General features: G+C 41.2%; 2 protein-coding genes across 4 annotated transcripts; one reads left to right on the top strand and one right to left on the bottom strand.

The window, feature by feature from the left end:
* Positions 1–41,196: 41,196 nt before the first annotated feature.
* LOC102999270 (uncharacterized) lies at positions 41,197–114,263 on the bottom strand. Its single transcript, XM_057546313.1, has 4 exons — positions 114,213–114,263; positions 110,792–111,596; positions 106,464–106,571; positions 41,197–42,234 (listed from the first exon to the last, which is right to left on the bottom strand). The coding sequence occupies exons 1-3, from the start codon at positions 114,261–114,263 to the stop codon at positions 106,549–106,551; spliced, it is 879 nt and encodes a 292-aa protein (XP_057402296.1). The 3' UTR covers positions 41,197–42,234; positions 106,464–106,548.
* On the top strand, positions 110,975–143,753 carry KLF3 (KLF transcription factor 3). 3 transcript variants are annotated; one of them, XM_057546692.1, is made up of 7 exons: positions 110,976–111,113; positions 125,867–125,957; positions 126,534–126,629; positions 134,614–135,103; positions 135,799–135,949; positions 140,882–141,042; positions 143,191–143,753. In XM_057546692.1, the coding sequence occupies exons 2-7, from the start codon at positions 125,955–125,957 to the stop codon at positions 143,370–143,372; spliced, it is 1,083 nt and encodes a 360-aa protein (XP_057402675.1). In that variant the 5' UTR covers positions 110,976–111,113; positions 125,867–125,954; the 3' UTR covers positions 143,373–143,753. The 3 variants fall into 3 exon arrangements, with proteins under 3 accessions (XP_057402676.1, XP_057402675.1, XP_007178891.2); XM_057546693.1 differs by lacking the exon at positions 125,867–125,957 and having other exon boundaries at positions 110,975–111,113; XM_007178829.2 differs by lacking the exons at positions 110,976–111,113; positions 125,867–125,957 and adding an exon at positions 120,347–120,572.
* The last annotated feature ends 426 nt before the right edge of the window (positions 143,754–144,179 follow it).

The following is a 144,179-nucleotide window of genomic DNA, read 5'->3' as shown; positions in this document are numbered from 1 at the left end:
CTATTTACTGGTGTGCACAGCAGATTTGATTTACGATAAGTATGTCGAACACGTCAATTTGTTGCTTTGCGGTATGGTAGGGGTAAGAGGGTGGGTGCTGCCCTGTGTTTTGGAGCAGAGGGTGGAACTTTTGTCGATGTTTTTCACCGGAGGAATAATTCAATTCCCAGTTTGATTCCAGAGGAACCGTAAAATCAAGCCAGAGAAAAATCATACAAACAAGCATTTAGAAGAACCCAAGCCTTCTTCTTTTCCAGGAGAATCTCAAGTTACAGCTTGGAAATGAACACAATATTTCCAAGGAAGGAAAAGTGAGCCTTCCTTGCTGGCCCTTCCTCTTCCCCATCCCCTCTTCCTCTCTCCTCTTCCTTCCTCTTTTCTTTTTTCATCAGCCCTTCAGCTGCCAACTACTATAGGAAAGGAGGAAAGACCTGTGCTAAATCAGCACTCTACCCCTTATAAAATACAACAAAATCCTTTAAAAAATGGTTTCGAATGAATGTTACCACACCCAGCCCTCTGCTTCAGCAAGGGCTCTAGTTTCTGATAAAGGCAGAGTGTCAAGAGATCGTGGGATAGCCCGAGTCAGGAGATTTAAAAACCCTGACAACCACCAGTCTTGTTTCATGTCATGATTGCACCACTGGTTACCCTGATGTTGAATCAGCATTCTGCAGACCACATAAAGGTCAGGTCTATCTTCACAAAGTGAAAGTGCTGAATTATATTGAAACTGTAGAAAAAAACAAACCAACCTTGACTCAAGTGTCTAAGTATCAGCTCTGAAAGTTTTATTTTTATCTGGAATTACAGTAAACTCATTTCAGAATGGTTGAGGAATGTGGTCTTCTGAGTAATTTACTCTTCCACTTAATGGCAAGTTACCACATTTACCACCAGGCCCTTCCTCCTTTCCCTGGCCTTTGCCTACCCTGGGCTAGTTCTGCTATTGGCTCCATCTACTTGCAGGCCCAGACATGCCTCTGTTTCTGACTGGGGCAAGAAGTCAGTGGCCTCGGAAATACCGGGGACATAATAACTCAGTCACAGAGTCAAGCAGAGCTGCACCCTGGGTGTCCTGGAGCTCCTTGGAGCACTGCTGTCAACCCTATGCTGGGGAGGAGGGTCAGGCAGGTCTGTGTTCAGATTTGGTCTTGACCTCGGCCGCCGCACTCTGGCTCCTATGCTCTGGGCCATAGTCTGGTATCCTGGCTGACTCCCAATTGCTGGACTACACTCGCTGATGCCAACTGGTGCCAACACTAGTCTAGCCTTGGCTGGAGCATGCACTGCCCTTTGACCCCATTATGACTGGGCCATCCGGCCTCCTTTCCCAGCCTGGCCTCTGCAGCCAGAGTAGCACTCAAGTCACTCCCTATACCCCGAGGAGCCCTACAGCTTGTCTCACCTCCCTCCCAACCAGTCCCCCACCCTAGGCTGGAGCTTCCCACCCTTATGCCCAGACCTGCTCTTATTTATGTCACGTGCCCTCTATGGGTGTCTGATTTTCAAGAAAATAAAATACATACTTATGACTTAAATATATTGAATCTAATAATCTTCTTGATCATTTCAAAAGCACCTTGGGTACTTAGCAGTGCCTTAGGCACTTCTTCCTGAGTACCAGGGCTTTTGGAGGGTGGAAAATCCAGGAGTAGAGTTAGGAGAATGATCTAAATGGTACTGATCCCAAGACACCCCTAAACCCTAGGTAACTTCAAGCAAATTGCTTAACTTCCCTAAGCCTCAGTTTTCTTGCCTGAAAAGAGGACAATTATACTTAACTCATGAGGTTTCTGCGAGGGCTAAAGATCATGTATATAGAAGGGCTTGATTAATTAAAACATTCCGAATATTAGCTTGACATTTCCATTTCCATAAAAGCAGGGATTTGGGATTTTTAGCTGTTTATATCCTAAGGAGGAAAAAAAAAAGGTTACCTAATAGCCATTCCACTGTAGGGCTTCTGTTCCGTGTCTGACTCCCCCAGTAGACTATTAGCTTCTCAAGGCCAGGTGTTATGTCTGGTTCTCATGTACCTGTGCCAGCGCCAGCACAGTGCCTGCCCCATGAGTGTTTGTTGAATACATGACTTCCATCAGCTACATCACTCTCCTCGCCAAGCCTGAGGATCACGTCTCTAACGTACATCCCTAGGTACCTCTGAGGAAGGAATTGTGCCAACCTGGCAGAAGCTACAATGAGTGGGGATAATTGCTCCCATTCCTTCCTTCCTACTGCCAATACCATTAAGACAGGGTGAGAACGTGCAGTAAATGTGGGCAAGGAGCTTCCTGATGCCTCCTGTTGCTACTCCCCACCACTGTGCTATGAGCTGGACCAGCTGGGCCTAGGCCAAGCAGAAGGGCCAGCTGAGTGGCAGAGAGACCTCTTTGCCCCACCAGCCCAAACCTCTACCACTTGGCCCTCCCTCATTAAGACAGTGTGTTTCCAGGAGGCCCAGGTAAGTGCAATACTGCTTTCTAAAAGACAAATGGGTGATAATGAGGTCTCATTCCTTCCTTCATTGTTCCATTCATTCATTCATTCTACAAACATTGACTGAACACCTACTGTGTCCCACTGACTGTGCCAGATGTTGAAGAGGCACGGTCTGGTCCCTCAGAGAACTCTGGGACTCCCGAAGGAAACTAACAAGGAAATAGACAACAACGATACAGTGCGATGAGAGCTGGAATGCTGGAAAGCACCGGCTGTGAGAACACACGGGAGTCAGTGCAGGACTAGGTAGAATGCGGAGTAGAGGTTGAAGCTGAAAAGAGCTCTGGGCAGGGTGGAATTTAACTTCTTGAAGGAAGAGTAGGCATTAGGCAGTTACATCAAGAAAGTGTAGAGAGCAGGGGAGAGTATTCAGTAGGACACAGGGACAGAGACAACAGCACATCCAAGAAAGAATGGAGGGTCAAGAAGTGGCAAATGGGGATCTGATGAGGAAGAACCCAGAGGATGAGATCAGGATGTGAGTTCCAAACTCCCAGGGCCAGGGAAGGGAATGTCCTTTGGTGGAGAACTGGGGTACTAGAAAGATAGGTGGGAGGGGATGTGAAACCTTTATCCACCTCTGGCTTTACACATAAGGAAGCTGAGGTCTGGAGGCGAGAAATCATTAAGGTCACACAGCGAGTGATCAGCATAGCCAGACCTGGAGCTGGGCCTCTGGACCAATAGGAGGGAGAAGAAATTAGCTTCTCAAAATGGTCAAGAGCTCCAGACCCCTCTCTGCTGGAATCCACATTCCCACCCTCCTTCCTCCAAAGAGCTGCCTTCTCCACAGTTGGTCAAAGGTAGTGAAGGCAGCCACTGGCTACTAGAGGTGGTGGTGAAGGTTCAGAGAGACCCTTAATAAAAGAACTAGAAGGCTCCCCACTGTCTTCACAAAGCTTACCACAAGGTCCTTTATAGACCTTGGAAGCTCAAAGCTGAAAGCCCAGACTTGAATGGTGTCCTTGAGTTTATGAATGGAATGCCCCCACCTTACTTCTTTTTCCTTTGAGATTCATTCTTTTCTAATATTACTTTTACTACCCAAATTTGGATATTCCTGCTGATGTTCATGCATCCTAAAGAGGTACAATCTAGGTAGCACTCACTCTTTGCAGAATTTTCCACCTCCTTTGCCTTTCTTTTTTTAAGAAGTTAGACCCATCTTTCCAATGACTAGAATGAAACAGGCACAAGACAAAGTAAATCATTCTGTAAATTCATAAAAGTTGTGGTTGAATAAAATGTGACTTTAAATGAAAATAGTCCTCACAAAACAGAGAATGCGCATCTCTCAGGCACTGCTTCTCTTTTCTCATATGAACAAACAATATGTAGAAAGTAGCAAAATAGGTCATAAAGATATCTGCAACATACACTGCAACCTCTTCCTAAAATATTTTTTTCTTATTTGAAATTAGGACTTCAGAAATCTTCATTTCCTTGGTTCAACAAACTGTGAAGATTAATCCATTAATTCATTTATTCATCCATGTAGGATCGGCCTCACAATTTGTGAGGCCCACTGCAAAATGAAAATGCAGGGCCTCTTGTTCAACGTTACTAAGAATTTCCAAGATGGCGACAGCAGATCATTAAACCAAGCATTAAACTCACCTTTCTGCACATGAGACACTGTGCCACTACACAGGCTGCACACCTGTGCTGCCCACCCGGCATCCATCGAATGATGGGCCAGGCCCTGGAATGCAGTGGTGAGCCAGACATGTGGTCTGTACCCTCCCTCTGGAGTGCACGGAAGAAAGGAGTGTAAGGAGTAACCATCTGAAGTTTGATGAGGACTAAGGTCAGGGAAGTGCTGGGTCATCCAGGAGCTCCCTCAACAAGGGTCAATGAAGAGCTTCCTAAGGAGGTGATGTGTAAGCTCAGGATGGATGAATGACTAGGCTTCAGCCAGTCCAAGAGTAGAAGGGAAAGTCTTGAGGCCAAAGGAAGAGTATAGATAAGAGATTGGAGGAAAGACTGGAAAGTGTGGAGTGCTGGAGGAACCGTGGGGAGGGCAGCACGGCTGTAGTAAAGAGAACATGATGGGGTGTGGCTGGGGGAAGATGGAGAGGTAGACGAGGACCAGCCCTGAAGGAAGGTTGGATTTTATCCTAAAGGTAGTGAGAAGCTCTTATGGGTTTCTTAGGCTACTCTTAGCTGCACAGTGGGCCAGGAAAGGAAAGAAATCAATGGTGCTGTCAGTGGAAGGAAACCAGGGGTCCTTCCTGGTTCCTGATGCAACAGGAAGTTAGCCTGCACAGTGGCACCGGCAGGAAGTCCTGGTTTGACAGGTCCTTCGACCTTTGCTCTGGGCTGTGATCCTACTACCTTGGAGCTCATGCTTCTCCACAGCCTCATCAGCAGACTGGAAGAGTAGGAAAGGCACATCCTCCCTCTTCTACCAGCAGGGTTCTCACAGTAGAAAATGTGTTCTAAGCCTCCTGTTTTGTACCTAAGCAATGGCGTCCATGAACTTGGTAGGCTGGCAGTCAGTGCACTCCATGCATTTTCCCGGACCTACTTAACACCCATTGTGTCTACTGGAACTTACATGCTTACTGGTTTGCTTTCCCTACCAAAATAGCAGCTGCTTGAGAGCAAGAAATATGTCTTACTCATCTTTGTATTCTAGTTCCTCACAAGGTAGGCAATAAACATATTGGTAAATTGAATTACACCAAATATAGTTATACTCAGGGTACAGTATGCATTCAGTCATTTGGGGGAGACAAATTGAAAACTATTAAATGTGTATAATTTTTATAAGGAAAAAGCCTTTTGGGTTCTGAAACATCAGGTTTAAAATACATTTGGGGGACCCAATTTTTTTTTTTTTAATTTGGGGGATGTTCAGAAATGATCAAAGCAAAATAAATAAATGCAAAAAAATTTTTTTAATTTAAATTTAAAAAAAGAAATAATCAAAGCATATGTCTGCTTGATTATCAGCTCCTTGGCAGACAGGACTGTTTTCAACTTCGATCTTCCACAGAGCACGGCATATAGTAAGTGGCTCATTATTCAATGAATGTGTAGATCACACACATATATATACACCAACTCACGTGTACTTTTTGCACCATTAAAGGGTTTTAAAGGTACAGATTCAGTTTGCTTTGTTTAAATGTACAATAAAAGTATAAACAGTAAAGCACACCATAGTATATATGATGCATCTCAAAGGCATGTGAATGTGTAGTTATTATGCATCAAAATTCATAAAGGTGAATGATAACATCACTTACTTGGTAGCACCATTTCTCCATGTGATGTTTAATAGGAAAATACACAAGGAGGGAAATGCGATGAGACACTACATACTTTCAAACTTTAAAAAGAAGTGTAAAATGATTTAGATAAAATGCTGTAACTGTAAAATCAATTCAGGGAGGAAATATCAAGAATAAGTGATTTTCAAGAAGTATGATTTTATGATCTGACATCAGAGAAATAGTTGAACAAATGAAAGAACTGCCCTACCCTGGAGTGTTATTAACGAGCCAATGGAAGGGTTTTGGTGAACCACTTGTAACTAGAGAGCTGGCCGGAAAAAGAGGGAGTAGAGTTTCTGGAACCAGACAGAACTGGGATTTTCTCAGCTGAGTTTGCAGTTTCACTTAGATTCTGATCAAAATAATCTCTAACATTTAATAAAAACAGATACAATTTTTCTTATAGGTCTTTAGTGCCTGGAATACAAATCCCCCATCTTCTCACTGACCAGCTTCTCCACCCTTAGGAATCCCTTCGAATTCTCCCCCTTTGTCCCTGGGATCCATGGTTATCCCCAGACTCTGCCGAACTCACTCACTTCCTGATAACTTGCCGCCATCTCTCCATTCCTACAGCCTCCCAGGGAGGAACATAATGGGTCCCTTGAACACCGCCCTCCGTGAAGATAAACACAACCATTCCTTTAAGTGGGAAGACACCTTAGACACCAACCGACAAAAGAGGCCAGGAGACTTGCAGTGACTTCCATGACGTCATAGAGCTGTTTCAGTCGCAGAGCCAGCAACAGAATCTTACTCTCCCGTGTCCTGGTGCCTCCACAACTTCTCAGTGTCTAGCCCAGGAGCAGCAGGTACAGTTGGCTTCCCGAATTATTATAACACATAATAATTTCATGTATTAGTAGTTGAACTCTAGACCACTCTAAAAGGTAACATTTAAATCCACCTGGTGTATTTATTTCCCTTGTGGAAATAATTGAATGCTTCCTTATCTTGATTAATCCATATCCAGGCATGTATATGATTTTTATATTAATGTAATCTGTGGCTGTGCTTCTCATGCTACTTTTGTTTCATTTGAACAGTCACGTGTAAACATCTTTCCAGCTTTCTAGAGCACCACTGTCCAGCAGAACTTTCTGTGATAATGAAAATGCCCCATACCTGCACTTTGACGGCAGCCACTAGCCACGTGTGACTCTTACGCACTTGAAGTGGAGCTAGTGTAACCGAGGAACTGAATTCTTATCTAATTTAATTTTAATTCATTAAATGCAAATTTAGACAGCCACCTGTGGGTAAATGACTCCAGTACTGGCCACACATTTCTAAAGATTCACAGTATGTGTTTCTTACAATGGATATGTTATATTTCATAGTACTGGTATCTTGGTTTATTTTATAGTTCCTCTGTCCTTGGATATTCAAAACACTTTTCATTTTTTTGCTATTTCAGCAAATATAGTTATATAGACACTGCCATAAAAATTGTTTTTACGGCATCTTTTTCTTTTGATTTATTTGTTTAGTTCAATCTTCTGCAAATGAAATTACAACTGGGTAGTGTTTTGACTGAGATATTCCTCAAAATCCCCAAAGAGCTCCCAGCTGTCTCCCTTATCGTCCCATTACATACCCGCAGGAGCAAGAGCTCTGTCAAGAACCCAGGTCTTCCGCTCCCAAATCCTTTGGTGGGGCCTCACTCGCATCCCTTTCTCCAAGCCCCCCCCCCCATCATACCTCACTCATGCCTTAGAGCTCCTCTCCCCCAAGCCAGCTTTATCCTTTTTCATTATCCTTAGGAACAAAGACACAGGTCATTGTGATTTAAGAGATTAGCTGCTAATCCAGACAAAATAGAAAGCGCAGGGATGTCCCAAAAGTTGAGTCTGGGGCATATCCCACAGCCCTAATCCCAAGTCCCCACTCCTGGCTGGGGAAGTGGGGCAGTATGGCTGCAAACACAGTGTCTGAAGCTAGAGAGATCTGGGCACATGAGTTTTCCTGAACAACCTCAGCTCACTATGGTGCTTGCCATGTTTCTCCCAGCCTCACATGCCACAGTCCTCTCCAAAGAGAGGATACGCATGAAATGCTGCACAGGGAACATCAACTCAACCCCATCAGTTAGGAAAGATGAATAGACCACTCTCCAGATCACTTTAATGGAGAAAGCTGCAAAAGCTGAGTAATTCCATCCTGATTTTCAGGTTGGACAATGTCAAAAATGAAGCTGGCACTAAAGGGACACAATATGGAACTCTAAATCACAAGACACTAGGAAAAAAAACACCTCAGGTAATGCTTTAGCAGAAAAGGAGGAATGGAAAAAAATAAGGAAATTTATCACTAGATCATAGAAGATAACTGAATTAAAGAGATACTTTTAAACTGTGAATACACATAAGCATGATCAAGAGAACACTGGGCGCCAGATACCAACAATGCAAGGTAATTGTCAGCTTGCTACAGTTACTGGTTCATAGGTGGGCCAGTCAGAGAGAAGAATGGGATTACTTCATGATTTCAGGATTCTCATGCTTGTCCCCTCAGACAACTATCACATGGGGAATCAGACTGAATTTAACCCGTGGAAGAGAGCAGAGCTTACAGGATGAGAGCGCTGATCAAACCAAACCTAAAGTCCATCTACCTCTGGGATTTTCAGTTGCATTAAGTCCTTCCCCTCTGTGACAAGGGTTTACAACCCTAAGGCTTTTCTCGTGTGAGGTTCCTGCATGTGGAGCTGTTCCAAAGAAATCCACCCTTGCAGGGATTAACGTTTTTGGAGGAAACTCCCCCTTTCATAATCTGTGGAAATTGAGCATTAATTCAGGAATAACAATATACTGGTAACAGGAAGGGAGGGTATTGGGGAACTCAGTTGTAGTCTGCCACTTGATCAAGTCATTTGAACTTTGCTGGGTGTTAGCTTCCTTATTTATAAAATAAGGATGTTGCGGAAAATAAGTGGTTTTTAAACTTAATTTTGACTATACGAGTAATTTTAAACTGGGTTTGACAACATAAACCTTCTCCACCTTTTTCTCCTGAATTAATTTTACAAGGAATCCCAGTGGAGAGCACAGATGAAAGTGGAGATGTTCTGGTTAACTGAGGGTCAGGGCTGGAGCCCATCTACTCAGCTTCCTCTCATCCCCCAAAGGCAGCCCCAGAAGCACCACCAGGGAGGTCCAAGGACCCTGGTAAAACAGTCTGAGACTGTATAGACCAAAAGTTCCCCAAGTTCCCCTCTAGCTTGGACATTAGGAATATTGAGGTGCTGGATGTAGAGGTCCTTTCCTCATTGTTCTCAATCTTCCAGCCTGTGCATCCCCAACCCAATTTGACATTAAAGCGGTATAAATACATACTTCAAAAAATAAAGTTAGATAGGGAGGGTGGGAGGGAGACGCAAGAGGGAGGAGATATGGGGATATATGTGTACGTATAGCTGATTCACTTTGTTATAAAGCAGAAACTAACACACCATTGTAAAGCAATTATACTCCAATAAAGATGTTAAAAAAAAATAAAAATATATAGTTAAAGAATATTTAACTCCAAAAGCATTGATTTGCTTTAAATGTCAGGACATGTCCAGTTAAATATCTGTCTCCAAAAGAATATTTTAAAAATTAAGTATAGCTCCTGATAACCAAACTTCAGGATTCCTAAGTTTCTGATACACAGTGTCTTAGTTCATTTGGGCTGCTATGACAGAATACCATAGACTAAGTGGCTTATAAACAACAGAAACTTATTTCTCACAGTTCTGGAGGCTGGAAACCCCAAGATTTAGAGGCCGGTGAGAGCAAGCTTCCTGGTTCATAGATGGCTGTCTTTTTGCTATGTCCACATGGTGGAAGGGGCAAGAGAGCTCTCTAGGCATCTTTTTTTTTTAAAAAAAAACATCTTTACTGGAGTATAATTGCTTTACAATTGTGTGTTAGTTATATCTGCTTTATAACAAAGTGAATCAGCTATACATATACATATATCCCCATATCCCCTCCCTCTTGCATCTCCCTCCCACCCTCCCTATCCCACCCCTCTAGGTGGTCACAAAGCACCAAGCTGATGTCCCTGTGCTATGTGGGTGCTTCCCACTAGCTATCTATTTTACATTTGGTAGTGTATATATGTCCATGCCATTCTCTCACTTCATCCCAGCTTACCTTTCCCCCTCCCCGTGTCCTCAAGTCCATTTCTCTACGTCTGCATCTTTATTCCTGTCCTGCCCTTAGGTTTTTCAGAACCCTTTTTTTTTTTTAGATTCCATATATATATGTTAGCATATGGTATTTGTTTTTCTCTTTGTGACTTACTTCACTCCGTATGACAGACTCTAGGTCCATCCACCTCACTACAAATAACTCAGTTTCGTTTCTTTTTATGGCTGAGTAATATTCCACTGTATATAGGTTCCACATCTTCTTTATCCATTCATCTGTCAATGGACACTTAGGTTGGTTCCATGTCCTGGCCATTGTAAATAGAGCTGCAATGAACATTGTGGTACATGACTCCCTTTGAATTATGGTTTTCTCAGGGTATATGCCCAGTAGTGGGATTGCTGGGTCATATGGTAGTTCTATTTTTAGTTCTTTAAGAAACCTCCATACTGTTCTCCATAGTGGCTGTATTAATTTACATTCCCACCAACAGTGCATGAGGGTTTCCTTTTCTCCACACCCTCTCCAGCATTTGCTGTTTGTAGATTTTCTGATGATGCCCATTCTAACTGGTGTGAGGTGATACCTCATTGTAGTTTTGATTTGCATTTCTCTAATGATTAGTGATGTTGAGCATCCTTTCATGTGTTTGTTGGCAATCTGTGTACCTTCTTTGGAGAAATGTCTATTTCGGTGTTCTGCCCATTTTTGGATTGTGTTGTTTGTTTTTTGATATTGAGTTGCATGAGCTGCTTGTAAATTTTGGAGATTAATCCTTTGTCAGTTGCTTCATTTGCAAATATTTTCTCCCATTCTGAGGGTTGTCTTTTCGTCTTGTTTATGGTTTCCTTTGCTGTGCAAAAGCTTTGAAGTTTCATTAGGTCCCATTTGTTTATTTTTGTTTTTATTTCCATTTCTCTAAGAGGTGAGTCAAAAAGGATTTCACTGTGATTTATGTCATAGAGTGTTCGCCCTATGTTTTCCTCTAAGACGTTTATAGTGTCTGGCCTTACATTTAGATCTTTAATCCATTTTGAGTTTATTTTTGTGTATGGAGTTAGGGAGTGTTCCAATTTCATTCTTTTACATGTAGCTGTCCAGTTTTCCCAGCACCACTTATTGAAGAGGCTGTCTTTCCTCCATTGTATATTCTTGCCTCCTTTTTCAAAAATAAGGTGACCATATGTGCATGGGCTTATCTCTGGGCTTTCTATCCTGTTCCATTGATCTATATTTCTGTTTTTGTGCCAGTACCATACTGTCTTGATTACTGTAGCATTGTAGTATAGTCTGAAGTCATGGAGCCTGATTCCTCCAGCTCCGTTTTTCTTTCTCAAGATTGCTTTGGCTATTTGGGGTCTTTTGTGTTTCCATACAAATTGTGAAATTTTTTGTTCTAGTTCTGTGAAAAATGCCATTGATAGTTTGATAGGGATTGCATTGAATCTGTAGATTGCTTTGGGTAGTAGAGTCATTTTCACAATGTTGATTCTTCCAATCCAAGAACATGGTATATCTCTCCGTCTGTTTGTATCGTCTTTAATTTCTTTCATCAGTGTCTTATAGTTTTCTGCATACAGGTCTTTTGTCTCCATAGATAGGTTTATTCCTAGGTATTTTATTCTTTTTGTTGCAATGGTAATTGGGAGTGTTTCCTTAATTTCTCTTTCAGATTTTTCATCATTAGTGTATAGGAATGCAACAGATTTCTGTGCATTACTTTTGTATCCTGCTACTTTACCAAATTCATTGATTAGCTCTAGTAGTTTTCTGGTAGCATCTTTAGGATTCTCTATGTATAGTATCATGTCATCTGCAAACAGTGACAACTTTACTTCTACTTTTCTGATTTGGATTCCTTTTATTTCTTTTTCTTCTCTGATTGCTGTGGCTAAAACTTTCAAAACTATGTTGAATAATAGTGCTGAGAGTAGACAACCTTGTCTTGTTCCTGATTTTAGTGGAAATGGTTTCAGTTTTTCACCATTGAGACCGATGTTGGCTCTGGGTTTGTCATATATGGCCTTTATTATGTTGAGGTAAGTTCCCTTTATGCCTATTTTCTGGAGGGTTTTTATCATAAATGGGTGTTGAATTTTGTTGAAAGCTTTTTCTGCATCTATTGAGATAATTATATGGTTTTTCTCCTTCAATTTTTTAATATGGTTTATCACATTGATTGATTTGCGTATATTGAAGAATCCTTGCATTTCAGGGATAAACCCCACTTGATCATGGTGTATGATCCTTTTAATGTGCTGTCGGATTCTGTTTGCTAGTATTTTGTTGAGGATTTTTGCATCTATGTTCATCAGTGATATTGGCCTGTAGTTTTCTTTCTTTGTGACATCTTTGTCTGGTTTTGGTATCAGGGTGATGGTGGCCTCATAGAATGAGTTTGGGAGTGTTCCCAACTCTGCTATATTTTGGAAGTGTTTCAGAAGGATAGGTGTTAGCTCTTCTCTAAATGTTTGATAGAATTCACCTGTGAAGCCATCTGGTCCTGGGCTTTTGTTTGTTGGAAGATTTTTAATCACAGTCTTAATTTCAGTGCTTGTGATTGGTCTGTTTATATTTTCTATTTCTTCCTGGTTCAGTCTTGGAAGATTGTGCTTTTCTAAGAATTTGTCCATTTCTTCCAGGTTGTCCATTTTATTGGCATATAGTTGCTTGTAGTAATCTCTCATGATCCTATGTATTTCTGCAGTGTCAGTTGTTAGTTCTCCTTTTTCATTTCTAATTCAATTGATTTGAGTCTTCTCCCTTTTTTTCTTGATGAGTCTGGCTAGTGGTTTATCAATTTTGTTTGTCTTCTCAAAGAACAAGCTTTTAGTTTTATTGATCTTTGCTCGTTTTCTTCATTTCTTTTTCATTTATTTATGATCTGATCTTTATGATTTCTTTCCTTCTGCTAACTTTGGGGTTTTTTTTTTGTTCTTCTTTCTCTAATTGCTTTAGGTGTAAGGTTAGGTTGTTTATTTGAGATGTTTCCTGTTTCTTGAGGTAGAATTGTACTGCTATAAACTTCCCTCTTAGAACTGCTTTTGCTGCATCCCATAGGTTTTGGGTCATCGTGTTTTCATTGTCATTTGTTTCTAGGTATTTTTTGATTTCCTCTTTGATTTCTTCAGTGATCTCTTGGTTATTTAGTAGTGTATTGTTTAACCTCCATGTGTTTCTATTTTTTACAGATTTTTTCTGTAATTGATATCTAGTTTCATAGCATTGTGGTCAGAAAAGATTCTTGATACGATTTCAATTTTCTTAAATTTACCAAGGCTTGATTTGTGACCCAAGATATGATCTATCCTGGAGAATGTTCCATGAGCACTTGAGAAGAGAGTGTATTCTGTTGTTTTTGGATGGAATGTCCTATAAATATCAATTAAGTCCATCTTGTTTAATGTATCATTTAAAGCTTGTGTTTCCTTATTTATTTTCATTATGGATGATCTGTCCATTGGTGAATGTGGGGTGTTAATCTCCCCCTACTATGATTGTGTTACTGTCGATTTCCCCTTTTATGGCTGTTAACATTTGCCTTATGTATTGAGGTGCTCCTATGTTGGGTTCATAAATATTTACAATTGTTATATCTTCTTCTTGGATTGATCCCTTGATCATTATGTAGTGTCCTTCTTTGTCTCTTGTAATAGTCTTTATTTTAAAGTCTATTTTGTCTGATATGAGAATTGCTACTCCAGCTTTCTTTTGACATCCATTTGCATGGAACATCTTTTTCCATCCCCTCACTTTCAGTCTGTATGGTCCCTAGGTCTGAAGTGGGTCTCCTGTAGACAGCATATATATAGGTCTTGTTTTTGTATCCATTCAGCCAGTCTGTGTCTTTTGGTTGGAGCATTTAATCCATTTACATTTAAGGTAATTATTGATATGTATGTTCCTATTACCATTTTCCTAATTGTTTTGGTTTTGTTATTGTAGGTCTTTTCCTTCTCTTGCCTCCGTGTGGGAATCTCTCCGCTTTGCCCTCCGCACCCCTGTGGCTGCGCTCTCCTCCGTGGCTCTGAAGCTTCCCCCCCCCCCGCCACCCGCCGTCTCCGCCCACAAAGGGGCTTCCTAGTGTGTGGAAACCTTTCCTCCTTCACCGCTCCCTCCCACTGGTGCAGGTCCCATCCCTATTCTTTTGTCTCTGTTGTTCCTTTTTTCTTTTGCCCTACCCAGGTACATGGGGAGTTTCTTGCCTTTGGGGAGGTCTGAGGTCTTCTGCCAGCGTCCAGTAGGTGTTCTGTAGGAGCTGTTCCACATGTAGATGTATTTCTGATGTATTTGTGGGGAGGAAGGGGATCTCCAGGTCTTACTCTTCCGCCATCTTGAAGGTTTCTCTAGACCTCTTTTATAAGGGCACTAATCCCATTCATGAGGGTTCTGCCCTCATGACTCAATCACCTCCCAAAGTCCACACTTCTTAATACCATCACCTTGGGGGATTAGGATTCAACATATGAATTCTGGGGGGACACAAACATTCAGACCATAGCACACAGTGTGGGTCACACATCATTTGGGGATCTTTGAGATAACTGGTCCAGATCCTATGAAGGCATTCCACGGTGTCGTCAGGGATCCAAGTGCTTTCTAGCTCTGCTCCACGTTCTTAGCAGGGGGCCTTTTTTCATCCTTTCATGAGATGTTTTCTCATTATTCCTCTGGACCCCATCTTCACATTCCAGGCAGGAAGATGAAGGAAGAATGAAAGGCCAAAAAATGTTTCTCCTTTAGAATGGCCCTGCCTTGTAGATTAGGAACAGCAGCTTCCCCAAGAACTTCCACTTGCATCTCAGTATCCCAAACCAAAAATGTCCTGTGGACACCTCTCAATGAAAGATGACCAGGGAGAAAGATGGTAGAAGGGGATTGGTCAGCTGACCAACAGAGACAGCCACGGAGCTGATGTACCTGGAGGCAAAAGAGGGGACTTCAGCCTCTAGGAAGCCTCTGCCTCCATCAGAGGAGATGGAGGATGGTGAAGGGAAAAGCTGGAGAGACAGAAAACAGTTCCTCTGTAGATCCTGGGGCGCTTCCTGATGGTTCTGAGTTTATCGTTATGGGGCAGAGACAGATGGGGGAAGCTTATTGATCACTCCTGATGTCTCCTTCAGGAGGAGGTACACCCCATGGTATAACCTCAGCCTTCCTCTAGGAGGTAGAGCAAGTCTCAGTCCAGTCTATTGTTCCTTAGTCCCACAGGTTTTACAGGGTCCCGTGTTGACCGCCTATGGCCATTAGCATCACCTGAGACTGGGTGTAAAGCCCACTGAGCTCGAGGGTCCAATATTAGGAAGCCCAGCAGTGTCACACTAACATAGGCTTTATCAGTCGTAAAGATGACATTTTCATCCTCATCTGCCCTACTCCCTTACTTTGTCTCTGAATTAGTTCTGAACTCGGGCATTGTGAAGAGGTGTCATTTATTGGATCTCCTCTCTGCACGTCTAAGCACTGTTGAGAATAGTGAGAGCTTAATAAGTATTTTGTTAAGTGAAAAAAAGTTTGATCATTGCTCCAGGACTTCTGTGATTATGTATGTTTATATTCCCATATACGTGGATCAAAGCAGATGGCAGGCATGTAAAATCTTTGACAAGTAAACAAGAGCACAAAATTAAACTAGTATTAGTGCTGCTAATGAGATGCCCAGCACAGTACCTGGAAGTTTTTATTGAATGAATGAATGTTCACAGTAATACACATTCCAGCTCAGATTTTGGCACAGTGTAAAGGAAAGAGTGAGCAACTAGGAACATTTTTCTCTCGTGGCTTCTAATCAATGGTTAAGCAGGAAAGAAAAATAATAATAACAGAGAAAGCCTGAAAGCATGCCTGTTAAAATATTCTTCAACAGAAAAGGGAGGGACTTCCCTGGCAATCCAGTTGTTAAGACTCTGTGCTCCCAGTGCAGGGGCACAGGTTCAATCCCTGGTCAGAGAAAATCCCGTGTGCCGTGTGGCGCAGCCAAAAAAATAGAAAAGGGAACCCTCCTACTCTGTTGGTGGGAATGTAAATTGATGCAGCCATTATGGAGAACAGTACGGAGGTTCCTTAAAAAACTCAAAATAGAGTTGCCATACAATCCAAATCCCACTCCTGGGCATATATCTAGAAAAAACTCTAATTCGAAAAAATACATGGAAGCAATCTAAATGTCCATTGACAGATGAATGGGTAAAGATGTGGTATATATATACAATGGAATACTACTCAGCCATAAAGAAAGAATGAAATAATGCTATTTGCAGCAACATGGATGGACCTAGAGGTTATCATACTAAGTGAAGTAAGTCAGAAAAAGAAAGACAAATATCATATGATATGACTTATCTGTGGAATCTAAAATATGATACAAATGAACTTATTTACAAAACAGAAATAGACTCACAGACATAGAAAACAAACTTATGGTTACCAAAGGGGAAAGGGGGTGGGGAAGGGATAAATTAGGAGTTTGGGATTAGCAGATACAAACTACTATATATAAAATAGATAAACAACAAGGTTCTACTATATAGCACAGGGAACTATATTCAATATCCTGTAATAAAACATTATAGAAAGAATATGAATCACTTTACTACACACCAGAAACTAACACAACTTTGTAAATCAACTATACTTCAATAAAATTTTTTTAAATGTATATATTCCTCAATAGCAGAACCCCTTCTCATGTTAGTATTAAAGGCAGGACTGACCCCTCCCTGTGTAGTAGACAAATGATAATGTCACACTTTTGCTTTATGTCATGTTAGATTTGGAGCACTAATTTGTTTTGTGAAATGTCTGAATGTATAATAATAAGCAACATTTTAATGAAGTTTTCTGAGTTGATTTTTTAAAATAATCTGAATATTTTTGGATGCAAAAATATAAAATTCTTGTATTCACATGAATTATGGGGAAGCAGCTGAAAATATGACATTAGCAAAAACTGTTATTTAAGCTACTCCCCATATTTATTCTTTCTTCTTCCTGAGTTTTAGCTGGACACATGGCTGCCCAGAATGGAGACTACATTTCCTAGATTTCCTTTAAGCTAAGTGTGACCTTATGACTAACTTCAAAGCAAAAGCACAAAATACAACTGGTGTGTGAATTCCTACTTTCTAGAATGCAGATGTGATGACTGGTGCTCCAGCAGCCATTTTGATCCATAAGGCGATTTCAGGAATAGAAGCCACACATTGGCAGAGCAACAAGATAAGCCTGAGTCCCTAACACCATGGAATGCCTTACCAGCTCTGGATTGACTCTCTCCAGGCCCATTAAACACAAGGAAAATGGATAAACTAACCTGCTGTCATTTTGAGTTTTTCTGTTACTTGTGTCTGATCCTAATGAATATATATGCAAGTCTTTATAGTCACGTTTCATTCACAGACTCCAGACTCATACAAATTTAGGTTTGAATGCAGATCTACATTAATTTATTAATAGTTTTAACACTGGGTAAGTTATCCAATCTCTCCATATCTCGGGTACCCCATTTGTAAAATAGGGAGAGTAAATCCTTCTTATGTGAGGATTAAATGTAATAATGCAAATAAAGCCCTGATACAGTGTCTGGCACGAGTAAATGCTAAATAAATGTTAGCTATTAAAACTGAGGTTGATGATAATGAGTCATAGTAACTACTATAATTAGCCAAAGTGAATGCACTTTCAACCCTATCATTGGACATTTTATGGTGATCTTTTTGATATACCATCATTTTTTAAAGCATTGGATGAATTTTATATTTGTCCTAAGACATCTTAAATTTAATCTGTGGGTCAGTTAGAATCCTGAGACAAAACAGCTACTATTTCTACAACAATAACACAATTGACATTTCTTCTGTAATATGTAATAGATTTTAAGAAGGGTTAGAAATAGGTAGAGGTTTGAATGATATTTGGCTGTCCTGACTTGTTGCTAAAGCCCATGGAACTCTGTTACAAATGCTCTTAGCAATTGCAATTGAATCTGCTGAGTAGGACATCTGCTTGCTTGGTTATGGGGAAATGGTTGAACTTAAACAGAAAAGATTAAATGAAAATCCACATAATAGACAATTATCATTGATTTTCAGATTGATAAGGGCAAGAAATTAAGGTGGTTAGCAAAAGGAAGCATTGTGCAACTGCAGAAGTAGCATCTGTAACTGCCAAGTGATACACCATTGTGTCAGCTTCAAGATCTCATGGGCTTTCTCTGTAAATGACAGAGAGACAACTCCAAAAATAGCAGTGCTTGACAACACTCAAAACCCACCGAAAATATCATTACTCTGGAACAACTAAAAGAAACAAAGATACCAGTGGAAAGACATGGATTCAGGAACCAGATTTACAGTTACATGTAGAATATTTTAAAAATATAAAAAGAAAGCTCAATCATTTATCATTATTCATATTCATAATATTTTTAATAATAATAATTGACCAGGCATACTCTGAAAGCATCCGCAAGGAAGAAATCCCAAGTTCAAGCCCAGTTCTTGGACAAATGCATCTCAGTCTCCAGGCGTTAAATCCAGGATCGGAAGTACACACAAATTCAAATCAATAATAGTGTTTGCCTGGCACTCAGTGTTAAAAGTAAGATCGCAATTACTTGTCCTGACTTGGTAGGAAAGGATGCTGTGATTGATTAGTGATGTCTTTTATGAGTACAAGACAGAGATGGTGGGTCTATGCAGTGACCGTATTTTGTATCTTTCCAGTTCAATATTGTGCTTCTGGTCATATCAGGCCAGATGTCCCAGGTATCCCAGCTAAATATCTCCTTCTTCTCCTGGACCCAAGTTCTTGTCTTGGCAACTTGCCTAGTTACACCAGTCTTTCTAGAATGGAGAGACAGAGCATTCACTGTTGCCAGTGATACAAACCCAACTCAAACTAGCTGAAGCAGAAAAAATGGGATGTACTGTCTCACTTAACTGTGGAGTCCAGGGATGCAACTGGTGTCCAGCACAAGATTCCTAAGTTTCATTGTATTGTCAGAAATCTGTTTCTCTCTCTTCCTTTCTTCTTCTCTTAAACAGGTTTTCTATAGAGAAGACAAGATGGCCACCAGCAATGCCAGACTCAGGTCCTCCCACCTCAGTAACCACAGTGGCAGGTACACATCTTTTCTGATGGCCCTTGAAAAAAAATCCCAGGTAGGATTCTGATTGTCCTTAATTCAGTTACATGGACATATTAAAACTACTAAAGCCAGGAAGGCTGTGAACTCTGATCCGTTTCAGTGTCCACCCAGGTAGCTGTTAGTAGGAAAAGGTATCTGTGAAAGGGAGTATTTAAGCACAGGTGGTTTCTGAGGAAAAAGTACCTATGGACACTGGGGATCTGGAAATTACCTTAAAATTATTTGTGGTCACAGATCCTGGGAAAGTCTTCACTCACCGAAGTACACACATCCCAGGGTTGGGCCATTTTAAAAGCTCCTCAAGTGCTTTTCTTAATCAGCCAGTTTGGAAACCCTTGCTTAAGATGCAGGGGGAGTTCTCATTTCATAGAGAGGTTTCATAGGGAGATTTTATTCTCCTTTTGGTAAAGAAGAGCTTCTTTCAGTTTACCAGAGAGGGAGAGAGAGAGAGAGAGAGAGAGAGAGAGAGACTTCTACTTTAAGGAACAAGATCTGGGAAAAGAAATGAAGCCAGGGAAGTGAGTCTGGCACTCACACTGCTTTTATGGAGTGGACACTTGCCAATCTGGAAGAAAAGGCTTGGAGGATGTGTCCATTACTGACAGCCTCTCTGGGATGAGGAGTAAAAAACAATCAAAGAGCAAGGTCAGCCCAGTTCTCTGATAAAATATATCCTCTCCCCTTACTTTGAAGTGGGACCCTGAAGACCTGCACCCTAAGTATCAAGGTAAACTGGAAGCAAATAAGCCCTCACACAGACTGCAGCCCAGTTTTATAACATCTGGAGGCTAAAAAATGTCAGTCAATGCATACTTGGATTAAGTTGATCCCAGACTGCTGATACACTCATGGGATGCAGAAACCATGAAAACATGTCTCATGATAAAGATAATATCATCTCAGGCCTCAAATTATTTCTACAAGTTTTAAAAATAAGATGTTTAGGACACAATTAAGAATAACTAGACGGGCTTCCCTGGTGGTGCAGTGGTTGAGAATCTGCCTGCTAATGCAGGGGACACGGGTTCGAGCCCTGGTCTGGGAAGATCCCACATGCCAAGGAGCAACTGGGCCCGTGAGCCACAACTACTGAGCCTGCGCATCTGGAGCTTGTGCTCCGCAACAAGAGAGGCCGTGATAGTGAGAGGCCCGTGCACCGTGATGAAGAGTGGCCCCCGCTTGCCGCAACTAGAGAAAGCCCTTGCACAGAAACGAAGACCCAACACAGCAAAAAATAAACAAATAAATAAATAAATAATAAAAATAAAGGAATTCCTTTAAAAAAAAAAAAAAAGAATAACTAGACACACAAAAAGGATGAAACACCTTGAGCAAGAACCAACAGAAATAACAGACAACAGAAACAGACCCAGAGATACTCCAGATTCTAATAGATATGGCATAGACTCTAAAACAACAATGCTTACTATGTTCAAGGAGATAAAAAATAAGCTTTAAAATGTTGGCAAGGATGTGTAAACCATAAAAGTGACACTGAAGATTTGAAAAGCAATCAAATAGAAATTCTCGAACTGAAAATACAATGGTCAAAATTAAGAACTCAGGTTCTTAGCTCAGGACAGGTTTAACAGCAGATTAGACAAAGCAGTAAAGAATTAGTGAACCAAAAGATACATAAGAATAAAATGTCCAGAGTGTAGCATGGAGAAGCAAAAGGTTGAAGATGGAAAAGAGAAGGTGAGATACAGAGCGTAGAGTGAAAAATCCTAATAGATATTCCATTGTAGTCACAAAAGGACAACCAACAAAGTCCTAAACAGAATAAATAAAGGCATATGATAGCAAAACTGGAAATTTTTTGAAAAAGAGATGAAAATTCCCAGAGCTGAAGACAGTCACAAGTCTTCAAATTAAAAAGGCCCATCAGGGACTTCCCTTGTGGCTCAGCGGTTAAGAATCCGCCTGCCAATGCAGGGGACATGGGTTCGAGCCCTGGTCCAGGAAGATACCACATGCCGTGGAGCAAATTAGCCCACGCATCACAACTACTGAGCCTGTGCTCTAGAGCCCGCAAGCCACAACTACTGAGCCCACGTACCACATCTACTGAAGCCTGCACACCTAGAGCCCCTGCTCCACAACAAGAGAAGCCACTGCAAAGAGAAGCCCACGCACCACAACAAAGAGTAACCCCTGCTCTCCGCAACTAGAGAAAGCCTGCATGCAGCAACGAAGACCCCACGCAGCCAAAAGTAAGTAAACTTTTTTAAAAAGTAATTTAAAAAAAGGTCCATCAATCACAATTTTTAAAAAAATTGTGTATGCTCCTAAATGTTACCTCATCTTAAGGAGCTACACACCCAAGCCATTGTTCTCATTTATAGCAACATGTTCCTTTCCTTCTTTTCACATTAATTACTTTGTTTATCCATTTGTGTAAAGTCTTATCTTTCTTAGCACCAACCCTCAAATATATTCTCCATGCAGACAGAGACCATGTCTACCTTGTTTTCTGTTATTTCTAGAGAATATACATGCAGTGCCTAGCTTCAGGGCTGGGCCTAGGGCAAAGATGTAAGGAGGCACTCACTCTCAGAGTCATGCTTTACACCATGAAAATAAAGCCAGAAACATTACAGAGAGGGAGAAGTCACTTGTTTTAAACAACAATGGAAAATTTGATCGTCAATAGCCTTCTTATCGACAACACTGGATGATGAAAGATAATAGAGCAAATCCTCAAAATTCTCAGACAAAAGAATTTTTAATCTAACTCCATCAGCCAGCATTCAAATGGGAAGACAAAATATTTTCTTGAACGTGGAAGTATATCATGTTCAGCTCCTTTTTGAAAGAATTACTTGAGAACATATTTCAGAAAAAAATAAAACTCTTAAGGAAGAAAAACAAATGGGGCACAAAAACCCTTGTGTAGAAATATGGGTACTTAAATATAAATAGTTATGATACACAACATAAATACATTAATAAAATCTGGAATTAAAACCCCAGATGATTTCCTTATGGTAAGAAATGGAGAGAAGGGGGAAGAAAGAACTTCCTAAGACATTTGCCTTATTATTCAGAAAGGACACAACTATGCTTTAACTCTAGACGTTGAGGAAATAATGTGTACTAGATTTTTAAGAATAATTATTAGAAGAACAGACATAGTATGCATAATTTCCACAGCAAGAATAAAAAAAGAAACAAAAAAATCAATCTAACAAAAATTATACATGTCAACATATATAAATATAAATTCTTAAGGATTTTTTAAGCCTGATATGATACGCACTAAACATTTTATCTCTGGAGGGAAGAGCAATTGAGAGAGGGGAGGAGAATGGAAATGAAAAGAGATTTTAAATTTTTATCCCTCCATATATTTCTGATTTGATTTCTTAAAGAAGTGTGCATTCACGTATTATGTATGAGATTTTTAAGCACCACAGGATTTTTTTTAACCCAATAAAAATCTTAATGAGAATTCTTTAGCTTTCTTTTTCTTTCCTTCTCTCTCTCTCTCTCCCTCCTTGCCTTCTTCCCACTCTACCTCCCTTTCTCTCTCTTTTTATTTTTATTTAGTAAAATTATTCTGAAGTTCATTTGGAAAGATAATAGGAGAGCACGAAAGAATGAGATATCACCTAATGCTTATCAAGCATTTAATCTTAATCAAGGTTAAAACCATTCTAATAATTAATGACAGATGAAATGGATAATCCTACATGCTGGGGATGAGGCGGAAAACCATAAGTGAACAGATATTCTTTGAAGATGAATTTGGCAACGTATCAATAGTCATTTTATAGATCACGTTCTTTCACTGTAATACTACGTGTAGCTTTAGAACCTACATTAAGGAAATAAAATTGATACTAAATATTGAAACAAAGATATTTATCCCACTCAATATGCTTAATATCAAAAAGTTGAAAATGCTCTAAATTAAATGTTCAGAAATTACAAATTACCAGCATACATTTAAGGTATGATATTATGTGGCCATGAGTAATTCTGATTGCAAGTAGTTTTTAATAAAATGGAAAATATTTAAGTTCTAATGTAGGTTTTCAAAACCCCACAAGGTGCAAAATTGTATATAGATTGTTTGGTTATAACACAGTGAAAAAACTTGGAGGTATGGAATCAAAATGGCCAACTGAGTGCTTATGAATAGTTTTCCATTCCAATCAACATCTCTAAAAATGACAGAAAAGTGAGATATTTGTTGGTGGGGGAGGGTTGGCAGTGGGAGGAGGTAATGTCAGATCCATAATAACACTACAAAAAACATGCTATCATCAGATCAGAAATTTTAAGTAATCCTTGAAATAGAGAAAGCAGAGAAGACCAAATTGACAAAGCAAATTACACCAAAAGTCATGTTCCTGGGAGACTGGTGCACGTGTAGAAGTGGCCCCTGGTGTACTCCAAACACAGAGGGAACAGATAGGAGGAAAAGGAGGGAGAAGCGGGGCAGCCATGGGGGATTATAATAACCCAATCCTGGTCGCCAATCTGGGAGGTCCCTCTCCTCCACCAAATAGTGCCAAGAAGTAGATGGTAGTGTGTTTGCCTCAGGCTAGAACAGTGAGCATAAGCCCTTAGCAGAAAGGGGGAGGGAAATGCCTCACGGCATTGGTAACACCCAGAAAGAACAGGGAGCCTCTAAACTTGGGAGATGAGTGACCAATGAATGCTCCCCACTCAGCACCAAGGCTCTGACTCACCCACAACTGCTGGAGGTGGAAAGAACATTCATAAACAGGCAAAAAGACTCTTTCTTTTCTTTTTTTTTTCAATATAAGAACTTTTCAAATATATACAAATTAAAGAGAATATTACAAACAACCAGCATACACTACCCAGCTTCAACAACAGCTAGCATTCTGTCATTCTCGTTTTCTCTATGCCACTACCACTGCTACCTTTATTATTTTTTTCCTGGAGTATTTTAAAGCAAATACCAAATATCATATCATCTCACTCATAAATACTTAGTGTGGCTCTCTAACACATAAAGGACTTTTTAGAAAACAAATCCATGAAAACACTACAAGAAAAAAATGACAGTAATTTTTTATTAACATCATCTAATAGCCAGTTGTGGCAGATTGCATTTTCCAAAAATGCTTTCAGGTGAGTTTGCCAACAAGAGGTGACGTCTCCACCCCCTCCTCTTGACTCAGCACTGGCCTTGGCCATTCCCTGGAAGGATAGACGTGAGAAGCTGCCTGACTCTGAAGGCAAGGTTAGAAAGGGAAGTCTCCTTACTTCCGCCTGGTCCTCTTACAGCACTTACTCTCCAGAGCTCCATCTCAAGATGGTCCCTCTCAGAATCCAGCCACCTGAGGGGCCACAGGTAGGTGTCCAATCAACATTCCCAGCTGAGCCTGGCCTTTCAAGTCTTCCCAGCTGAGACTCCAGACATCTCCACTATGCCCTGACCCACAGACCCTGTGACCATGAAAACACTGTGGTTGTTTCATGCCACTAAGTGGTAGGGTGGTTTGTCTCGCATCAGTAAAATTCAGAAACACTGGATCATGTTTGATTTTCTCCCATTGTTTCAAAATTTTACTTTATAAAAAAGTAAAATTTAAATTTGGATCCTGTTTAAATTAGGATCCAAGCAAGTGTTACACATTGCTTTTGGCTGATATTTCTGTTAAATATCTTTTAATCCACATGAATTTCTTCTTTTTTCTTCTTCATTTTTATGCCACTTATTGTGAAAAAACTGTCTTTTGTCTTATAGAATAACTCACATTCTGCTTTAGTTGATGGATCAATCAACCAACCTTTGCTTACTATGTTTCTCTCTGAGCTGTAGTTCCTATAAAGTGATGGCCAGATCCAGCATAGTTTTTCTGTAAGGGGTCTGATAATCAATATTCTAGTCTTTGAGGGCTACTTAATGCTGCCATCGTGGCACAAAAGCAGCCATTGATTATTCATAAATGAATGAGTGTGTCTATGTTCCAAAAGAACTTTATTTTCAAAATAAGCAGCAGGCAAATTTGGCCCATGGGCCATGGTGTGTGGGCCCTGACCTAGAAAAAACAAAGATTATCAAATACAGAGATGAGTACACAATCCAGAATCACCAAATATGTAAGGAAAATCAACATCATGAAAGGAAAAGCAAACTAAACAAATCTAGGAACCAACATCCAAAGAAACAGAGTAAATAAAATAAACAAAAAAACTTTGAAAGAAGTACTGTACATGGAATAGTCTAGAGAATTAAGGATGCTATGACATTTCCTAAGCAAGAAAAGGCTGTTGTGACAATAAGCATTTATAGATCTTAGAAATGAATAATACAATAATCAAAATAAAAATGAAAATCTCAATAGATGTGCTGAATAACAGAAAGAACACAACAGAGTACAGCACTTAGGCAGCAAAGTATGCTGGGAAATTGTTCCAGAACACCATACTAAAGGAAAAAGAAATGGAAATACGAAAAAGTTGGAGACATTAGAAATTAGACCCAGAAATTCCAATATCTATCTGATAAAAGTTACAGACAAAGAGACCAGAGAGACGGAGGTGAAGAGATAAGCAAAGAAATAATAGTAGAAGATATTTTTTCTAAGCTGAAAAAATGTTATTCTTGAAATAAAAATATCCCACTGGGTAACAACCAGGGTGAATAAGGGGGGGAAAAAATCTCATGCATGGGATCCATGATGATAAAATTTCATAACTCTTGGTATAAAGAGCTCTGAAATCCCCTCCACACATCCAGAGTCTCATTCAGTGACTCTGGGGTGGAATTTGGAAATCTGTCTTTCTTTGTTTGCTTTCAAAAACACTGCTCCAGGTGAATCTAATTTGCAGACTGCTGCTCTCTAGAGCAATAATCTGGGACTCAGTATCAAGCCACCCTCTCCTAGTCTGATGCTGATTGCGTGGCCCCGTGCTTCCAGAGCCGCCTTACACTAACAGCCCCATCCTCCTTTTTTGCATGGGTATCATTGTCTTGATGGGCCACTGTTAACCCCCATCCCCTCCACCACCACAGAACAGGATCCGCCTTTGACCTTGTGCCCAGTGACTAGAGTTTTGCTGACATGTTCCCTGAGGCACCTATGCATCTCCAACATTTCCTTGCCCTGAACTTCTGCTCTCCCAGCTTGCCAACACTGAGTGCCCCGGTCCCCGACTGCTCCTTTCCCTGCTTTATCCTCAAGATACTGGCTCTGCTGTGATTCATTAACTCACTTAACAAACACACATTGAATGCTCAGTGTGTGCAGACTGCTGTGCTAGGTCCTGGGGAAACAAAGCTGAAAAAGACCTGATGCTTGCCTTCAAGGAGCTCTAGTTGGAGACAGATGTGAAAAGAAAGACGTGGACTACAATGTGATAAGTGTTATCATACAGTGTTTCTCCAGAGACGGTCTGAGGACCACCTGCACCTGACTTTGCCAGAGTTCTTACGAAACTTCAGATTCCCAGATGCGGCCCCTTGGATCATAATCTTGGGAGGATGCAGCTCAGGAAATTGTATTTTAAACAAACCCAAGTAATTTTTATGACCGTCAAACTGTGATAACCACTGGCCTTGAAGAGCTATGTCCCAGGACTCTGATTTGATTTGGAAGGGACTTGGGGAGGGGGGGAAAGGGAGGTGGGAGAGAAGCTGGATTGGTTGTTAAGAGAAGTCAGATCCCACAAGGTCTTGCCATGCTAAGGGCTTTGGGCTTTATAGGATCAGCCACAGGGAGCCAGTGAAAAGTTTGAAGGGAGGAAGGGGGCGGGGCAACATAGTGTAATTTTAAAAGATGATTCCTATAGCAGGGTGGAGGACGAATAGAGGTGGGTTGAGGGCAATGTGAGGCAGTTGAGGCTGGGGGCAGAGAGACCAGCCCAGGTGACATGTAATGAGGACCTGACCCAACTCAGTGGCAAGGCAGACAGAGAAGGGGGAGATGGGAAGTCTGGTTGGGAGGTAGAATCAACAGTGCTTGGTGAGAAAAATCAAGGCTGAACTTGCAGGTCTTGTCCTCTGGGCTTGTCCCAGCCCCATGGGAGGGTCAAGTTCTTAGTCTCAGTCATTCTCTGTCTGCCCTGACCCGCCATAGTCAGCAAGGTCATCCCAGGTCCCGTCCTAAGATATGCCAATCATTGGAAGAAAAACATAAAGCATACTTCTTGTGTACTTTTATTTTCATTGCCCTAAATGTTAGACACCTTATCTAATTAGGTTTGATAAATTAATTACCCTTAATATTTTGTTATTACAAAAACCTAAACACTATGTGTTGTTCCCCTGGGCATTCTTAGTTTTGCAGCCCTTTCAAAGATTCATGCGTAAGCCACTCTCTCAGGTTACCAAACAGCCTCAGGGCAGCAACTCCAAGAAAATGCAAGGGCAGAACTGACCAGCTGGCCCTTTTTGGACGTGCCCGAACTTTCACGCCGTGAGAGGAATGCTGCACACCCACTTTTCACGGGCTGCTCCAGATGGCAATGAAAACCACACGTTTTACAAGTGAGTGATGCGTGGTCACGCAGAGGAGTTACTCAACTCATGTCCACTTGGCTGAGAGTTTTGAGGTAAATCCTTTCAAGATTACATAGGTCAACTGGGATTTCAAAAGTAAAATATTTAGGGCTACACAGAGTGAAATATGGCTATTACTGATTAATCTTGATGAACACTCACAATACAGCAATGAAGTAGTTATTACAGAACTTTATGCTTGATAAAATTAATTCTTTATATGTAGGAGAGATATAAAACTGCATTAACAATTGAAATAAATTATACGTGTGATAAGAAGATTCAAATAACTGCTTACAATTTACAAAGCACCTTCTCATTTATTACCTCATTTGATCCTCACAAAAATTCCTTAAGATAAATCGTCTTGATAGTTCCATTTTATAGATGAGGAAACTGAAGATCAGAAAGATTCAGTGACTGACCCAAGGCCACACAGTCAATAAGACAATATTTCTATGTCTCAGCTAGCATGTTTTTGGTTGCAAGTAACAGAAAATCCAAATCAAAATGTACTAAACAGTAAATAGAATATAGAAACTCTAGAACAGAAAAAGTTCAGTGGTGTGGTGGGCTTCAGGCACAGTTTGATCAGAAATCCAGCTATTTTATTTTGATTGTCTCGGATTTACCCTTCTTTTTGTGTCAGCTCTGTTCTCAGTCTCTTTTTCCATTTAGTAGCAAAATGCTGGAGCAGTTTCAGGGCCCACCACACCATCTAGAAGGAGAAAGAACTTTTCTTTCTCCAATCAACAAACATGAGACCCCGGCTTCATTTTGTTGCACCAGTGGCCAGGGGAATGCCAGGTACTGATTGGCTGAGGCCTGGGGTACATGATTCAGTGACCATGTCAACCAAGACCACAACCCAGAAGCTAGAGGCTGGATCAGTCCCCTCCAAACCCCACAGTTGCTATGCCATGCGGGAGGGGTGGAATGGGGGCTGCAGAGTCAACCGCAGTATCCACCACAAGCCAGGAATTGAATGCTATGGGACTTGAACGACGTAGGACTCCAAATCTTATGGGCGTTGGGAGGGGGGTTGTTTGTTTTTTCTCTATAACTGACATATTGTTATCCTTCACTTCTGGAGCTGACAACTCTTAAGTAGAATTGTAATTCGTGTGCATAAATGTGCCTAAAAAGGCCTGTACGTGACCGGAAGTCCTTTCCAGCTGGTGTGCACCAAGCCCAGACTTTGCTTTGTGTGTGCTGCCATGATCTATCGTCTTTTGCTTCTTCAGTTACTTCTCCAGCTCAAGTTCCTCTAAATTATTTTGCCCCGTTCATTTTTGTTTCAAATACATTTTTGTTTCTTTGTCAGGGCCTAACCAGGAAGACAGAAACCACTCTGAATATTTAAAACAGAGGAAGTTTAGTGCAATGAGATGAAAGAAACTTAAAAGCCAAACAAGGGATGGTGAGGCAATCCAGAGACTAGCCACAGCAGGAAGTCGCCACCACTCCCAGGCTGGAGGGACAAAGGGAGGAGGTGATGCTACCCAAGCCCTGGGCCTGGGATTACCCAGAGGAAGCAGGAACTATGGCAGGTTTCCTGTGAGAGATGGAACCAAGGAAGAGAGGCAGCAGCTGCCAGAGATACCACCCAGGACTGAGAGAGAGGGAGAAATACCCTAACTTCAACCTCCCTCCTGTTCTCCAAACTCCCACTAGAGCCTCCATGGGCCAAACCCAGTTGGGACCTGGCTGACATGGGGTTTGAGAACATTGGCCTGGAGGGGTCAGGCCCCCTGAATACACAGCCAGGGAAGGAAGAGTGAGGAACAGACCTCAGGTCAAGCAGACCCAGAACCAGCACATTTATATGACAGTGTCATGCATGTTCATGGTGGAAATTTTATTTCATTTGTTTCTGTTTTTGTTTTTGTTTTTTTAATTTTTGGCTGCATCGCGTCTTCATCGCGGTGCGCAGGCTTCTCATTGCAGTGGCTTCTCTTGTTGTGGGGCATGGGCTCTAGGCGTGTGGGCTTCAGTAGTTGTGGCACACGGGCTCAGTAGTTGTGGCTCGCGGGCTCTAGAGCACAGGCTCAGTAGTTGTGGCTCGCAGGCTTAATTGCTCCGCGGCATGTGGGATCTTCCCGGACCAGGGCTCGAACCCGTGTCCCCTGCATTGGCAGGCGGATTCGCAACCACTGCGCCACCAGGGAAGCCCACAGGCAGATGCTTAACCACTGCACCAACAGGGAAGTCCCAGATGGTGGAAATTTTAGAAAATACAGATATGCAAAGAGAAAAAGGTAAAAAATCACAATCCTATTAGGGAACTGCTGAGTGCTACCTATTTCTCATTAGTCACTAGGGAATCCATGTTCTGGTCCTTTCCCTGTAAATAGGCCAAGCACTCTAGCAGTTTGACGTTTTCTAAGACACACCCTGAGAAATTCAATTTCTCCTCTTTATCAAGTTAAATGTGAAAAAGTAAGAAAAAACTTTATTCCTTCTAAGAAACTGACTTGCTTCTTTTCCCAGGTAATGTGAGCTGTGTGATGTATCAGGTCTCCTCTTTTTGTCCGGGCTGCCGTGAACCTCAAGGGCACATCTCATGCTCAAGACCAGCAACTTTTAAACTTTATGGTGGGCATGTGCTTCTTCCTTCTTCTCCATGTTCTAAAGTGTATCGCATCATATCAGCTCTATGACATATGTGTATGCATGAAGCCGGCAGGGACAAATATAGGCACCTAAGGGAGAGGTCCCGGAGCTATCTCCCCAGAGGGTCGCTGGGGCATCGCTTATCCTGTCCAACTTCGTCCACTCTGAGCCAGCTGGCCAGCGCTGGGGAGTCATCTGCCACTGTGGAACAGATTCTATCGCCCTCCTCGACAGCAGATGGCTGCTCTGCACTAATCCATGTCGTACATCATTGCTGAGGGAGACACCACCATCGCTGTACAAATCACTAGCATCTTCGCTCCAATTCGCTAGGCTGGGGATTACGCGTGTGTGCTCAGATAGTCTCTGCTTTAATAATTTTTCAGCTAAGCGACCCTATTAGCATCTTAACAATAGAAAGGGGTGGGGTGAAGGGCCACCAGGGAGATTATGGTTAGATTTTTAATTAGATTGGGCATTTTAATTAGGTTGGGCACAGCTTTTTCAAGGAGGTGAAAGCATTGTCTCCTCAAGCGAGCACCTCTCTGGCCTGTTTTAGCTTCCTTGATTCACAAGTTAGCCCCCCTCTTGAAATGCTTCTCTTATATTTTGTTTATCTGAGGCTGATAGTCTGGGCATCGGGCCCAGTTTACTATAGTTTTTACTGTTGCTACTGCATCCCCAATTCTATCGAGAGGGTTATTATCATGTTGTCTAAGACACCTTACCATGGCAATTACCAGGTCGGGTGCACACCTACGCTACTTTCTACCTCAGCCCTCCCCGGCACTTTCTACTTCAAATTTCAGAAGTGAAGGTGATGCTCACTTCCATTCCACCGAGACAATGAGAGTCTGGGACTTGACAGCATAGCAAAGTAGATACTTGGCAATTATCTAGATCATTTGATTGAGATAGGCAAATAGTTGACATAATTGAGGTCCTGGAATATATCTGTGGGTCTAAAGAACATTGAAAATCCCCCAGTTGCTTATAATTGATTGTAAGTTATATAAACACATAGGCTGCTTTTACAACAAATTTGCTTTCCTAATTACGTTTTACATAATCTAATGCATTCATATTAGTTTGAATTCTCTAAGCATATACCAGCCCAAAGGTATGTTGCCTGGTAGGCAGGAGAGGAAAACTGACCACAGATGATCATCAGTGTAGAGTTGAAAGCTGACAATAATAATAAAGCTGCAGCACTGACAAAAGAAGATAAACATTGCAGCATTTGATTTGGAAAATGGTGTGTGTGTGTGTATGTGTGTGTGTGTGTGTGTGAAGTTCCATTCCTGGTTTCAGTGCAGAGTTGGGTCAGACCCTTAGGATGACTTTAGAACACAGGCATTGAAGGTGAGTGATTGTAATAATAACCCACTTCACAGGCGTGGACATTAGCCAATAGACATGCACATCTCTGGCTTCACACCAAGGCCTAAGGTGGAGCCTGAGCCTGGGCTTGTCCAGGAGGTTCACGCCTCCCGCAGACAGAGTCCTGCTGCAGAATTGTATCGCATTAACAATGCGACTTACTGGAAAAACAAATAAAATGCTTTAAATGTTTAAATGCATTTTCAAGTATTCATCCTCCAAATATTTAGACTCTGAGCCGACTGGGCCAAGAGCCCAAGCTTCCCGTGCATGCTGGATTGTTCCAACCGTCTCCCCAAGATCAGCAAACATATAACAACTTAAAATATTATCATCTTGGAGCCAAAAAATAATTCCCCAGCTATTGTTCCAGGAAATCAGCTAGGTGTCTCTGTCCAAAGTCCTCCTTCATAATGTCTGCAAGAGTTTATTACTTTTTCGTAAGTTCAAGAAATCCTTACAAAAGCCTCCCTGACGCTGTGGTCTGTGTCCACAGTGAAGCTGCAGCATAAAGAAGAATGGGAATGGAGAATTAGGAGTGGAGATGGGTAGGAAGAAAAGGAAGAAAGAGGGAGAGAGATGAAGAAAAAGCAACAAACAGCCTACTGAGGATAGAAGGCTTGGATGTCTGAACCAAGTCTTAAAAGAGGGCTCTGAGTAAACCAGGGATTTTGTTTTTGTTTTTTCAGAGACGGGGAAAGAGGGCAAGAGTGTCAGAGGCTGATTGCCTTTTGCATTTAAATTTCTCTAAATTCAGTCATCATATAATATATTCTCCTTTTCCCAGGCATATCTATACCAAAACTTCCTCTTTTTTAAGCCTCCACATCAAAATAATAATAATAATAATTCATATCACTGCCAATAAAATTATCTAATTATAGAGTTTAGCCCTCTCATCTTTATCTAAGAAGTTCCACAAGATAAAATAAATACCTTTAATGTAGATTTTGATTCTAGATACTGGGTCAGTATTTAGTTCAGCTTTCCCCATGTACTAGGTAGAACAGTGGAGTGAAATCTAACATACATTAAACTTTTGTAAGTTGGATTATATACGAGAGAGAGAGAGAGAGAAGGAATGGGTATTGGTCTTAAAAAGCATGCGCCCCAGAGTGAACATGAGACAGGACCAACAAATCTGTTCTGCCCTAGGTTTGTCTCCATGCCTACAGACCCTCCCGGTGCAGTCTTCTGCTTAAAATACACATTTTTCATATACATGACCTCAAAGTGTAAGCTAACTGCTTCACTGGTACTCAAACAAGAAAACAGCTGTCTGCTCCAATGATAGAGGGAAAACTGGCTGAGAAATAGTCCATCAGGCTTTGGCATGGTACCTCCCTAAGAAAACTTCAAGGGAAGTTTTGATTATCTGTGATTTTCTTCTTGTGGCTGACTTCAGAACCTGGCCCTCCCAGCAGACACATCTCTGCTGAATGATTCCCCCCCTTGGCAAAGAGAAAGTTTAAAAAGAAGTGGGGTCATTCTTCTGATGTCTCTGTGCCAGAACTAGAAACTTTGCTTTCTCCATCTCCGTGCCCAACTGCAAAGCACACGACGATCTCTTTTGACTTTATTTGGGGGTACAAAAATGGTCCACGAACGAAAGGTATGGGAGACAGAGTCATTCAGGAATTCATTCTTTCCTTCATCAAATATTTGCCGAGTACCAGCAATGTATCAGGCTCAGGATTCCACAAGGAGCTACTGCTGAATCAAAAAGGGAACCAAAAGACCTAATCGCAACTTGGTTACACTCGACTTGTGAAGTTGGAGGAACTTCAACTGGAGATCCTTCTGGGTCTCAACTGTCTACTTGACTAAAAAAAGTGAAAAAAGTTGTGGCAAATGAGTTCTAAAATTCCTCTCAGTAATAAAATTCTGCGAAATCAACGTAGAAATATTTTCTAAAACCTTAAAAGGACTAGAGGGCTTCCCTGGTGGCGCAGTGGTTGAGAGTCTGCCTGCCAATGCAGGGGACACGGGTTCGAGCCCTGGTCTGGGAAGATCCCACATGCCGCGGAGCGACTAGGCCCGTGAGCAACAACTACTGAGCCTGTGCGTCTGGAGCCTGTGCTCCGCAACAAGAGAGGCCGCGACAGTGAGAGGCCCGCGCACCGCGATGAAGAGTGGCCCCCGCTTGCCGCAACTAGGGAAAGCCCTAGTGCAGAAACAAAGACCCAACATAGCCATAAATAAATAAATAAATAAATAAATAAATAAATAAATAATTAATAAGGACTAGAACAAACTTCCTCGTGGCAACTTTATCTACTCCTGACAAGCACCGTGCCCTTCGCAGCTCTTTTCCTTCATCTCTGCTCTTACAGGTTACAGTTTCCTCTCCTCGCCCCCTCCACTATTGTACAAAGTAACACTGTACAAAACAATATAGCCATCAACCCCTCCTTCTCCTCCTCTCTGACTCCCACAGCTTCCAAGTAGACATGTGGACAAAATGAAGGGATTTCTTCCGAAATGTTCTCTGCCATAGATGCTGTTGTTCAGGCCCTGTCAGGGTGATTCAGGCTTCAGTGTTTTGATTAAAAGTAAAGATAGCTACACTGTGGACAAAAGATATGGAAATAGATCTCTTGTAAGATTAATCACACTTTCGGATTGAGCAAATGCTTCCTTTTCAATGACTGCATCATCTGTAACGTGGCTTTTGTGTCATATCATCACGCATACAGACCTGTTCACGCTTGGTTGTTGAATCTCCATAGTAATGGCTTGAGCATCAGTTGTCTTTATTCAATCTTATCTAAAAAAATAATAATAGAACACTTGGTTACACGAAGGGAAAAAAAAATCCTATAACATGTTTGTGCTATTATATCAGAGAATGTTTACCAATATTCCTTTAGGCAATACCTCCTTCTTAGTTGTTCTATTCAGTTAATAACTACATATCTGAAGAAGATACATTCAATCAGTAGTTGTGCTTAATTCACTCCTGAGCATTAAGGAGAAGACTAAAAGTGTAAAATTTCCAGAAGTTAAGGGCGATAGAGCGGAAAATCAGAACGCTTGAATCTGAATCCCACTTTTATAGCTTACTAAATATTTGATCCCAGGGAAGGTACTCGGTTATTCTGGACTTTATATTCCCCACAAGGACATTAATAATTCCTACATTGTCTTCCTCACAAAAATTTTGTGAAGATAAACTGGTCTGTAAGAAGAGGAAGAAAGTATTACACTTATATAATGCTTACTTGCCAAGCACTTCACATATTCACTCATTTAATCCTTACAATAATCCCATTTTACAAGAAATCACATCACTGAGAGGTTAAAGGATTTGCTTATAAAAGATGGAGCTGGCACTCAAACCGAGACAGAATCCATACATTTACCTCCATATGATAATCAGTTATACAAAGGGCGCTACTAAAATGTTTCAATGCATTAAAGGGGGGGAAGAACTTTTGTTCACCTTCTCCCACTTTGAATGGAAATGTGGTGAGGGGAAGACCAATGTCTGCAATATTTTTAGTGCACATAATTAAAATGATTTTCCTAGGTTAATAGCATTAAAATTTCACATTTTGTGGTTTTCTCACAAAGTTATAATGCTTTGGACTTATTAGACTTAAAAATATCATGTATTTATGCAACAATCCCACATTTTCCTCTTGAATTTGCATTCCAACAAATTAAAATAATTTTTCAATATCCCGTCAATACAAAGCGCTGAACTCAAGGGAATCTAGCATCTCTTGCTTTCTGCTTGCCTCTATAAAGCAGGCAAAAACTTGAAAACCAGAGGCACCAGCAAACTTCCAGCCTACAAAGGCAGTCATTATGTTTTCTGCACTTAGGAGCTTTTACTCTGCCAGGCAGATACAGAGAGTACTGATCTCCTTCCAACTCCCAAACCTCTTCACTTCCTCTTTCTCCTTCTCTCTGTCTAGGGCCTTTTGAGCGAGATGGCCAATAAGCCCCTTGTTTCCCATCTCTGCAGGAACAAGTGGGTGCTACTCTCAGTGTCCACCAAACCATAAGTCCTTTGAGGATACAGGAAGACATCCACCAATCTCAAGATCAAAATGCAACAAAAGGAAATCTGCAAGCTGCCCACCATCCTGTTCTCTTACAAAAATGGCAGAATCTCTGGGGAGAGCAAGCAGTTTACTTCCACATGGTATATATACTTACCAAAGGTTCAAGAATACTTAATTTTACTTTTAAAAATGTTCTAATTGTTTAATAAACTACACTATTAGGAATTGGATACTTTGATACACATTCTCTCTCTGAACTTCATAGTAATCCTTCTATTCACATAAGTAGGAGCCAGCGATAGGATTTGAACTCATGTCCAGCAGACTCCAAGGCTCCTGCTCTTTCCTTAACAACAGACTGTCCCTGACTGGATTCCAGGGATCACGGAGTAGTCATTTATGATCATATTTTCTTGATTAGTTTATTCTACATTCTAAAATATGTGTAATTCTACATTTCCAGGCAAACAACACAAAAAAGATCTAGAGAACGGGAAGGAAATTTTTTTTCTTAATTTTTCAGGCTTTAATCATGAAAAGCAACACGTCCACTCCAAACACACTCTCCCCTTTGATTTTGTGACTCCTGTAATGTTTCCCTGGCCCCAACTGGTAGGAAGGGGCAATTGGGTAAACCCAGAGAGGGCTGTCAACAGATAAAAAGTCAACAGAAAAGATCAATTTGAAAATAAAATGGTTGAAGATGGCATTGACCACTGGAAAATCAGAGTAGCCGTCTCTTTTTAACATGTCAGCATGCTGTTCTCCAGCCTATAATTTGCCTGCATTGTCCAACAAAGTAGGAATGCCCAAGGGAACAGGACCTTATCACCTCTCTTGCCAACCTCTCTTGCCTTGTCCCTACTCCCAAGGACAAGCCAGCGGAATTCAATCCCAAAGATAAGAGTTTAGTCCTGCTACCTCTGAACTGGCCCTGGGCCAACACAACAACCCTGGCATCTGTATTGTTGCTCCCCTCCACATGGCTGTTTCCATGAAGAAAACATTCCTCATCATGCAGTAGGAACTGGGTCATCACAACTAATAACCCACCAGTTAAAAGAATGGGCTCTGCATTCTCTTCCAAGTGTGAGGGTATCCTGTGATACAGGGTAAAGTGTCCACAGCAATATTCTTCCTCAACAGGGAGGTGGTGGGGTGAGGTGCTCGATCCCCAAGAAAGTCCATCAGGAAAAGAAGGCCAGCTTAAGAGCATTTCATGTTGCCCAACAAGTCTAACTTAAATCAGGAGTGGTTAATACTTGTAGGTATAATAGCTATCATTAGTTATTCAGGAAAGCTACATGGGAAGTCACTACCAGGTCAGATGGCCCAAAGCATGCAAGTCAATTAAGCAGCAGAATGAAGGTGACAGGAGGCAAGAGTGTTGCCCAAGAAGTTGACATGCCCAGCGTGGCTGGATACGAGACAAGCCTCCTGATAGCTGAACGTGTTTTGAAATACTTGTAAACTACTTGGGTAAACATCTCCCATTCTTGTGATAGACGGAAATTACCAAGGAAAAATATACTAAACCACTCAGCCAAAATAAAATTTGATGAAGAATGGTAACATCCACAATACTGAATGCCCTTGGAGCTCTTTGATCTGTGCTTTTCTAAGTTTGGCTCAAGACCCCGTTAAAACCAAGGAGTTTATGTTTGGGCCAATAAATAGAGCCAATAAAAGTCACTCTTGGACTGGGAATGGGTGGAACATAGGTCATTAATGGTGTTTGGTGACTGTGAATGCTGACAGTAGTACTGCTAAGTATATACAGCTCCCTTCACACCCTAGATGAGAGGGCCAGTAGCACCTAAGAGAGAAAACAAGAGCAAAACCTACCCCCAGCCCCAGCATTGAAATTTTATTTGACAAATATGCATTGAGCATCTACTAGGTGCCAGACAGAGCTTAAGCAGGAGGCATCCACAGATGAGTAAGAAGTAGACCCAGCCCATGAGACTCCAGACTAGAAGGAAGTCAGTTATGTGCCCCCAGCCATGATACAGGTCAGACTGTGATGAGGGCTAAGCAGAAGAAAGAGCAATTAACTCTACGTGGAAAGATTCTAGAAGGCTTTACAGAGGAAGTGCTATTTAGCTGAACCATAAGGAATGAGTGAAAAAACCAACAGCCAGAAAAGGGTGGTATTCTGAGCAGAGGACACAAGCTAAGCAAGTCGCAGAAGAGCTGAGGGGCAGAGGCAGCTGGGGAGAGAGTGCTAGGATTCTGACGTGGAAGGAATTCAAGGCCTGAGGCTGGAAAGGTAACTCAGGACAGACTGCAGATGGTCTGTGATGACTTGTGACACGTGCACTTGACCTTATTTTGTAGGCAGGGAATTGTAAGCATTTTATATATTTATATTTAATTTTTAATTTTTATATTTGAAATATTTATATTGTCAGGTGATTCTTAGGAGGAACCTGAATGCATAGAACAAAGAGACGTGATGTTTTATTAGTGAAATTTTTTTTTTTCCACACCGCGTGGCTTGTGGGATCTTAGCTCCCTGACCAGGATTTGAACTCGCGCCTTCGGCAGTAAAGGCGCAGAGTCCTACCCACTGGACCGCCAGGGAATTTCCTACATTTGCTTATTCTTATATCAACTAATGAGAAAAAATATAAATTGTTTGCACATCGATCAAGATTTTTTTTTTCTAGTGCAAGTGACAGATAACCCCATCCAAACTAACTCAGGGAAGAAAAACAAAAAGTGAGGGAGGAGAAAGATTTATTGACTCGTGTAAATCCAGAAGTGGTTCTGGGATTCCAGAATCAGTTGACTGAGGGGCTGAAGGAATACCATCAAAGCTGTCTGTCCATTTCTCATCTGCATGTCCCTCTCCATGGAGACATGGAGAATGGCGGCTGCTGCATTCTCAAGATGGGCTTCCTCCCTGGGGCAGCCCCTGGCAGATCCAGGCTTATAACCATATTCACAAATTGCAATCTCCTTCCCAACAGGACCCAACACAATCTCAGAGCTAAGCCTCAGTGGCCTGGCCTGACTCACATGCCCATCCCTGGCCCTGTCACTGCGCCCTGGACCATGGTACACACTGAATGGTCACGGTGGGTCCTGCGTCCCCCCCAGAGTCTCCATGGACTCAGAGTGGAGACAGATGGTCTCAGAGGAAAACTGAGGAGCCATTACCTGGAGAAGAAGGAAAGATGCTGGGCAGGTTAAAATAACACAGTCTACTCTAATTTGCAAATAATATGCAAACATTTTAAATTTGGGTTAAGGAATGACAATTGCAGGCTTATATCAGCCTTAACATCTCATTTGCGTCTGTATTTTATTCTATTTGCATGGTATTGAGAAAATCCTGATTCACATAGCTGAGCAGTTCCAAATAGTAACTTTTTCAAACAGTGTACCTGGAACACTTAGGATACTCTTTAATTCAATTTGTGCCGAAGTTTAAAAGCAGGCTGTACGTTTGAGCAATACGCAATTCCATTCCAAAGTTTACTTACCTAAACTGTGAAGAGGTTCCTCTGCTAATTTAAGTGTTCGCTGGGAAGAGGTTTTTCAGATATATCTGCAGTATGTGATGAGAAATTCAGCAGTATCATTTTCATTTATTTTTTATTTATTTTTATTGAAGTATAGTTGATGTGTAATATTATACAGGTTACAGGTATACAACATAGTGATTCATAACTTTTAAAGGTTATACTCCATTTATAGTTATTATAAAATATTGGCTATATTCCCTGTGTTGTTCATTATATCCATGTAGATTATTTTATACCCAATAATTTGTACCGTAATCCCCTACCCCTATATTGCCCCTTCCCTCTTCCCGCCCCCTCCTGGTAACCACTAGTTTATTCTCTATATCTGTGAGTCTGCTTCTTTTTTGTTATATTCACTAGTTTGTTATATTTTTTAGATTCTACATGTAAGTGATATCGTACAGTATTCGTCTTTCTCTGTCTGACTTATTTCATTTATAAGTCAGACAGAGAAAGACAAATGCCCTCCAAGTCCATCCATGTTGCTGCAAATGGCATTATTTCATTCTTTTTTATGGCTGATATATTCAATTGTGTGTGTGTGTATATGTATGTGTGTGTGTGTGTGTGTGTGTGTATATATATATATATCTCACATCTTCTTTATCCCTTCATCTGTTGATGAACACTTAGACTGCTTCCATATCTTGGCAATTGTAAATAATGGTGCCATGAATATTAGGGTGTGTGTATCTTTTCAAATTAGTGTTTTCATTTTTTTCAGATATATACCCATCAGTGGAATTCCTGGATCATATTATCGTTCTATTTCTAGTTTCTTGAGAAACCTCCATACTGTTTTCCATAGTGGCTGCACCAATTTACATTCCCACCAACAGTGCAGGAGGGTTCCCTTTTCTCCACATCCTTGCCAACATTTATTTGTGTTCTTTTGGATGATAGCCATTCAATATCATTTTTTTAAAACTCAGATATCTCAGTAACTGTGGTTCAAAGTTTGAACACAGTGAAATAAATGTTTTGCAATTTGAGTCACAATTTTAAGTTTCATCTTAACTGCTGACAGGTTATCAACAATGGTAGGCGTGGTGATACTGCAACCCCACATGGCCAGACTGAACTCATTCAGCTTATTAAAAAACAGCAGCAAGCTGATGCAACTCTGTTGTATCAAAGCACTGTTTTGCTAAGTTTCTTTTCAGAAAAATTAATTAGTGATTTCTTGTCTCATTTGAAATAGGAAAAATAACTCCTTGCCCTAAGACAGTGGATAAATGTTACCAGGAAAAAAATTCTGGCACTCACAACCTATTATGTTCCAAATAGCTTTGGAAATCTGAAATTTAGAGATCATGTCCTATTGAACTGACAATGTAGAGAGTACTATTAACCACTGTTTAAAAGATGCTATCTCATTAAGAGCTAAGCCTTCTCTACTCAACCTGCGAGTGCCTTTTCTAAAATCACATTTCAGCAAAGAAGTTCCTCAGCACTTTGTAGCAGCACTGTGGCCATTCTACACTGTTTTATTTATCTTGGTGTGGATGGCATGCTTCCTTTCCTAGACTGAAAGCCCCAAAGTGCTGGGGCTTTGTCTTATTGTGTGCTTTCTCCCCATAGAGCTTAGCATAACATATACTATGAGCTTAGTGTCATATCTGATATGAGGCAGACTCGATAAATGTTATATATATTTTTAAATGTGTTTTTAATTTACAACAAAATTAAAGGAGACTATTTGTCTAGCCATTGTTTCGAATAAAATTTGTGAGATTAAAAGTTTTGATACCTTGGGGCTTCCCTGGTGGCGCAGTGGTTGAGAGTCTGCCTGCCAGTGCAGGGGACGCGGGTTCGAGCCCTGGTCTGGGAAGATCCCACATGCCGCGGAGCAACTAGGCCCATGCGCCGCAACTACTGAGCCTGCGCGTCTGGAGCCTGTGCTCCGCAACAAGAGAGGCCGCAATAGTGAGAGGCCTGCGCACTGCGATGAAGAGTGGCCCCCACTTGCCACAACTAGAGAAAGCCCTCGCACAGAAACGAAGACCCAACACAGCTATAAATAAATAAATAAATAAATAATTTAAAAAAAAAAAGTTTTGATACCTTTATTAATAGCAGACAAAACAATAAACCAGAAATGTACTTCCTTTAGAGAAATGTTCTCTAATTGAGCTCCCTGTGTTTTGAAGGCTGTTTTGGCCACATGCACACTCATACTCCTCACCAGTCATTCATTCATGAAACAATTAGTATGTACACACTACGTCATAATGTATGTCCTAGTTGCTGAGGGTGTTTTAAAAAGGCATAGAACACGGTCCTTGACCTCAGGAGTTTAGTCAGGGAGAATCCCAAAAACGAATCATCATAATGCCACCTGATACGTGCCATAATAGAGATATGAATATTACGTGCTGTTGACCAGGCTCTTTCAGGTTGCCAGGAAAAGAGACGTGCTCTGGTGACTTGGGTGAATGTGATGCGTTGTAAGGATACATGAGGAAGTGGGGAAGAGCAGGAAGCAGTTTTAGCAGCTGCCTGACGGAGCTGGGAATGTCACTCAGGACATAGTATACCTCCAGCCACCTGTTTTTCTTGACACTGCTTCAGCAGTGGGCATCTGTTGTTCCCTCTCTATTGCTCTGCCAATATGGTGACTCAGCTACATTCTGCCTCTGCTTTCTCTGCTTGTACTGCCACATACTGTCTGTATTTCTTTTCTCTACTCCATTGCTCCTGTTTTGTTGTGGCCCCCACTGCCGTGTAGACAGGACTTTTGGACTCCTCTCTGGGTGTCTGCCCATTTCTGCCCAACCTTTTGGCTTAGTCCCCCCGGTAGGTCTCAAATTCAAATTGTGTGAAAGAGGCTTTGTTTGATTGGCCAGTCATCATCCAGGATACAGTGACCACGTTGGGTGGAGTTCTTGCATCAGCCAGTCTCATTGGCTACTGGACATCCCAGGTACAACTGCCTTGGGGTCAAGCATCAATTCTCTGTTCAGTCCGCTGTAGCCAGGGAAGCAGGCCTCCGGTTTACATCATGTCAACCATGCGTAGAGCACTGTCTGAAGCAGCTTGCGTCGCAAGAGGGTATGGTTCATCCTGGCGATCACATCAACTGACTTTTCTGCAGAACAATGTCCTAGTGTATTGCTAGCCATCTTGAGTTTGACTATTTCAACTGTTCAACTTTTCTACAAATAATGTCAGACAAAATGTTATAACAATTATAACTTGTTAGTATATTTTTAAAAGTTATTTTAAATACAAAAGAATTAAAACTATTTGAATACCCCACAAGAAAAAAATAGTTGAAAAAATTATATTTATAAGCAGGAATATTATACAGCCTTCCAAAGGATCATGATTTGGAGAATATATGATGACAAAGAAAAATGCTGAATGATACAATGTTAAATAAAAATTAGTACATATAAGTTATATAGTATTATTAGTGAATTAATCATACACTCAGCTCTGGAATTGAGAGAGAATAAACTGGAAAGATAAGTTAACAGGAACTCTGGATGGTGGGGTGATGTGTGCGTTTAAAAGTTCTTTCATATGCATTTTTGTATTTCTCAACATTTCAAAGGTAAAAAAACAAAAAACCACACAACTATAAGATACATAAAGCAGTATAAAAGACCTCACTTACTTAGTAGGTAAAGCCCATAAATTGGTTTGACAAAACATACAAGATCCTTTGGATCCTGCTTCCAGTAAAAAGTGAGATTTCCTTTCTTATTCATGACCCATAACAGCTAAGAAAACAAAGATGACAATGAAATCAAAAGCATGACAGAATAATGGGATACATGGTGGCTAATTATGCATCCTGTGCTGTAGTATTCTTAGGAGGATGTCTGGGTTGTCAAAATATAGTTCCTGCTTGCCCCAATCATTTATTCATAGACCACAATGGAATGGGTTTCAGGGGATGCAAAATGGGAGACAGCCAGTCTGTGAACAACTGTAATCCCAAGCGAAAAAGTACTAACAGAAGATAATGCGAAGGAGGGCAAAGGCCCCTAAAAGATGGCTAATTCTGCCTGTGAGAGTGAGGGAAGAATTTAGAAAGTTGCTGACATTTGATGTGAGCCTTAAGAAATATTAATTGAATTTTCAGGGAGCTGAATAAAGGGCACCTTACTTCTATTCCTGAATTCTAAACTGGAATAGAATAGAAGAATGAAATAGAAGAATAGGGTAGGTGGGAGACCAAGCTATCACCTTTACTTGATGAAGTTGATAGTGAAGAATAAGGCTCTCTGACTTCAGGTAAGTAGATTTCCAATTCTAAACCCAGAATTAGACAGATTTATCCATGCAGTCACCAGAATCCCATTACCACACAGGCTTTCTGATGGAGGGCAAGACTCCTATAAAACCTACAATAGGAGAATCAGAGCAGAACACATATTCTCAGCAGGCAGGTTCACCACCCCCCTCCCAAAAAAAAGTAGAGGAGGAGGCTGAAATGTACATGCTCTGTGCAGCAGGTTGAATGGTGACCCCTTCCCCACCCACTCACCCCCCCACCTCAAAAGACGTGTCCACTCAGAATCTGTGACTATGACCTTACTTGGAAAAAAGCTTCTTCACAGATGTAATTAAATTAAAGATCTTGAAATGAGATCATCCTGGGGTAGGCTGCTCCCTAAATCAAATGGCAAGTGTCCTTAAAAGAAAAGGGCAGAAGACAGAGAGAAGAAGGTCAGAGATTGTAGTGATGCATCTACAAGCCAAGGACCACCAAGGATTTGGGCGACCACCAGAAGCGGGGAGAGGGGCACTGGACAGGTAGTTCCTCAGAGTCTCCAGAAGGAACCAAACCTGTCCACACCTTGGTTTTAGACTTCTGGCCTCCAAAACTGCAAAAGAATGAACTTCTATTGTTTTAAGCCACTCGATTTGTGCAAATTTGTTACAACAATTCTGAGAGACTAATACACTCTGTTTCTTCTTCTAAACTCAGCCATCTGTGAGTAGGGAGAGGCCAGATTATTTCCCTAGTGGAGCTTTCTCCACATAAAAGGAAATATTATGAATGGGAAAGACACATCTTCCCCTAAAATAATAATAAAAGTTGCTAACATTTTTTGAGTGCTTGTCATACCAGCTATTGTTCTGAGTAGTTTCATAAAGAATACAGTAGAGGACTGTGGACGAGAAGGGACTTCCAAGCCAAGGGGAAAACTCTGTGGGGTTTTCCCAACCCATACACTTCCTCCTCTGTTCCTATATGACTTCCACCCATTTCATGGGCATTCGGTCCAGGGCTGCTGGGATTTACAACCTTGGGTCCCACATCCTCTATTCACAGAGATAGGAGAGCATTTGTTTAATTATAAAATTTCTGTAAGTACCATATAATGCTTATGAAAAAATTGATGTATTAGTCTCCAGAGAAACAGAACCAAAGGCCGCTAATTTAAATGTTAATCTGATCTTAAAAATATCTTCACAGCAACATCTAGACCAATGTTACACCAAACAACTTCTGTGCCATAGCCTAGCTGAGTTAACATGTAAAATTAACCCTCACAATGGACTTTTTTTCCTTTTTTTAAAAAATTTATGTTTTCTTTTAAATTGTAGTAAAATATATACAACATAAAATTTACCATTTTAATCATTTTTAAGCGTACAATTCAGTGACATTGAGTACATTCACACTGCTGTGCAGAACTTTTTTCCATCTTGCCAAACTGAAACCCTGTGTCTATTAAACAGTAACTCCCCATTTCCCCTCCCCCAGCCCCAGGCAACAACCATTCTACTTTCTGTCTCTATGAATTTGACTATCTAAGTACCTCACAGAAGTGGAATCATACAGGCTTTGTCCTTTTGTGACTGGCTTATTTCACTTCAAGGTGTCGTCAAGGTTCACCCGTGTTTTAATGTGTGTCAGAATTCCCTTCTTTTTTATGGCTGAGTAATATCCCACTGTATGTACATACCACATTGTGTTTCTCTGTTCATCTGTCAGTGGACACTTGGGTTGCTTCTACCTTTTGGTTATCGTGCATAATGTTGCTATGAACATGAGTGTGCAAATTCCTGTTTGAGACCCTGCATTCAATTCTTTTGAATACCTAGAAGTAGAATTACTTGATCATACGGTGATTCTGTTTAATTTTTTGAGGAACTGCCATACCATTTTCCACAGTGGCTACACCATTTTACTATGATCTAGTCAGCATTTTCAAACTGGTTTCAGGAGACAGGATTAACAGTTGCTTAAGGTAACACATACACATTAATGCTCAGACTATAGCCATACACCCACCCCAAAGTGAACAAAGCATTCAACAAGCAACCAAAATAAATTATGGATACTGCAAGTTGACTACCCAGTCTTCATTCAGTCTTTCTTCTTCCCTAAGAGAATTCTAATTTTATTCAGTCACTTTTCTCTCCTCTACAGTGTCATGTGCCTCAGGGGAAACTAACCTCATTTCCAGGAATGGGTCTGATTGGTCTCAGGTGAATATTGCCCTGTCAGGAGTTAGGTCGTCCTTAGGCATGTGGCTCAATTTGGACCAATAAAATGAGAGTGAAATTGGTAGTGGGGCTTCTGGTAAAGTGTGCCTTATTCCTGGGAAAGTACCATAAGAAGAGACCCTTTCACTTCTTCCTCTAGACCTTGTCATTTCTGCATGTAGTTCTTGGAATTGTTATAGCCAGGCTGCCGCTAACATGAAGGTAAAGCCAATATCAATCATGGAACAGTGGACGAGAATGTAGGTGCTTCATGTTAACATCACTGAAATGCTGAATTAACTCACTCTGGAGCCCATCCTACACACTTTGGTCTACTCGATGACAGAACAAGTTGGTAAAAATATCCAGCCTTCCATGAAAAAGTAACGTGGTTATAAATATGTGAATCATGAAAACACAGAAAAGGATAAAGGAGAACAAAATATAAATTGCTCACTATCCCACTGTATTAGTCAGGGTTCTTGGTTGCCAGCATCAGAAACCAACGCTGCTTCACTTAAGTAGAAAAGTAATGTGTCGGAAGGATTATTAAGGAGCTGACAAATCCAAAGGCAGGAGAACCAGTATTCCTTCCCATGGGATCCAGTACCAAGCTCATCCCAATATACAAGATGACACCAATGGAGTCAGAAGCACCACAGCCACTGCCACCATCATCGTTTCTGCTGTCACTAGCACCACCCCCATCATTGTTCCACTATCATCACCTCCACTCCCACTGTGATGATCTGCTTGCTGACTGTCCAAATGTCAAACCATGGCTGGGACTTGAGGATGCAAGTCAAGAGCCTAGGGAACCAAATGTAAGGAGGCATATACTCTCAGGGTCATACAAATGCAAATCAGCACTTCCAGGACTTTCAAAATGCATGCCTCCTTAAATTTTACACTCTAGCACTCTATATGCCTCACTTGCCTCACCTTATCCCAGGTCCTGTGTCACACACCCAAGTTTTGAAGTTTCAGGTGGAAGCTTCAATGTACAAGCCCAGTTCATATGACCACACCCTGGTTGCTAGGCAGAGAGCAAGGAAGGGTTTCCCCTTTCAGCTCCCACAGACAGCTAGGGCAAGGTACTCTACCAAAACTCAACACAGTGAGGAATTGCCCCCAACCAGGAATCACCTCCAAGATAATCATAGTTAACACAGTTTGGAGGCAGTGCTTTCAGGCTTTCTTCCATGCATATACACTGGGGGTGAGTGCAAAAAATGATTTTATATTTCTTAGTTTTTTGTTCTTAGAAAAGAATATTCTAAGGTGGAATTTACCCAAGATTTTCTCCTAACCAGCATCATACCCTGGTGTCTGAACTATATCACCCCTGCAATATGTGACTCTGAAATAAAAAAATTAAGCCAATCATATGTTAGATTTACACTCTTATTACTAATATTTGATCATTGACCAATTACCCAAGTTGTTAATTCTTTTCTAAAATCATTGTGGTTTCCCTTTGAAAGTCCTGTCATAGATATTTAAGTTGTTGTAGGCAAGAGGATTGACAACCCCAGACACCCCACACCCACAAGCACGCTCTTGACAAAATCCTATCAAAGGATCAAAACACTATAAAAGAAACCCAGAGTGTGGGATTCAGTAAACGTGCTGGCTGATTTCACTTTAAAAGTGTTACTTATAGAAAGAGGAAAAGCTTTTGAAGTGTAAGCAGTTTAACACGGAGAGAAAATAGTCAAACAAATCATAAATGGAAGGAAACTGTAGAACAATGTGATTTTCAAACTTGCTTTTCGGGGTAACTTCTTTTTTTAAACTGTGTTTACTTTAAATGTACTTAGTTTAATCTTTCTCAAAGCACGGTCAGAAGTCACTTTTTTAAAAAATTTCACTTTCTTTAATGGTAAAAAATAATTACCCAGGCCTTATCTGCAGGCTTACTTGTAGTTTTACTTTGTCTTCATAAAGCTGATTCAGCTGACAGTTGCTAAGGTGATGGCCTTTTTACAAGACATTTTATTTATGGAGCATAGTTAAAGGAGAGGCATATTTTACTTGAGACTTTCTAGAAAAACGATACTTGCATTTGCCATATATGTCACTCCGGGTCAAATTTTAAACACAGGAGAACTAATAGATATTGTTGTGACTTAATTAAATCAAGGACAAATGTACTCTGTAAACAAAAGCTTTAAAGTTTCCTAGCGGGTGGCTGTTGTTTTCATCTCTTTACTCTTTGACTGCTTAAGACTGTGAAACTCAGGCTTCATCAGTGGCCTCTAAGATTTAAAGAAATACATTTTGTATTATATGGCTCAAGAAGCAGACATAAGTAGTCAAAATAAGAACCACTTTTTAAAAAAATCACCTAACAAGAGTTTTTTTTTTAATTTTTGTTTTAATTTACTTGAAATTTCCTTGAGCCAAAAACATTCTACTAGTTGAATTAGTTTTATGTTTGCACAGATGTTTACCATAGATTGTTGTTGTTGTTGTTGTTGTTGTTATTAAAGGAATCACTGAAAATGGTAAGAATATCCAGAACGATAAACCCAAAGCCACTTTCTGGGTAGAACTACTTGCCCTACATTCAATGTTGCTAAGCCTCTGTATTTCTTGAGGGAAATACATGCATAGCTCACCACCTCTAATTCCCATCTTCCTACCCAAAAGCTACTAATATGAGGTTGATAGGCAGAGCTTTTCAATCTACTTATCCTCAGGCACAGGCATATGATGTAATGGGACAAAACAGGAAGGCTGCAAGGGCTTCTGGGTAGGTTTTCCTCACTTCTAAAGGAGACACAAGACAGAGCCATTCCATTTTTCTCCTCTGGACTTTGTCATTTATAAGTAAAGGCTGAAACTGTCGTGGACAACTTGTTAAAATGTGCACAAAGACTGAACATGCTGGGAACACAGAGTGGAAAGCTGAATACAAGAAAAACCTAGGTCCATGATGGCATTGCTAAGTAGATGAAATAACCCTGTAATCACTTTTCCTCCAAACTTCTTATTCTGTGAGATAATGTATCCTTATTGTTTAAGCAACTTGGAGTTGAATTTTCTGTTACTTAAGCCAAAAACACCCTAACTGGTTGTGACTGATTGCAAAAATGGCCATAGTTCTTCACCCCTCCCAGTTATCTACAGCCTATGCAAAATGCAGCTTGGCCTCTCCTTCTATCAGGAGGCAATTTCTCCACTCCTTGAATCTGAGCTGGGCTTGTGACTTGCTTTGGACAATGTTGAAAAGTTCAGAGCCTGGGCCTAAAGAGGCTTTGCATAATTGCCTTCTCACTTATGGAATCCTGCTGCCACCATATAAAGAAGCCCAGGCTAGCCTGTGGAGGAGGAGAAACACTGTGGAGAGTAACTCAGTTTTCCCAGCCACCTCTACTGAGCCATCAAACTGTCCAGCCCTCACCAACCCACGAGCTGATCACAGATACATAAATGACCTCAGCCAAGATCAGCCAAGCCAGCCCAGACCAGCCTTTCAGCTATCCCGGCCCAAACTGCCAGCTACAAAACTAAGCATTAAATTAGTGGTTGTTATTTTAAGGCACTATGTTGTGGGATTATTTGTCCTCTAGGAAAAGCTAACTGATACATGGATAAAAGTAAAATTACAGATTGTTGCTAAGAACAGCAACCTCCGTTAACTGCATGTTTCATTAAGCAATCTTTGAATATATATCTGTCTTGGTATTAGAAAGGATACATATGCGTGCTGTCAAAATTAAATCATTAAATATAGAGTACATGTGAGACTCTTGCACAGTTGTGGAAATGGAATAATTGAAGACAATACCGTCATCCTATCTTCACTTCCTATTTTTGACCTGTTGTAAGGTTATCCCTATTAACTGCAGAGGAAGGGAGTATCAAGAAAGGGTGCACAGAATCTGAAACCATTTATATATGGCAGCAGAAAACCATCTTTGTATATATCTACAAACCCAATATTTCCTTCCTAATCCCTTGGGAGGGCATTGAAGGTAGACTGCATTCTTCATGCACTCCCTAATCAAGTGCAGAACTAGGCAACTTAGAAACCTTCTGAGTAGTGGGGACAGCCAACCTGCAATCAAATGAATCATGAAATCTTAGAGCAGAAACTAGCCTTAGAGAATACCTAGTTCAACTCGCCTACACAACACAGTCTTCTCCATAATACCCAATTCCATTCAGTGATCGTTTACTGGGCCCCTCCTGTGTGCAAGTCACTAAGCAGCAGAGAATGCAAGAAAAGGAATGCACACCCCTGCCTTCTAGGAGATTACTACCCAGTAGGAAAGACAAGGTACCTACAGATGAGGTCCAAAAGCAAACTGTTACAGAGACTTAAATACTAACCTTTGTGAAGTCAAAAGAAAGGGCAATCTCTCCTATAGCAGAAGTAGGAAAGAGGTAACTTTGGATATGGGCCTTGATATGAATTGAACCCTGGACAATGGAGTGGAGGAGGAAGTCTCAGATGGAGGAAACATGATGAGCATAGATATGGATGGGAAAAAACAATAGACCAGTGTATCAGGGGCATCAGATACTGAAAATAATCTTTAAGCATTTATTTGGTGAACATTCTGGACTTTTACCTTCCAAACATGTCCTTCTCCTGTTTTCTTCATGTAAGTAAATGTAAATGGCATGTCCATTCACCCAGATGCTCCAGCCCAAAGCTAGAAGGTGTCCTTGATTTGTTTCCATCCCTCAAACCTCATATCCAAACCAACACAGAGTTCAGTCAGTTTTAACCACCAAGATACGTCTAGAATCCAGCTCCTTCTCGCCACCTCTATCACCACCAGCCGAGACTAGTCCATAGTTTTCCATAGAAGCCTTCTCATTTAGCTTGTTACCTCCACTCTTTAACTCCCTGCAGTTTATTCCCCACACAGCAGCCTGAGTGAGCTTTGTAAAATGTAAATTATTTCGTATCACCCCCTCCAATAATTCCTCTCCAGTAGTTTCCTGTCGCACAGGGGATAAAATCCGAACTTCTTACCATAAAATCAAAACTCCAAGGGCTTGTAGGATCTGACTTCTGCCTTGTCTGATATCTCCTACTGCTTTCCCACTTGCCCCTGTGCCTCAGACACACTGACCCTTCTTCAACAATTCGAGATCCTTCTTTCCTTAAGGCCTTTGTAGGCTCTATTCTCTCTACCTGGGGTGCAGATCCATGGCTTGTCCTCTCATTTCATTCAAGCCTCTTCTCAAGTTTTCTCTCTCCAAAGATGCCTTCCCTGACCATCTAAAAGACGCCCCACCTCCATCACCCTCTATCCCTTTAATCTGTTTAATTTTCTTATCATCACCTGCAATTACATTATATATTCACTTGTTGATTTATTTCTTGTCTGTATTACTATTAGTTTCCTATTGTTGTTGTAACAAATTACCACAAACGTGGTGCCTTGAACAAGGCAAATTTATTATCTTAGAGTTCCAGAGGTCGAACATCTGAAATGGGCCTCAATGGGCTAAAATCAAGCTATCAGCAGGGCTGTGTTCCTTCTGGAGAATTTGTTTCCTTGCTTTTGTCATCTTACAGCAGCCATTGCATTCCTTGGCATTTGTTCCCCTTCCATCTCCAAAGTCAGCAATGGCAGGTCAAGTCCTGCTCACATGGCATCACTCTGACACTCATTCTTCTGCCTTCTTCCGTCTTTTAAGGACCTTTGTTATTACATTGGGCCCACCTGGATAATCCAGAATATTTTAAAGCCATTTTATTAGCAACCTCAATTCCATCTGCAGCCTTAATTCCCCCTTGCCACGTAACCTAATATATTCACCAGTTCCAGGGATTCAAACGTGGACATCTTTGGGGGGAAATTATTCGGGCTACCACCCTCCATACATACTGGAATATCAATTTCACTCGGGGCCAGAACCAGGTCTTTGTCACCATTCTCCTGCACCTGGCACATAGCAATGTATATTGGTCCACATATGTTTGTTAAATGAATTCTTGAATGCAACGTACTGTTATAAGAGCTTTATTTGTATCATCCCAATTTCATCTTCACAACTACTCTATGAAGTAAGAGCAGTTATTATCCCTTTTACATTTGAGAAAATGGAAGCCCAGAGAAGTTAAGTAATTTGACTAAGGTCACATAGTAAGTGCCAGAGCCCAAGGCACAAACTAAAGCAAACTCTAAGGCCTTTGCTCTAACCACTGTACTACAACTCCCTCATAAGGGAGTCATGGAAAAGGAAAGGTGGGCCCTCCTAGTATCTGCCTTGAATAAACCAACTGGCTAGTCTAAGTGGAGAGCTCAGGGAGAATGCCATCCTCCTTCACACAAGACTATGAAGTCTCTGTCTTGATACAACTCATGAAGACAAACTCAGTAATTTGAGGGGAAGCTTATTTCAATCTTTCCACCAGGTCTGGTTTTGCTCCAACTAATTACAGCTACCCACAGGTTCCTGATGATACGTTCAAGCTAAATGCAAACTCTTTTGTTTTTCCTGAGTGGGCCTCCCACATAGAATCATTGTCTGCTTTCTTACTGTGGTGAACTGGATTAGGCATCGAAGAAACTAAGGGACCAACACCACCTTTGCTTGAAGGCTAGATCAAAGCCAGGCTCAGCAACCAACTTCTGTAGCCTTCCCTCTGAATCTCACCCTAGTCTTGCCCAAAGACCAAAGACTCCTCCACACAGACGATACCCCTTGACCCCAAACTCAGGACCCAGAATGCTTCAGAGGAGGGAGAGTGAGAGACTCTTATAATCATTTCCCTCCATTTCTCCCCAGATTTCTGTCTCCCAGGCCAAGAGAGGGGGTGGGTGAGGCATTGTATGTTTGATGAATACCAGGGCCCCTCCCTCAGGAGTCTGGGAAGGAGAACTGAGAGTGGGTTGCCAACAGTCAGTACTTTTCTTTTTCTGGCAAATAATCAAGAAAATGGATAATTCCCACAAACACAATCAAGTTAGCAATCCATGTATAATTTGGCAATATGCTTGCTAGTCACATAATAACTTTAATTGCTTGTGGGATTTTTAAAGGAAAAATTACTAATTTTGATGTTTCTTGGAGACAAATTTTTCAAAGAATTTTGAGGCAAAATAAGACTAAGGTCAAAGTATTATCTCTAGGTCTGTGTCATAACAGCTGCTCTGAGTACATTATCTCCCCTTTAACGATCCAACTACCATACCCACACATCCTCTGTCTACCTATCTATCTACCTATCTCTCTCTCTATCTCTATTTATCTCTCACAACCTTCTCAACCATGTACACATATCCATTTATATAGACACATATATACTTCCTCCTAGTTTTCCGATATTACCCAGGAATTCTCCCAGCCCTCCTCCTTCATGCTGTCCTGCTCTCTACTCTACAGATAATTCCACTCACATAATGACAGCACTGGAACTATCCAGTTTGATTATAATTATTCAATTATTCATTGAATGCTGTCTATGTAGATTGTTATCAGTTTCTACACACAAGTTGGTATCCCAGCTCCAACACTTACTATCTATGTGGCTTTAGGCAAATTATTTAACTTCTCTGAACCTCTGTTTCTGCATCTGAAACTGGCATAATGATGGTACCTACCCCATGCTCAGTACTGAGCATCAACTATGCACCTGACCTTATTGTAGGTGCTAAGGATACAGCAATAAAAAAAGATGAGGGACTAAGCCCGTGCACCACAACTACTTGAGCCTGCACTCTAGAGCCTGCGAACCACAACTACTGAGCTCGCACCCCACAACTACTGAAGCCTGTACACCTAGAGCCCGTGCTCCGCAACAAGAGAAGCCACCACCATGAGAAGCCCAAGCACCACAACGAAGAGTAGCCCCCGCTCGCCGCAACTAGAGAAAGCCTGCGCACAGCAACGAAGACCCAACACAGCCATTAATTAATTAATTAATTATAAAAAGATGAAATCCCTGCTCTCAGGACACTTACATTCCAGCAGGGAGGAAATGAGTCTCAAGTAAACAAAAAAAGATAATTTCAGAGAAGTGCTATTAAAGGTAATACACAGTAATATGATATAAATTTAGTGGGAAGGTGATAGCCAGCTTCAAAGATGGCCACTGATGACCATCACCTCCCAGTATTCCTGTCTTTGTATACATACGTATACAGGTCATAAAAGACATTGCAGCTTCTACCTTGCTCTCTCTTGGATCACTTACTCTGGGGGAAGCCAGCTGCTGTGTTGTGAGAACATTCGAATGGTCTCATGGATAGTCCTATGGCAAGGTGGTGATGAAAGGAGCCTCTTGCCAATAGCCAGTGCTGACCTTGCCAATAGCCAATGTCTACCTGCCATGTTGAAAGTGATGACTGCAGCCCCAGCAAACTCATAAAAGACTCCAAGCCATAACCAGTCAGCCAAGCTGCTCTGGAATTCTGACCCACAAAAACTATGTGACTATAATTTTTATTGTGGTTTTTTAAGCTACTAAGATTTGAAGTCATTTGTACCACAGTGATAGATAATTAATACAGGGAGTTTTAGATGGGATAATCAGGAAAGGCTTCAGTGAGCTTCACTGAGCTTGGGTTATTGTGAGGATTAAATAAATAAGGTGCACAAAATGCTTAGCATGGGGTCAGGCTTTTAGTACCTGCTCCGTAAACATCAGCTACGGTTATTTTTATTATTTGTTGTGAGATTAGTCTTCAACCAACACCCTCATATTACAGACGAGGACCTTGGGACCCAGAGACTTTCAGACATTTGTCCATATCACACAAAGCTACTGTCAGCCAACCCAAGTCTGAGGGCTGGATCTCCTAGCTTCTGCTAAAACCTAAGCCAGACTTCTTTCTTCTCATACACTCCGTCTCTTCCTTCCTTGCACAAAATCTAAGGAGGACGTGACGAGTCTGCATACAGATTAAGACTCTACTGAGTCAGCCCTACCATCCACAGTCGACAGAGCAGGGGACAGAGAGAAAGTGAGTGTGGTGTGTGCAGGAGAAGCTATTCAATGGCTCCCGGGGGCAGTGGAGGTGGGGTTCCTTCAGAAAGCAATGGCCATGGCCAGATGAGCATTTCTGAATGGTTGTGAAATGCTCTCTTCTTTACTAATCACCACTGGAAATCCGACAGCTGTTTTTAATATTTTGATGCTAATCACCTGAAAGGCCATGGGGAGGAGGAAAGAGAGGGAGGCAGATTGTCTGCACAGCCCATGAGCCTATCAGTGCCTCAGCCTAAAAGGTCTTAGAACAGACTGGCTACCATATGCTGCTGTTCTCATCCTGCCGTGAGGTCAAGGATATGGCCCACTTTTCTCTCTTCATGGCTGCCACACCCATTCTCTCCCTGGGCGTTCTGTCCTCCTCTCCACCCCCATGACCAGCTGTGGAGTAGCACGTGTCCCCCACTCCTCCCTCTTTCCTTGTAGCCTTCAAAGATAAGCTCACAGGCCCTGCTTATTATAAAGAGTTCACTGCTAGCCACTTTAGAGAAATAGATAACAGGCAAAGAAAATAACGAAAGACAGGGAAATTACAAAGACTACAGAATCTTTCAACAGGACCATGTCACTCCCTTACTTAAAACCTTTGGGTCACTTCCCATCACCTACGGAACAAATCCCAAGCTCTTTAAGGAGGCACACAAAGTCCTCCAAGATCTTGTCTGCGTTCAAATCTCTACTCTGTACTTGCCAGCCATGTGCCCTTGAGCAAGTTACTTCTTTCTTTGTGCCTCATTTTCTTCTGATGTAAAACCCTATAATAATATAGGGTTGTTGTGAGAATTAAATGAGTTAATATATATAAAACCATAGGTCAGTATCTGGCACATAGTAAGTGTTCAAGAAATGTAAACTATTACTATTACTATGATGATGATGAAGAACATCTCTGCAACCTGTCCATTACTCCTTGTCTTACAGTTGTTTGAAGTCCCCTCATATATGTTACCATGCTGTTAATCACCTCTGTGCTAATTTGCTCAATTCCCCTATATCTAGACAAACTTTACCCTCCCCCAAGCCTGGCTCACATCTGAGTCTTTAGAGAAGATTCTACTCAAGCAAGCCTCTTTGGGAAGCATTCTATAACCATCTTCTCATCACCACACACTGGCTCAGGTATCTTCCTCTTTTTTTTTTTTTTCAAAAGATTAAGTATCAATACTTTAATTTATGATATAACGTTAATTTTTATATTAATGTAATTTACATAATATTCTTGAAATAACAGAATATAAAACTGACCAGTGCCAAGTGTTAAGGGTTGGGTAGAGGTGGAAGGGAAATGGGTGTGGGTATAAAAGGGCAATGCAAGGAATCCTTGTGGTGATGGGAAAGTTCTATACCATGATTACCTCAGTGTTAATATTCTGGTTGTGATATTGTACTACAGTGTTGCAAGATTTAACCACTGAAGGAATTGGGTGGAGTGTGCACAGGATCTCTCACTATTTCTCACAACTGTATATTTTTTAAAATTTTTATTTTATATCGGAGTATAGTTGATTAACAATGATGTGTTAGTTACAGGTGTACAACAAAGTGATTCAGTTATACCCATTCTTTTTCAAATTCTTTTCCCATTTAGGTTATTACAGAATATTGAGCCGAGTTCCCTGTGCTGTACAGTAGGTCCTTGTTGGTTATTTATTTTAAATATAGTAGTGTGTACATGTTAATCCCAAACTCCCAATCTATCCCTCCCCGCCCAACCCTTTCCCCCTGGTAACCATAAGTTCTCTCTCTAAGTCTGTGACAGGTATCTTCTTCTGTATCCCTATAACGTCCTAATCATACCTCCATCAAGAATATATGTGTATGTTTTAATTATCTCGAGCTGCATAACAACATATCCCAAAGCTTAATGGCCTCCAACAACAGCCATTTTATTTGCTCACAATTTTATGGGTCAAGAATTTAGGTTAAGCTTGGTTGGGCAGTTCTTCTGCTCCATATGGCATCAGCTGAGGTCATTCACTCAGCTGCATTCATTTAGCCACTGGACTGAATAGAAGGCCCATGAAGGGTCCACTCACATGTGTAGAGCTTCAGCGGTCCTCTCACACTCTAGCTCCATGTGGCTAGCTTGGGCTTCCTCACAGCATGGTGGTCTTAGGGTAGATTGGCTCCTTACATGGTGGCTGGCTTCCAAGAAGAAGCATTATAAGTGGCAAAAGCCGAAGCTGTAGATCTCTTAAGGCCCAAGCTTGGAAGTTACGTTGCTTCCACCACATTCTACTGGTCAAAGCTAGTGATAGGACAAGCTCAAATTCAAGAGAAGGAATAAAAAGAATGTATAGCCATCTTGAAGTCACCACGACAGGTCCCTCTCCCAATAAGATTCTGAGGTCTTTGAAGGCAAAGAAAGAATTCTATTAGTCTTGGTACCCCCAGCACCTAACTGGAAGGGGTGCCTGGTATAGAGTAAGTGCTTAACAAGTTGATGTGTGAACTCCCACATAAACACGGAAAGCTCTAGAAGCAGATGAGCTGGCTTAACAAAACCCTCAAGGCAGCTCCTCTGAGACCTGCCAAAGCCTCCCACCCATGACCTCTGCTTCTCGTCACAACCATCTTCAGTTCATTCCCAGCACGACAAGATGTGCAAGCAATGCCAAAGTCACTAATCAAGCACCAGTGTCTTCAACTGGCTTTAACACAGATAAAGGGCAGAAGTGAAAGAAATTAGTGTAGTTGGAATGTTCTACATGCCTATCTAAAGGAGAGATAAAATATGAAATATATCTGTGTAAATATTTTCAACCCTAGTGCTATGGGGATCCAGAACATCCCCAACCAAAAGGACTCTCAATTCTCCCTGTTTGGGAAAAACCCTCCCCCAAACCTCATGCAAACAGCAATAAAAATCAGTGGCTAGCCTATGAGGCTCACTCCTGAATTCCCTAAAGAAAGCCCTATTGCTTTTGCCTATGGCTCAGGGCAGCAGCCTGAGATTATAACAAGAATGCCAACCTTCCAAGACCAGGCGCCAGGGACAGAGCCATGGGGAAGGGAGGGTATGGGGGTGAGTCAGCTCAGATCACCAGCAATTGTCTGTAGAGAGAATGTGCAGGTCTTGTCTGCAGCCAGCATGGGTACAGGCACTCAATTTTTAATGAGCAAACCACTGGGAGGAAAACAAATACAACTTTAAATATCTGAGTAAGCAGGTAGGCTTCTCTGTTCATCTTAATGGCCCACGTCTTCTCCAACGGGATCGATCAGGTCCATTCCTAACCTGGGATTCCAAGCAGCTGGAGGTACCTGAGAGGAGCACCCACAGACAGAGCCCACCTGGCACTCAACAGAGGTAGAGAAGCAGCTCTCCTCCCCTCACTGTAGTTGGGGACAACTTGACAGAGGCCAGCCGTCCTGCAGAGAATCACTTATACAAGTTAGGAGTGTTCTGGATGTATGAAAAAGTGACCCATTTAGCAACTCTCTGGAATCCCTGAGAGTGAAAAGTGTTGCCCAAGTCACCATCTTGTCTTCTTATGAGGCAACCTAGGCTGTAGAAGACAGTGTGGAGGCAGAGAAAATACAGACCCCTTTTCCTAAGCTCATAAGCCAGGAAGAATCCTGGCAGCTTTAACATGTAGTAAGGCAGGTGAGGGAGGGGCCATGTTTCATATTCCTCAGGTTGCCATGTTCCTTTTTCAGCGCCCTTCATTCCCCCTCAGAAACAAGGTATAAAGTAAGAGACCCATGCCAAACATCGGTGTTTCCAACCAACAGATATCTAGTGAGCACCTACAACATATCAGGCCCCATTCCAGGCTGGAGATAGCACAAAGTACCTAAGAGGAAAGATGTTTGCTTTATTGAAATTTTCCAACAAGCAAATAAAACGTCAATTTCAGATCATGATAAGTGACACGAAGAGAATAAACTAGGAGAGTGGGAAGTGTGATAGAGAATGGCTTCTTTAGGTAGAGAACACTTCTCTGAAAAGGTAACATTTGGAGCTAGGCCTTCAGTGATGACACAGAGAGAGCCATAATCTGGGAGAGAAGAGCCCCATGAAGAGGGAACAGCAAGTGCAGCCTTGAGACAGAAATGAGCTTGGTGTATTTAAGGCCCAGAATGAAGGTCAATGCAAAAATAAGAAACACAATGTGAGATAGACTACATTGTGCAGGGGCTACATCATGCAGGGCCTTGAATATCACAGTAAAGCATTTGGATTTTATTTTACTCCATATTCTGCCTAAATATTACTACTCCTGGTTCTTTAGCACTACAATGCTTTATTTATCAGAGACGTGGATGCTACAAAACAGAGGTCCTCAAAATGTGGTGCCCAGACCAATAACATTGGTATCACTCTGGGAATTTATTAAAAATGCAAACCTGCTGAATCAAAAATTCTGAAGGTGGGGTCCATCAGTCTGTGTTTAGTAAGCCCTCCAGGTGATTCTGATGCATGGTAGTGGTTTGAGAACCACTGCTCCAGAGAAAATAACTTTCTAGACTGCCAAAACTTCCTTAAGGACAACACATTGTTAAAGAAGACAAGAAAATGTGCATTATATATTTTAGTGTGGTTCCTATCTTTAAAAAAAAGAAAAGGAAATAAAAACTGTATATGATCTTTTCTGGATAATTCATGATCTTCATTGTGTGGACTCTGACATGTTCTTAGGGTCTATGAAAGCTGATAAAGCTGCTTGCTCCTATACTTATTGGCCTGAGATGACTATCCTTTGTGAGTTTTTGTTCTTGCTTTTTATAGCTGCTCTATAGCTTTCTTTGTTCTTAACTATTGGCTTTACTTAATAATAGAACAATGAAATAAGAAATAGACATACCCAAATATAAGTGCAAATTTTTATTAGATTCATAAGACATAAAATTACCTTGTCAGTTGCTATAAAGTCTTCAGAATGCTTACTCTCAAATTTTGTACTTAACTTTTCTCAGACCATGGCACTGACATAAAAAACCAATGAAAAGTTTTATGTATGTTTAATTGAAGTCCTGCAGGGTGAAGACAGAGATAATGGAACAGAAATATGACTTGAAGAGGTAATAGCTGAGACTTTTCCAAAACTAATTACATATATCAATTGACAGATTCAAGAAATCCAAAACTGAAAATAAAGTAAAACCTAGTTACTTTAAAGTAAAACTGCTAAAGACCATAAACAAAGAAAATATCTTAAAAGCAGTCAGAGGGAGAATACAGACTGCCATCAAAGGAGCAATAATTAAACTGACAGCTAATTTCTCAACAGCAACACTGGAAGCCAAAAGACAATGGAATAACAGCTTCAAAGTGCTGGAAGAAAATAACTGCCAACTTTCACACCATTGTAAAATCGAAAAATCCTAAGTCGAGCCATCGTAAGTCAGGAAACATCTATATACTTATTACATTATACTTATTAAATGCTCAACCTCATTAATGATCAGATAAATGCAATTAATACCTCAATGAGATTCTACTACAAACTCACCAGAATGGCTAAAATTCAAATGACTGACAACACCAAATGTTGATGAGGATAATTAGCACATACACCGTTGGTAGAAACGTAAACTGGCATGATCACTTTGAAAAACTATTTGGTGATATTTACTAAGTAGCGATATATATGTGCATTCTGTATAACCCAGGAATTCCACTTCTAGGCTTATATTCACTAGAAATGCATATACATCCTGGAGGAAGGATATAAGTGCCTTATGAGTCTGAGGGTACGTAGTGGGGACAAGATCTTTGAAGAGATTATAAAAGTACAAGACAGTCTTTTAGTGCTTTTTCTCTGCTCCTGTGAGACTTTGAATAGAAAAGCTTTGCGACTGAATGTTTTAGAAATGCTTGGTCATCTGGGAGCCTTTAAGGTATGGGTCAGTACTCTGAATATTGGACCTGAATTCAAAATCCTGCCTTTTTTCTTTTCTAGCTGTGTGAATTGGGCAAATTCCTTAACTTCCTTGGGCCTCATTTATAAAATGGAAACAGTTATAAGGCTGAAATTAAAGTGCTAACTAGTGCACCTGTTAAGATACTTTTCCCTTCTCCCAAGACAGGTACAGAGAAAAGGAACTAGGATTTGCCCAAAAGTCTGGGCTTTAGGCAAGAAGGAGTCAGGGGATCTGTGAGAATACAACAGGTATAAAAGTAGAAAAGATATTTAAGGGGCTTCCCTGGTGGCGCAGTGGTTGAGAATCTGCCTGCCAATGCAGGGGACATGGGTTCGAGCCCTGGTCTGGGAAGATCCCACATGCCACGGAGCAACTAGGCCCGTGAGCCACAACTACTGAGCCTGTGTGTCTGGAGCCTGTGCTCCGCAACAAGAGAGGCCACGATAGTGAGAGGCCCGCGCACTGCGATGAAGAGTGGACCCCGCTCACTGCAACTGGAGAAAGCCCTCGCACAAAAACGAAGACCCAACACAGCCAAAAATAAATAAATAAAATAAATAATTATTAAAAAAAAAAAAGAAAAGATATTTAAGACAATGGAATTGGGGGACAAGAGGAGATGGGTCACAAAAACAGATTCAGAAAGTACATGCAGATGCTGAGAACAGAAAGGAAGGTTGGCTTTGTAGTCCTCTGAGCTACCAAACCAAGATTCTTTAAATTAACCCTGACCAGCAATGTTCAAGTGGCTCTAGAAACGAGGAATGGAGGTGTGGTGGGACAAGAAACTAGACAAGGCATTATGTAACTCCTCCTTTGTGTGCACACACAACAGGCAAGAGCATTTTTTAAATTTCACCTGGACTTCCATAGCACCCTTTATGTTCCTCCATTCTAGCACATGTAAGGTGACAAATAATAAGTCGCATTTCTGTCCACTTGCCACTACACTCTGAATTTCTGAAAAATAAAGACAGGGTAGTACTTGTCTTTGAACACAAGCACCTAACAGAGCGACTAGCATAAGAGGCTTCCAATAAATATTGAATGAATGAATAGACAAATGAAAGAGTCTATGGTGTCATTTCGCTTGCAAGGATCAGAGATCTGGAACTGCACAGCCACCTATGAAAAATCACCAAACGGAGTGCACTGAATCTCCTTCCCAGTCCCCTTCGGCCTCATCCACACTTTGCCACCACCAACTTCTTCCCAATCCTGCAGGGAGAAGCCTGGAGCCTGAGGGTACATTTCCTGGCTTCTTTTATTTCACCAAAAATATTCCATTAGTTGACTGATATTTACCTGAATGTTGCTTCTATTTTATTCTCCAGATCTGGGTGAGACTAGATTCTTGACAGTGACTATGACAAAACGATGTTGCCTTCCTCATGATCTGCCCCTGCCTCCATTCTTTACTTTTGGTTGAATAACTGGGGTTAGGTCTCAAGGTAGTTCAAGTGGAGAAATACAGTGCCTGGTCCAGAAGAAAATGTCCTATCCTCAGAAAAAGCTGCAGGACTTGGCTAAGATCTACCAGCATGAACTAGGGTGGACATATGTGGGAGTGAGTTCAAGGATGATAAACAGGAGAGGAAGAAGGGGAGCAGAATACAAAGGCGAGGGAGGGGTTGTTGACTTGGGAACCCCCTTAAAGTTAGGATGACTGTATTTCTGAATGGCTCCTTGAAGCTTGGACATGATGCCTTACAGTAAGTTACAGGGAGAGGCTGCAGTACAATGGCAGAAAATTGAAGAAGGGGTCAGAATGCTCAGGGAGACAGAAATGTTCGAACAAATTTATGTGAGATTTATGCTTCCTGGGAGGGTTCAGAGGACATTTCCCTGCTTTAGGCAATAAGGAGTATGTCAGTCAGGGGCAACTACATCTCTGAGAAGCTTAGAGATGACTGTCCACTGTAGGCCAGGGTGAGAAGAGGTGACTCTGCCAAATAATTGGGCTCCATAGTCTCCGTGGGAATGATGGGATTCCAGAATAATAAAGGCCAGAGGTCAGTGCTTAACCATCAGAGTCAAGGTGAACATAAACCACAACAAGCCCAGAGGGACAACCAGAGTGCCTCTACCCACAAGGGTTTTGATGATGGCTAATAGACCATGGTGTTCCTGGGACTGGGATAGACGATCAGCCAATAAAGGTATTACACGACTCGTATAACAAGAAAAAAAAAGTCAAGAGCTATCAAGGAGAATGTTGATGTGCCCATAATCTCCAGATCTGAGTCAGTTCTCAGACCCCAAACCTGGGTTCCCTTGAGAAAGGATCCAGCAATGTCTCCCACACTAGTGAAGTTTTTAGGGATTCAATGATCTAATGCATGTCAGGATATCCCCTGCCAGATAAAGAACAAGTTATTACACTTTGGGCTTACTGCTACAAAGAAAGAAATCCAATGCTTGGTAAGCCCCTTTGGGTTTTGGATAAACATAACCTATAGTAGGGAATACTGCTCCAACATAGGTACTGGGTGATTTAAGACATTCATGGTTTTGAGTGGGGCCCAGAACAAGAGAGCGCTCTGCAGTAGATCCAGGCTGCCATGCAAGGTGCCCTTGGTTCATATGATCTGGCAGATCCAACAACACCAGAGGGATCTGTGATGGATAGGGATGCTGTGTAGGGTCTTTGGCAAGCCCCAGTAGAGAGCCACAGGATAGACTCCTACGGTTCCTCTGGAGCCACCTTCTTGAGAAGAGAATGACCTTCTGTTTGACAAACAGCTCCTAACAAGTTATGGGGCCATATTAGAGACAGACATTGCTCCCTCCAGCAACTGCTTCAATCTTTTTTTTTTTTTTTTTTTTTTGCTTCTCTTTATACCTAATTTCTTGAAAAAATTATCTACATCTCTACTATCTCCACTTATTCCTTTTCCACTCTGTTTTGAAACTACTCCAAATCAGGTTTTCATCCCCACAATGCCACTAAAACTGCTTCTGTGAAACTCATCAATGACTTCCATGTTCCAAATTCAATGACTAATTTTAAGTCCTCTTTGTACTTGATTTCTCAGCAGCATCTGACCCAATTGGATATGCCCTTCTTGAAATAGCTTCGCCCCTTGTTCTCTGGGACTTTCCTCTTTCTTCCTGTCTCACTGGTTCCTCCTCATCACCTTGGCTGGTTCTTCTCATATCCCCAACCACTAATGCTGGGGTTCCCAAGGCTCAGCCCCAGGTTGCTTTCTGTTCCACCTATACTCTCTCTTCCTAGGTGACCTTATCCCATCCATAGCTTCAATTTTTTTTATGTGCTTCCCACTCTCCAATTTATACTTCTAACCCTATCCTCCCCCCTGAACTCCAGGCTCGTGTATCCAACAGTCTATTAGACTTCTCTACTAGGCATCTGATAGACTTAATTCCAAAGCCAAATTCTGGCTCCCCCATCTCCAAACCTGTTCCTCCACCAGGCTTCCCCATCTTAGTAAACAACAGCTCTGTTCCTCCAGCTGCTCCGACCCAAGACCTTGACTCATCTTTGCTTCTTTCCTTCCAGGCTCACATTCCATTCATCAGAAAATCTTGCCAGTTATTCCTTCAAAAAATTTAGAATCTGGTAAATCCTTAGTCTAAGCTACCATCATCTCTTGCTTAGATTATCGAATCCTGTTTTCATGCTTCCATCTTTGCCCTATTCAATTTATTTTAAAAGCAGCAGCCAGAAGGATCCTGTCCCACTTCTACTGAAAACCCTCCACAAGCTTCCCACCTCCTTCAGGGTAAATTCCAAAGTCCTTGCGGTGACCCGCAAAGCCCCACAAGGTCTGCACCGCCTCTGCTTCCGGATCCCCTCTGACCTCACTGCCTACCATTTTCCCTGAGCCCTCTCTGGACACCCCTTTTGCCTTGGACTTGCTTCCTTCAGTCAGCCTCAGGGCTCACTCCCTCACTTCTGCTCCAACTCCACTTCCTCAGAGATATTACTCCTTTCCATCTCCTGGAGCCCTCTATATTTCTCCTCCTAGCAGGTCTCACTAGTTGGTAGATTATACAACACATTAATTTTATTGTCTGGCCCACCCCAGTAGATTGTAAGTTCTGGGAGAGCAATAGCTTGCTTGATTTCTTTGTCCTCAGCCCTTAGAACTGTGGCTGGAATAAGATAAATGCTCAATAGATTTTTGTTGAGTGCATGAATAAATAGCAAGTCTTTTGTAAATCCTAGGGTACAGGAGGGGAAATGTAGATAAAAAATGCTTAAGACCTATGTACACAGTGGGATATTACTCAGCCATAAAAAAGAATGAAATCTTGCCGTTTGCAACAACATGGATGGACCTAGAGGGTATTGTGCTAAGTGAAATAAATCTGACAGAGAAAGACAAACATTGCATGATTTCACTTGTATGTGGAATCTGAAAAACAAAACAAAACAGATACAGACTCATAGATACAGAGAAACTGGTGGTCACTAGAGGGAAAGGTACATCGAAATAGGTGAAAGGGATCCAGAGGTACAAACTCCCAGTTATAAAATAAATAAGTCATGGGGATGTAATATATAGCCCAGAGAATATAGTCAATAATATCGTAATAATTTTGTATGGTGACTGATGGTTACTAGACTCATCCTGGTGATCAATGTCTAATGTATATAAATGTCAAATCACTATGTTGCACACCTGAAACTAATATATTATATATCAACTATACTTCAATTTAAAAATTTAAAATAAAAAATAGAAGTCAAAAAATTGTTTTAAAAAAAATGACTAAGACTTTTAGAAGCTCCCAGTTTGGTACCCTTCCCCACAGCGTAGGGTATATACCTTCGTAGGTCACAACAAATAGTTTTAACCAGAAAAGTGTAATCAAGCATACCAAAAACTGGTTTTATTGCTTTTGCTGGTCTGAACTTAGGATATTAACTTGTTTTGGAGATTTGACACAGATCCATTTGCTATAGCAAATTCAGACGTAAACACCCTAAATCCACATGTATTTTCTTCTCCCCTGTGAAGTCCCACATGGCCAGGTCTGGACTCACAGACAGAAACCAAGAGTTTCCTAGATGCCTGAGTGCCACCATCCACCCCCCTCAAAAGTCCCCCCTACCCTGGTTCAGCAGAACCTGAAATTACACAATTTACAATTCATTGACCTCTGATAAAAGCAAGTCACGCCCCAAGGAGAGCTGCAAACAAAAGCGTTCCTGAGCCAGATTCCTTGTTGACACTGGTCTCTGGTTACACCCCAGGCATAAAAACGGAGGAAATTCGGTCTTCAAAGCTAGTGCATCCCCACTTTTGTCTGTCCCCAGTGGAATCCCTTCCCCCACTCCATCCTCCCCATGAGGCACACTCTGGGAGTTCAAAAACACAAATGCTGCTGGGGATTTTCAGGTTACACAGGATAGATGATACATAGATAGACAGATGATAGATAGATCGATCCAAAGTAACTTATAGGTCCCGGCTCATGTTACTTGCCTTGGCAAGGGTTCAAAGCCTTAAACAATTCCTCTCAAGTATGCCCTGTTGTGAATCCCCTTTCCTGTTCATAAACCTTTCTTGGCCCAGACCCCAGGAGTCACCTTTCAGAAGAATCTGGCCACTCCCAGCACGCCCTCTTTCAGTCTCCTCACAAAGCAGAGACTTTCCCCAAGGGGCCAGGTCCGCCCCATAGGGGCAAGGCCACACGGCTGACATCTCACGAGTAATTACCTTGTCCCCAGAATTCCAGAGAGGCCTCTCCTCGGACCCTTCTCAGTGTGCTGGCCTGTGAGTCTCCCGTTTGCTTGGGGCTGGGTCAGGGGCCTGGATGAAGCACCACCCTCACTACACGCCATCAGCAGATTTCACTCATCAACCCTGACTTCTGTCCTCTTGGCCTCACCAACCTTCTCAACACAGTGTCACAGAGCCAGGGACCAGGGGTAAGATACAGTGGTACTTGTCACTCCCAGTTTGGGCTGGTTTGGTCCATCTATGCTAACCAAACGAATCATTTTTACAGAAAGCCCAGAAAGCGGAGGCCAACGTGCTAAAGGGCAAAGAGCCTGTTAGGGTCAGAGATGCGGCAGGAACCCCCGCCTTACAGACCCAGACCAGGTTCCTCCTGTGACACCAGCCTCTTCACTTACATTCTCCAGAGTTTCTCTCTTCCTGTTCCTCTCTCTCGTCCTACTTTTGAATCTTCCTTAGGGAGTTTTTTCTTCCGGAGTTTCCATCCAAACCCAGCCCACAGGCACATCTCAGTAACTTCCCCTTGTCCTACTTAAAAGCACACAGCTCTCCTCCCCCAGCTTCCTCAGCCCCCTTGTTGGGCTCGGAGCCTCCACTGCTCCCTTCCTGCCTTCATACACATCCCATCGTAAAGAATTCTGGAGTTCTTAAAGCATGTTTATGTACCGCACCTCACTGATGATCACAAAACATCTTGTGAAGATGGGGAAGTGGGTTCTTTTCTTCACTTTCACAGGTGCTGGGGTTGAGATGCCAAGTAAGGGCCTTGTCCACAACCACCGAGTGGGTGAGTCACAGAGCCCAGGGGTAGGGTCTTCATTCCCCATCTCCTCTTCTAAAGGTCTTTCATGGTCCATCTCGTCTCCCTCCACGGAGTGGTTCCCAGGACACCATCGTCACCCAACATTTTCCTGTACACACATTCACTCCCCTGGACTCTGTCACCTGTCAGCTTCCAAGTTTCCAAATGTGTATATTTCTATTATTTCCTAGACATCTCCACACTTGGATGACACTTCAGAAGCCCTACGCTTCCCTAGGTACGCCTACCTCACTTACCATAGCATGCTGTCAGCTTAAGGGTTACGACTCTGAAATCAGACAGACCCTCATCCATATTCCGGCTCTGCTTCTTACCTTCAGTGTGACGTTAGTCAAGTTATTTAACCTCTGAGAGCCTCAATCCCTTCATTTGTACATTGAGAGTATGACTATTTATCTCATGGGGCAACTGTGAGGATTAAATAAGGATATGGTGGTACATGGTAAGTACGCAGGTAAACGGTAACTATCATCTTCATCATCATCATCAGTATCTCTTACCTGAGATGGCAGGAGTCTCCTCATCATTCTCTTGCCCCCAAGTATGCTACACCCCAGCTCCCCTCAACCCCTCTACCATCACCCCCAGCACCCCACCCCATGTCCAGGCTGTGTACAGGTTACCTTTCACAAATACACATGCCTAGAAGAAAAATTAAGGAAATTTTAAGGAAATGTTTGCTTCCATACAAATACAAGCAAAAGAATAAAAATTAATTCATTTTAAAAACTGAAATTTCACTACACACTCCCACTCCTCACCTCCCATCTCCCCCCCCCCAAAAAAAACCATTTGCAAATTCTGACCAAATTTTTCATTAGGAAACATATCACTCCCCAGATAAAAATGAAACAATCTCCCACCACACCTTCAAGAAGCAGACTGGGCTCTAGCTCTATCAAGCCGCTCAATAGTCCCCAGACAGCAGGCCCTTGCTGAAGAGGTTAAGAACGTGGGCTCTGGGGTTCAGATCCCAGCTCTCTCACTCTCTAGCGTGCAGCTGTGGACAAGCAGCATAACCTTGCTCTACCTCAATTTTCTCTTGATTAAAATAGGGATAAAATCTGCCCCAAAACTTTCATGTGAGAATTCAATGAGATAATCCATGAAAAATAGTTGGCAGGGGGCTGCACACAATAAACTCTCAACAAGTGCTAGGCACTCATTATTATTAGTGTTCATATGCCTTTTCCCTTTGTCTGTGCTAGTTCCACAGGATCCCATGGCCACCACTAGCTCCTCACTTCCTGTTTGTCTAGGCATCTGCAAGACACCTCCTCCGTGAAGCCCTTCTGGATTGATGCTTCTGAATTCCCTTTGTGGCAGGTACATATCCTTTTCTCTACAGCCCTTTTCACTCTGGCCTATCTGCATTTTTTTGCCTAGATGTCTCCTTTACTACGTCACAAGCATCTTGAAGAAGACGAGTTTCTTGCCTATTGCAAGAGAGAAGATGAGAAGAGAGGAAGAAGATGGTGGGGGGAAGAGGGAAGGTGGGAAGTAATGCCGATGCCTGAGCTGTAAACTCTCCAAATTTTAATGGTTTACCTTAACCAAAACTTATAAGGTTAAAAAGCATTATATTGACCCATAGATTCTCAGTATTATCCTCCCAATAAATATTTTTAAATATTTAAGAACCCCCATTTACATCGTATCACGTCTGCCTCCAACTCCACCCCTCAGTCTAGAATCCATTTGAGGGAGGGTGCCACTTTGGTGCCACTGTTTCCTAACATTCTCTTTTTAAATGGTTCTTGTAAAAGAAATCGTTAATTGTTATGAATTTGTTTATCATATCTCTTCTTCTTTATCCAAAGATCCTGGTCTAACAGCAAGCTGCTTTGCCTTGGAAGAATATGCTGTGCAGGGGGAAGAACCACAGAAGCCAAGGCTGCGAGAGTCGTAAATGCACAAACCTGCACCTAGCCCCTGCGAGACTCATAACACACACTCACAACAGAAATTCTGGCCCCAAAGACCAAGACATTTTACTTACCATTATATATGTTCTTTCCAGGAATTAAATGCCTCATGGCAAATGAGAAAGAAATAGTTTTCCCACATCACCATCTTCTCCTCTCAACATCTCCACCAAATTCATACTTTCCAGGTATCTATTAAAAATTGGGGCTATAGGGACTTCCCTGGTGGTCCAGTGGTTGAGAATCCTCCTTCCAATGCAGGGGACATGGGTTCGATCCCTGGTCAGAGCACTAAGATCCCACATGCAACTAAGCCTGTGTGCTGCAACTGCTGAGCCCCGCACTCTGGAGCCCGTGTGCCACAACTAGAAAGAAGCCCACACGTTGCAACGAAGAGTCCGCTTGCCACAATGAAAGCTCCCGCATGCCACAACGAAGATCCTGCGTGCCACAACTAAGACCCAACGCAGCCTAATTAATTAATTAATTAATTAATTATTTAAATGTTCATTTAAAAAAAATTGGGGCTATAGTTTATACAAACAGCTCAAAGCAAATGAGGAAAACTCAACATCTCCTGGAAATGATACTTCTGCACTTTACAAAAAAATAAATACATCTCATATCCTCTTTTGTTTGTCATGGCACCAAAGAAAGAGAGAGAGAGAGAGAGAAAGTCTAGATTCTGTTCATTTCAATCTGGAATGCAAATGACAGACAGCAGCCTTCCCATCTCACAGTGAATGCCTTGGAGAATGGTCATGTGCCAGGGGTGGGGGAAGAGCTGTTTTTAAAGAACCAAAGTAAAATTGCAGAAACTGGAACGTCCAAATGTTTGCAGCGTCTAAACTGGCCAAGAAACTGGTATGAAAGCCCACAGCTCAAGCTTGCAGGTACCTGAGTGGCCCGGAAGTACAGAGCTCTCTGGGCTGAATACTGTGAACTGTAGGTGCCGGTTACAGATAGGAGGTTTGGCTCTGGGAACATGCCAAGTACATAACAAAACTCAATTGAAGGGAGCCAAGTGTAAGATCATAACCCGAACTTGAATACAGAAGGCAGCGAATTCCATAGGATTTAGGTATAAAAGGAGAAATGTCATATTTTTCCTTAAGAGTTAATTTAAATACTGCGTAGGAGAAGGTAGCACCATATTTACTTTCCACTGAGTACATTTTCATGATAGAGTCAGCCCTACAGAAACAAAATTCTCCTGCATGTCATTTAGTTCTCCAAGCATTATATCAGAATCAGTGCTAGCTTCATCAAAATAAAAACAGATTAACTTTGTTTAAAGAATGTTTATAGAAACTTGTATATTTAAAGTCCAAGTGTAAAATGAAGCAGCCAGGAATATCCTAACACTAAAACAACATAATTCTAACTTAGATCACAGTTTTGCCTATTTTAATCTCCAGATTGACTTATACCGGTGGAATGGATTGGGGAAGATGAGAAAGGAATGAATATTTTTTAAAAAATATTATCTCATTTAAAAATGAATATTTTTTAAGCCTTTACAAAATGCTAGGCACTGTTGAGATTTCTTACAAACATCTCTGATCCTTACAACAGTCCCGTGAGATAGGTATTATTATTCCTATCTTACTGATGAGGATACTGAAGCTCAGAGAAGCTAAGTAACTTACCCAAGATCACACAGCCAGTGAATGGCAGAGACAAAATTCAAATTTTTATACTTAGGATTTTTCCTTGCCACATTTAATAAGAGCCTTAATATATATCACTGGGTATTACAGAGAGTATGATGCAGACATTGGTATTAATGAAACTTGTTAAAGTGAGGTGATTTTGGATCAGATTTTACTACTCATTAGAGAAGAATTTCTGGGAAGGTGTTTATGTATTGTATTTTTTAATGTGTCAAAATTTAAACTTGGGATTTATACTCCAATTTGAAATACTTTAAAAATATTATCTCCTCTAATTTAGAGATATTTTCACGTTTTCCTTTTTTATTTATTTTTTGACCTAGTTCTGGAATTATAAGTGAAAAAAGAAATCCTAATTTAGCATGTTCTCTGCACTTCCAATTTTTTTAGCCATTACTAGTAGCTCCTATATACACAAACACATGAGAAATCTCTAAAGTAAATTTTCAATTGTGAGAAAAACAGCTAATCACATCAAAGAAAAGTAGGCACTGGAAGACACTTTCTAGAAAACAGTATTAATATATAATTATTTTAGGAGAAACTATGACTCTGTTAACACCCCCCCCCCAAATTAAATGACCTAATCAGATCACTTAGAGAAATAAGTGCTTTTCGCTGCCGTACCCTAAGCTCATATTGCTATTTAACCTGCGTTTAAACAAACAAGAATTTTTAAACACTTTCTATCCTTTAAACAAATGTTCTTTGCTTGGCTAAATGACAATGTTCCAGAAATGCCTACCACAGAAGCATAAAAAACCCTTGGCAACATTCCAGAAGAAATTCACCCTGCATAATGTGTTCCAGCAAACGCTCAATAGCTTTTCTGGTGAACCTGCTAGTTCTGTGTGCACTTGAACAGGATCTGAAAAGAACAAAAGAAAAAACTGATAGACATTTTCCTTTTTGTTAGTCTGGTGAAGTAGCCCTCAGCTCCAACGAGCAAACTTTCCCAACTTGGAAAAATGAAGGCATGTATGGCTAACCTAAACCCGGCCTTGGGCTCTGATGTAAACTTTGTTTTACTACATTTGATTCCCTGAAATTCAAGTATGATTATATTGTCTGTCTTTTTATCTAATAAAATGTGCATTAGCATTTGGTTCTCTTTGGAGTGTAGTATTTGTTTATATGAATGTATCTTTTCAAATGGTTAGTAGTGCTGTCATAATGAGAATGCTTTAGATTAGACATAAACTCTCGATATAATATTAAAAAGAGGGAGACTAGAGGGACAAACCTCTTCAAAACGTTTCAGAAGTGTGTTCATAATTGGCTAAGGCTATCAACTTCTCCAGATACTTAAGAGAATTTCACCAAGTGCAAAAACTTAAAGATGAAATCCATTTCCCTTTTATAAAGTGAAATAGATGCAAGTTCTAATATTTTATGCCCCTTTGCAACTTTTTCTTGGGGTGAACATTTCCTACTTAAAAAATAAAATGGTTGGACAGTTTACAGTCTATGAAACTGTAACGATACATTTGACCCCAATTCTCTTTGAACATGGGGGGAGGCAGTGTTGGGCTGGGCTGACACAGTGTGTACTGAAAGCCCATTTGACCTTAAATGCCCTGATAGGGGGGTGGGGGAAGGATGATGGGGAAGGATGATTGGAAAGGTGAAATTTTCTCCATTTGATGTTCTAGGACACATGCATAGAGCTGAAACTCAACCCATTTTGCAGGTGAGACCTATAGATACAAATGCCAGGTCTGGGGGAAAACTCAAACCCTGGGGAAGGATGGAAGCCACTAGAGCTTGCCTTCACACACCTCCCGCTATCATTCCATCAGCCTGCTTCACGCAGAGCCTTTCTCTGGTTCCCTGGGGCCACTTGGAGGAGTGCAGCAGTGGGACCATTGGCCCAGGGTTTAAAATATAGACTTTTGATGGTATCACAGAGATACCCCGATAGGACTGAAGAGAAAGGACTCATTGAACAACTTTAATGGCTAAATATAAACATTTTAAATGTACTGTGCTGGTTGTAACATTCTTCTGGCATTTCTTCATTTATTACTGTGCTGGAAGCCTCAAAATAATGGAAGAGACCCAGCTCTCGGGACCTCTGAGAGGCCCTGGCTACCAGGAAGTCATGTGGTGTATTAGAAGGCAAGATATTTACAAAACCCTCAACTGCTTTCTGCAAAAGAAAGCTGGGCCTCTAGACTCCCAGTCAGCAGAGTAAATTACGAAATGCAAAATCAGCACAAAACAGATGGAAACTAAAGAGATTTTTGACTGACATCCTTATCCTGATCTCCTCTCCATCCTCAAAAAGTAACCATGATTATGAGTCAAGGTGTTTCCTTCCAAATCTTTAAAAAGAAATACACACACACACACACACACACACACACACAGAATAAATGATGTTATTTTATGTGTTTTTCTTAAATATGTGGTATAATGCTATACACATCCTAAAAATTGCTTTATTTATTTAACAGTATTTTGAAACTTATCCATGTGGCTTCATATAGATTTATTTCAATACTTTTGGCTGCTGAATAGTACTCCCTTGCTCGAAACCACCACTTTTATTTACCCATTCCCCTACTGAAGTACTTTCAGTATTTGTCTGTTGCTGATCTGATGCATTCTTCCAGCCTACTTAAGCCTTCCCTTCTCAGAAGTCTGACTGTACTTTATTCTCCTTAGTTTGTTCCACGTATGTGAGGTCTGTCTCCCAGACTAGAAAGTAAACTTCTAGAGAGCAACTTCTATGGCCAGCATCTAATAGAATCATTGCATCTATGTAATAATTTGATAAATGATAGACTTTGGCCTTTTGACTCTCTCAGAGAGCTTAATAGGAGCTTTGGACTCACAGAGGCTCAACAAATTCTATTTATTTATTTCCACTTGTTCTTAAAAGAGAAATTCTGTATTTTCAAAACAGGTTCAACTAAAATTCACTTCCTTTCCTAATCTATATTTGTGGTGGTCAACATCTCCTTAAGATGTGCCAAATCCTACCACTGGTGATAAAGGTTGCACCTTTTAAAGATGAGAGTGTGTGGTGTGTGTGTGTGTGTGTACGTGCATGTGAGAGAGCAGAGAAGAAGGAGCGGGAGGGGAAGGGAGGGGAGGAGGAGGAGGGGGAGGAGGAGGAGGGGGAGGAGGAAGAGGGGGAGGAGGAGGGGGGAGGAGGAGGGGGAGGAGGAGGAGGGGGAGGAGGAGGGGGAGGAGGAGGGGAGGAGGAGGGGGAGGAGGAGGAGGGGGAGGAGGAGGGGGAGGAGGAGGAGGGGGGAGAAGGAGGGGGAGGAGGAGGGGGAGGAGGAGGGGAGGAGGAGGAGGAGGGGGAGGAGGAGGGGGGGAGGAGGGGAGGAGGAGGGGGAGGAGGAGGAGGGGGAGGAGGAAGAGGGGGAGGAGGAGGGGGGAGAAGGAGGAGGGCAAGGAAGAAAAGGAGGAAGAGACTGAAAGGATCCCAAACCAACCTTGGGGCGTGGCCCTGTGGCCCCTGCTGGCCTGGAGGCAAAGCCAGGCACAAAGGACTGATTCTCCTTGCAAATGAAATCTGGATAACAAGCACTTTTCCTTCTTTTCCTTTAAACATCTTACCCTGCCACCTTTACTTTACACTTTTAAGTTGCTATTGTCAAAATCAGTTTTCATTTCTTTCTCTGGAAACTCTATTCTCTGACTCTTTAGTCTTCCTAAAGAAATTTTTTTTTTAATTGTTAATGCTCTTTCTAGGGACAATGAAGAAAGTGCAAAGTCTTCACATCCACTCACCAGAAACCCTCCAGACCGTTCAACCAGACTCCGGATCATGTCATGAAGAGCTGCTTGGAAACTGTGAAAACCTTGCCAAAGAGACTCACCCATTGCATTGTTTGTTAGAGGAAAGGAGAAGGTACGGACCTATTAGAGCTATGGAAGCAAACAGGTATTTGGGGATCTCTCTGTGTTTGTGTTAGACCATTTTTTCATCTTGTGAAGTCATTTTAATTCTTTCCTAGTCTAAGACACATTCGGCAGCAGTTTTTGGCTTTTTTGAGTCTGATCCCTTTGCTCTGGCCAGGGTCCCCCCACCTCCCAAAATGCACATACGCTTATACACATGCAATTCTGCAAAGAATTTCAAGGACTTCAAAAGTCCCCCGAGACTAGAGGAGTCCAGGTTAAAAAGATCTAAAGTAAGGAGAAGTTGCCAAGAATCCAGATGTTGGCAGAAACAATAAAAATGACACGCACTATATGCAAGATAGTAGCTACAAAATAAAAGCAATCTCCATATTTGGGTTTTGGAGCATATTTGGGTTTTATCCTGAGTTGGTCTTTTCAGACATGCCCATATCCATTATGGATAGCAAGAGGAACAATATGTCATCAACGTGCCACCCTCTGTGAATACAAAGAATGACTGCATCTGCAAGATAACATGCTAGACAAGGCACAAGACAATACTGATCATGAGGAGATTGTCTCATTGAAAGTATCTACACCTGTAGCAAGTGCTAGAAAAACAGTGAATAAATGATCTTGCCCATCAGTGCCCTTCACCTCAGTTTCTTATCACACCCTTGGCATCATTTCTTTCAGTAGCTACTTTAACCTCAAAATCATCCTTAGTCCTATTTCAACTTCAAAGGCTTCTTCACATGCCATCTTCCTTAGATCGAATCTATTCCAAACCCTTAGCTATTCCCCAAACCATATACTCATAAGATTACTGTCATCAGAGTAACTTTAACCATTTACAGAGTGATTCCTCTGTGTCAGCTATGCATGTAGCACTACAAATATGCTATGTGTGTGTATTAAATCCATACAATAACTCTACTAGGTAGACTGTAGTATTTTCATTTAAAGATGAGAGACTTAAGGCTCAAAGAGAAGTGACTTGCTAAAGGTTGCAGAGCAAGAAACTGGCAGAACTGGGTTTATCCTTAATTCCATTTGACTGCAAACTCTATCTCAGTCTTATTGGCTGGTGCCACCATCCCAGTCTTCCAGAAAATTCTTAAAATTACAGAATTCTCAGTTTAGATGGGTTCTCAGCCTTCTTTGGCCCATAGAAAATTTGAGCAGAAAAAGATGTTAGAGGCAATCTTGTCTGATCTTCACACTTTACAAATAAGGAAACTGACAGTCACCTAGGATGGGTTACTGGTCCAACCATGACCTTCCCTTTTCTAGTTCTCAAGGAGGCAAGAACCACATCCTTTGGGAAGTAATTTCATGCTTCTCCTAGCATAGCTCTAAGTGCAACAAAAGTCTGTATGTCGACATCTGATGACCATTCCAAAAGGAGCAGAAACTCAAGTCCAGAACACTTAAAAGAACAGAAAAAAGGAGGGCCAGGGTCAGATGGCATCTGCCTCAAAGGGAATAGAACAATCCAAGTGTGCCCCTTCCCACTCCCCCCAGAGGAAGCCAAGGATATTGCCTGGTCCTTGAAGCTAGTGTAGCAATGAAAACAAGACATGTAAAACCACAGCAAAGGGGGCCCCCAAAACCAACACCTGCATCCCAAAGCCACTTCTACAAATAGCAGTGACCTGCAGCCCAATTAAGGAGATAATTTCAAAGCCCTTCTCTTTAAGTCTGTAGTAGCTGGAATGAGCAGGGAGAAGACAAGTCAGCACTTGAAAGCTTGCCTCTAGGTTTGTTATCAAGAATAACAAGTGATTGCCATATTTCAAATGTGTTTAAAAGTCCTGAATCACATAATTATCCTGCCTTGCATTGTCCTTGAAAAGGCAAAAATAGAAATGGAAGAAATTATCTAAGGGCAATAAAGCAGCGAAACAGAGATTAGGCAGGGATGTGGGCTGCAATTCATTATTACCGATGCTTATAAACACTTACTGTATGATGGTAGTTGACAAAACCTGTTAAGAACAGAGTAATAAACATGGTTCCAATCTCTCTCCTGGAGAGAAAAATAATAATAGGCCAAGAGAATAAAGAGTGTAACTGTTTAATAGGCATTTTTATTTTCGAAAGAAGGCAGTTTAGGTGACCTTAATGCTTTTAACATTCATTTTTGTCACTTCATTATACCGTTAGGTTATACCAAAAACACAAAATGCTTTATTTAATATATCACATGAAACAAGAGAGGACACACTGGGTGGTTCAATGACCAAGGCTTGCCTGAATTAGCTTTATTGATTCATTTAACATCTCCAAGCTTCCCTGGGCTATTTTGTAAATAAGTATGATTAAATACAAGGGGCTACATAAATAATGTAAATATACACACACACATTCACACATATATATGTTGCATATATTGTGACCATTTGCTACATCCAGGTACTAAGCCTGCTGACCAGCTAAATAAATTAGTTTGCTGGGCTTTCAAAGTATAAATCCTGAGCCCTCGCAGGGCATAGGCACTGTTTGCTCAATCCATAAACACATAATTATTGAACTTGCCTTCTAAAGTAACACCACACCCTGGATATGATGCAAAACCCAGCATTACAAGATAAGCTCTGTCTCAAGTTTCTGCTCGTTGTAGTGTCTGAAGTATTTGCTCATATGCTCAGGGACCGAAGCAGAAGCAAACAGTCAGGCCAGTATTATAGGGACACCTGTGTTACAAAATCGACTTTATTGTGAAAGCAATGAATGAAGTTCAGCAGAACTCCTGTAAGAATGCAGATTCATCCCACATCACGTTGGTCAAACAGGACTTTAACCTTATCGCCGGCCTCCCTCAGCTGCCCAGGGCAGTCCACTTCCGCGGGGTATCAGATCCAAGCTCCAACTCCCGGCTGCCACACCTCACGTCCTGCTTGTCTTCTGTCTGTGCCCTCATGCAGCTCAGTTAGCCAGGCCTGCGCTCAGATCTCCAATGAGGGCTCTGCACGGTGCGCTGAACCTGCCTGGACTCATGACTCTCTTTACCTTTAAAACTCTACAAAAATCACTTCTTCTGTGAATCTTTCTCTAATTAGACAGAACACAGTGTCCTGCCCGAGAGGCTCTGGCACAACCTTGCACGGCACTTAGGTATGATTTTTGATGCCCTTCCCTCCCCACCAAGATATGATATAGCTGAGCGATTAAGAGCCAGAACCTGCGAGCCAGACGCCTGGGGTTGAATCCTGATCCACCACACACTAACTGTGCCTCAATTTCCCTACCTGTAATTCATGGGTAGATATCTAGATGGATAGGTAACCAAAGAGCTTAGAATAGTGCCTGGTATGCAGCAAGTGCTACCACCTAAATGCAAGCATAATAAATGTGATCATAAATGGTAGCTCCTATCTGCCTTGGTGTTCAGGAGACAACAGGGAGTGACGGAGCTGCCTCTAGGGTGGCCTGTCGAGGACGTGCCTGAAACGGCTGCAGCTGTATTGCCAGCTCTCCCTGCGGAGGGACCGGCCTGGTGTGACCAGCTGTTCACAATTTCAAGAGAAAGCAAAATCCACATCTCTGGATTTTAAGTTAGTTGTTTACATTGAAAAAATTAATGTTTGAGCCAAAGAAAGCACATCTAAAGGCAGATTTAGCCCTTAAGCCACCATTCTGTGACCTCTGACATTTACAAATCTGTAACAGTGTGTGTGTGTGCATTTTCATTTTTCTGTGTTTATCCTCTATACTTTTTCCTCAGTTAAATATCCTAGGGGTAGTAGAAAGCACGTAGAAGGTACTCAGTTAAGATCAGCTGACCAACGAAGGCTTATTAATGAACAGACACCAGTGGAACTTTTCTGAAAGAAAACAATGAGTAAATTAGTGTCCTCCACGTTCAGTGCCCTCTGTTGTCTTCAGTTCAGGTAAACAAGCCAAGCCCTGGAGACACAAATATGAACAAGATGTAGTCCCTGACCTTAAGGAATGTACAGACTTGTGGGGACACAGCTGTGTAGACAACTGCAATGTTTACAAAACACATGGACACGTCTCATCTCATTTACGTCTCAAGAACCCAAGGTAGTTGGTATAGCATGTGATTTTATACCCACTGTATAGAAGAGAAACCGAGGTTAAGTGACTTGTCCAAGATCACTCCAGTAGTACGTGGAGTTGTACTAAGAACCCAGTTCTGCTGACTCCAAACCCGGGGCTCTTTCTGCTGCACGCTTACGTTCTAGCAATAACATGCCTATTTCCCAGTGCCTGTGACACTGCAAAAATCGGGCTCATGAAGAGGGTTGATATCCAGTGAGTTAGAGGGAGGCATTGATACTATCAGGGAAGGCAGGCTTTGAAAAGCACCTTCTTCTCATTAATTACAATTTACCATCTACCAAAAAGAATTTGGGGCTACTTTCAACAAAGCATAATGCCATATATATATATATATATATATATATATATATATATATATATATATATATATATATTTAAGTTTAAAATAACAAAATACTGAAGGGAAACAGAGATGAAATCCCTGTTGAGGGTAAGAATAGGTAGCACGAGTGGGCATAACTCTTAACTCTGAACTTCCTGAGAGAAAAGGCAAACTAGGAAGTGACAAGTTTCTCGTTTATAAAAGGAGGCGGACTAATTTTAATTTTAGCATATATTATCACCATTTGTTCTCTGATTTCTGAATCACACAGCAAAAATCAGTATTCTTATGGAAAACATTGATTTGAAAGTATAGCATTTTACCGAAAAAAAAAAAGTGAATTTATTATACTTGTAAGGTCTGTGGATTGATCAGAAGATTCGGAAATTTTGTAACAACATGCTCACTAGCACGTGATTGCCACCATTTATGGTTTGGCCTGTTCTCTAAAGGAAAATGGGAGAACTGGCATCCAGTTTAGAAGGACCGTGCAGCAGAGTATCGGCACTGCGATGGGGGATGGCGGGTGGGAAGGGTGAGCAAAAGGTTGCCCTCTTCATAAACGGCACACATTTCAAGTTCTTAACTGGGTGAAATACAGGCAAAATGGCTCATCAAACACAAGACGACATTCACCAGCTATGAGGCTATTTCCTCATTCATTCACTCATTCAGCAAATCGTTACTGAGGGCCCACAGGGTGGGCATTCAAGCCCTGTCCTTAGGGATGGAGACCGCAGTGAAGAGCACAGACAAAAATGCCTGCCTGCACCAAGCTTCCCTGAGGCAAAGCCTAGCATGTTGCACAAATTAAAGACGGATGTGTACTTTGTCTATGAGAGAGCTGGGGTTCCCACAGTCACACTGGCACCCAAATCAGCCTCCCTAAAAAGGCAACAGCCCTATGTTACTGTAGACGGTGAAATAGATGCTTGGCTTTTGTCACGGAACTATCTAGAGCATAGGAGCAGCTAAGAAGGGAGGTGCAAACACCGATCCTAACGTCCATAAAACAGGGCTGAAGCCTAGGTGTCACCTGTCGAAGCTCTCAATGGATGGAGGGTGGGTCAACCATCCCGCTGCAGAAGTAACCAACAAGCACCTCCTTCAGTCTGAGGAAATGGTCCTCTCCTGTCCTAAAAATGGCTTTAAGAAGCAGCTGGAAGAAGGGGGAGGGGGAAGCTACAGCAGCCATAGACGCTGTTAGACAAGGTAAAAAAATAAATAAGGCTTTTTTAAGACCTATGCATGCATTTATTCAACTAATATTTATTAAATCCTTACTACATATGCAAAAAGCACTGTGCTAGGAACTAAGGAAACAGAGATGGGGGTGGGTGGAGACATGGTTCCTGCCCTCATGTCTCTTACTTTCTAGAAAGAGAGTCAGACATTGAACAACAAATTAATTAATTAATTAAAAGTAGGACAACTACTAGGAAGAACTGTCGGAGTCTGTAAGAACTTTAAAAGGGCAAATTAACCTAGTGTCAAAGATAACAGAAACCCTTAACACAATCCCACTCACTTTCTCTCTCTGCCTCTCCCCCACCCCCTCGCCTCCTCTCCCCTTCTCCCTCCTCTCTCAGACACACACATACATGCACACACACTCGTGTGCACACAGGGGTACACACAGGCGTACATAGCTGTGATGGAATCAGGCACCTCTTGTCTTCCTCTTTCAGAGAGAGAGCTTTTGAGCTGCAAATACTAACGATACTATTCATTCTGGCTTTTAGGCCAACAGGCTGCAACCCTGGCAAAAGCCATGGCCAAAATTCCTACTCCGAGCTAAGATGCAGCCAGGTCTAGAGAAAAAAAGGAATATTTCAACTGATTACATCTTCAAATGTTTTCTAGATCTTTGAGTTTATGGTTGTGCTTGTCCTTCTTGATACTTAATTAGAAGGTACAGGCCTCAGATGTGAACTTGAAGGAGAACACAATGTTCAAGATGAAAATGACAGCTTTCCATTGGATCGTGTGCTGTTCTATAGCAGCTCAGTGTCAGGTGCTGAAGTTAAGCTAAACTACATAAAAACAGAAGATGTAAAAGCTAAAGTTAAAAAATTATAACAGAGTTTCATATACTGAACTTTGATTAGCTATTAAATTATAATGTCAGATTGGAAAAAAAGCATAAGAAAAACAAGTAAGGAACATAATTTTGGACAAAGCATTGAGCTAGGCAGATTTTAAAACTTTTCAGCTATGTAAGTACAAAATGTTTGTGGTAGATAAAAATTAGAAAATACAGTATATAGAAGAAGATAAAAATACAGCCATATTTAATAACCAAAGCACTTTCTGTAAAATGACTAGATCGAAATATTTAACCAATTCTTTATAACTGGACATTTATTTTTTTCTAATCTTCATTAACACAAATGTTTTAATGAATACCTTTATACATGCATTTCTGCACGCATCTCTCATTATTTTATTATGATAAACTTTTGGAAGTGGAATTTCTTTGCTGAACACTATTCAGATGTTTAAGATCAGAATTAAATCAATAGCCAAATCCAGAGTCTCTTTAAATTCTTTTTTTAAGGTGCTTAGAACACCTTCAAACTTAAGAAGCAACCAAAAATTGAAAGAAAACAGTCTTTATTTCCATATCAAACTCAATATTAGTATTACATAGATATAATTTCAAGACTCTGACATTTCTTAAAACCTCACCAAATGCTGACAGACAGCAATGTCATATGGTTATAGATACTTCTCAGAGAGCAAACCTGTTTCTGATTATAACACAACAAATATGTTAACTGATTATTTCATTTCTTAATTTAAAATGCTGAACGGAAAACCAATCGCAACAAACATAGCTATAAAATTTTTGAATGTACACAATTGCATTACACACAACAGCAGAAAGATACCAGACTGAAATGTTTATTTCTTGGTTTGGCTGTGAGCAGAGCCACAATCTCTCTGGGTCTTAGTTCTGAGGGGAAAGACACAAGAGCTGGAGTTTCCAGAATTTTTGATTTAATAGAACAATTAAAACTACAAGCATATAATTCATAACTAACCTTAAAATGAGAGGGAGAGATAATCTCAGAATAAGAAATATTATTAAACTGAATTCATTTAACCTGATTTTTTTTTTTTTAATCTGCTCCATTGCCCATATTTTTCTCATTTTTCCTTGGAGTGTGGAAACTTGCACTAGTCTACGGACTCTTAATTGAAAACAACTCCTCTAGATAACTTCTAAGTCCTTTCCGTTTAGAAAGTGCTGTGGTTTTGTGATTCTAAATTTCAATTTAGGCTCCATGTAAAAAAGTAATTCGCAAGAAATTTTAAAATTCAGTGTCTCATACTTCTTTGAGGATCCCGGAAAGGGGGTGTGGGCATTTTACCCTCCGACTTAGTGGGGGCCTCCTGTGGCCAGGCACTGGGAACACAGTGACACAAAGCACAGCTTCTGTCCTCAGGGTGTTCTCACCTAGAGGAAACAGATACTAAAGTGGCAGTAGGGCACAAAGGGTGGTATAATATGGGAGGTATGCCTCAGGACACGGAGCACTCAGCAGCACCCTAACCACTGGGCTGGAGGTGGCTAGGGGGCCAGATCTTCCGGAGGAGGTGATGCTGAAACTGAGTCTTGAAGGACAGGACGCATGTTGGGCAGCTGATGATGTCACTACAGGCAAACGATCAGCCTGTGAAAGTGAACGTGTGTAAGAAACCATGGAGAATCCCAGGAACTCCACGCCCTGGTGAGTTCCAGTGAGGGCAGAGTCTACGTGTTGGCAGATGGCTGAAGACACTGGGGAGGCTGGCAAGGAGCCAAATCAAGGACAACCTGCAGTGCTAAGTTAAGGAGTTTGGACTCAATCCCCAACACAATGGGATGTCACAAAAATATCATAATCAGAGGAGGAGACCGAGCTATATCTATGGCTTGTCTCTTCTTCCATCTCAAATTTTAAAGGAGAGCTGTACAGTTGAAAAGAAGCTCAAGGTGAGGAGTTCCTACGTTACCTTTATTTTTTAAGAATTAAGATCATGTAATACAGGCTTGTTAAAATAAATTCAAACAGTAGAGAAGTACATAAAAGAGGAAAATTTCATTTCGAGCCTGACTTCTCCCCATCCCCTCAACCAAATCTTACTCCCCAGGGTTAATCACTATGAAGAGTTTCATGTAAATCCATGTATATATGTTCTAAATATATACAAAAGCATTTACATATAACACAGATCTTTTTGTGAGTTCTCTAATAGAGAATGCATTGTGCTACATATCTTGGTCTGCAACTTGACTTTTTCACTTAATATATTGTCAGTCCAGATTGATCTCATTCTTTTGGACTGCATAGTATTCCACTGTACGGTAAGGGTATGTTTCAAATGTATTTATCCATTTCCCTGTTGGTGGTCATTTAGGCAGTTCCTAATTTTCTGTTATTGCTGCAATGAACATCCTTGACTATTGCACACCTATGTTTGTTTTCTTAAAGGATATTTTCTTAGGATTGGAATTACTAGGTTAAAGGACCTAAGAAGTTGTTTCATTTTGTTTTCATCCAGAGTATACAAGAGTGCTCATTTCCCCCAACTATGGCCAAGCTGGGTATTTTCAAGTTTTGAATCTTTACCAATCTGATAGATGAGAGATGTTATCTCATGGTTGGCTCAACTGATTGTTAGTAAGCTTGAACATCTTTTATATATTTATTGGCTAAATATATTTATTTTTGTCTATGAATTGACTTTTTACAAACTCTATAGGTCAGAGATTCTTAAATATTGGGTTCCAGAGCCCCCGATATATGGTATGAAATTTTCTGTGTGTATTGGATGTGCATTATTCTCAGGATAAGGTCCAAGAAATATTAAGAACCACTGATCTTAAACTCTGTAAGCTGAGAGGAACATGTGAAAAGAAAGAAGCAGGGCTAGAAGGAAGGATGTGAAAGGGGTGAGGGCAGGGTTCTGTGATTGGTTATATGCATGTACACACACACACACCTTTTATTATCTTACCCTCATCAATATCAACTTTCCCAATAACACTCCCTCGTTTCCCTCCCCAGAAGGCCCCCCAGCCACATAGGGGCTACTAGATCTTTGTAGATGTGGCTCACTTCTTACTAATATTTGGACACATATCACAGAGAATGCTGACAAACCACTCAAGACGCTTCTTTATTTACATTTTGGTTCATCAAAACATCCAAAAACCTTACACACACAAGCCGTAATTTATTTATTTGAAACCACGGAAAAGCCATTGACTTCAATTTTATCTCATAAATATTTCTCTACTCTACGCATGTCTCTTCATTTCCACTCCAACCATCACATCTTGCTTTGACCACTGCAGCACCCTCCCAACTTGCCTCCCCACATCCTATCTGCCCTCCTCCCTTATCCCCTGTCTGCAGTTTAACCTGAGCTATCTTCTCATTTCAACATCCACCAGCTTACAACCCGCTCAAGGCTCCCCTTTGCTCTTGAACTAAAAAGCCAGCCACTTGACATGTGCAGCCACCTGGAGCTACCTGGTCTGCTCATCTACCTCTTCTCTTACGCTAAGTCCCTCCTCCCTCCCTCTGGCTACAGCCATACCTGGAAGACTAGAGGCACTCTCTCTCCCACTCTGCAATCTTTGTTATTCTGTTTCTTCTGCTCCAATGCTCTCTCTCCCCCTCCTCTCTTTCCTTGAGTGAACTTCTACTCAGCTTAAAAATAACTTCCTGGATCACCCAGGCCAAGTCACGTGCTGCTGTCTCATGCTTTCATAGCACCCTCTACTTTTTTTCTAAGCACTTATCCCAAATTTGCAATTACATAGTTCATTAACATCTGCTTCCCTCTGGCAGGTGAGCGCCATAAAGATAGAAATAGGATCTGTTCTGTTCACCTCTGAAACCCCAGTGCTCAGAGCAGGGCTGACACAGAGCAGGTGATCAATAAATACTGTTGAAGGGAGGGAGAAAAATGATGCTATTGTCAATGGTTCCTTGTAGGCTTTTATTTTCCTCTACATTTTCCTTCAAATATGAGTGGATAATAATTATGTCCTCGATACAGAAATTGGCTCTTTCAGGTCATTCCCATTACTTATCAGGGACCCACTGTGTGTGTACTAGGCACTTTTCCAGGAGCAGGGGGACACCACAGTGAACAAAATAGACCAATCGTCTCCTTCCTGAGCTTACGTTCTAGGAAGAGGAAACAGAGAGTAAACATAATAGATAAGTAAAGTACAAGGATATTTAGAAGGTGAAAAGTGTCTTGGAGAAAAATAAAGCCGGGTGAGTTGGATAGGAAAAGAGAAAGAGAAGGGGGAGCTAGCACTCATTCACTGTGTGTTAAAAAAAAAAAAATAGGGAGACCGAAATAGAAGGGGTGTGAGTACTCTCATGAAGTCTAAAATAAATTTGAGAGACACAAGGGAAGTAGATACAGCCACACGTCAACCCCGGTAGCGTGTATGCCTGTGCGTGAGCTGCATTGAGGGCATGGCCGCCAGATTGCAGTAGCTCCCCCCACCTTCTGTGCTTCACCGTCCTTCTCAAGAACGTCATAGTACTCCTAAATGTTACTCTTTTCCTCTGAACCCTCTGTTCCTCCCCGGCAAAGTTGGTGGAGCTTTCTTCCACGTTCCTACAACCTTTAGATCATCTCCGTACGGCGTCACTCATCTCCTTGTCCTGTAACGATTTGTCCACGCATGTGCCAGCCCTACTGAACTACAGAAACTCCGTAAGAGAGGGGCCAAGTCCCAGCAACCAGTATCTGATTGGTTCCAGCACTTGGTGATATATTGGGTTGCCCAAAAGATTCATTCGGTTTTTCCTGTAAGATGGCTCTAGTAGCACTTAGTTGTCTTTAACTTCATTCGAAACAATTTTGTTAGATTGTATTGTGACAGCTGTCATATCAGCATGCATGAAAAAAAAATCTTATCAAAATGAGTGAATTTTTGTGTAGCCATTTTAATACTGAAGATGGAAGAAAAAAACAACATTTTCAATGTATTATGCTTTATTATTTCAAGAAAGGTAAAAACACAACTGAAACATATAAAAAGATTTGTGCAGTGTATGGAGAAGGTTCTGTGACTGATGGAACGTGTCAAAAGTGGTTTGCAAAGTTCCGTGTTGGAGCTTTCTCACTGGATTATGCTCCATGGTAGGGTAGACCAATTGAAGTTGATAGCGATCAAACTGAGACATTAATTGAGAACAATCAATGTTATACTACGCGGGGGATAGCCAACATACTCAAAATATCCAAATCAAGCACTGAAAATCATTTGCATCAGCTTGGTAATGTTCATCACTTTGATGTTTGGGTTCCACATAAGTTAAGCGAAAAAACCTTCCTGACCATATTTCCACATGCTATTCTCTACTGAAATGTAATGAAAACGTTCTGTTTTTAAAACAAATTGTGACCGGCAATGAAAAGTGGATACTGTACAATAATGTGGAACAGAAGAGATTGTGGGGCAAGTGAAATGAACCACCAACAACCACACCAAAGGCTGGTCTTCATCCAAAGAAGGTGATGTTGTGTATATGGTGGGATTGGAAGGGAGTCCTCTATTATGAGCTCCTTCTGGAAAACCAAACGATTAATTCCAAAAAGTACTGCTCCCAATTAGACCAACTGAAAGCAGCACTCGACAAAAAGCGTCTGGAATTAGTCAACAGAAAACGCATAATCTTCCATGAGGATAATGCAAGACCGCATGTTTCTTTGATGACTAGGCAAAAACTGTTACAGCTTGGCTGGGAAGTTCTGATTCCTCCGCCATATTCACCAGACATTGCACCTTTGGATTTCCATTTATTTCAGTCTTTACAAAATTCTCTTAATGGAAAAAATTTCAATTCCCTGGAAGACTATAAAAGGCACCTGGAACAGTTCTTTGCTCAAAAAGATAAAAAGTTTTGGGAAGATGGAGTTATGAAGTTGCCAGAAAAATGGCAGAAGTTAGTGGAAAAAAATGGTGAATACATTGTTCAATAAAGTTCTTGGTGAAAATGAAAAATGTGTCTTTTATTTTTACCTAAAAACCAAAGGAATCTTTTGGCCAACCCAATAGAAAGTGCTCAAACTATTTGATAAATGAGGGGATGAAAGAATGGATAATGAATGAATGAATGAACAGAAACAAGAGTTGGAATGAGTGTGGCTATGACAATCAGAATGCATCTTGTCCTTCACCTGAGTTCTCCAGAGATTCTCCATATTTGTGTATGCTATTCTTCAACACTTCTGGATCCCAGGAATATTGGAACGGTCAGATAAGTTATTCTCTAAAGCGAATAAAAATGCTTGGGTAGGGGCTCATTTGTCAGTTACAAAATCTATTTAATAGGTCTGAAAAGCATTTTTTAAATTAACTATATCAACTATATTTCAACTTAAATTTTTTAAATTAACTAGAATACATGATAAAATAAGAGTGCATCAAAATAAATAAGGGTAAGTGGTTTTGTGACATGTGGCCCAATTTTCCTATAACATCCCCAGTTTATTTCTGTTGGCTCAGCATAGTTACTTTAAAAAAATAATAACTTTCCTAGTTTGTACAATAAACTAAACAATCACTTTCATTATATATACGTATGTGTATAATGTGTCTACTGGTTTGTGAAGTAAAGTTATTTCTTACTGGGGACAATGGTCCAGAAAAGTTTGAAAATGGCTTTTCTGGAGAAGGTCAAACTTTTGAAACTCTGAAGAGGCATCATGGAGGAGAAAAGCTAGGGAGAAGCAGAGAGAAGAAAAGAATACCTGGATGCCTTCCTCACCCTCACACTATCCCTTTCGGGAGGCAGAACCATTCTATCTTACAAATCTGAGAACTAAAGCCCAGAGGGCTTAAAGACCTTGCCCAAGTCATAGTGCCAGCATTGAAATCTAGGTCTACACATGGGAAAAAGTAAAAGCATCTTCTACACATAAGGAAGGGAAAGTATTCTTTCCACTTCTTGGAGATGGCAACATTTGTAGCCACATAAAAATTTAGGAGGGTATAATGCAGCACATCTCCCACTCTAGTATTATGAGTTTTATAGTTTAATAAACATACTTTTACTTTAGAAGTATTTTGCATTTGGAACTGCTTAATATTTTGACTCAGATGGCAGTTCTTAATTATGGACTGAAAAAGTGGATAAATGTTTAGAAGTGATGAAATAAGTCTTGCTAGGCAAAAGCACAGAAAATGAGCAGTTTTGTGTAGAGAGTACATTAGTAAAGAGTGCAGGATCCGGAGACAGACAACAAAGGTCCAAATTTTAATAGCTATGGGACTGTGGACAGGTTTTTAAGTTTCTCTGTGCTTTAGTTTACTTATTTATAAAATGGTACCTACCTCATAGGGTTCTTGCAGAGGCTAAATGAGATAATTCACATACAACTCTGAACATGCTTCCTGGAATGTGGTAAACGCTCAGAAATGTCAGCTGCTCTAAATAAGAATGGAAATCAAGACTATTGGAGCTTGGGATGTTCCCTCTTTATCTTTACTTCTCGTTGGCATACACCCCCACCTTCAATGGTCTTCCTCTAGATTTTCTTACATTCCTGAAATAACCCTTACCCCTTTGGTCATGATGCATTATTTAAGAGATTGCTAGGCTCAATTTGCTAGTATTTTGCTAAGGGTTTTTGTGACTATGTTCATGAGGCATACTGATCTCTACTTGTTTTTCTTTTTTTCTCTCTTTTAACGTTACTGTCAGATTTTCATATCAAGGTGATGCTGGCCTCTTGAAATGAGTTTGGAAGTATTTCATCCTCTTATTTTCTGAAAGAGTTTGTGAAACATTGGTATGTTTCTTTCTTAAATATTTGATAGAATTCACAAGTGAAGCCATGTTTTCTTTGTGGGAAATTTTTAAATTTATACATTTAATTTCTTTACTGATTTAAGGATATTCAGGTTTTCTACTTCTTCTTCAGTCATATTTGGTAAGTTGTATCTTCCATAGAATTTGCTCATTCATTTAAGTTGTTGAATTTATCTACATAAAATTATTCCTATGTTCATTTATCATCCTTGTGATGTCTATAGCAACTGTAGCACATCCCACTTTCATTCCTCATATTGACAGTTTGTGTCTTCTACCTTTTTTTTTTTTTTCTTAATGAATCTAGCTAGAGGTTTATACATTTTGTTGAAATTTACCAACCAGCTTTTGGTTTCATTGACTTTCTCTGTTTTTTTTTTATATGTCATTAATTTCTTCTTTTGTCTTTATTTTCTCCCTTCTATTTTCTTCAGGTTTAATTTGTTCTTCCTTTCTTTCTTTTTAAGGTATAATCTTAGATTATTGATTTTAGACCTTTCCTCTTTTCTAATATAAACATTTAACTATACATCTCCCTTGGGATTCTGCTTTAACGACTCATAAATTTGATACGTTTTCATTTTCATTTTCGTTCAAAATGTTTTCTAAATTTTCTTGTGATTTCTTCTTTGACCACCCATGTGTTGGTTTTTTTTTTTTTTTTTCTTGGCCATGCCACACGGCATGCAGGATCTTAGTTCCCCAGTCAGGGATCGAACCCATGCCCCCTGCACTGGAAGCACAGAGTCCTAACCACTGGACTGCCAGGGAATTCCCAACCCATATGTTGTTTAGAAGTGTGTTGTTTAATTCCTAAATATATGGAGATTTCCCAAATAGCTCTTATTAAATTCTAATTTAATTTCACTATGGTCAAAGGACAAATTCTATGATTTCAATACTTTTAAATTCGTTAGCACTTGTTTTATGACTAACATATGGTCTCTTTTGGTTAATGTTCCATGTGACCTTGAAAAGAATGTGTATTCTGCTGTTGTTTGGCAAAGTATTCTAGGAATGCCAATTAGGTCCAGTTGATTGATGGTGTCATTCAAGTCTTCAAAATCCTTGCTGGTTTTCTGTCTTCTTTATTGATTAGTAACTGAAGAATTGTTGACTACTCCAACTGTAATTGTGAATTTTTAAATTTCCTTTCAGTTCTGTCAGGTTGAGTTTTTTTTTTCCACATATACTTTAATCCTCACAAAACAGTCATGATATATGTGTGATTATTTTTATTTTACAAGGGAATAGACTTTCACTCATAGATTAAATGATTTCCCCAATGCCACACAACTTATTAATTTCAAAGAATTTAAGTGATTCCCAGACCTCTGACTCATTCTGTCAGGTTTTGTTTCATGTATTTTGAAGGTCTATTACATTTAAGATTGTCATATCTTCCTGATGAATTGACTCCTTTATCATTATGAAAGCTCCTTTCTTATTCCTAGTTGTCTGCTTTTTCTAATATTAATATAGCCACTCCAGCTTTCTTGTAATTAGTGTTTGCATAGTATATCTTTTTCCATCCTCTTTATTTTAACGTATCTGGTCTATATATTTAAAGTGGTTTTCTTACACAAAGCATGTAATATAATCTTACCTTTTAAATCTGGTTTGACAATCTCTGACTTTTAATTGGAGTTTTTAGACCATTTATATTTAATATAATTATCAATATGGTTAAGTTTAAATCTGTCATTTACTATTTGTGTTCTATTTGTCTCATCTTTTCTTGTTACTTTTTTTTTCTTTCCTGCTTCTTTTGCATTAATTGATACTTCTTAATATTCCATTTATACATAGCACTCTTAGTGACATATTTTTTCTTAATTTATTAAACTTTTAGTGATTGCGCTACACTTTACAATATGTATTTTTAACTCATAATATATATTCAAATAATATTATACCACTTTGTATATAACATAAAACCTTTACAACTGTGAACTGCTATTTTCCCCACCCTGTCCTTCAAGTTATTGTCATACATTTTCCTTCTAATATTTGATAATTCTCAAAAATACATTATAATATTTTTCTTTATACAGTGAAATTAACTTTTTAAAGAACTTTTTAAAGAAACAAAATCCTGTATATTTGTCCACATATTTAGCATTTCTGGCACACTGTACTCCAAGTTTTCATCTGGTATCATTTTGTTTTAGCCTGAATAATTTTCTTTAACACTCTTGGAGTATGTATCTGCTGGCAAAAAAATTCCCTCAAGTTTTGTTTGTCTGATAAAGTTTTTATTTCACTTTTGTTTTTGAAGGACATTTTCAATGGATACAGAATTCTAAGTTGACTTTTTTTCTTCAGCACTCTAAAGATGTTATTTCATTGTTTTCTGGCTAGCAAAGTTTCTGAGGTGAAATCTATTGTCTCTCTTATGTTTGTTCCTCTTTGTGGAATCTGTATTTTTCTCTAACTGCTTTTAAGGTCCTCTTCAATGCTGGTTTTCAGCAATTTGACTATTATGTGCCTTAATTTCTTTTTTTTTATGAGCTTTTAAGGTTTTGGATTTATGAAATATAGTTTTCATCAAATCTTAAAGTATTTCAGCCATTATTTCTTCAAATATTTTTTCTGCCCCCTCTTTCTTTCCCCATTTACAGTAGATAATTTTATATTATCCCACAGATCACTGAACCTATTTTCCTTTAGTTTTTTCAGTCTTCTTTTTCTCTGTGTGGTTCATCTTGGATCTATTCAATTGCTAGGTTTACTAATCTTTTCTTCTGCAGTGCCTAATCTGCTGATAATCCTATCCAGCAAAATCTTCAGTTCAGATATTGTACTTTTCATCTCTAGAAGTTTCATTTGGTTCTTTTTTATACCTTTCATTTTTCTTCTGATTCTTTTAATGTTTTCCTTTAAATACTTACACATAATAATAAAGTCTGTTTTAACACCCTTGTCCACTAATTCTATTACCTTGTCATTTCTAGGTCTGTTTCTCTTAACTAATTCTTCTCCTTGTTGTAGGTTTTTTGTTTGTTTGGTTTTTTGTCCACTTTTTAGCATGTCTAGTTATTTTTTATTTGATATTGACAAGTGTCTGCATTGTGTTGTCTTCTTTGGATCTTCAGTCTAATGCTCTCCCAACTGACCTATTTTGGCTACCCTGTGTTGTCTTCTTTTAAAGAACATTGGACTTTATTTTGGTGGGTGGTGAAGTTAATTGCTCATTGGTTTGATTCCATCAAGACCTGTTTTTAAGAGGTTGGAGCTGTGCTATCCAATGGTAATCACTATGTGGCTATTGAAATATTACTAATCTGAATTAAAATGTGTAATAGGTATAAAATACACAACAGATTTTGAAGACTTAGTATGAAAAAAAGAATGCAAACTTTTTCATTAATAATTTTTATATTGATTACATGTTGAATTGATAATATTTTGGATATATTGGGTTAAATAAAATATATTATTAAAATTAATTTTACCTATTTATTTTTACTTTTTTTACTGTGGTTACCAGACATTTAAAATTACATATATGGTTTGCATTATATTTCTATTGGTCAGTGCTGGTCTAGAGCAGCGGTCAAACTACAGCCCATAGGCTGGCCACCTGTTTTTGTTAATAAAGTTTTATTGGAACACAGCCACACCCATTCACTTATGTATTGTCTGTGGCTGCCTTCACACAATAGAGACAGAACTGACTAGTTGTGATGGAGACCATATGACCCACAAGCCAAAAATATTTGCTATCTCTAAATTTAAGAAAATATTTCCAACACTGTTCTAGAGGGTCTTTCTCTCCAAGGATAGTTCAGACTCGCTACTAATGTATGATTACTTTAGGGTCTCCACTGGATGTTCCAAGGATGAACAAGGACTCATCCCTTTGGCTAGTCAAACCCCAAACATTTTCTCACTTCATGTCTGCCCTGGGATTTATTCAGTTTACAATTCATCAGTCTTTTCTGCCCAGCCTTGTGGAATGTCATCCTATACATTTGTGTCATGGTATTCAACAAAAACACAAGACATCCCTACACTACATGTTCCTGGAGCTCTTTTTCTGCATAGCTCCCTCCTTCCCAAAACTCTGCCTTACTACAGACTCCCCAAACTCCAACCTCCATCTCATCAACTCAGCAAGGCTGCCAGGCTGTTTGGATCTACAGTCTAGAAATTGCTTCCAGGCAGAAAGCCAGGGCAATTATCAAGCTCACTATGTTTCTCTTCTCTCAAGGATCACAGTCCTATGCAGACTGCTGTCCAATGTCTGAAAGTCAGTGTTTCATATTTTATCCAACTTTCTAATTATTTATGGTGGGCAGTTAAGTCTGGTCATTGTTATTCCACCATGCCTTGAAAGGGAAATCCCCTCTACTTATCTTTTGATAGGTGGAATTTTCTAGATAGTGTACCCTAGCTCTTCAGACTTTCCAAAGGACATTTGTTGGACTTAACTGACTTGTGTGGAAACAGAGGGGTAAGGTAGATCCTTTCCTGGTGGATTTGCCTAAGTAGTTGATGATACACTCTATTTTTGCTGACCTGGATTTTGCATGTCCAGGTTATGACAGAAAGGACACAGATAATTTTATAGGAGAATCTGAAAGCAGGTTTATCTTGGGCTGTGCATTTCTGAATTCATTTCTACATTTATATCAGAGGTACAACAGACACATTAGTAGGCCCCCAAAGATGTGCCTCTTAAAAGTTTAAGAAGTTATTACCATAAGTTCCAGATGCTATATTAAATTAAACAGATAGAACTATCTCTGGGAGTTTGTAATTAAAAAGAAAGAAATGATCCAAAATATAGATAGGTGATAGATGTAGATAGATATATAGATAGATGAAAAAAGAGATTTGTTTTATATTAGCAGCATCTCTTTATTAAGGGATGAAATTCTAATTAGCTGGCCACACACACAAAAAGAACCTCATTAATTTTTTTGTACCTGATTAGAAAATTTTCAGAAAAATGTGGGGAAACAATCTGTTTGTTGAAAATAAGATGAGAAGTGATAGTTTAGCCAAAGGAAAGAGGAGTGACAGAAAGGACTGGGAAGGGTGTAACACTGAAGATGTGGGTCAAAAATAGGCTATCCAAGAATCAAATAAAGGGGCAGAGGGTTAGAGCAGTTAAAGGAGAGAAAAAGAGAGGAGAGAGAAGATGGAAAAGTAAAGGATTGGGGGCACAATAGTGCCGGGGACATTGTATATGTTCAATGAAGATTCAGTGGATGGATGGATGGATGGATGGATGGATGGATGGATGGATGGATGGACAGTCAGAAGAATATAATAGAAAAGGATAAATGTGATGGTTGAGGGTGAGAATTCAATCTTATTACAGACAAAGAAGGAATAATGAAGATAGAGGGAATTATAGTGTTGGATTTTGTAGGATGTCAATTTGTAACTATTTAAAGTGCAGATAAGTTTTCCTCTAGCTAACTCATGTGTAAGACCACAGGTTAAAGGTCACTTTCTTAAAGAGGGCTTTTCTGACTATTAATCTAAATTAATTCACCCATTTTTTCCTCTCTTGGCACTTTATATTTTTTCCTTTATAACACTTACCACAGTTTGTAAACAATATTTTTGGCAATTATTTGTTTAATATCTGTTCCCCACTAGACTATAGGCTCCCTGAGGGAAAGAACTATGCCTTTTTTTGCTAACTACTCTGTCTTTAGGGCCCAGCATAAAGCTTGGCACATGTTAAGCTCCCAATAAATATTTGTTGACTAAATGCACAAATAAGTGCATGAATCCATGAACGAATGAGTTTGGGACATGGGGAAATGCAAAGCTGTGAGGCTTATCCAGCCTCATGAGGATTGAGGCCTATTAATTCAATGAATGGCTGTAGTGCAATATAAAATGCCCTGGAAATAGCCAAGACACAGAAGCAACCTAAGTGTACATCGACAGATGAATGGATAAAGAAGATGTAATACATACATACAATGGAATATTACTTAGCCATAAAGAGAATGAAATAATGCCATTTGCAGCAACATGAATAGACCTAGATATTACCATACTAAGTGAAATCAGAGAAAGATAAATACCATATGATATCACTTATACATGGAATCTAAAAAAACTGATACAAGTGAACTTATTTACAAAACAGAAACAAATTCACAGACATAGAAGACAAACTTATGGTTACCAAATAGGAAGGGGGGGGGGATAAATTAGGAGTTTGGGATTAACAGATACACACTACTATATATAAAATAGATAACTAACAAGGACCTACTGTATAGCACAGGGAACTATATTTAATATCTTGTAATAACTTATAATGGAAAAGAATCTGAAAAAGAATATATATATATGTGTGTATATATATATATATGTGTATATATATATATATATGTGTGTATATATATATATATATATATTGCTGTACACCTGAAACTAACACAGCATTGTAAATCAACTATACTTTAAATAAAAAATAAATAAATAAAAATTTTAAAAATGCCCTGGAATTGGAGTCATAAAGTCTGAGTTTAACACCTGCCTCTGTTGTTTACTTGTTGTCTTAATTAGGGCAAGATAACTTATCCAAGCTTCTGATCTCTCAAATGAGGATAATACACCTCACATGGTTGTTATGAAGCTTAAATGAAGAAATTATTCAGAACTTCTCAAAGGTTTTCTCCCAAGAACCGCTCAGGAAAGTGGGGCGGGGGTTGTAGTTCACACCTCTGTTGAACTGAAGGCACACTCAAAACAAAAGCAACTTTCTTGAAATAGGTTTCATCTTGAAAGTTTATGAAAAGTTTGTATTTTATACTATAATATATACCTATATTGTTTCAGTATTTAAATTATGTTTTTAATTGTTCACTGCTAATTTACTTAAATTTTTTCCCATAAAATAATTGAACAAAATGGATGCTCATTAAAAATGCCTGTATTATCCTTTGGTTTTCCATATTTATGAGAAGCATGGATTTATGTGAAGTGGCCTGCCATATGATGGTTGGTCCTCCATAATTTTGCTGAACCTGAATCTGTCCACCAGAGGAGCAGCAAGGTTAGTTCAACAGGCAAAACAGATAATATGAGGAGGAGTCCCTCCATAGAGGCAGTGCCAAGGCAGGTTTGCTAGTCTGGACATAAATCAAGGGTAAAGTTTAGAAAGGATCTATAATTTCATTTAAACCTATATAATCAAAAGGAAAATGATCATTGCTATGTAAAATGTAGAATTTATATACTAGATAATTATATATTTATTATAAATAATTACATTTATTTATAATAAATATATTATTTATATTTTATTTATAATAAATATATTACTATATATAATGTTATTACATAATACAAGATATTGAACTATCTTCAGAGAGAAAATTATCAAAGATTACTCCTATCTTTTGTTTTATTCTTAGAACCAAATGTAAAAAAAAAAACCCTCCACCCTCTATACTAACAACTAGAAATTGTCAGTTCTGAATCTGAATTAGCCATAAATATATGCTCTACACATTTAGCCGTGGCTCACTTTCCATTTCCAAGGTTTCAACCCAGTGAAAACATTAAACACAGTATCACCAAAGCAAACCCCCATACGAACTAAATGTGGTCTGCCCTCAGTTTCCTCATTATAAAGGGGAATCAGCAATACTTACTTCACAGGCTGGTTATAGCACTAAATGCAATGATGCCTATGAGTGTGCCCGGTACAGTGCCTGGCACACTGTAACCAGGACCACCTGAGTTCTAGGCTTCATTCACTGCTCTGTCATCAATGCCCACCTGTTATGGCCTGAATTGTGTCCCATGCCCACCCCCCTGGCCAAATCCATATGTTAAAGTCCTAACCTCCAATACCTCAGAATATGACCATATTTGGAGATAGGGTCTTTAATGAAGTAATTAAGTTAAAATGAGGATTAGGGTAGGCCCTAATCCAATATGTCTGGTGTCCTTATAAGAAGAGGAAATTTGGACACAGACAAGTACAGAGGGAAGACAATGTGAAGACATAGGGAGAGACCATCTTACAAGCCAAGGATCCAGGTCTGGAACAGATCCTGCCGTCATGACCCTAACAAGGAACCAATTCTGCGGACCACTTCGTCTCAGATTTCTAGCCTCCAGATAAGTGAGAAAATAAACTTCTGTTGTTTAAGGCACTTCATCTGTGGCAGTCCTAGCAAACTAATACACCACTGGAATAAAAGCTCCATGAGAGCAGAGATTTTTCTTTTCTTTTTGTTCAGTGATGTACCCCGAGTGCTTAGAACAGAGCCTGACACATAGCAAGCACCTAGTAATTGTTGAACTATTACATAAATGTCCAGTCCTGTACTTGGCACAGATATTTAGCAAATATTTGAAGACTGAATAAATGATCCTATTTCCCAAATACCAAATCAGGACATAGGTTGAAAAAAAACTTCTGTAAGTATATTTATATAAGCAGTGTAAAACTTTCAATATTAAATCACACTTAACAATCACCTCAATTGAAGAGGGCAAATGTCATGAAATTTAAGCTGGTCTGGGAAAATCCAGCTTCGGTAGAATAAGTTGCCAACTATTTGATGTCCCTACCCCTTGACCTAAATTGAAGCACCGTACATACAGCTGTCACTTGCTTTTCCGACCTTTTTCTCCAAGTTTTCCACACTTTGCTGGAACCACTGTGGTCTCTGCATCCCTTCCAGATACACCAGGCTCAACTCATATCCCTCCTCCCACATGAAGCCTTTTCTGACCCTCTGAAGTCAAGGATTATTTGGCTTCAGATATTTATTTATTTATTTGGACTACTTTTTAAAAAAACATATCATCTACTTCCTCATACCATCGGTTATCTTTGCATGAAGATATCTTTCTGGTTTCCATTTTAGACTGAAAGTTCTCTGAGGACAGGGATGCTGTAAATTACTTAATTCTACCCCTATCTAAGTAGGGGTCCAGCAAATATTGTAGATTTTAAAATTATGTCATTGGAAAACGGCATAGTCAGCAGTTATGCCGAACCCCAGCCCTGAGTCCAAAGAGCCTGGAAAGGCACTGGCAAATCCAAATCTCTTTAACAACTTGGGCACAAGTCCTACTAAAAGTGGGAAATGGAGAATTGCAATTACTGAGCCGTGGTGCTGTTAATGTCACCATTAACATCACTCTAATAAATATACATCAGGCCCTATTTTTGAATAATGTCTATTTGATTAATGCTGGGAGTTTCCTTTCCAAGGATTCTTACTATTCTTTCCTTTGGCTGGTTTTTTGTTTTTTGGTTTTTTTTTTTTTTTGATTGACTAGACACTCACCGCAGATAACCAAATCAGCAGCAGGGTGTGGAAATATGTTTGATCTCTGCCTCTTGGGCTTGGCAAACAAGCTAGAGTGTGTTTATGCAATCATAGGCAAAAGAAATACCGCATAGAATTACTTTTTTTTTTTACTATCAGTCCTTTTTCTGATTTTCCTGATATGAAACATGACCCAGTGTAAGGAAAAGTCTTTCCTCTTGATTTAATGCAAAACCTTTAGGAAAAATAAGTGTGATATTCCTCAGTTTGTTTTCCGACCACTTGATCTCATCTTCATATGACCTTTAAAAAAATCTGGGGCTTCCCTGGTGGCGCAGTGGTTGAGAGTCTGCCTGCTAATGCAGGGGACACGGGTTCGAGCCCTGGTCTGGGAAGATCCCACATGCCACGGAGCAGCTGGGCCCGTGAGCCACAATTGCTGAGCCTGCGCGTCTGGAGCCTGTGCCCCGCGACGGGAGGGGCCGCGATAGAGAAAGGCCCGCGCACCGCGATGAAGAGCGGTCCCCGCACCGCGATGAAGAGTGGCCCCCGCTTGCCGCAACTGGAGAAAGCCCTCGCACGAACCGAAGACCCAACACAGCCAAAAATAAATAAATAAATAAATAAATAAATAAGAAAATCCTTTAAAAAAAAAAAAAAAAAATCTGACCACTTGATCTCATCTTCATATGACCTTTAAAAAAATCCTGTTGTTATGTTTCTTTTCATTTAATTGGATCCAAACAATAATGATAAATAAGATAACTGGAGAAAGGAGGGTCCTAACCTCACAGGTAAGTGTGGATGTCACCGTCTTTGACTATTTTAATGTGCTCCTCATTGAACCCCCAGTCTAACTTTCTCTCCATTTTTATGTGATGTAAGAGGACATGTTGAATGGAATTTTTATTGATAATAGTTTAAATAAAATATTTAATTATAATATTCTCCTTGGGAAATTAGACTCTAATAACACTATTTTGAGTAAAGCTTATATTTTCAGGAGTATAACTCAGAAATACTAAAGCAAGTGATATGGAATAAGGTATAAAATATCAAGATACAAATCAATACTATATAAATCAGAGGGTGGACATCCTTTTATAGATAAATAAATTCAAATGGAAAAGATCATTTACATGGTCAAGGAAATTAGTTGTTGGAATAATATAGAATTGTCTATTAAGTATATAGGGTTGAAACAGGAACTATAAAAAGATAAAGCCCTTACCCCAATCAGCTGACAAATAACTACTGGAGTGCAAGCTAACTAGAAGTATAAACTGCACGGGGAGCTGAGAAGGGAGGTAATTCTACTGATAAAAGCAATTTTTCTTTAATTTTTGAAAGATGTCTTTTTTAGATTCAAAGAGAAAATTTGAATTATACACATTTTATTTTAAAAAATGATACAGGAAAGGTTGTCTTTAAAATAAGCTAAACAAACTTTGCCTTCCTTCTTTAGTTTCTAAAGACTATGGAATAGAAAGATCGCTATCTAGAATTGAAATAACATAATCAACAGTGTTATTAGGGAGGGCATCAGGCATAGCAATCACTGTGTCTGAATTAGACAATGCATCTTTGTCGGGTCATCTGTACCAAATGGTCTAGATTAAATTAACTCTTTTTTTTTTTTTTTTAAGAATCTAAATGTACTTTTCCTTCAAGTACAGAAGAAAGTCAAGGGGAATACATTAAGAAGTATGACAAATTTTGTCATCCAAATAGCACTACTCATTTGATAGCACTACCACCTAATCAAAACCGCAAAGTATCAAGGACTGGACTTAGGAAAGGTTCTTTCAAATGCAGCAGAATGGGGAACACCTCGAGATATTTGGTGAGGGAAAGCAAACAGATTCTACCAACAGTATCTCTCCTGAAACATGGTAAATAAATCCTCATCAAGACATTTCCTGGGAATTTCTGGTGGCACAGTGGTTAAGAATCTGCCTGCCAAGTCAGAGGACAAGGGTTCGATCCCTGGTCCGGGAAGATCCCACACGCCGCGGAGCAACTAAGCCCGTGTGCCACAACTACTGAGCCTGCGCTCTAGAGCCCACGAGCCACAACTACTGAGCCCACGCTCCCGAACTACTGAAGCCCGCACGCTCTAGGGCCCGCGTGCACAACTACTGAGCCCGTGTGCTGCGACTACTGAAGCCCGCATGCCTGGAGCCAGGGCAACAAGAGAAGCCACCGCAGTGAGAAGCCCGCGCACCACACGAAGAGTAGCCCCTGCTCACTGCAACTAGAGAAAGCCCACGTGGAGCAAGGAAGACCCAAAGCAGCCAAAATTACATATATTATAAAAAAAGACCTTTCCTGTCTCCTCCTGAATCTTGGGAACTTCTCTAAAATGCCCTCATCTTCTCAGGACTAAGTGAAATACAGTGAGTTTTATTTGGAAATTGTGCCAAATAAACAAACATATGGGAAAGGAGAAAAACTTGTGTGAATCTGGGGGAAATCTTCATTTTTCTGACAGCCACAAGATACTAAGAGAAATGAGTTTAGGATTCCACTGTTATTAATTTCAGCTTCTTTTGAATCTTTATCTTTCTTATCTCCAGCACAGAAAAGGAAATTGATTAGATAAATTACTGTGTAGCAAAAATTGTATTCAATGAGTTTTGGAAGTGTTTCCCTCTTTTTTTTAGAAAGTGAATTTTCTATGAAGATACTGTGACTACTAGGCAGAATTGTATATTCAGTGGTACTGATGACTTCTTTTATGATGGTATTCCAAAAAATTTTTTAAATATTCTCATAAACCTGCTAAACTTAAGAGGTGCTAGAATCCATATGTTTATTAAGTAATAGATCCATTTGCAACGATAATGAACAAAATTGAAATGTAAGTCTAAACAGTTCATGTAAAACTGCTGACTGGCTAAAATATTCTTTAAAATCTAATAAACTAAAGATTATACTGATATGAGCATAAACACAGTACACATTGTAGATCTTTCTTGTCCATATCATAACTGAGTAACTTTAAATAGGCAAAGATCACCCAAAAAGTACTGTACATAGTTCAAAGTTCCCCCATATTTCCTTTTTATCCCCTCTTGGAAATACAGTGTCTTCAAGAAAAGGGGTGGAGGGAGACGAACACTGGAATACACACCAAGACATAATTTAGAGGTATTCATGATAGAAGAAAGCACAAGTCAGTGAATTAAAAATTGAATATATGCCATGCCTTCTTTGGTATGAGAACACATAAAAATAGAAATTTAAAAGTAACTAACCAAGGGAAGAAAACCACGGCTAAAAGGGCCGGTAGCTGAGTTGGGGTGGGGATGGGCTGGGGGACAGAGTCAGGGAGACAAACAGGATGCCAGGAGGTGAGAAATAAGGGTGGGGAGTAGTGGGCAATCTCAAGAGGAACTAACAAGGTCTGTTGCTTATAGTTACCCAGAAAACTTTAAGAATAATAACAGACAAACAAATGTAGCTTAAAGAAACCTGAGAGAAGCTAGCCTCTGCTGGCTGGGACGACAAGTCCCCCTGTATTAATGGTGCTTGGGGAAACGAAGGTAATCTCCCACATATTCATATTCAGCACAACTGCTGACACTCCTGTCTCCCGTTGAATCAACAGATCCTGGCGAAAGACCACGGGGAGAGGGTAAGCGGACCTTGTGCTCCGGGAAGTATATTTCTGTCTCTTGAGAAATAGGAACTTTGGCTCTATTCAGTCCAGTGTGCTGGGTTTTCTGGTTTTTCGGTTTTGTTTTTTAAGTTTTTCTCTTTGGAGTCGCTTTTAAAGTAAATACACGCTATTTTGAGGAAGAATTTCAGTTCCAAGAACGTGCACAGGTTCAAGCAGCAGTTAAAAAGCCAAACAGTCGATAAAGGAAGATGGTCACCCTCTCCGGCGGCCTCACCTCCTAGAGCCCCTCCCTTTCCACCCACAGCCCCCCATACGTCCCCCCACCTCAAAACTCACAGGCGCAGAACCACACCTCTGCCTCCGGGTGCCTTCAATGGGCCACCTTGTAAAACTGTGCTTCAGGCCCTACATTTAATTACACACAGCGTGCACATTACTTTCTTAGCTATTTAAAGAAGCACACTTCTTATAACAAAAGTAATATATGCCCACTAAAGAAAAAAAAGCACATAAGAGCATTGAACGGCCAAAAAAAAAAAAAATCACCCTCACTCTTATCACTTCGCTATGACATTATTATGATTTTAATATCGTCTGCTGTTAGCAAATCTTTTTATATTACAAGGGCAATGAAGAATTCTCTACTGTTCATGTGATCCCACCATATGCTTATTATTTTTCTAGACACATCAGCAAACTTGTAAGGCATTTGTGAGCGTGGACAGGCTTGCCAGATTGGGAAGCTAAGGAATGAAAGTTGAAGCCTTCTTCCCCAGTAAGTACCAGGGAAACTGGTGCGACTGGGCTTTTGCACAGAGGGAAACGCTTCACATGTCACAGTTCAGGGTTTGGACATAAGCATGCAACACACTTGGAATCGGCAGAAAAAGGAAGGCAGCAAGGCCACTTCCCTAGAGTATAATTCACACATCTCTCTGCTGGCTGAAGAGGAAAGATGTGTGTGTGTGTGTGTGTGTGTGTGTGTGTGTGTGTGTTTAGAGTGAAAGAGAAAGAGACGGTGTGCGCACACACACATATATATGTATTTCTCCCCACGGCACACGCACCATAGTTGCTGCCTCCTGCACTGCACTGGTGGAACTTTCCATTAGAGTTATATTTAATGTCATTTTATATGCTATCATGCATCTCACTTGTTCAGAGACCTTCCATGTTTCCCGAAGTCTGCTGGAAAACATTGCATCTCCTTGGCATTGCATTTTCCCCCCAGCACGGCCTCAGCTGACCTTTCCTAGCTTGCCTTACACCACGTGGTTCGTCTACACCCCCGTCCACCCCACCCTGCCACCACCAAATCCTGGGCCCCTGGGCGCCTCTCCAGACTCCAAAATGCAGTGTGGAGCCCCTTCTCCCTCCAGCAGTGAAGTTCTGTCACTGCTCATCACCTCCTCCGTGAAGATTTTGGGGGTTTTCCTGAACAATGTGATTTCTTTTGCAAACCTATAAGCTCCTTGAAGACAAGGCCCAAACTGCACAAGAATACTCGTAGTTTTTGAATGAATCAGTTTAGCTTTTTATCCTTTTAACACCCATATCATGGTTCTTTTCTAAATTTTACTCATTATATTCTGCATTGTGTAATAATTAATTAAGCAAGTATATATATTCTTTCAAATCTCTTGAACACAGGGATCATATACATATTTCTTGCACTCCTACACCCACCCCAGACCTATAGTAAATATTCAACTAGTACTTACCAAACTAACCCATTCCAGGATTTAAATGCCAATAAATTTTCCATAATATAGAGGAGAGGTTTGGAAACATAACAAGTCAGCCTCATTCCCAAACAAGCTGAAAAATGGGAAGTAGTTTATTTTACTTTGTGGGTCTCCCATTCTCTTAGAAATAAGTTACATTCTCCATCTTTATATGTGTAGGTCATTGATTTGGGAATTACAATTCATTTCCCTTTGAAATAATGTTATAAATAATGTTTAAGATCCCTGATAAGTCCTCCAAAGCCAATCTGAACACTCAGTGAAGCAGAAATAGTATATTTGCAATAAAAAGTAGAAAATAAAATTATCGATATATTTTACTAGTACAATAACCAATAAAAACAACCAAATACAAGTGATTATTTTTAACTTGAATAATCATGATTCAAGGAAAGCAGATTTCACTATACAAAAAGGAGGATATATCTAATCATTCTCTCCTGGTTGCTATCATTCACCAGTCTCTTGGGAAATGAAGATGTGGCCTGAGGACCTAGGGCTTACTCTTGATTTCCAAATCTGGACAAAATTATGAGTAATTTCAGGATCCACATGGAACCACATTTAATACCCCATTCTGTTCCTTCGTCTCCTCATTTTCAGGGATATTCTCCACCCACTTCTCTTCTCCCACTCCCACAGGCACACCCTGAACCATGCTACCCCTGGGGATAGCATGCATCACCTTTAAATGTTAAACTCATATATCCCCACTCTCTGGGAACTCACCTTCTAACCTTCCAGGTCATTCACTACATTATTCCCAACACACCCATTCTTCGACCTACTTGAAATGTCCAATTCACTGATCATTTGCCCAGATCTCTAGAGTCTCCTTCTGTTTTAGCTCTCCAGCTCAGATTCCAATATCCAACATTTCAACTATTTTTGTACTACTGTCCTTCAATTGCATTGTTCTGTCAAACATAATCCAGGACAATTTCAATTGTCCACCTGCATTAGAAATGCTGAGAGCTCCTGGGTTGGGTGTGCAGGACACATACCATTTTGATCTTTATTAAAAGTCGTGGTCACCTAACTCAACCTCAATATTTCCTGGCAATCCTAAATTGCATGGTTGGATGGATGGATGGATGGATAATATAGATGAAAACTTGTAGAGATGCTAAAGAGAATCTCTGCACCCTTCGTAACGCTTTTGAGATGGGTGACCTTAGTCTAGCATTTCTAATTTTACTTCAAAACATGTGGCTTTGCAATTCCGAGACAGAGTAAAGTTGGAGACATCACAATTCCTGATTTCAAACTATATTACAAAGCTATAATAATCAAAACAGTAGGGTACTGGCATAAAAACAGACACATAGAACAATGGAACAGAATTGAGAGCCCAGAAATAAATCCACATGTAGATAGACAGTGATATTTGATAAAGGAGTCAAGAATACTCAGTGGGAAAAGGACAGTCTCTTTAATAAAAATGGTATTAGGAAAACTGGATAGTCACATGCAAAAGAATAGACTGGACCCCTATCTTACACTACTCACAAAAGTTAACTCTAAATGGATTAAAGACAAATGTAAGACATAAAAACGTAAAACTACTAGAAGAAAACATAAGGAAAAATCTCCTTGACGTTGGTCTTGGCAACAATTTTTTGTCTATGACACCAAAAGCACAAAGAACAAAAGAAAAAATTAACAAGTGGGATTACATCAAGCTAAAAGGCTTCCGCACAGCAAAGGAAACCATCAACAAAATGAAAAAGCAACCTATGGAAGGGGAGAAAATATTTGCAAAACATCTATTTGATGAGGGGTTAATATCCAAATTAAATAAGGAACTCATATAACTTGACAGTAAAAAACAAAAACAAACAAAAAGTAGTTTTAAAAATGGGCAAAGTACTTAAATAAACATTTTTTCCAAAAAGGACACACAAACAGCCAACAAGTGCATGAAAAGGTGCTTGACATCACTAATCATCAGGGAACTGCAAATCAAAATCACAATGAGATACCACCTCACACCTGTTAGAATGGCTATTATCAAAAACACAAGAATAACAAGTGTTGGTGAGGATTAGAGAAAAGGGAACCCTTGTGTACTCTTCTTGAGAATGTAAATTGATACAGCCACTATGGAAATCAGTGTGGAGGTTCCTCAGAAAACTAAAGACAGGGCTTCCCTGGTGGCGCAGTGGTTGAGAATCTGCCTGCTAATGCAGGGGACACGGGTTCGAGCCCTGGTCTGGGAAGATCCCACATGCCACGGAGCAGCTGGGCCCGTGAGCCACAATTGCTGAGCCTGCGCGTCTGGAGCCTGTGCCCCGCAACGGGAGGGGCCGCGATGGAGAAAGGCCCGCGCACCGCGATGAAGAGCGGTCCCCGCACCGCGATGAAGAGTGGCCCCCGCTTGCCGCAACTGGAGAAAGCCCTCGCACGAACCGAAGACCCAATACAGACAAAAATAAATAAATTAATTAATTAAAAAAAAAAGAAAATCCTTAAAAAAAAAAAAAAAAAAAAAAAGAAAACTAAAGACAGAACTACCATATTATACAGCAATCTCATTTCTGGGTACATATCCAAAGGAAATGAAATCACTATCTCAAAGAGATATTTGTACTCCCATGTTCATTCCTGCATTATTTATAATAGGCAAGATATGGAAACAACCCAGGTGTCCATCAACAGATGAATGGGTAAAGAAAATATGATACACACGCACACACACACACACACACACACTGGACTATCACTCAGCCATTAAAAAAGAAGGAAATCCTGCCTTTTGCAACAACATGGATGGACTTCAAGGGCATTATGCTAAGTGAAATGTCAGACAGAGAAAGACAAATACTGTATGGTCTCACTTACATGTGAAATCTGAAAAAGCCAAACTCATAGAAACAGTAGAATGGTGGTTGCCTGAAACTGGGAGGTGAGGGAAATGGGGAGAAGCTGGTCAAAGTATACAAACTTCCAGCTAGAAGATGAATAAGGTCTGGGAATCTAATGTACAGCATCGTGTGTCTAATAAACAAATTGTATTCTATACTTGAAAGAAGTTGTTAAGAGTAGATCTTAAATTTTATTACCACCAGAAAAAAAAAAGTAATTATGTGAGGGGATGGAGGTGTTAACTAACTTTATTGTGGTTATCATTTTGCAATATATATGTGTATCTAATCATCATATTGTATACCTTAAAATTACATATGTTATAGATCAATAACATCTCAATAAAGCTGGAAGAAAAAGAAAGGAGAAAAAAAAACATACGTTTTCCTTTAGGGTAGATGTGTCTGTGTTGATCATAATTTCACAAGCACGTGACACTTTTCTGCCTTCGTAACTCAGTCCATCATCACACAAGGAGGAGAAACTTTCCTGGGGAAAGAATGGAAAAGCTCTGAAAGAGAGTGGAGGAGGAAGAAAGAATCTCAAGAATATGTGTCTGTGTATCAGAAAGAGATTGCCTGAAACGGAACTAACTGTGATATAATCCCTGAAAGAGAAAGTGGAGGTTTATAGTGGCTTGTATCCACTAGGCTCTGAATCAATCTCAACATAGTGTTATTGTTTAGTTGTCATCCATTATTCAACAAATATTTTTGGAACAACTTATATTTGCCAGACACTGTTCCAAGAGTTTGGGAAACAGGAGTGAAGAAGACAAGAGGGTGCAGAGAAAAGGGAACCCTCCTACACTATTGGTGGGAATGTAAATTGGTGGAGCCACTATGGAGAACAGTATGGAGGTTCCTTCGAAAACTAAAAATGGAACTATCCTATGAGCCAGCAATCCCACTCCTGGGCATATACCTGGAGAAAGCCATAATTCAAAAAGGAGTGAAGAAGACAGTGTCCTTGCTCTCATGGAGCCCAGGTTCTAATGGGGAAAAAAGGTTAAAAAAAAAAAAAAAAAAAAAAAGCAAGGACAACTAGACATTGAATGAGGAAGGGAGGGATATTTTAGATTGTGTGGTCATTCCTAAAGACGTAATATTTGATCTGAAAACTAATGTTGGAAAAAGAGCTATCTGTATGGAAATCTGAAACCTTGCTTTCCCCTCATGACTACAAGATGGCTGCCATAGCTTCAAGCATCACACTCTCACATAACTTCCAAAGCAGGTCTGGGGGTTTATCCTTGCAAGAGTTTCCTTTCATCAGGAAGAAACACTTCCCATAAGCCCCAGCACACTTACCTACAGGTCCCACTGGCCAGAACCAGGTCACATATCTACTCTGTCACCAGCAAAAACGACTGCAATGATTGGTTGGGAGGAATGATGCTGGCGCCAGGGAGGGGTACCCTTCCCTGAGCACATGCTGCCCCAAACCTAAACCAGACTGGCCTGCTGTCCTCAAAGAGCAACAGTGAAGCAGCTACTGGAAGGACCAAGCTTGAGATATTTCATTTACCCAGGATATATGGATTTATCCAGTACCTAAGCTTGTGCCAGGCACTGTACTAGTATTAGGACTAAAAAGAAGACCTAGACACCACTTTGTACCATCTCCTCAAAAACAGTGAGGGGAACTCCCTCTTCCCTCTCCCTCACTATTTCAAAGGTACAGTTCATGGCCACTTGCCACCCTGAAGCCCCCTCTCATCTTTTTAGTCTGAATGACTTCTTCTCAATTCATAGTTCACACTTACTCATTTTACAAATATTCATTGAACATCTGAGCCATAAGGATACAATTTTGCTAAAAAGGTCCGTGCCCTCACAGAGTTTCTATTTCAGTGACATGGAGAGGTAAAGAGTCAATTACAAGAAAGAATAAAAAGTGCTAGAAGAGGTGAAGCCTGGGTGCTATCAGGGTACCAAGAAGGAGCACCTCCACTCGTCCATATGTGGGGTGAGGGATGGTAGTAAGAAAAGATAAATTTCATTGAAGATGTCATTTAAATCAATATTTAAAGGATGAATAGAATTTAGGGAAATGAGAGTGGAGGTCAGGAGTGGGGGAGAAAGCCAAGGAGTCTAGTCCATCTAGAAAAATGAGCGTGTGCAAAGGGCTGGAGGTGGGGACAGAGAGTTGGAGGAAAGCAAAGGAAAGAAGCTCATTGTTGCTAGAGAAAAGAGTGGGAGGGGAGAACAGGGAGAGATGAGTTTATAGTGATAGGTGAAGGCCAGGTCAACATTGGGGCTAAACTCTTGGACTTTATCCGGAGAGAAGCCATTGAAGGGTTTGACATGTTTAGGTTTGCATTTTAGAAAAAGGCATTCTTAATCCTTTGCTCCAATCCCTTACCCACACTTCAGCCACGCTGCAAACAGGATGACCAACAAGACACTGTGGCAATAGGCTGGGCCAGGGTGGTGGCCAAGGAGTGGGTGGTGATTGAGGAGGTCAGGGATTGTGTCAACCACAGGGCTGTGACCAGCGAGGGAGGGGGAGGAGTTAAGGATGACTTCAGGCAGTTCTGGTTGGGGCACCTGGAGGGATGGTGGTGTCCTTCACTGGATGGATTCATTTTTGGACAAGTTATGTTGAGCTGCCTCCCACAGGGCACTGAACACAGTTGTGTTCATTAATTAATCTTTTTTATGACTTTTCTCCTCCCTCCCGCATCTTTCATATCAAAGCCCCTCCCTACTTATCTTGAATAACACTTTTTTCAGATAGACCTACGTCGATCTTCTCTTCAGGTTTTCATCACTCTGTGTCCCCTGAGTGAAGCCTGTATTTTTTGAGACCCCACTATGAGCCAGGCACGGAAATGCAAAACAATTTCACCAGTCATCACTAATATGTTGTTGTTTTTTCTCAGCTAATAAAAATCTAAGTCGTCTAATCAGACATTTAACGGTGTCAGTGATCAATGGGTTGCAATTAGTTATTGACCCGAATCCAACTTTTTTCCTTGCATTTGTCTTTATTCACTAAAACAAACAAACAAAAACCTCGTCCCTTTACATTTTAAAGATTAATCTTATGGGACAGTATAATGGCACATAAACCGGTGTCCATTCTGGGTGTTTTCCACGTGGTCTTCTATGTATATGCTTTTTTTTTTTTACAACAAGCAATTTCACTATTTGAGGTTTCCCAGTACTAATTTTATAATACTGTGTAGTTACATGCTGAGGCTCCGAATATACTCTATCTCTACGTTTTAAGTAGTACCATGCCTGGATGAAGCATCAAAGTGAGAATGGTGAACTTAAAGGGACTTTAAAACATCTTGAAGCAATAACAAGCCATAGACTGCAGCTGGGGCATTTTAAAACAGTACACAGGACTAAAACAATTGAACCAATTTGTCCTTTGTTCTCTTTATTACATTCTTTATTACATTAGTACTGTTGAAAAAGAAACTCGAAAAGCATTAAACTTGGGTACCAAGCTCTCCAAAGTCCTCCCAGGGGCCTGGCTGGGACAGAAAGCGAGTTTCCGCCTCCCGGCTCCTGTTAAGTCCCCCGAGGACGCTCGCGCTCGGTCCCAGGGAGGCGACACGAAAGGAAAGGTCGCCGCTCCGAGCCCTCAGCTCGCCCCGAGTTCTCCCTCTGGGCGGGAGGATCTGGACCGAACTTTGCCAAGTTTTCCGACAGGCCTGGCTGAGCAAATGCCGCTGCGCCCGTCGCCGTTACGCTCCAGCTGCAGGCCGGGCCGTGGGAAGTTTGTTCGAGGGTCTCCCGGTCTTCAAAGAAAAGTCCCGGGAGGCGGGGGCACCACCCTGCCGGGCCGCACCCCCGTGGAGCGGGCGACAAGGGGGCCCCGGCGCCCCCGGGCACAAAGAAAGCGTGCCAGAGGATGGCTAACGACCTTGGAAACTCCGGACCATTTTAGGGTTGAAGTCACCCTAACTGCCCTCCCTTTCCTCGCCGCTTTTTCTCTCCCGAATCCGCCCGGGTCCACCCGCTGCTTCACCAGCGGTGCCTTTTTCTGCTTTTTCTTTAAGAGAGTTGTCTGCGCTGGGCCCAGGAGGGGCCGCGCTGGGCGCGGGGCCCAGCCCTTCCCGCCACGCCCCGGGGCCGCCCTTCCCGCCGGAGCCGGCTGATTGATGGCCCCGACCGTCCCGGGTCCCCCGCCTCGGCTCGCCCGCGAGCCCGGCTGTGTGTTTTGGAAGCGGCGCAGCGGGCTGCAGCGCTGTGACGCCCGGAGCGGCCAGCGCCGCCCTTCCTTCCCCCCGGGCTCGGGCGGCGGCGCGGCGGCGGGTCCGGGCCGGGCGGGGCCGCGGGCTCCCGGGCGGAGGGCGGAGGGCTGCGGGGAGGAGACTCCGGGGCGGGGGCTCCAGGGCGGGGGCGCGGGGCCGGGCGGAGGGCGGAGGCCGCGCCGCGCACGCCCAGCCCCACGGCCGCACCGCGCCTCGCGGGACAGGTTGGGCGGGCGGGGCGGCGCCCGGCTCCGGGGAATAATGAGTGTCTGTCAGGCCGTCCCCGGGTGACTGGGCGGGGCGGGGCGGAGGCGGCGCGGGAGGCGAGGGTGGCGGGGGAAGGGCGCAGGGCGGGGTGCGTGTTTGCGCTAGTGACTCGGCCGACCCCTCCGGCGGCTGCCTCCACCCAAGTGGGTGGGGACCCGCCCAGCCCGGGCGGCCGCGGCGGCTCCCTCTCCCCTCCCTGACCCTCCCACCCCGGGTCCCAGCCTCTACTTACCCCGCCAGCCCTGGGAGGCTCGCAGAGCGAGCGGCGCCGGTGTCATGTGACTGCCCGGAGTTGGTGCCAGGAGCCAGAGGAGAGCCAGGAGCGGAGCCGCGCGGAGCCGGGGCCCGAGCTGGAGCGCAGCGCGAGCGCCCGCCGAGCCGAGCCGAGCCGCGCCCGCCGCACGCGCGCCCGTCCCCGTCCCCGTCCCCTGCGGCCGCCACCGCCAACGCCGCCGGGACTGGAGCGCTGACACCACTGCATCCGCGGGTTTCCAGGCAGCCCGGATCCGGGCCTTTATTTCTCGCCTGCAGCGCTCAGCACCGCGCCTCGAAAAGTAAGTCGCCTCTCCCTCACCTTTCCTTCTCGCCCCGACTCCCGCTGCCCCCCTTTTCGGCTCGTCCGGTTTCCTTTTTTTTTCCCCCCCAAGGGGGGGCGCGCAGTGAATGGGTTGGGGGTGCAGCGCGGAGGTTGGGGCGCTTCTGGGCTTGGGAAAGTGCAACAGCTCCTGGCAGCCGGGGGTTAGGGTGGAGGAGGAGGCGAGGAGGAGGGGGCCCCCGGGTTCAGCGGTGGAAAGTGTGGGATTGGGGAGAGCCACCGTGCGGATCGGCGGGTGCGGGGAGCGAGGCTGGCGGCGCCCGCCGCGGCCCCAGATAGGGCGCGGGCGGGGGCTCACCTGTGTGGTCCCCCGACAGCCGCTCGCCCGCCCGCCCGCCCGCGATTCTCTCCAAAGCCCCAGAAATCTCAGTTCCCTCCGCGTGTGGCAACGTTGTTTGGAGAAAGGTAGCGCAGAGGCCGCGCGCTCCTGCTCCTCCCCCTCCTGGTCCCCCACCCCCCGCGCTCTCCCCCTCCCCCTCCCCGCCCGCGCCCCCAGCAGCCCCCCTCCTCGGACGGGGCGTGCTGCCGCTCACCCGCCGGCGGAGCAAACTTGGAGCAGCTTCGCGGGCCTTCTGGGAAGAAACTTGGGGAGATTGGGAGTGGAGGCAAACATCCCAGTCTCGGTGCTGGAGCCCAGGAGCTGCCAGGGCGTCTGGATTCCCGAGGGCAGGAGAAAGAGCTGTCCGGGTTTGGAGAGTCCTCCTCCGGTGCAAGGAGAACCTGCCGCAGTGTCTGGAGCAAGGATTGCAGCGTGGCTGGAGGCGGAGAACGCCTTAGGCAACTGCCCGCAGTGTTAGGGACCCGAGCCGGGTGGGGACCGAGGGACGGATCCCTGGACCCGCACCCTTGGGACCTACCTTTCCGAGTGGCTTTTTTGGAGATGGCAGACAATACCTGGAATTGTCATAGCTACTTCTTTGACAGATAAAAGAGAGAACACTCTGCGCTGCTTTAAATTTTACAGCAATATACAATAATACTAGATGAAGAACGTGTGAATGGGACTTTTTTTTTTTTAAGTCAGGTTAAACGGAAATTGGTAATTGCTCACCTTCTTGTATTTCACTAAAATAAACATTTTACACTGAATTTTTTTTTTTTTACCCAGAATGTATTTTTCCATTAATGTCATCCAAGACACTTTAAATGTATTTATTTTCTCACAAGAATCTGGTATATGGAGAAAAGTATGAAGTAGTATTCTGACTTCATTTAGATTTAGTATCTGTAATTATTAAGCAAAATCAAGTGGGGAATAGGGCATTTGTTCACTATAGGTTATTCCACAGAACAATTTTGTGCTGTCCTTTTCTGAGTGCTTTATGTATGAATCTGAGGAGCATTTTTAAAAGAGAAATCCATCTGGATGATAATCTGCCTAGCCCAAGAGAAGACTTGCTTCTAGGGAAAAAACAATTTGATAACCCTGACATCTTCAAAATTTTGTGAGTTAGTAGTATCTTTAAAAGAGTGGATGAGTTTCTTCTGACTTGAAACATGGAGTATGGGAGTTGACCTTATTCTGTTAACAGAACCTGAAATGGGATGTTTGATTAATTTCATTTAGCTCCCTAGAGAAGCTGATATCTCAATTTCTACAGTCAGTGGGGTTTGCTGCAGAACTGTTAGAAGAAAGCAGCCTAATGTACTATGGGTGAGGTCAGTGAAGATAGACTGTAAGGAGCATTCTGCTTGCATGAAGAATGCAAGTATGAAAATCCTAACGTGAGAATAACAAAAGTAACTGCTTAGACCACAGAACCTTGTCAGATGTAAAACATGACAACATAGCTTTGGAGAGAGCTATTGTTTTTTTCACTGCAAAGTTTCTAAATTAAAACCCAATCTTCTGGTTGCTATGGACACAATGATGCCTTTTTTTCCTTTTTTTCTTTTTTTTTTTTTTTTTTTACCTGTAGTTATGTCTACACACAGATTCTTAAATCTCTGCTAATAGAAACCTGAGTTAAACAGTACTGGCTAACAAAATAAAGAGAAAAATCAGAAAAGGACTAGTGAGTGGATTTTGCTACCTTAAAAATACCTAAAGGAAAAATAGACATTTTAGGATGTCTTATACAAATTGATACTCTGCAGATTGTATAACAATTTTGGATTAAATGAAATACCAGGAACAGAATCACATTCTCAAAAGGTGGATTTTTGTAGATGTGTGTACATGTAGAACAGATGTGCAGCTGTGTGGAAGTATCTTTGTAACTATGCAGTTGAAAAAGACAGTGAAAATTTGGGGTGACTCTAGATGTCCCACACTCTTCATCTTAGAATTTAGTTCTGTGGCTCAGGGACACTTACAGTTGGTCCCACTTCGGTTATGTGGGGTGACCCCAGTGTCAACTGAATTCTCAGCAGCTGTGCTGTCTCATTTTCCTCTTGATGCTCTGAGGCTGCACAGTGATCATTACCCTATTACCCTAACCCAGAATTTGATCGTGGCTAGAGACCAGCCATTAGGATGGGGGAGAAAGAGACAAAAGAAATTGGTAGGGAGGCTGGTGTTAATTAGGAAGCTTTCTGCTGCTTGAATATGATAAAATCACATGTTCACTTACGGTGTTTACTGTATTTGGAAGCTCCTATTTGTAAATAGGGCAGGTCCCCTGTATAAAGCTGGTGTTATTATTCACACCCATAGAACAAACACCTCCACCCCCCTGTTGTTGTCTTAAAAAACTCCAGCTGCTCATGAATATAGGGTCAGGGAGGGCCGGCTAAATGTTTCTCTGTGCTTTCTCTCCAGCACAGCCAGCAGAGCTGTTTCCTGTTCTTTGTTTCAAGGCTGGGGTTTGCGTCATACATTCCAAGTGGCATATGTGTGCTCTTTCCTGTTTCAGGCTGTTTTCTGGTAGATCAGTAGCCCAGACCAGGCCATGGTCCCTGCCCCTAAACTCCCTATCCCCACCCAGGGAGTTATCATGTCTCTACACACTTATGATTGCTTAAGATGCCTGTGTTATGTCATAATGAGAAGTCAGTTAACCTTTTCACGTACACCCTTTGCTCCCATGTGTTTATATGGGTGAATAAATACTTTTACCTTTTTTAGTTTATCATTGCCAACTTGTGATTTTAAGAAATGTGTGTGCATGTTGGCTAGAAATCTAAAGGAGGTTGTTTTGTTTGTTTGTTTTTCATTCTTGTTTTGAGATAGGCATTTTGCCCTGAAGCTGTCAATTTTGGATGGGGTTACCACCTTACAGTTTAGAAGATCTAGCATGATCTGAAGGATGTGGCTCAGTCTTGCATTTAACACAGGACACTCAAGGCCCAGGAGGCTTAATGGGATGGAGAACTCAAGCAGCCTTGGCAGCTTGGACTGACTTGGAAGTCTTGCTTATGTTTTAAGGGAGAAATCTTCTATTGAAGCAAAACATAAGATGTATTGAGAGTACTACAGGATTATTTCTTTTTAAGGACAAAGATTTTACTGTATGCTACATCTGATTTCCAAACTGCTCTAAGAATAAAAAGCTCAAAGAAAAGGAGAACTGGAATAAGTTTATTTAATGATAGTTTGGAAATTTTTAACCTTATATTTTGAAGACAGAAGGAGAATGCTCTTGTTTTTATTGTTTTACGGTAGCAACTTTCTCATAATCACCCCCCCCCTTTTTTTGGGTATATTCTGTCAGTTGTGAGTTAGCAAATTTCTGGGTTAACCATTTAAAACCTACTTTAACAAACTATTTTTCTCTTGGTTCTCCAGAAATGAAGTTTTAAAAAAAAAGTTGGAAAAGAAAACTTTTGACAAGTTTCTCCTTTAAATGTCTTATTTGGGGATTTTCTCTAAAATCTAAAGGAATTATCTGCAGTGTTCTCTAATGGAATTAATGGAAAGAGTTGCTGAGGAAACACATCAGGCCCTATCTATTCTTACCCAAATCGGTAATAATAATAATAATGCTTTGGTTTTAACATCTCTTCCCATCACGTTTTTCTTTGATGGATAAAAGGGAAATATACAATATGCTATTAAGAAAGCTACTAGGGTCAAATAGTAGGATATTGACAACCTTCCATGAAAAAAGATGGGCGTTTGGAAAGTTTCAATAAGATTTTTCCTTTCTTCTTTGGAGGAAGCAAACTTGAAATACTAAGCCGCTTGTAGGACAAGAGGCCTTTAAACTAAATTCATAAGTAACCCAAATTGAAGTAAGTTTTTTTGTTTTAGTTCCAAAGTTGTGAACAATTCAACTAGATTTGGTAGACTGAGTCTTTATTTGGCTTACCCCAAATCATTCTTTCCTCCCTACTTGTGGGGAGAGGGAGGTGGTAATAGAGATGATAAGGATCTAATATATTCTGTCAGGAAAAATTCTGCAAGCTTTTAAATGTAAGCTAAACAGTTGGGAAAAATTGTACCAGTCTGATAGTTATTATAATTACCAAAAAAGTGAGGGAGGTGAACACAATAGTTTCATCTCTAAACCATGTAAATCATTTATCTCCATCCCCCCCTTTTTAGATACTTGCCTTCTTAATTTGTCCAAATCAACATTTCTGCTATAAAATGAACAGCTTTCTTAAGTGGTTCTTACTCTCTTTTCACACCCAGTTGTGTTTAAGAAAAATAAATACAGGCAACCTCATCCTTTAAGTATCAGGAATTACATTATTCTGGAAATTGGGTTTCTTTCTGAAGTGCTTCAGTTATCATTGGTTATAGCTTAAAAAAAAAAATCCTAGAGACATAAAACAATTGATATCTGGTTTGCTAATATGTAGTATTCCAGCCAAAACTCATGATGGAGTGAGTTGGAAGGGAAGGATTATGATGGCTTTTAGCATTCTCATTTTCAAGCCTGATCTGTCCCTTTCTTAGACCCCATTTCTCATCTGAAGCAGTAATGCCAGAGCTCGAGACAGGAAACCAGACAGCAGTCTGCCCTGATAAGAGAGGGCATTGTCTAAGGAAGGTAGCCCTGCTTTTCCCCCCTCAATTCTCCTTCCTTGAAATTTAGTAGCAATAAGAGACACAATGCTATAGACACAGTTTCTGAACCAGAACTAGGACTGTTTTTTCCCACAGCAAATATATGTATGTATATACATATATACACACACACACACACATATATATATATACACACACACACATATATATATGTCTCTATGTATATCCTTTTAACTGGCTCTGTGCTTTTTCTGGAATGTCACCATAGTTTAATGGCATATTAGAAAAAATTATCAGCATATTTTGTCTCTATTGGTCAGAGTATTTAATAGTAAGTTTCTTTCTCTAGCAAAGCAGGTTCCTAGAGCTATTGGAAACTCATTCCTTTGTGTTGGCAGGCCGAATACATTATCACTTCCCCCATCTCATTATAAAGGGGAGCTGGAGACTGAACGTAGTAAGCTAAGTGGCCCTTCAGCCCATGCATTGCGTGTAACCCTGGGTCTAGCTCTTACTCTCTTCCCGGAAAGGGGTGCTTCCTGAGACAGCCCCCTTCCAAGAGGACCCTGAAGGAGCCCAGCTTAACCTGGGACATGCTTAAGATGGTTGCCAGTCTCTAGAAGGCCTGGGGCTCTCCAGGGATGGCCTGGAGCTAGTCTCAACACAGATCAGTGGAGTTTGGTCAAATCTAGACAGAAGAGGTCCAGCAGACACTGAGGTCAGCGCCTTCTACCCTGGAGAGCGACCTATGATCCAGTGTGGGGTTTTTCTCCTTTGTCCCATATGCTCTTCATTCTCCTAACTACTGTTCTCTGAGTCTAATCACTGAAATCCACTCTTCTATTTGTTCTTGCACTTTACACCCTGGTACCTTCCAAAGCTTTGCACCCCCAAACCGCTAACATTAGGAAGTTCAAGTTCCTGTTCCACTTAGTTCTCCAGACAAGTGTGTTTTGTCTCCCGAGCCTCCTGAGTAAAGTTTTCACATTTACTTTGCGTTTCAGGTTTTAGAAGATGATTTTAAGGCTAGCTGCACTGGCCCCTGGGCAAATTTTCCTTGTGTGACCCCTGGTGTACAGTCACTCTGAGGCCCTTACCCTTCATTTTATCCTAGCATGTAAGAAGGGTAGTTTGACATTCATTCATTTATTCACCTCACAAGTATTTATTGAGCACCTACGCATTAGAGCTAATCTAAGATTGCAGTCATTTTTCTCAGTTATGCCACGAGATGGAGTAGGTCCAGAGTGATCTAACCTGAAGAGTCACTTGGAAATCGTAATTGTCCGCTGGAACCTCCCCATGGCACTGCCTTCCATGGGCCAGTGTGGCGCACACGCCTCACGCCCCTGGCCCCAGGGGAGTGCCCCATCTATATATAAGATGATTCTGCTTCAGAGTGAGTCCCACAGCACGGAGTGGAGCAGAACAGAAAGAGCCGTGGGTCTGCAGCGGACACACTTCGCTTCTTGGCTGCAGCTCCAGCCAGCTCTGTGAATTTGGGCGAGTCTTTTCACCTCTGTTCCTCCATTTCCTCATTTCTAAAATGGGGACGAGGACCTGACCCTTCCACCTTTGTACAGTTATTATGAGGATTTCCGTATTTACTTGGGTGAAGCTGCCAGTTTTTTCTGAACAATTTTATGGATGCACCGGCTAGGAAGAATAATCGGCTACTTTGGGGCCTTCAGAATGTGTCTTTTGATGTTGCGTCCAGGCATGCACTGAGACGGGGGAGGGCATCAGGGACCAGTGGGAAGGAGTTGAAGTCACCACTGCTGTAAATACACTGCCCCTGGTTCCAGATCCCCGAATGACAGACCTGTCTGCAAAACTCTCCATCCCACTCTTGATGTGTGTTGTCCCCTGCCAGGGAGACAACAGGGTGGAGTGCCAAGTCCACCACCAGCCTTGAAGTCTGACTACTTTGGCTTCGAATCCCAGCTCTACCACTTTACCAGCTGTGTGACCTTGGGCAGATTAATTTACCTCTCTGTTTCGGTGTTATCAGTAAAATGGGAAGGTAGTACCTCCCCACCTCATAGGAATGAAATGACACAGTGCATGTAAAGAACAGCACCCACAGAGTGCCAGTAGGAAACCTGTGACATCACTGAGCCTCTGGCTTTCCTTGGTCAATAGAAGAGGCTTAAAACATAACAAACTTAGTGTTTGTTACACACACACACACACACACACACCTTGAAGTCGCTTCTTTCTCTTCTCTCTTGCTGTCTTTTTTTTTTTTTTTTTTCCTCTATTTTAGGTTTTAAAAAAGAGTAGAGACCTTGACACTAGACTTGTTTAGAAGATATCTGGGTGGGTAATAAAAAAAAACTCGGAGGATGATGCTGATAAGGTCTTTGGAGGACCCGGAACAGGCAAGGTTAAGGTTAGGAGCATACCTTTTTTTTGAGGAAGTTTGGTTTAATAGGTTTCCTTTAGGTTAGGTCCCCTTACTCCTATTACTTATTTAAGGGAGGTTTTGTTTTGTTTGTTTGTTTGTTTATTTAAGGGAGATTTCAAGTGCATTCGAAGGGAAAGGGAAGTGACGGTGGGACTCCTCATACCGGCTCAGTGCTTTTATATTCACTCCTTTCAGCCTGGCAAAAAACTTGACTTAGTGGACGTTCCTGATCTCCTTTGGGAACAGGGAGGGAGCCCCTCTAAGGAGGTGTAAAGCACTCCTGTCCTCATGTGCTCCCAGTCCGGGTGGTGGTCCTGGGCAGACCATTAGTAAAGTAGAAAGGCCCAGCCTATCTAGGTAAGAAGAGGTGGCCTCAGATTGGTCAGGGAGCAATCAGCTGGCTGCGCCGAGTCGGGAGGGCCTTGAGCTGGTCTTTGAAGAATTAGGAGGATTTAGATAAGCCGGAAGGGGACGGGCATTCCACCCTGGTTGCCCAGCGTCAGGGCCGAAAATGAACAAAGGCGGGGTGGGGAGGCGGGGAACAGGGCAGCCAACGTGGAGGGCGCCTGGTGGAGCAGGGGCAGCTGGTAGGAGAGGGGACGCCGAGCCTGGTGCTTGAACTGACTCTGCAAGCCCTGGGGGTCCCGTCGGAGGAAGGTTTGGGAGCTTGGGAAAGACCAGCTGAGAAGAGGGCTTTGAGAAATGTAGGTGGCAGGGGCTCCGGATGGATTCTCCATCCTGGAATGGACTAGTGGAGGTGAGACCCCAGTAACACAGTCTTGAGGTACTGAGGGCCTGGCCCCCTGGTGGCAGCGGTAGATGTGGAGAGAAAAGTTGGGGAGGAAGGCTTAAAAGATGACCTCTAGGTTTCCATGGTGAGTGACGAGAAGATAAGGCAAATCGGGGAGGGGAGCAAGGAGGAGGAGGGTTTCCGTTTGGGACGGGTTGATTTCTCTTACATAGCACTGGTGCAAAATGCTTTTTTTGTTTGTTTACTTTTGAAGGGAGAGGGCGGTATTAGCTCATTTCCACATCCAGAGGTTCTGTGGCTCTGAAATAAACGTTTAATGGAGCATCCTCAGGAGCTGGGGGAAATACCACCACTTCTTTCTGGTTATTTGCAAGGTTCCAGCCATCGCTGCTCAGGCTGGAATTTCCAGGAACTGGCAGCTGACCTGAGCCAATTGGTCCCTCCCAGGGCCCCTCCCCCCCGGCAGGGCGGGGCCCCATGGGTGGAGGCCCCTGAGGGTGGAGTAGGGTGGGTCTCCAGTGATAGGGCACCCAGCGGAGAGGCAGACAGAGGCAGTGGCCTCACGCAGCCCTTCTGGGTCTGATTATATAACACTTCACGGAAGAAGACTGAGGGCTGAGGCAGATCTTGTAAGACGTGTACACAGCAGGAGTACACATTAGAGGTGCTTTTCAATTGAGTTGAGGTTGCTCGCCCTTAAAACTAAAATACAAAATTGTCCGAGAGCGTGAAGGACGAAACTGAGTATGTAACCTCAGTAAGGAATATGATGAGTGTTCGCTAAAATTTCTTTAAGAAAGATGTTGTAGGCCACTAACTAGGTGGCATTGAACTTGAGAGTTTACCAAAGGATATGGGCTTGGGTTTCCCCTCCCCCGCCCCTGCTCTGCTGGGCCCCAGCTGGAAATGTGTAGGGAGGTTGCTTGGTTGTTACCTTTGCACCTGTCCTTATTTACATGCAAAGGCAATTGCTTCACTTGGTCTTTCCGAAGTACAGGGTGTGGGCAGAATCTTATCTGAAGCCATGTCCTGTTTGGACAAGTCAGACTGCCTTGGCAACTCTCCATAGGGTGGAGCAGATGGGCGGATGCAGGAAAGTAAAGTTGGGTGGCTTGTTAGCTGAGAGGGGAGAGGGCGGATTGTTTGCTCATGGGTCATTACAGTTAATCTGAAACTAAGTAATTAACTTCTTCCCCATTTACAAAACATTTTCATGTAAAATAACTAATTTATGAGGGGCAAAGATTCAGAAGTGTTCCATGGAGTTTTTCGTTTCGCACCAGCAATAGAAGACTGAGCTAGGAGACAGATCACCGAGTGACATGAAAACGAGACGCCTTTCCAGGTAGGTGCCAGCACTTGGCTGTCCTGAAAGGAGGCTCTCGCTTAGAAATGCCTGCTTACATCTGTTGTCTGGCCTCTTGTATTTCTGGCCAGAGCAGCTGCCTTTAAATATTCAACTCCTGGGAGCTCTTGGAAGAGTTTGGGTACAAAAGTAAAGAAAGAACATTTCTTTGGAAAGGAAGTTTAGCTACAGGGATGTTGCCTGCCTGCCCTGGTCCTCCTCCTGACCAAGAATTACACACACACACACACATTTTTTGTTTGTTTGTTTTAACTCTTTTCTTAATTTTTTCCCTGAAGTTCCTTTGGGGAGTAAGGGGTGAGGGAAGGCAACATGCTTCCCTCCTTTAACATCCAAACACTTGGGAGAATTGAAAGGGGCGCTTACAGACGGGGTGTGTTGGTTTGACCATCCTGTTTTTCTCCTTACACCTGGCTGAGGTCGGCTAGGAAACAGATTAGCTTTGAGGGAGGCAGGTAATCTGGAGCCTTAGGGTCAGGCGGGGCTGGGGGAGAAGAATACAGGGACCCTTTGAGTGCATTAAACAGGAGATGAGAAGGGACAATGTCAGAAGCAAATCCTGATATATCACCAAGAAATTGACTTGAGATGCACACATTCTCTCTCCAGACCCCCCTCCGTCCCCTGCCTCACACCTCTCTCTCTCTGTGTCATGCTTCTAAGGAAGGGGCAGTTATTTATAAGGTTGTTTCTGTAATAAAATGTGCTGTAGCTTCAAGACAAGCTACTTTCAAAGGAGGCTGGCAACATAACCTCCTCTTACATTAAGGCCTGTCTGTATTTCTAAGCTCTGCGGCTTATTTGTACCCTCATAAAGCAATTGTCGAGTAGGCCTCTTGGAGGGCTGAAAAGGAGACGAAACTATATTGCTTGTGAAACTTCATGTAAATGATTCACCAAAGCTTTTTAAGACATAAACTTGCGGTTGTGCATTTTGGCAAAATTCTGAGCCTTCTTTTGACATCTGAAAAGTCAGAAGTATAAGTAGAGAGAGTGTGAAGGGAAATCTGTTTCTTCCTTTTGGAGGAAAATTCAGTTGTATTGGCCCTTCCCAGCAAAATAACACAGTTGGGGGAAGATGACATTTGTTCCAGTGATGGAAAATTATTTTGACAATGGTGATGTTCCTATATTTTTGCTTTTAGGCACCTTGATAACTTAGAAGTTTTTTTAAACCGGTTTTGCCGTTTTTTTCCTCTTGTAAATGTAGTTGTGTTATCCTGGGATTGCTAGTTTAGAAGGTATGTTTCCTAAGCTAGTTACACACAACTGAGATGTAAATGTGTTAATGTTTGGGAAATAGTTGTAAGAAAAAACAGAACCACTTTTGGGGGCCTTCTCATCTCTGTGATAAGAATTCCTGAGCCTAGTTGAAACCCACTACATTTAAAGACCTTGATGTTGGCAAACTCAATTTACCGCCCCTGTCCTAGTCTTTATACTTGTTTTAGTGCGCCACCTAATGGTTCTACTTGGGACTGCTGTCAGGGTTGTGAAGTAATAGTTTTTCTACAGCATTTGTAGTTTACTTAGCATTCTTTTAACATGATGGTAATAGCCCCAGAGCACTGAGTCGCCCACGCGTTAACAAAAGCCACTAAGTTTAGGAACCCCAGTTCTTCCAGTGCGGGAGTTACTTCCCAGTTATATGGAAGGCCCTTTGGAGACACTGTAGTCACTCTTTTCTGATTCTAGATCAGAACCCAAAGACAAGGTCAATGCTCGTGGCAAAAAGTGGTCTGTTCAGAGATAGAAACAGTAGGTACAGAGTCTAGACGTTTTCTGCAATAAATAAACAAAAGCCTGATTTGTGTTAATGTGTTTGATTCCCTTCCTAAATTTGGTTTCTTTCTAGCTTAGCTTCCGTCTTATTTTTATTAAAAGTTTTAATGATAGAATTAATAAATTTTAAAATGGGCACACAGGTGTGTATAAAGCTGCCCCACCCCTCCCAAGATGCTCTTGTTAAGGGTTAGGGTGTGTCTTTTTCTTTTTCTTTTTTTTTTTTCACCACATGACCTCCTCGTTCCATATCCTGTGACTATCACTAAAAGTATAATCAGTCATTTTAGAAGCTACCAAATTGAGAGCAAAGTGCTGTTAAGCATGTGAGTGGACAGTGAGTTGGGTTCTGTTCATAGTGATATTTGTATTTTGCACAGACTTTTTATTGTCCGGTGATGCATTATTTAGTTAGGAGTTTCAAAATGAGGTATTCTCAATTGTATCTTGCTTCTTCATTTATTAATTAATTCTAATACTTGCGTATGAGAAATATCCCTTCATCAGTGATTGAGTTACTCTTTTAGGTACAGTTCTGAACAAATAAACATACCTTTAAATTTTTTTTAATAAAAATGAATCAGGTTTTGTTAGAAGGGATGCTTTATGTTAGACGATTTTTTCTCTTATAAGTCTTTCAAAGCACTGATTTCCCTACATTTAGATAAAACATAAAAATTAAAGAATGAAAGTAATTTAAATAATGTCTTAAAATGACCCAAGCTATAGCAGGTTAATGTGTAATTCATTACTAAATGGGTTCAGTACTTATTGCTATAGGCATTTGAAAAAGTTATTGAAGGCTTTATGAGCTAAATGATGGGGTTAAAATTTGGACCAAAATGAGCTACAGAGCCCATCATCTTAATGCCACCGTGCTTCTCCTGCACATAGGAAAGGATTCCAGGTAAGGCGAGGTGTGGAGATGCTAGGAAGCTATTGTGATGGTACAGCAGTCAAGTAAGTGACAAGGCCCTATGTAAGATCTCATACAGGCTACTGTAGGCAGCTATTACCTTTTTTTTTTTTTATTTATTTTATTTTATTTTATTTATTTTATTTATGGCTGTGTTGGGTCTTCGTTTCTATGTGAGGGCTTTCTCTAATTGTGGCAAGTGGGGGCCACTCTTCATCGCGGTGCGTGGGCCTCTCACTATCGCGGCCTCTCTTGTTGTGGAGCACCGGCTCCAGACGCGCAAGCTCAGTAGTTGTGGCTCACGGACCCAGTTGCTCCGCGGCATGTGGGATCTTCCCAGACCAGGGCTCGAACCCGTGTCCCCTGCGTTGGCAGGCAGATTCTCAACCACTGCGCCACCAGGGAAGCCCCAGCTATTACCTTTGAAACTGAATTTAGTCTGAGTTTTTTAAGGGTGGAGGGGATTGACCTCTAAGGCTAGGTATGTTAGCAAGGAGACAAGTACCTGGCATTTCCGAAATCGGAACCAACAAATTTAGTGCTGTTTGTACAGTATATAGATCCAAAAATTGTGTGCATATTCAGTGATATAAATGACTTAAGAGGGCAAAAAGAGTTTTTTTGTTTTGTTTTGTTTTAATCTCATTTGGTTTTTTCCAAAACCTTGAAGGTAAGTGTTTTAGGAAGTAGGCAAAGGAGGTGTCCTCTGCATTTTACATGTGAAAAAGGGTCTCCCTCCTCCTCTCCCTCATGTCAGGGGTCAGGTGCAGATCTCCTGCTTGAGTCTACAGATCAGGACTGTTTCCTTACACTCCTGAGAATATGAGTACTTTTGTTTAGAAGGATTTGCAGCAAGATACTGTCTAGTGGAGTGGATGAATCTGTAAGAGTAAATTAAATTTAAAAGGCTTGGGGGAGGATGACCAGCTGTGGGTCGAGGCTGCTGAATTATCTGACCTCATTGATACAAGGAGGCTATCTCACGTCTTTTGTTTACGGTCTGCTGTAGGGCCCTGGACAGCAATTCCTAGAACCGTATCCATCTGTACAGCTGCTACCCTGGGAACTGGTTAATAATAGATCCCAAGACACAAAAGGGGTTTTCATCCTTCATTATGAAATCATCCATTTTTCACTGGCTGTGGGGTTTGTTCTTGCTGGGATACAGAAGAGGGTGGTAGCACCATTGATTTGAGCAGCCTGGTATCAAATTGTGTTCACAGATTATAATACGTTCTGTGATGTAGGAAAATATAATTTTGAAGTCAGGGCCTTATGTTGAGTTAATGATGATATTCACGTGTTGTCACAAGACCCAGGACAGTCTTTCTTCAGCGAAGCAGTGAAGCACAAGAACTACACAGTATTACTTTTATAATTGTGTGTGACGATATCTTAGTTTAACCCGTAGAGCATGGACACCACTGGCTACAGAATTGCTATCGTGGAAGTGGGGATGGGGTGATTAAATGCTGAAATACAGGAAGTAATCTAAACCAGGGATTTCTATACCTTTTTCTGGTAGAACTCAATCTAGAACTTGTTTACGTTCCCACCCAAACCAAAGTAATATATAAAGACCTCACTTCTAACCAAATTTGGGTAGGAGGTGCCTGAAGAAAGTTGTTGATGATCTGGGTAATATGTGGGCAGTGATTCTATAACGTATGAAATGCAGTTAAATGTTCAGCAGACTGAATATTTTGTCTTGTGAGGAAGCGATTGATTTGATGTATTTTAGTGCTAGAAGTGGACAGTGTAGAACACAGGAGGAAAGGGATAACACAAGCATAACAAAAGAGGAAGAGAAAGATCCAACAGAATCAAGATGGACGTTTTCTTTACATTAGGCTAAAGATTGGCTTATTTCCTTATGAGGAGAAATTGGAGTAAATACAAGGTAATAGTCTTCATATAAAAAAAGTACTTAGAAAACCATAAGCAGGGACCGGCAACTCAAGACCTGAATATAGGCATTTCTCAAAAGAAGAAATGTAAGGAATCCCCTGGTGGTCCAGTGGTTAGGACTCTGCACTTCCACCGCGGGGGGTGCAGGTTCAATCCCTGGTCAGGGAACTAAGATCCTGTGTGCCGTGCGGCGCAGCCCCCCCCCCAAAAAAAAATCAACTTGTAAAAGAAGAAATGTAAATGGTAAATAAAGATGAAAAAGACTCAGCTTCAATAATTAAATCAATAGAGAATAAAAATCGTTTGTCATTTTGATATTAACAAATTAGCAAAGTTTTATTTTTTTTTAAATGATCATGCACCTTGCTGGTAGAAATTTTGGGAAACAGGTTATATTTTACTGATGGAAATTATAGAGTATCTTTGCTGGATGATACAGCAAATGCTTTGATAAAAGTACATGCTTCTCACTCAAGAATTCCCCTTCATAAAATTTATCCTAAAAATTAAGGATGCGCAGGAGCATGTAAGTATAAAAGTGCTCATTACTATCTGTCATGGTGAAAATTTAGAAGCAACTTAGGTGCCCAATGAAAGGAATTTTTAAAAATCTGATTGGGGACTTCCCTGGCGGTCCAGTGGTTAAGACTCTGTGCTTCCTCTACAGGGGGCCTGGGTTTCATCCCTGGTCGGGGAACTAAGATCCCGCAAGCCGCAAAAATCTGATTGGTTCACACGGTGGCACACTGAACTTGATGGTACGGAACCATACTTACTGAAAAAGAAACATTTTCCCAGTAAACTGTTAAGTGAAATTATGGGTACTATGTAGTACACATATTACAATCCATTTAAAAAGAGAGTTTGGAGGGATAAAGACAAAGATATTCACGATGGTTGGTTCTAAGTTGTCTTTTTGCCTGCCTTGTTTTTTCCTGATTTTTCTGTAACAAACACAAGGGGGAAAGGAAAGGTGTTTAACATTCATATATAATGTTAACTTCTATTGAGCTGCACAGTAATCTTGAACAAGCATGGCTGCTCAGAAGAGGCTGTACCTATTGTTCCAGAAACATCAGGGTTTATGTATTTGAGTTAGAAATGCCCGTTGGCTCTCACCCGGTTATGACCATGGAGTCTGGTTTTAATTATATAAAATGGCATCTCTCATAGGTAAGGGAAACAAATTCCAGCCATTCTGGGGGCAGGGGAGAGGAAGGAGCAGAGAAGGGGGGTGGTGGTGAGGAATATTATATATATATATATATTTTTTTTACTGGTTTATATTGAAAGTAACCTTGGGATTTAGAGAGACACTTTGTTTTGTTTTCTAGGCCAAACACCAGAGCACCCTAGAAAGCGTAATTGAAAGAATGCTCATGTTTGACCCAGTCCCTGTCAAGCAAGAGGCCATGGATCCTGTCTCAGTGGTAAGTTTTCCAAAACCGAACACCTCTTCTTCCTTATTCCAAGTGGTAATAACTCTACTGTGTGTTGTGTTATTCCTTAAAGCCACTCGTTACTTGACAGGCATTTGATAGGCAAACTTTTCTGAAAGCCCCTGGTAGTAAGTGAGGTAAACACCCTCCTAGCAACTGTACCCCCATTTAATAAATGGGATCCGTGTTTCCTTAAGCCCTGTGCCCCAAACCCCCACCTCCCCCAAGATGTGATCAACGCAGAACTTGGGCCACAGGAGCATCTGCTCACAATAGAAGTAGTTTTACAAAACCCCCTCAGTTACCAGTTTTTTAGTTTGAGTTCTCAGGATTATTGGTTTTGGCAAAAATAAGTTTGGCCAGATTAATTTTTAAAAATTAATGTGTATTTAGGGACATTAAAAAAAAAAAACCGGTATGCAATGTTTATCGTGATTAGGAAGCAGTTTCCAAATGTACCTACAAGAAATCTGCATCAAGAACAAGTTTACCCATAATTCAAAACGAGTCATGTACCGCAATGTTCATTGCAGCTCTATTTACAATAGCCAGGACATGGAAGCAACCTAAGTGTCCATCGACAGATGAATGGATAAAGAAGATGTGACACATATACACAATGGAATATTACTCAGCCATAAAAAGAAACGAAATAGAGTTATTTGTAGTGAAGTGGATGGACCTAGAGTCTGTCGTACAGAGTGAAGTAAGTCAGAAAGAGAAAAACAAATACCGTATGCTAACACATATATATGGAATCTAAAAAAAAAAAATGGTGCTGAAGAACCTAGGGGCAGGACAGGAATAAAGACACAGACGTAGAGAACGGACTTGAGGACACGGGGAGGGGGAAGGTAAGCTGGGATGAAGTGAGAGAGTGGCATGGACATATATACACTACCACATGTAAAATAGATAGCTAGTGGGAAGCAGCCACATAGCAGAGGGAGATCAGCTCGGTGCTTTGTGACCACCTAGAGGGGTGGGATAGGGAGGATGGGCGGGAGATGCAAGAGGGAGGAGATACGGCGATATATGTATATGTATACCTGATTCACTTTGTTATACAGCAGCAACTAACACACCATTATAAAGCAATTATACTCCAATAAAGATGTTGAAAAAAAAAGAATGCGTTTACTTAGAGGTGTTTTTCACTTGAGATCACCACCCAGACTATATAGAAGAGTTTCTTAAACATGTTTGTGAATGTCGTTTTTTTTAATACTGGAAGAAAAAAAGTACTCCATTTTATCTCATGCAGTGTTTAGGATGTCCCTCAAGGAGCTGATTAAAAAGATGAAAACTGGGGGAGGGGGGGAACTCCTTGGTCCTTTTGCATGTAAAAATATATTAAGAATAAAGTGATTAGCTTAAACTTCTAGCAGCCATATGGAGCTGTGACTGGGGAGAAGCTAGGGAAAGAATGAACTTGACCCTGAGGATGGAATTTCGTATCACTCGGAAGAGTCTGTGACTGGGAGGAAATTATGATCACTGTTTTTTTCAACACCTTAGTGCTAAGCTAGCCCCTCCTGTGAGCCAGGCCCCTCTACATGCTTCTCGGCCACCAGGGAACAAGTAATTAGTCCAGGTGTTTATAGAGGTGCAACACCAGTGCTATGGAGGTGGGACATGGGTGACAACAGAAAGGTGTCCGACTGCAAAGCAGGGAGTGGTTGAGACTTGAGGAGATCTGGTTTAGTGAATATAACAAGGCCACGCTCCCAATTCTGTCCTGCTCTTTTCTTCCATGGGCTTGGAAAATACTCACAAGGGGAAAAACTTGGCCTGAGTTGTGTATCTGAAGGTTGGTAATGACACGCTTGCAAAAATTAGATCATCCTTATGCACTGGCTGTGGAGGTTCCTGCCAAAACTGTTTATACAAGACACAGGGGTCACTCCGAGGCCCTTGGAACTGAGTTGCCATGGAGATTACTGTGCCAGTGAAGTGTTTACCACTGTGTACAGTGAAAAGTTAAGTCAGGAAATAACATTCACCTTCCTGCATGATAACTGGATAACTGCGTGTCTGAATATGATAATAACAGAGCAATAAGAATTACTTTAATCAAAAAACTAAATTGACTTCTAATTTTACTCGTTTTGTCATCAACCCCTTCCCCCAACTACTACATGATCATATTGGAGGAATATTAAGGTATAAAATTTCCCCATTAATTATATCCTTGAAATATGAATAGGTTTTTAGTACTGAAGAATATGATTAATTTGATAAATGATGCAGGACCATCAGTGATGCATTTTGTAATCAGGCATGAGAATGTGTCACAAGAGCCTAATTTAAAGCTAAAATGAAGTTGGCACAATACAGTTAAGTGCAAAGAAATACATACACTTTGCTGAAAAAATGGAAATAAGATTAATTTGAAGTAACGGTTATACTGGTAATGCTGGAATTTATATTAATATATGGAGTTAAAATATGTAGAAGTATTTTTGCAATTAATGGTCTTTTTCTCCTTCACGCTCTAGTTTTCAACTTCTACAGATGCTTATAGGATTTAATTACATTGTCTCACCAAAAGATAGTTTCAGTCCTTACAATAAAGTTTCCTTTTCTTAATTCAGCAAAACATCAGTTAACTAAAACACTTGGGGAGTAGGGCATTGTGATTATTTTACATAACAAAATTAAAAGCTTTTGTTTCCACTCTTAAATCTTCAGATTTTATCTTTCCTGCCTTCATAGGTGGAGTATATGAAACCTGATTTATTGTTCCTTTTTTCCTTTTTCCTTTTTAATTCTGCCTTTGACCTGAAGGTTGAGGTCTTTGTTTATTCAAGTCAGTGTTCTAAACATTAAGCCGTAGACATGTGTAAGATTCTTTTTGTTTTAATTCCACATATGAATAAAAATATTTTACAGTGACTTATTTCCCTCCCCCACTCCTTTTTCTTAAAAAGTGAGAAGAGCAGAAGCAATCTGCCTATTTGGTATTTTGCTGTAGTTTAGAGAAAGTGAGGAAATGTAATTTTTCTCTTGCTGAAGTATAAGCCTTCATACTTCCCACTAAACCTTGTGCCTTGAGGCACATTAGACTTTGGATTGTTGATCCTGTTAAGATTTGCAAGAATGGGGAGCAGAATACACCCGCCTCCGTGCCATGGAGCTCTGTTACTTACTATCAGTGCGATGCTGGCAAAACCATCAGCAGCTCCCTGAGCCTCCAATCTTTTCTTATTTGTGAAATTGGAGATTATTAATTTGTAAAATGTGAAATGGCAGGTGTATATAAAATACGCACATAAAGGAGTTGTTTGTACCGATACTGCCAAAGAAGTTTGAAAATTAGAACTTAATTCAGGAAGTGAGAAAGAATTTTTAAAAGTATTCCCTCATAATCTTTTCCTACAGGAAGATTACTTTTGAAGAACGTGTATTTTTTTCTTTTTCTTTAATGAAAATTATCATCTAACGGACGCCTTACAGATTGAGAAGTACTTAGAAATCAGTAGTCCCTCTGCTGTGTTCTAACAGAAACTTTTCATGACGTTTCTGAGCCTGGTAGAAAGAGAGCTTTCTGCTTTTGTTTGCATAGAGGGGCATGACATTTGCTGTTTCCAGCGAGTTTGTTTATAAATGCACCACACCTTCCTGCACTTGGAAGCCCACCCTTGGTATGAAGATTCCTTTGACTTGCCATCGCCCTGTAACGGACGGCACATTTTTTTCATATTAATGAACAGTGAAACAGAGACTCATCCACGTTTCATGCAGTCACTCCATCCACTTAAACCACCTTGTAGTGGAAAACTCACCAAAACTATTTCCAATAAAACGAGAAACTATTCTCACTTTCATATGAAGTGATAGCACTGGAAAATTATCCAAACCCTGTGCCTTTTTCCTCACCACACTTTAAAAAATCATGTTTTTGAGAATCAAAGAATTGGTATTATCCTGAGCCTTGTCAGCAGTAAAACCTTGCTCCGAGAGCATGTTGATTCACATCATTCATTCATCCGGTGTTCTTTGAGCACCCGGGCTGGACCCTCATCTCCCAATCCAGTGACAGGAAGCCGCCAGCAAAGAAATAACCCACAGCGCGGAGGTGTGAACACTTGAATGCGTGTTACAACAGAGGGAGAGAACTTTTCTTAACAACAGATCTTCTGGAAAAGTAAACCCATTGCCACCGCTAGTGGGGGTCAGGAGTGGGGGAGCCTTGCGTGAGTCTTGTCTGCAGGCTGCTCTGTTCCCGCAAACAAGGCTCCTTGAGTAAGCAGTGTGCATACGAGGCAGTGGATGTCTGGCAGTGGCTGGAGGCCCTCTTTCTGCTTCATCAGTACTTGCCTCTGATTTGGATTTCGCTGGTGTAGCCACACTTATCTGCATTGCATTGTTAGAAGACAGGAATGGTCTGGAACAGAGAAGAAGCAACTGTTACCAGGGTGTATCCACCCAAGGCACACACCCCAAGCAAGCCCTGTATCAGTCCTTACACTGTGGAGAACCAGATTGTTGCAGGCTGATTGCAGTGGTTTATGTGCTCCACCCAAATAAAGTAAACACGTCTCATAGAAGGTTCTGGTAAACATTGCTATGAAATTTGCTAGTGAGACAGTTTGAAGAACCATATTTCTTCACCCTGAGGCGAGGCAGTCGGACTGGAAGTTGTTAATAGTGTGTACTCAGTCGTGTGCCCAGGTCCCAACAGTCCCCCTGCTTTTAGCCCTAGAGCCTTACAAAAACCACATGTCCAGTATAGCTGGCAGGGGGCATTCACAGGAGGGTAAGCTCTCTGCAGAACTGTGCACAATGTTTATAAAACTTAGCTCTATGTGTGGATGTTTCTTTCTTTATGGCTTGAGAAACCTGAGACTGTTATTAAATTTGCAAATCTCCCAGGTTCTAAATTCCTGCTTTCCTTAAACTCACCCCACAGATAGAAAAATCCAACAATGACAGCAATAAAAGTATGTCTTCATTTTGCTTCCTATGTAGCTGCCAATAAGTTGGCATTAAAATCTAGGTCATAGGGATGTCTTTGAAGACTAGGGCTGAAAATTAGGGAGAAGCTACAATTCCGTGAGTAGAAAGAATGAATACTGCCTCCCATTTCCTGGAGTTTTTGTTTCTCATACCATAACTTTTGCCCTTTAGAAAATTATATCAAGATGGTTAAATTTTAGAACCAGGAGAAATGTTTTTTTCCCTCCTATAGTTAATTACTTCCTTAAACCCTCACTGTACAAAGTTTGTAATTTTTTGTTAGCAAACCTTGTGCCTCTTTTGCTTTTTCCTATTTCAATATTTAAATTGAAATCTATTTCATATTAATATTACTGTATATTTTGGGCCTCTCACCTTGTGTTGCACCTGTGTGTGTCTAGTTCTAAAGAAAGGTAGAAACAGTCTTTACCTCATTTGATCCTTAATATGTAATTCAAAGCTATTTTTTTAAAGCTATTTTTAAAAACAATTTGTATATTTTTACAAATTTCATGTTTCCTGATTTTATATCCTCATGTCCTTGTTTTTAAGCAGTATTATTAGTGAAAATTCTCCCCGCCCCCACCTTTAAATCGCATTTAAACACTATACCATTTTAATAATAAAAATTAGTATTTTTATTCTGTATCTCTGTCATTTAGAGCCGAGCTGTTCCAAGGGTGGTCTGTGGCACCTTAGGTCACTAGCCAGTAATTCAGAACCTGCCTTTTAACAAGATTCCCAGGTGAATTTGTGTGCTCAGTAAAGTTTGAGAAGCCCTAATAGGGAGCATCAAAGCCCACTGCAGTGCACACCTCTTGCATAAGGAAGGAAGACAAGAGACTCCCAGGACCACAGTGTGTGTTAAGTTCATCACATAGGTATCTCATTGAGTCCAATTTTAATCTTAACCTCACAACCTCCTGGAAGGTGGGTATCCAATGCCACCTTGACAGATGTTGCCATATCCTCATGGCTCCTGCACTCCTAATATTTATTTAGTAATTTTTCTTGCCCTAGAGATAGAATTGCTTTTTAACATAATAAAGTTATTTTAAAAGGGAACGTTGTATCACTACTGTAAAAGTTATTTTAAAAGGGAACTTTTTATCACTACTACTGAGAAACATAGTTTTTTCTTAATGCACTTAAATAAATACATAACTATTCTAAAGCTCTGTGTCTATCAGAGAGATGTACACCAGACTGCAGGAATCACTGTTCCATGTGGTTATGTAGATTACGAATGAGGATACAGGTAAAGAAAGAAAGGACAAAAGAACAAAGTGCATCTTAACGATGAGAAACTGACATCAAAACCAGATTAAGATAGGTACTTGCCTGTCCCCTTACTTTCCAATACTCTGATGCTCAGTTGGCCCAGAGAAGGAATCAGGCATCTGGAATTTTAAAGCAGCACAGCTGATTCTGATGCATAGTCAGGTGGAGATTTACCCAGTGAGGCCCAGAGAGGAAAAAGGTGTGATCTCAGTGGTAATCCCAGTCAAAAACACTGCTATTCCACAGTTATTTATAACTCACATTAGTGGCCATTGGCAGGGCTGGGGAGGCTCAGAAATTAATAGTGCATTTAAGCTGTTTCATTATAAGGCCCCATTGGTGGGTTTTCTCAGTTGCATCATGAGCTAGTGTTGCCTCAGAATCACAAACACTTCGGATTTTAGAGCTGGAAGAGAGGCACAGTATGTTACTTTTCACTTTTACTGTAAAACATTCAAATACAAGTAATTTTCTGCAGGCAGACTTGACATGTTACCACTAAAAATTTCAGTTTCCCTAAAATGCCTACAAGTAAAGAAAATGACTTATGTTGAGTTTAATGTTTTTTAAAGCATTCTACAACAAAGTTTTCTATTTTTTAATTTTAATTAAGGAATAGAAGTAATTTTAGTGAATTCCATGGCCAAGGACAGTACCCATAGTGTGCAATTATGATTGATTTATATTTAAAGCTGGTAAATGAGAGTTAGGTTTACCTTGATATTATAAGAGAGAAATGTACTTGAAGATAAATTAGGTCAGTTGTGGAACAGATCTTAGATTTGGGAGGAAAACCATTGGTGTCTCCTCCAGTATCTTGTTAGGTTGTCCTGCAGCCTCTTTTGATGAGGGGGGTAGCAAGGTGGAAAGGAGAGAAGGCAGGGCCTCGGCTCGTGTGCAGGGCCCTTCCAGCATCACGTGTCTTTATTTAAGTCCTGTTACATTAGCTCGTTTTTACAGTTCTGTGTCATCCACAAATTTGGAGATTAAGTCATCTTCTACAGTTTCATTCAGACTGTGAATAAGTCTATTGCACAAGTTGGAGCCAAGAACATAACCACCCTTGTGTGTGTGGCCTTCCGTGTATAGGTGTGTAGGGTGACTGGCCATCCTGGTGTGCCTGAGATTGAGGCGTTTCCTAGGATGTAGGACTTTTAGTGCTAAGGCCAGGACTCGTAGCATGGATGTGTCAGTGGCTGAAGACCATCCTAAGGCACTACCATGCAGCTCCGCTTGTCCCTGTTATACACAGCGTATGAGAAACGTTCAGTGTCTTTCTGCTGAGCTGGAGGGCACTAAAGCCAGGGAGAGTATTTCCTGCCAAGTAAGAAACCCCATCAGAAAATCAACAAGGTTAGTTGGCTTGGCTGATTCTTGGTGAACCTCAACGCCAACTCCTAATGATAAAGGCCCATAAGCCTTCTGTTTCATAACCTATTTTAGAATTTTTCCAGGTATCATCCTCAGCCTTAACATTGGACATGGCCATAATCGTAGAGTTAAATGTGAGATTTTTCGTGTGACACAGTTACCACATTAACTTTAGTACTTACGTTTATTAGACCAGCTCTCTCTCATAGCATTGTTTTAGGGTCAAGCATGTATCTAAACCCAAACCACTTATTAAAGTCCATGTGATTGAAGGTGCCTTGTTGTATATTTTCATCTTAATTCGTGTTTCAAGCAAACTCGCTTACTTGGCTGTTGACACGTTTCCGTCTTTCTTTTCCAATAGTCATACCCGTCCAATTACATGGAGTCGATGAAGCCCAACAAGTATGGCGTCATCTACTCCGCACCGTTATCTGATAAGTTCTTCCAGACCCCAGAAGGCCTGTCGCACGGGATGCAGATGGAGCCGGTGGACCTCACCGTGAACAAGCGGAGCTCGCCGCCCTCTGCCGGGAACTCCCCCTCCTCCCTGAAGTTCCAGTCCTTGCACCGGAGGGCCTCGCCGGGGCTGAGCCTGCCCTCGTCCAGCCCACCCGGGAAGAAGTACTCGCCGCCGCCGCCGCCCGGCGTGCAGCCCTTCAGCGTGCCGCTGTCCATGCCGCCTGTGATGGCCGCGGCCCTCTCCCGCCACGGCATCCGGAGCCCCGGCATCCTGCCCGTCATCCAGCCTGTTGTCGTGCAGCCCGTCCCCTTCATGTACACCAGCCACCTCCAGCAGCCGCTCATGGTCTCCTTGTCGGACGAGATGGAAAATTCCAGTAGTAGCATGCAAGGTAAATTCCGCCACCCGCCCACACTGCTGCCGCCCCGCTTAGTCCGGACTTAACGGGTCTTCACCAGATAGTCTGGGTGAGGGAGCAAAGGAAGCAAGGGGCCAAGAGCTGTTGAACTCTGCAGAGGAAATATTCGACTTAGAGTCTGCGTAAGGCATTTGCTTTTTTTTTTTTTTTTTTTTTTTTTAAGTGTTGACACTGGAAGATCTCCCAAGAATCAGGCTGTCTGTTAAATGCCATGAAATGATTAGTTTCACTATATACTTGTCAACCTGGGGATAATAAGAATCTTGACTTTATGTTTTGCTTTATTGAATACCAACATGGTTCTAGGTGCAAAAAGGCATTTAAGAAATACCTTCAGGCCATGTGATAACTAATGGCTATTAAAAGCCACCTTGTTTACTGACTGGTCAGAGGCAGAAGGCTGAGGTAACAAGGAGATAACCAAACGTCATAAGGAAGAAATCCTTTGGGGGCTGATGTCTTAAAAGTCCAGCTTCCTCCTTACGGTGCTTGCTGACAAAGTAATCGTTAGGAGGAGCAAGAAGCGCCCACCGATTCATTTCTGCTGTCATTTTGCCAAAGGCAAATAGAGACACATCAGTGTGGTAACTAGAAGCCGTGCAATAAGCTTTTAAAGGCTGAAATCGGTAAATGGTACATAGAGTAACTTTTCTATTTTTATTTTGTAGTCCCTGTAATTGAATCATATGAGAAGCCTCTATTACAGAAAAAAATTAAAATAGAACCTGGGATCGAACCACAGAGGACAGATTATTATCCTGAAGAAATGTCACCCCCTTTAATGAACTCAGTGTCCCCCCCGCAAGCACTGTTACAAGAGTAAGTATATTGAGGTCTGCCTGGCATTTACGTAGCGGCGTGCATCTCGGAACTGGAATGGAAGCTGGAGCTTCCCGCTCAGGATGTGGTGTGGATTGCCAGCCGGGACTGCCTTGTCATTCGGGGCAGCCCCTGGGCCAGATGGGAGAATCTCTCCAAAAACTATGTGCTCTGTTACACGCGTTACGTCACGTTCTCAGTGAATTGGTCACACATGATTTTGCCGCTTTACCCCAGAAATCATTTTTATCTTGTTTTTTTCCGTCCTTCCAGACTATGTGTATCTAGTTCTCCCATCATCTTTAGCCCAACATGGATTGAATTTGGTGTTCTAGATATTCCACTTAAGGTTGGATCCTGGAAATGCTTCATGGGATCACATATCGTCCTTCCCATTGTCAGTTCTCATAAAGTATAGTGTTTCTGTGGTGGGGAATGGCTTTAGTCAGAATTTTCCAGGCCAACCACAAATCCAAGAAAGATACTGCAAAACCAGTCCCGTGGCAACAGAAAGCTGACCATGTTGCTCAGAGAAGCTCGGCGTTGAAAGAACTGTTTAGTCTCCGGTCTTTCTAATTGTGACTGCCCTAGAATGTTCGGTCTGCTTTAGAACCGCCATCCAGTAGGAAGTTTACACTACTGGTCAGCATCCAGGCACCTGAACGGTGGTTTAACTTGCTGTCATGTGATGGTGTCACACACAGTCTAAATAACATCATTACTGGGATTTGCCACTATAGATGCCCTTGACTTCTACCAGTGATTACACTGGAGGCTGTGTCTGCAGTAGGTACAAACGTGGCCTTCGGATCCAACATCTTGGATCCCAGCTCTGCTCTCCACCATGTGTATGACCTTGGCATAGTCACTTAATCTCGTTGCCCCGGCTTCCTCTTTATTTTCATTATTGGTTGTAATTATTTTTCTTGTGTTATGGTCCTTACAACACTGGATTTAATGGCCGGCTTCCTAGTACAAAGGAAGTACAACAGTTATTGTCTCCTCAAGCTCCCTTCTATCACCTTCCTCCCCATGTAACCTTTTCTCCAGCATTTCTGCCCACCTTTCTGCTTTATCTACTGCACTCTTCTCCCTTACATAATGAATTCTGTAGCAGAATATGAATCCTCTGGTTTTAGAACAGCTATTTTCTGGAACTTAACATATATTCTGGTTGTATCCACATTCAACCCCAAGTAGGCGCCTTCATAATAGCTCATATATCAATTGTCATTTGCATCAAATCCGTCCGTTTTTTTCTTGGGGGTGGTGAGGGGGGTTGTCATCTACTCCTTGATAGATGAAGAAGAGGATGAATCTTCTTCCGCAGCCACGTCAGCAGGCAGACTGTCTGATGGTCTTGTACATTATTGCCCTTCACAATTGCATAGTGCCTCCTTACCCCCAGAAAGGAACTTTTCCAAGTGTTTTCAAAGGAGTTATTTCATTCTCCGAAAACAAGCAGGTGGGAGTCAGAGCAAACAACTGATGAGCCAAGACATAAATAACTTGCCTGTAATCACACCATTAACAGCAGAGGGGGCCTGGGCTGATCTCCGGCTTCCAGATGAGTGGTCTTCTTGCTATTTTTAGGCCATATCTAGCTGATTGCATCTGCTGCTGCACTAAGGGAAAGGAAAAATAGACTAACCAAAATGGACACATCTTGTAGGCTGAATTACCCTTTTTTTAGGATGTCAGATGTCTTTGTTGAGGTAACTGGCAACATGGCTTGTACCTGTAATTGTTCCTGCACAGATGATGAAAAAGATGCTATAAAGCCAACTGCCCGCATAGCGAGGGATCCATTGACTGAAAGGGGGTTATTCCAAAGTCTAGGTTATTATAAATTACAGTGTAACACGTTACAGAAGAATATTTGAAGGCAATATTCTGTGCTCTGAATGCTGCTGGAAAGAAAACACCTTTTCTCTTTTCTTGCTTATTTTAAGTAACGTTCTTTGGATGATCTCAAGCTCAGTGGCTTTTAATGATTAATGAGTAATGTGCTTAGTCTAATGCTGACCTAAGAATGCATTTTGCCTCTCAGAAAATTGAACCGATTAGCCACAACTGGGACATGTACCCTTCAAGTAATTCTCTCGCAGATGTGATTAAGTAATGTCTTGGAGTGTGCCCAGTAGCAGCCCACATAGGAAACCAGCTAGCCAGGAAAGAATCACTGGAAACCAAGCACCTGGTACCATGTCCATGAGGCAGCCCCAATAATATTTGCCTTAGGAAACCCTTCCCTTACAGGGGCGGACTTTAAAATACAGCTTTGAAATCCACTTGTTTGATCATAAAGTTATAGCTTTAGGATTATTTTTAAAGGCACTCAAATGTATATCAGATTTCTTTTGTTATTTACATGTGTGAAAATTTATTTAGAACAAAAAGGTTGAGGATCAGATTTCCCCACTGAGTTGTGTACATGAAACTGTAGCAAACATATGAGGGATCAGCTTAACTCAAAAGAATGACCAGGTCTCTGATATTTATTAGGTATTCTAACTTCTTGGTTATAATGATCCCAAACAACCTCCTTAAAAATGAGCAGTGAGGAGACCAAGAAGAGTGAGTGAGGTCCCAAGATCCTGAACCTCAGCCTGTACCAATACCCGGCTCTTTGGAGATAGACTGCTGACCCCTCACAGAGTGATGCTGCCTTCCAAGGGAGATGTTGGGTGGAGTAGAGATTTCCTGATCTGGTGTTAGGACATCCCAAAAAAACTCCTCATGAAATTAAACAACTGTAGGGGCAAAGCTTGCTAATGGGTTTCTGCACCTTGAAATAGTAACAGCTACTGTTTCGCAGATTTGCATCTGGAACAGGTGTTGTTCTTAAGTGTTTTGTGTGCATTACTCACAACAGCCTTCTGAGATGGCATTATTATCATCCTCTTTTTTACAGAGAAGAAACTGAGGCACAGAGAGCATGAATACCTTGCCGAGGGTTATAGGGACTATCAGGGCAGAGCTGGAGCGCCCAGCCTTTTACGGTTCCTTTTTTTAGGGTAACATTTTCACAAAATGAGCAACTGAAACAGCAGTCATAACTACTGCCCAGAAACCATTAGAATCCCAACCCATAAAATCGAATAACTGGGAGAGACTTCTAATGTTATCTGGGATTCTCTCCCAGGGTCCCAGAGGCAAATGAGATATATTTAACTGTTCATTTTTTTTTCCCCTCAGCATTTTACTTCCTGAAGTTCTCTTAATGAAGATGAAAATTTTCAGTCAATGGCGTGAAAGTTGAAAGTTTAAAATAAACTGATAAACTGTTTTCTTTTTATTAAAGGGTCTTAATAATCGAGCTTTATAAAAACTCTCTCACTTCTCCATTTTCTCTGCTATTTGTTTGTACATTTATATAATTGAAGTTCTTGTTCTCCCCCCCCCCTACTAGTTCATGTTCACTTTTCCATGTATCTAAACTTTATTCTTTCATATCATCCCTCTAAGCATCAGGGTAGGAAGGTAAAGTGATACTCAAAACAGACAGTTTTTTTTTGCTAATCGTAAGTGAGAAATTAGTGAAGTCACTCAAGATAAAATGCACCTTTTTATTCTCTTCCTAGTCACTTCTTTGGGTGCTTGAAAAAGTTGTTGATAAGGGACATGTATTTACATTTTTACCAAGATAAAAAACACGTTTCATTCAGTGACTCTCTTGATTTTTATGTCTAAATTTTATTATTCTTTATCTCACAAGATTGTTTACCCTCATCAAATTCTTTTCACCAATCTTTTTTCCCCCATACACTCTTGTATAAAACATTCACATGTTATTTGGAATATTTTAAGAACTTTAGATTCAAATTTAAAAGACAAAGAAGTCTTTCATTGCAGTTAGAGGCCAACTGTGGATACATAAGCTTGTAATGTATCAAGTAATTAGTTATTAGGAGAGCAAATGGATGGAGTAGAACTTGTTGATTCCATCAATCAGCAGGGGAAGCCTGAAAAAACGACAGATTTTTCCTAGCTCTTCCCACCTGCCATTTCTCTCCACCAACTTCCTTTCTGAAAAAGAGAAAGTTCACAGTAATGATGTGTAACCTGATTTGATTTCAGTCCCCCCTCCCCCCTGGAAAGGTGTGCAGGCTCAGGAAGGGGCGTCTGGGTGAGGAGCCAGGAAGGTAGGGAGGATGGCGGGCAGCCAGTGGGGGAACCGGTGCTGCACCTGGAGCCTGGGTCTTGAGTCCTGAGTGAGGGGCTTCCTCGCCTGGCCACTAGCACTGCCTGAAGTTCTCTCTCAAGGAGGAATAATAGTGACAGTAAAGGTTTGAGTTTGTGAAGCCAGTAGTGCCAACTTTTTTTTTGACGGGGGAGGGGGGGGGTAGATAAAAATCAAATGTACATTGAGCCTCTTTAAGAGACTCAAACTAAATGCCAGTTATGTAAAGGATCAAATGTAGATACATCCTACAACGTGGTTGCCTGAGACTTAGGAGTTTGACCTCTTACATTTTCCCCTAAAGAATAATAAATGTGAGAAAACATAGTACAGCGTTCAGCCTAGTCCCACAGAATTCTACAAGAAAGCAAATTTCTATTAAGGGAAAGAGACTCTCCTAGCACTTTGCACCTCCCTCTAGTGTAGCCCCTAACCCTTCTTACTGTCATTACTTATCTACATGTCTGTCTCCCCCTAGAGTGTGAGCTCCTCCAGGGCAGGAACCCTGTTTTTATTCATCTTTGTGTCCCGGTGCCAAGCACAGTGCCTGGCTCATGGTAGGTGCTCACTCCATGTTTGTTGAATGAATATAGCAGTGCTTCTTGGGTTGATCTGCTAATTTCTTTTTGTTTATTTTGTTGGGTTTTTTGTTTGTTTGTTTTTGCCCAGTGTTGTTAATGCTTTTGGTACCCTGAAGGAAAGGAAGAGCCTTTCACTCACCATTTTGCATTTGGCATTGGCTTTCCTAGGAATCACCCTTCAGTCATCGTGCAGCCCGGGAAGAGACCTTTACCTGTGGAATCTCCAGACACCCAGAGGAAGCGGCGGATACACAGATGTGATTATGATGGATGCAACAAAGTATACACTAAAAGCTCTCACTTGAAAGCACACAGAAGAACACATACAGGTATTAGAAATACAAGACTCGCTTCATCTTTCTTCTTAAGAAGTACTAGCATGGAATGTTAAGACAAATGTTCTAGCTTTCAGAGATTATTGTAAGGAAATTTTTTCAGGCATCTTGAAAGTTACCATAGTCAGCTACAGATATCTCTTGTCAGTTGTGAAAAATGAAGTTTTCGATAATGATTTGTTTTTATAATAGAGTAGATTTAGGGTTATCTATTCAAGGCCCCTTGCAACCACTTGCAGTTCTGTGGTCTCTGTAGTAAGAGAGAGAGAAGGGCATGAAACCTCCACTGGTAACAGAGGGGGAAAGTGCCCTTAACCATGGGCCTGTTTCATCAAAGATGTGGCCTTCATATAGGCTGTCACTTAATAAATGTTGTACATTATCAAATTCACGATGGCAAAAAAAGAAAAAAGTTCTTTATACAGAACAAGTAAATGCAGCAGTTTATAGAAATGGAATTCAAACGGAAGACAGTCATCGAAGGAAAGAAAAGTGAAGAAATTTGAGTAATTATCGTCTTCTAAAACTGAGGGAACTTACAGGCGATTGCCTGCCATATTTGTTGTAGGATATTTTCCAGTTTGCCAGGAGTTGCATATAGAGCGTACAGACAGATCTTATAAAAATTGTTAAATAGGTGAGGAAAACGTAAAATTGTCCCCTGTGCTCATGAACATTTTGTAGCAAAACATCTTAAGGAATTCGTACAAAAATGTTTTAAACAAACCTGATTAATTGCAGTTGGTATTGGTGATTAATGTTTATGGAAAGCCTCATCTGAGCTGACCTCATACTCTTGGATGTGAAATTCTAGTGTAACAGCAATTTCCCTCTCTGTACATTTCCTTAACTCAGAATGTAGAATATTTGGAGTTTTGTGAGTCATTCTTGTTAGGAACATTTGCAAAGAGAAGAATCCGGGGTTTGGAAGAGGAGAGGAAGTAAAGTGTCTGGCAGAGTGGAAGTGAAGGCTTTCCGTGCATCCTGGGAAGGAGGCAAAGGAAGCCGAGGGGATCCAGCCAGACACAGTGTTCTTTGGCTTCCTCACAGTGTTGCCATGGAGAGAGCTGAGGGTGACAGCCTTGCGGTTAGAGGACCACCCAATGGGCAGTGCCAGATAGACTCATGAAAGCCTCCTCAGGGCACGAACGGGACCTGAGGGGTGGATGTTACCAAAGGCCAGCCTAAGAGTAAAAAGACATTGGATATTTGGGTAACAATTCAGATGTACGAAAAATAACTCTTAGCATGTATATTCTGTGCAACAAAGCAGAGAGTATAAATTCTGAATATGTCATTGAAATGCCAAGGACTTGCAATCCTTTAACGTTTCTAGAAAACAAGAGATAGTAAATGGGAATGAATCTGTCATGCCCATTACCCAATATTACTGATTAAAACATGTAAAATTACCATTAACTGCCTTTTTATTTGTAAAGGCCTTCAAACTGCTGTCCTCGTGACTTTCCTACAAAGGTCTTCTTTTTCTCACCTGTAAGTTATCGTCACACAGGAGAGGGTTGTAGAAACCTGACTTCTGACAGGGTGGGGAGTTTACTATATTTTCCGTACATCTGAATTAAAGCATTATACTTAGGCGTTGTTGTTCTTGACTAAACAAAAAATAAAATGTTGAAATCCCTGATAAATATTTGTTGCTAGGGACTTAGGGACTTCACATTTTTAGAAAACTATTGAAAAGAATAAGAAAATCCCACAAACTTTCAGTTTGGACTTCTCTTTGAATGGATAGCACTGCATGTAGCTAAGCTCCTAAGTAGGTTTACGACTTGGAGGTCAGCAAATACGGATCACCGGGTATTAAAAACTTATTCATCGCCTCCATTGAGGGTAAAACCAAAATTATTTGATAGCCCCTCAGAGTGGATTTCAGTGCCATAAATATGCTTTAAGAACTCTTAAAATCCCCCTCACCCCCTTTTTTGGGCAGAAAGCCAATTTCATATTAAGACAATCTGTGTTTCTTATTTGTCACCTAGTGGTTCAAGGGACAAATGTATGGTCCTATCTTGGAAATAATGTTTGTCAAGAGCTTTAGCTCAGATGTATTTACTGTCTTTAATTATTAATATCATTTTGCTCTTAGAAAAAATAAGCTCTTTTTTCCCCACCTTTCTGCAGGAGAAAAACCCTACAAATGTACATGGGAAGGATGCACATGGAAATTTGCTCGGTCTGATGAACTCACGAGACATTTCCGAAAACATACTGGAATCAAACCCTTCCAGTGTCCAGACTGTGACCGCAGCTTCTCCCGCTCCGACCACCTTGCCCTCCATAGGAAACGCCACATGCTCGTTTGAATGCCTCTATCTCCCGCCTCAGCGTGGCTCCCACTCTCCCAGCTCTCTCCCTGTCCTCCCTCCCGTTATCTAACTCATCTTTTTACATGTACATTTTAATTTTGATTCAGCTGGTCTGAATCTCTGAATTTATATCATTCAAACTTCCATATGGTCAGTAGTAAATGTTCTCTAATCCTCCCTCTCCTTACCACGGGTCAGACCTAAAGAATGTGAACACTTTTTTTTTTTTTTCTTTTTTTTTTCCGGGGATGCTAAGCAAACCCTTCTTAGAGATAACGTTTAATGTAATGAAAACAAGGGAACATGTAAATTAACATAACCAATTGTTTCTCCATGTAATCCTCAAAAGAATGTCAAAGTAAATGTATTAGAAATACAGTATCCAGCCTGCTGGTCCTTGCCAGAGGCATCCAGACCTCTGTGCTCTGTGATCGAGTTTGGTGCTCCACAGCAAAAAGAAGGGTGGAACCTTTCACAGATGAGCTAGACATGCAACAGGCTTTCAGACTAGTACAGTCAACTCTTCCATTGTCCTTCACAGATCTGGCTTGTCAATTTGGATTTATCGCTTCATCTAAATGTACGTCCTTTACCCTCCTTTGTGCCTGCAGCTACTAAGGAGGTCTTTGCCACCACTGGGAGGTGAGCCAGAGCTGCTGATTTAGGTGGATGACGTCTGTCAGTTGAGGGGGTGCATGCTGTACTTGCTAGCGTGGAGTCGGAGCAAAGGGGCATCAGCAGGGGCAGAGCAAGGCGGGCGAAGGAGGAAGCCAGCCATTCCTGCTCGCCTAGGGCTTTTCGGTG

The sequence above is a fragment of the Balaenoptera acutorostrata genome, chromosome 5 (genome assembly GCF_949987535.1).
Source record: "Balaenoptera acutorostrata chromosome 5, mBalAcu1.1, whole genome shotgun sequence".
Taxonomy (NCBI): domain Eukaryota; kingdom Metazoa; phylum Chordata; class Mammalia; order Artiodactyla; family Balaenopteridae; genus Balaenoptera; species Balaenoptera acutorostrata.
Note: the sequence above shows the minus strand (reverse complement) of the source record. Positions and strands in the feature narration are given on the sequence as shown.

Coding starts and splice junctions, on each gene's coding strand:
- LOC102999270 (XM_057546313.1), bottom strand. CDS start 114,263: ATGCACACACATTTCTTAAAATCACAAGTTGGCAATGATAAACTAAAA. Junction 111,597..114,212: donor GCAATGATAAACTAAAAAAG/GTAAAAGTATTT, acceptor GTGGGGGACCAG/GAGGGGGAGGAGCAGGAGCG. Junction 106,572..110,791: donor AGCCTCCCAGGGCTGGCGGG/GTAAGTAGAGGC, acceptor TTCTTTCCCCAG/GAAAGTTTCTCCTCCTTGTG.
- KLF3 (XM_057546692.1), top strand. Junction 135,104..135,798: donor TTCCAGTAGTAGCATGCAAG/GTAAATTCCGCC, acceptor TTTATTTTGTAG/TCCCTGTAATTGAATCATAT. Junction 135,950..140,881: donor CCGCAAGCACTGTTACAAGA/GTAAGTATATTG, acceptor TGGCTTTCCTAG/GAATCACCCTTCAGTCATCG.